At 55.0% G+C, this 131,088-nt stretch overlaps 3 protein-coding genes across 8 annotated transcripts; 2 read left to right on the forward strand and 1 right to left on the reverse strand.

Moving 5' to 3' along the window:
* Positions 1-1,102: 1,102 nt before the first annotated feature.
* On the forward strand, positions 1,103-93,674 carry LOC137454216 (discoidin domain-containing receptor 2-like). 6 transcript variants are annotated; one of them, XM_068164190.1, is made up of 18 exons: positions 24,522-24,919; positions 42,156-42,293; positions 50,085-50,187; positions 54,708-54,936; positions 58,239-58,386; positions 59,141-59,246; positions 62,609-62,795; positions 67,956-68,202; positions 69,687-69,779; positions 70,279-70,436; positions 70,665-70,860; positions 72,399-72,643; positions 78,790-78,911; positions 80,278-80,475; positions 84,454-84,688; positions 89,272-89,421; positions 90,660-90,697; positions 91,053-91,191. In XM_068164190.1, the coding sequence occupies exons 2-18, from the start codon at positions 42,230-42,232 to the stop codon at positions 91,099-91,101; spliced, it is 2,568 nt and encodes an 855-aa protein (XP_068020291.1). In that variant the 5' UTR covers positions 24,522-24,919; positions 42,156-42,229; the 3' UTR covers positions 91,102-91,191. The 6 variants fall into 6 exon arrangements, with proteins under 6 accessions (XP_068020287.1, XP_068020289.1, XP_068020291.1 ...); XM_068164186.1 differs by lacking the exons at positions 24,522-24,919; positions 90,660-90,697 and adding an exon at positions 1,103-1,188 and having other exon boundaries at positions 91,053-93,674; XM_068164188.1 differs by lacking the exons at positions 24,522-24,919; positions 90,660-90,697 and adding an exon at positions 10,642-10,701 and having other exon boundaries at positions 91,053-93,674.
* Positions 93,675-95,194: 1,520 nt separating this feature from the next.
* Positions 95,195-114,794, forward strand: CIMIP2A (ciliary microtubule inner protein 2A). The gene is made up of 7 exons (XM_068164176.1): positions 95,195-95,250; positions 100,586-100,779; positions 104,696-104,997; positions 105,968-106,085; positions 107,835-107,929; positions 110,634-110,751; positions 114,730-114,794. The coding sequence occupies exons 1-7, from the start codon at positions 95,195-95,197 to the stop codon at positions 114,792-114,794; spliced, it is 948 nt and encodes a 315-aa protein (XP_068020277.1).
* An 11-nt stretch (positions 114,795-114,805) lies between these two features.
* TUBB4B (tubulin beta 4B class IVb) lies at positions 114,806-117,281 on the reverse strand. Its single transcript, XM_068164235.1, has 4 exons — positions 117,146-117,281; positions 116,934-117,042; positions 116,744-116,854; positions 114,806-116,023 (listed from the first exon to the last, which is right to left on the reverse strand). Exons 1-4 carry the CDS (start codon positions 117,200-117,202, stop codon positions 114,963-114,965), a joined length of 1,338 nt encoding a protein of 445 aa, XP_068020336.1. The 5' UTR covers positions 117,203-117,281; the 3' UTR covers positions 114,806-114,962.
* Positions 117,282-131,088: the final 13,807 nt, after the last annotated feature.

A 131,088-nucleotide genomic window follows, 5' to 3' on the forward strand; every position in this document is an offset into this window, starting at 1 on the left:
GGTAGACCAGGGAGGTGGTTGAGTCACCATCCCTGGAGGCGTTCCAGAGGAGATTGGACATGGCACTTGGTGCCATGGTCTAGTCATGGGGTCTGTGTTGATAGGTTGGACTCGATGATCCTCAAGGTCCTTTCCAACCTAAGTTATACTGTGAGACTGTGATACCTGTGAACGTGACAGGGCCATGAGGTACAGCAGGGGCTATGGGGACAGCACGGCTCTGAGGCATGTGGGGTCACCTGGGAACGTGTGGACGTGGCTCCTGCTCTCAGGCATAGGTGGGCATGACTTAACCCTGAGGTATGTGGGGGGGACATAGCTCAGCCCTGAGGCACATGGGGGCACAGCCCTGAGGCACACAGGGGACCTGGGGCCATGGCAGAGCACTGAGGCACACGGAGAACACACGGACAGGGTGGGACGCTGAGGTACACGCAGGACACAGGGTCATATGGGGACACTGAGGACACGGGGACATACCACAGCTTTGTTTCACAGAATCACAGAATGGGGACACTGAGGCACACGGGGACACTGTGGGATGCTAAGACACACAGGAACAGGGAGGCACAGCCCTGAGGCACAGGGGGGACACAGGGACACATGGGGACACTGTGGGATGCTAAGACACACAGGAACACGGAGGCACAGCCCTGAGGCACAGCCCTGAGGCACAGGGGGGACACAGGGACATATGGGGACACTGAGGCACACGGGGACACAGCGGGACACTAAGACACACAGGGACGTGGAGGCACAGCCCTGAGGCACACGGGGACACGGCAGGGTTACTGAGGCACACGGCAGGGTTACTGAGGCACACGGCAGGGTTACTGAGGCACACGGGGACGCGGCGCAGACCGCTGACCGCAGGCCGCCCCGCCAGCGCCGCCGCTCCCCGCGGTGGCCCCGGGCCGGCGCCGGGCCCCAGCTCGGGGCGAGCCGCGAGCCCCGCCGCGCGCCGCGTTGCCATGGCGATGCCGCCCGTCGGGCCGGGCCGCGCCGCGGCAGGCTGCCGTCGCTCGCCTCGCCGCCCCGGTGCCCCGCAGAGCTGAGCTGTCGCTTTAAGAGCGGCGAGGCCGCGGCCGCCCCCGCCCCCGCCCGCCCGGCGGCCGGAAGGGGGCTGTAATTGCTGTGATTGCAGCGCTGCCGTCCGCCCGCGCCCGCCGCCGCCGTTTGGGCTCTCAGGTAAGCGCCGCGGAGCGCTCGGCCCCACCCCGCCCGCCGCTGCCGCCGCTACCGGGAGAGGCGCTGCCCGGGGCGGCGGCTCCGCCCCGCTGGGAGCCCGCGGGCCCGGCCGAAGGCGCCGCGGGGCGGGGCTGGGCTGAGGGCGGCGGGGCCGCCGCTTTTCTGCCCCGTGTTCGGCTGCCGAGGGCGGGCGCAGGTGCGGGAGAAGCTCGGGGCCGCCCTTTCGGTAAAGCCGGCGGGGCCGGCGGCCCTCCGGGGGTGTCGGGGTCCGAGCGAGGAGGGCCCCGCGGGGTCCGTGGGGCCCAGGCTGCCGGCCGGTGCCCGCGGTGGGCAGGGGCCGCTCGGCGTGGGTGGGACGCGGGGCGGCTGAGCCTCCCCGGCTCCGGCGCCGCTGTTGTGCTTGGCCGCGCTCAGCGCCCGCGGCTCTGCTCGCGGTGTGAGCGGGAGCCGGCAGCGCGCCGCTGCCCGCGGCAGCGCCGTGCTTTAGGGCAGGAACGCGCGGCGAGGAGCCCTCCCGAGCGCTGCCGGCAGCACCCCCGGGGGTTACTTTCTCTTTGTTAGGCCTTTTGCCTACCATGGCCAGCAGCAGCCTCCGGCACCGCTCAGGGACTGGCCCGCAGGTGGCAGGTGAGGCTGCGTCGTCCCTGCCCGGCCATCAGGCGCAGACCCCGAGCGGGCACCCGGCCGGCTGCCGGCGCCCCGAGCCTCTGCCTCGGGCTTTCGCCCTCCTGCAGCTGGATCAGCTTTCGGGCAGGTTCTTTGTGGTCCTCCCCGCAGCTGTTGGGGCTGCACCAGGTAGGATTAGGGGGGCAGGAGGGAGTAAACTCTGCTGCTACGGTGCAGAACCGCGGTGTTAGTTACGCTCAGGTCCTGAGATACGTTTTTTCCTCAAGGGTTAGACCCGGATGGGTTTCATTTGCTTGGAGTTTTTGCCTTTTACGAAGGAGCATTTAATTCCACACACACACACCCCCTTAAGCAGACCATTGTGGGAAACCTTTGCTTTTAAAGCTTTGATTTGTCATCGTTTTCTGGTTGATTATCAGTATTCCAGTTTCTTGTTTGTTGGTGCTTTCCCCTTCCTGCTTTCTGTTTCGTTGGCTGGTCTGGCTTCTGAGTGTTTAACGGTGGGGATGGGAATTGGGATGAGATAAGACAGGAGAGTCTGAGATTATTTCATGTCAGCTTCCCTAATGGACTCTTGTAAGCCAAAGGGGAAGAGGAAAGCAAAAGTGATCAAGTGAGGCTCGGGGTGCTGTGCTGTGCTTTGCTTTGCTTTACTTCGGAGGCAGAAAGGGGGAGAATGTTCTGAGGGAGTGACTGAGAGTTTGTTTCACTTATTTCTCCTCTTTTGAGGTTGAAAGATGAACCAGCAGCTTGAAAACGCTTCAGCTAAAAGTGCTGGGCTCTTCTTTTTCTGTTCAACTGACTCCACTGAAAAGGGAAGGGGAAAAAAAAGCTCTTTTCAAAAGCAGAGGAGCAGCTCTGCAGTGGTGGAGCCAGGAGGAGAAGCGTGTGTGGGCAGAGGCCTCGCTGCTCCTCCATCAGCCTTTCCTGCCTTCTCTCTGTGGACCATAACATTAGGAAGGCTCCCACGTGCATTGGGCTGGATTGTCTGGTTGATGGGAGCTGTGGGAATCAAGAGGAGCTCCCTGTGGATTAGCTCTTGGGCTGCCTGTGGTGCGCTCAGCCCGCGGGCTCTGGCCTCTGCTGTGCAACTGAGGAAAGTAATTGGATTTTAAGGAGGCTTTAATCTATTATCCAGGGGTGTGTGTGTGTATCCCCTGGGGAGATGTCAGGGAGGGCGTGCTTGACTCTTTTTGCTGCTATTAAGTGATTTGTGGCCTTATGACGGTGGTAGGTTGCAGTTTGGGAATTGCAGCACCTTAACCTTCCAGCTGCAGTCCATGCTGTGGCTCTCTGTCCTTTTAGAATCACGGAATTGTCAGGGTTGGAAGGGATCTCAAGGCTCAGCCAGTTCCAACCCTCCTGCCATGGGCAGGGACACCTCACACTGCAGCAGGTTGCTCACAGCCACATCCAGCCTGGCTGCAAACACCTCCAGGCAGGAGGCTTCCACCACCTCCCTGGGCAACCTGTGCCAGGCTCTCACCACCCTCATGGGGAACAACTTCTTCCTAACATCCAATCTCAATCTCCCCATTTCTAGTATTGCTCCATCCCCCCCAGTCCTATCACTCCCTGACACCCTCAAAAGTCCCTCCCCAGCTTTCCTGTAGCCCCCTGCAGATCCTGGAAGGCCACAATAAGGTCTCCTGGGAGCCTTCTCCTCTCCAGACTGAACAGCCCCAAATCCCTCAGTCTGTCCTCATAGGAGAGGTGCTCCAGCATCCTCATCCTCATGGCCCTCTTCTGGGAGCTGCCTAAGTGACTTCCCTTTCCACCCCAAGCTTCTCCCAGGAGCTTTCATCTTGAGTCCAAGAAGAGTTTTATTTCACAGTATCACAGAATCACCAAGGTTGGAAGAGACCTCAAAGATCATCAAGTCCAACCTGTCACCACAGACCTCCTGACTAAACCATGGCACCAAGTGCCACATCCAATCCCCTCTGGAACACCTCCAGGGACGGTGACTCCACCTCCCTGGGCAGCATCTTGCCTGCATTTGGTTCTTGTGCACAGTGACAAGCCTGGCCATGGAGAGCACAGGTCTGTGGTGAGGGATGGAGAGCCAAGAAAAACTAGAACTGGATGTCCTTGCAAACTGCCAGCTTTGTAGCAAAGGATGATGCTCAGAGCATGTGGCCTTCTATCAAGGCTTGAGGTAGCTCCTTGGATAATAGTGAATGGGAGATCTGAGTCTTCCAGGTTTAAACAGTCGTTGAGGAGAAAGCATTAGAAAGTTTCCTGAGTGTGGAAATGCTGGGGAGCTTTCTGGGCTGGAGCCCAAAGGTTAAATGGCAATGGGACTCTGGGTGGCTTTTCTTCAGGGGTGCTACTTGCTGCTGCAGTTCTGTACCATCTGATGTGGTTTGGGTTGGAAGGGATCTTAGAGATCATCCAGTTCCAACCCCCCTGCCATGGGCAGGGACACCTCCCACCAGCCCAGGGTGCTCAAGGCCTCATCCAGCCTGGCCTTCAGCACCTCCAGGGAGGGAACATCCATGACTGCCCTGGACAACCTGTTCCTGTGTCTCATCTCCCTCACTGAAAATAATTTCTTCCCAATATCTACTCTGAATCTCCCCTTCTCAAGCTTCAGTCCATTTCCCCTTGTCCTGTCACTGCAAGCCATTGTCTGAAGTCCCTCCCCAGCTCTCCTGTAGCTCCCCTCAGGTAGTGGAAGGCTGCTCTAAGGTTTGCCCATAGCCTTCTCCAGGGTGAACAGCCCCAACTCTCCTAGCCTGTCCCAACAAGGGAGCTCCTCCAGCCCTCTGCTCATATATGTGGCCTCCTCTGGATCCAGTGGAACTGTCCCATGTCCTCCTTGTGCTGGGGGCCTGCAGTCCTAGAGTGGCTTTGAAGTAGTTGATATGTTGAGGAACTATTGTCTTGGAATCCTCTGCTTGTTCCAGTTTTCCTGCCCTTTCTTCCCTTTGAGGTGGTTGTTTCCTGGGGGTACAACTTCTTCCTGCTTTCCTGCAGTCAGGGTCTGTGCCCTTGAGAAGGCTTTTGAGTAGCAGAGTAATAACCTAGAGCCCCTGCTGAAGGGGAGACCACCTAGATGTCCTTGGAAGAAGTGGCAAGCCAGGCCCACTGCCATGCTCTCAGCTGAGATGAGACAACACAGGGAGCATGGAGGAGGTCTGGGCATCCAGGAGGAGAGAGAAATGGAGAGGAGAGGCCTGCAGCACCTCTCCTGTGAAGACAGGCTGAAAGAATTTGGCCTGGAGAAGGCTCCAAGGAGACCTTGTAGCAGTATTTCAGTATCTGAAGGAAGGCTGGGAAGGGGCTGTAGCAATAAGACCAGGGGCAATGGTTAGAAACTGGAGCAAGGGAGATTTGGGTTGGGCATCAGGAAGAAGCTCTTCACAACGGGGGCAGTGAAATCCTGGAACAGGTTGCCCAGAGATATGCTTGAGGCCCCATCCCTGGTGATACTCAGAGTCAGACTTGCTGTGGCCCTGGGCAGCCTGATCTAGTTGGATATGTCCCTGCTGGCTGCAGGGGGTTTGGACAAGATGAGCTTTGAGAGTTCCTTCCAACCTGATGCAATCTGTGAATCCAGGAGAGCGGCAGGCCAAGCAGGGAGCGGACATCCACCACAGCAGCGAGCAGCGCTGACAGAGTAGCAGCTCCTGCCCAGCATGCCCTGGCTGGATCAGTTTTAGGCAATTTCTTGATGAGCCCATGGGTGAAATTTGCTGTCTCATTCCCCAGGTGCCCTGCCACCCCCTTGGGCCCTTTGGTTCTGCTGGTCTTTGCCAGACATTGCCTGAGCTGCCCTTCAACTGCAGCTGTTTTTGCAGGTTCCCAGTTGTTCTTACTGTGTTTATTTTAGTGGTTATAAACTGATTTTTAAAAGGGAGTTGGAACTCGAGCTGGAAAGTCTCTCAGTATTTTTTTCTTCCCCCTTTCTTCCCCTTCATGATTTGGTTGAGAAGCTGCACCATAGGAGGGAGCAGCTGAGCCCTTGGTGTTGTTCCCCCTTTGTGCTTTGAAGCTTCTGAGCTGTCCTGTACCTTGATTTTTTTAGGAGTAGGCATAGTTTGGAGAGGTCTCTACTCTTAATGTAGTAAAATTAGGGCCCTGATTTAGGAGTGAAAGCTGGAAGGAAGTTTCTTGTTCTCATAACATTTTGTTCAGCATGAATGCTTGCAGCCAGCCTGACCTGTGGGTTTCATTTTCTTGAGAGACAAGAGAGCAAAAAGCCTTTTTTAGGGCAATGCTTTAAACACCTCTGTGGTTCAGAGTGGGATGTGGAGCTCGAAGGTGCCACCCCTAACCAAACCAGATCTACCTCATCTGCCTGTGATCCTACCTGGTGCAGGGCAAAGTCCCTCACAAGGGTTCTCACAGTGGCTTCAAGAAGTGTGGGTGATCTAAAATAGCTTTATAAAGTTGACAATTGAGGGAGAACCCAGCATGGTTAACTTATTTCTTCTGGTAATGAATGTGTGCTGCCTTGCCACTCTGATCTCCGCTTCCTTCCCTTCAGTTCATAACGCTTACTTTTGCAAGTTGAACTGAAAATAGGTGCTGGAAGTGGTGAATAATCACTTCACTTGGAATAATCCGTGGCTGGGAGAGCCAAGGGTTCAGTCCTCCTGCTCTCTTTTGTTAGAGGCAGGCTTAGCTGTTTTTCCTCCCTCCTGTGTGGAGCACTGAACAGTGATTTCTATGCAAGAATGCTGAGGCAAGTCTTTCAGAGTGCTTGAATGGTCATCTAGGGGCAGCTGAGAAAGGGTTGCCAGGGAGATGCTGTTGAGAGCAGCTAATGCAGGGTGCAACAGCTTGTGTGGAAGAAAGTGTAGAAAGGCTGCATTGTGATAAGCTCTTCCCTGCCTCCCCTTTGGGGTGCAGGAGGGGTGCTCCTTCTGGAAGCTCAGGAAATGCAGGTGTCACTTGAGCTGGTGGGCACAAGAGGCACCACACTGCCCCTCCTAAAGGAACACAGAGTGCATCAGGTTAGAAGGGATCCTCAAAGCTCATCTCATCCAACCCCTCTGCAGTCAGCAGGGACACCTCCAACTAGATCAGGCTGCCCAGGGCCCCCTCAAGTCTGATCTTGAATGTCTCCAGGCACAGGGCCTCAACCACATCCCTGGGCAACCTGTTCCAGTCTCTCCCCAGCCCCCCTGTGCAGAACTTCCTCCTGGTGTCCAACCTAACTCTGCCCTGCTCCAGTTTCAAACCACTGCCCCTTGTCCCATCCCCACAGGCCCTTCTGAACAGTCCCTTACCAGCCCACCTGTAGGTCCCCTTCAGATATTGAAATGCATCTCTAAGGTCCCCCTGGAGCCTTTTTTTCAACATGCTGAACAGCCCCAGCTCTCCCAACCTGTCCTCATGGGTAAGGTGCTCCAGCTAAGCCGAGCTGTGAGGGTAAGCTGGAAATCAAACCCTGCACTTCAGTGCTTGTGCTTCCTCAGGGCTGTCACTGGGAAGGGAAAGATGTTGCCTTGTAGGCCTGTAGCATGGGCAGGAGCACAGGGCTTGCAGCATCACCAGGTAAAATCCTGTTCTGTCACTTTAAGCAGCCTCAGGGTACAGCTGGCCGTCCAAGGAGCTGCTTGTTTGTTCCCTTACGCCTTTCCAGAGCTCCTGCTGTCCTGCTTATTTCTCTCTGTGGGTGTGTACTGAGGGTCCAAGAGACAATGGTGGGGAAATGCTGAAATGCACATGCAGAAGTGCAGATGATGATGCTGCCTTGTGCATGCAGGTCACCAGCAGTGCCTGTGTCAGGCCTTGTCTCTCTGGATGCCGCTCAGCTCGCAGCGCTGAGTTTGCTCTTGCGCTCTTCCAGCGCCTGCTCGTGGAGTGAGTCTGTGTGAAGTGTGAATGCTTCCAGGCTGTTCAGAATGCAGTTGTGATGCTCCAGCTTGGGGCTGGCCAACTGTCCTGCTGTCTGGAGTTGTGTGGGTGGGTGGAGAAATGGTTTCTTGGTTGTGTGACCCCAATGGGGAGAAGAGCAGCTGGGGTTTAACAAACTGGTTAAAATTATATAGCCCCCCCCAAATTCTCCTGAGGCATCTCTCCTTTCCTAGAAGCTTCCTTTAACAAGCTGATTTCTCAGGCTGATTGCTTGCAGATGAGATCATGCAGTGTGTTTTGCAGGAAAAGAATCTGAGCTCAGACTGGTGAGCCAGAAAGTTTTAACACACAAGTCACATGCCCAGCATCCTCATGGCACACACAAAACACCGGCCCCTGCGCAAGCACCCGGCCCCGAGGGTGGCTTTGTGCTCCTGCAAGAGCCTTCTGACGGTAAAGAATGCCAAGGGATGCTCTCAAGTGCTGGGTCCTGTTGCTTGGACAGCAACAGGAGACAGCAAGGAAGTATTTCATCTCTCCTTAGCTCTGTTTCTCTCTTTAGTATGTGTGGTGTTGGGATAAGCCCAAGTGAGTGAAGGCTCTCATCTGCCTCAATTCCACAGCCGTTTTTCTGCTGGCTTCAGCAAAGGAATTTATGCAGAGCTGATGATAGTCTTGTGTCTGTGTGTGTGTGTTAATGCTTGAGAACATTCTGAGCAGGGAACACTTGATGCTAATGTGTCTGCTGCAGAGGATCCTGCCAGGCTCTGGTCCCTCTCAACAGGGGACACTGCTCTCCATTTCTGGCAGCTGGGTTAAGGTGTCCTTTGCAGAAAGGCCTCTTCTTCCAAAGCAATCTCAGCCTTCAGTGAAGAATGTGAGAAATCAAGCAGAGCTGCTTTAAGGTGGTGTTATGTACCCAGCACAGGGGAACAAGCTGATGAGTTTTGTTGCCAAGAGCTTTACAGGACGACCTGTTCCCACAGGCAAGGTGGGAAGGCACCTCCTTGATGCCAGGGCCTCTCTGTGCCTAAAAGGACTTCAAGAATGAAGTCATTGAATGTCAAGAAGAAGACATTAGAGAGGCAAAACCAGAGGGGTGTGTGTGTGTGATTTATACTGATTATGGAAGTAGGAGCCAAGAAGCCACTTGTTCTGATGGCTCTTGTAAGTAAAAATTGCAGTGAGACTGGGCTCCTAAACTGAAAAAATCTACCAACTTGAAGGCAGAAACACATAAAGCAAGATGTGTTAGAGCCTCCTACCACTGCACATCAGAGAATGACAGGAGGCCTAAGGTTGGAAGGGATCTTAGAGACCATCTACTCTAACCACCCTGCCACGGGCAGGGATGCCTCTCAACTAGACTTGGATGCTCAAGGCCTTCTACTGAAGAACCTCTTCCTCAGCTCCAGTCTAACCCTGCTCTGCCTCAGCTTCAAGCCATTCCCCCTTGTCCTGTCTCTAGATACCCTTAGCAAAAATCCTTCTGCAGCCTTCCTGCAGGATCCCTTCGGGTATTGGAAGGCAGCTGAAAGGCCCCCCCCGGAGTGTTTTCTTCTCCAGGCTGTACACCCCCAGCTCCCTCAGCCTGTCCTCAGAGCAGAGCTGCTCCAGCCCTTGGATCATCTCTGTGGCCTCCTCTGGACTCACTCCAGCAGCTCTGGGTCCTTCTTCTCCAGGGGACACCAGAACTGGAGGCAGGATTGGAGGTGAGGTCTGAGAAGAGCAGAGCCCAGGGGCAGGATCCCCTCTGCTGCCCACCCTGCTCTGGCTGCAGCCCAGCACACAGCTGCCTGCTGGGCTGCAGGAGGCACTGCTGGCTCCTTCTGGGGAGCTGCTCAGCACCCAACACCGCCAAGGCTTTTTCTTCAGGGCTGCTCTCAACCCCCTCTGCACCCAGCCCGGATTTGTGCCTGGGGCTGGCCCAACCCAGATGCAGGACCTTGCACTTTGCAATCAACGTTCAGCTGCCCCCAGGGGAGTCTCAGTCTGTGGCTCACTCCTCTCAGCTTGCTTTCTCAGACAGTTGAAGGTGAATCTTAGTGCTGAGCACAGTCTTGGTGATGTATTTTTTTTTCCCCTGTCATTATGCTGCCTGTCACTTAAGAATCTCTGCTCTGTGGCAGCTTATCAGAAGCTCTTTCCAATGCAGAACTTCACACAGGTATTTTACAGAGGTGGAAAGTCAAGTGTGTGGAAGTAGAAAACACCTCTTGCAGCCTTGTCAGACTTTGTTTGGCATCCTCCTGAGTGTGTGATACAGCACAAGGTAAAATGTCTGCCTGCTGAGCTATTCCTTACATAAGGCAGTTGTGAACATAAGTTGCATGGGTTCCATGGCCTTACTCACTGGTTAATGATCCCAGGAGCCTTCTGGTAGTGGAAGTAGCTGCTAGAAACCTCTTCTTGCTGTGGTGGGTTGCACTGAGGTCACTCTGCTCTGCTGAGACCATACCTGGAGTACTGTGTCTGATTTTGGGCTTCCAAGTTCAAGACAGAGACCTGCTAGAGAGTCCAACAGAGAGCCATGAGGATGCTGAGGGGACTTGAGCATCTCCCCTGTGAAGAGAGACTGAAAGCCCTGGGGCTGTTTAGTCTGGAGAAGGCTGAGAGGGATTTGATCAATGTCTATCAATAGCTGAGGGGTGGGGGGCAAGTGGAGGGGGCCAAGCTCTTTTGGGTGGTGCACAGGAATAAGGAACAATGGAGACAAACTGAAACAGAGAAGGTTTTGCCTCAACATGAGCAGCACCTTCTTTACAGGGAGGGTGCTGGAGGCCTGGAGCAGGCTGCCCAGAGAGGTTGTGGAGTCTCCTCCTCTGGAGACTTCCAAAGACCCATCTGGACACATTCCTGTGCACACTACCCTAGGTGACCCTGCTCTGGCAGGGGGGTTGGACTCACTGATCTCTGGAGGTCCCTTCCAACCTCTAACATCCTGTGATTCTGTGTTTTTTGTAGCAGCTCAACTGTTTCATCCTTCATGCTGCTCCCTGCTCCTGGCTGGAATCCTGCTGGGTCTGTCCATGGCCATCTGCCCCCTGGAGACTGGCTGATGATCGTCATGAGCGGGAGGTGATGATCTGTACCCTGAGGAGCGTTGCCTCAACCTTGTTTTGTCCGTGAAGCTTCGAGTGTGGAGCTGTTAGAGCACCAGCCCACTCAGAACTAATGCTTGCAGAATGCATGAGCAAGGAATTAAACTGGGTGGAGCTGGTCCAAACTTTGGATTTGGGGCCTGTCTGCTCCTAGTGCAGCAGCTCTCTGGGTGTTTGCTTGGAAGGGCTCCCAGCGTGGATGATGCTCTCCTGACCTGATTTGACTTTCCTCTTGCTGCTTGGGTACTATGCCCAAATCTGTCTGCAAAGCTCTGCAGTGCAGAGCTCCTGGGCCTGATAAACCTGAAACAAGTCAGCTCCTGTCAAGAGATGATCAACTCATCCCTGCTGGGGGGAGTGGAGGGGGGGGGAAACTGTGGATGAGAGAGGGTGAGAGGACGAGGGGGAGGGACAGACAAACCAAGTAAACAGTTGTGTTGCTTCCCCAGGACTGTTCTGTGTCCTGAGTCTGCCAGCTGCAGTCTGGAGGCCAGGAGAATAGGGTGGGGTATTTTCTTCCAACCAGCTTGAATTTATACAGTGCAAATGAGAAGTTTAGCTCAGTTTCTCTGGGAATAGCATTTAAGGTGTGAAAGTGTTCCACCCCTCAGTAACGAAGAGCTGCTGCAGAACAAGCAGCTACAGGACTGAGCCTGCACAGCACAGGGCATTGGCAGCTCTTCCCCTTTGCACCATGAAGATCTGGGTGTGTTTTGCTGCTCTGGTGAGGTGGGAGAAGGGTGTCAGTGATTTTGTGTGTTGCCTTCTTATGGGAGAGCTGAAGCAGCCAGGTGGCAGGTTTGGTTGTCCAGCTGTGTTGTTTCACTTGGGCTCCTTTGTTTCTGCCTGTCACCAAATAAAGGAAAGTAAATAAAAATATCCTGTAGCAGAAATAGCTACAGGAGCCACCAGCATGGGCCTGAGTGGAAATGTCAGAGCCTGCAGTGCCTGCTCTTCTGGTTCTGCTGTTCCTGACCAGCTCTCACCGCTCCAGGCTGCGTAATGTGATCACAGTATCAGTCAGGGTTGGAAGGGACCACAAGGATCAGCCAGTTCCAACCCCCCTGCCATGGGCAGGGACACCCCACACTAGATCAGGCTGGCCAGAGAATCATCCAGCCTGGGCTTAACACCTCCAGGGACAGGGCCTCAACCACCTCCCTGGACAGCCCATTCCAGGGCTTCACCACTCTCATGGGGAGGAACTTCCTCCTCCCCTCCAGCCTCAATCTCCCCACCTCCAGCTTCATTCCATTCCCCCTAGTCCTATCACTGCCTGAGACCCTGGGAAGTCCCTTCTCCCTGCTCTCTGTGTCTGTGCTGGAGCTGAGCTGAGGAGGCCTGGTGAGAGCAGGGGCAGTGTGAGCCTCCTGTGCCATGGCATTGTTTGGGCTGAGCTGTTGGCCGTGCGTGCTGTGATTCAGCTGCTGAGGAGAGCACAGCAGCAGAGCTTGCCATGCACTGAGCTCCCTGGCTGTTTCCCTGGCCACCAGGCTCCCAAGGCTGCAAGCTCCTCTGGTGGAGTGTGTTGGGAAGTGCACGTGTTTTGCATTGGGACTGTGAGGGCTGTTGCTCAAATAACCCAGCTCCAGAAAATGACCTTCCCCTTTCCATCACTTTGACACCAGCTTGCTAAGGAGCAGTCTGCTTTATTTCCTCTCAGGCTTTGGGATGACCTGGATGGGGCTTTGCTCTGAGGAAATGAGCTTTGCTGCCCCTGTGGGCGTCCCCTGGGTCAACCCAGGCAGCACTCCCTCAATCCAGGCAGCACCATGGGAGGAATGGTGCTGGTGGCAGTTTCTCTGGTGTCCAAGGACCCAGGTGCATTTCAGTGCCTGCTGCTGCTTCCCCATTGCTCTCCAGACAGCACCTCATGCTGCCTCTTTCCCAAGGGCTCAACCCACCAGTGGCTCAGTCTCTGCTAAGGCATTTTTTGGCCTCCTCCTAGCTCTGGAAGGACACCAAATAGCAGCATTGCTTCTGAGACCTCCCTAGAGTGAAGACTTGAGAGTGGGAAATGAGTTTTCTGGTTGCTTCTAATGTCTTGAGAGCTGTTGGCTGTCTTGCTTTGAATGAGGATTCTTGGAATCATGGCAAGCTTTTGTATTTGAACACAGAGCTGAAGGTTAGTGCCAAGAAGAGGTCTCCTATGGTGGGTGTTCATTTGTGCAAGGGCAGTCTGATGCAGTGCACTGACCCTGCTGGAGACTTGTGCAATACATCAAGGCCTGGATACTGGTACTGCAGTAGCCCTGCCAGCTACAGAATTCGCCCTGACTGGGTTGGTGCTGACATCTTTGGTAACCAAACTTTGAAAAGAGTCTAGAAAGATCTCTGCAGAGAAACTCAGCTCATGTCTTTCCTAAAACTGTTGGCAATAACAGAGGGCTGGAGAGCCTCCTCTGTGGGGACAGGCTGGGAGACCTGGGGCTGCCCAGCCTGGAGAAGAGAAGGCTCCAGGGAGATCCTTGAGGTCTCTTCCAACCTCATTGATTCTATGATTCTATGACCTTCCAGTACCTGAAGGGCTCCAGGAGAGCTGGGGAGGGACTTTTGACAAGGGTTGGGAGTGCCAGGACAAGGTACAATGGCTTTGAACTGGGAGAGGAGAGATTGACACTGGAGAGGAGGAAGAAATTGTTGAGAGTGAGGGTGGGGAGACACTGGAACAGGTTGCCCAGGGAGGCTGTGGCTGCCTCCTGCCTGGAGGTGTTCAAGCCAGGCTGGATGAGGCCTTGAGCAAGCTGGGCTAGTGGGCAGGGTGTTTGGACCTGGATGATCTTAGAGGTCCCTCCCAAGCTAAGCCATCCTCTGAATCTGTTCTATAATTATTCTGCCTCTTCTCCTTTGCTGTCACAGCATGATGGAAACACTGACTGGAAAGGACATCTGGAGGTCTTCAGCTTGAGCCCCTGCTTGAAGCAGGGCTGTCTCCAGCATGTGATGGCCTCAGCCATAGCTTTGTCTGGCCAAGCCTTGAGCCTGGCTGGGGATGGAGCAGTGCACCGTGCTTGGTTTTGCTGTTGCCTGAGAGTTGTACCTAGTGAATCACCTCTCAGCATGGGTTTTGCATTCAGGTTTGCATTACCTCATCCTGCAGGTTTCAAAACATTCAAGTGAATGGTTAGGAAGGGTCCCAGCAGGGCTGATGTAACCTGTAATGTATCTGACTCCTGCTGCCTTTTCCGTGCTAGTATGGGAAATATGAGCAGGCCTGGTGCTGTTCCTGCAGGAGGAGGAAGGGATCCTGTTAGATCTGTTGGGTTTTCCCCTGTCTGCTGGAGTATTACAGGTGAAGCAGTGCTTGTAGGACGTGTCCCACTGCTGGAATGAGTGCTTGGGTGTTTCCCCCTTGCTATTAGCCATGGTGTTTGCCCTGATATTGTCAGGAGGTGCAGGATGAGCACTGTGAGCATCCTTCACCCTGACAACGTGTGGCCAGCTGTGTGGCCAGCTGTGTGCCCACACAGACACAAGGCTTGGGGCTGCCTTTTCTGTGCCCTCCTTAGCCCTTCCCAGAGGCAGGAGAGGCTTTTCCCCAGGGTCTGCTGCATTTACTTCAGGAGAGAGAGCAGGTCATGAAATGAGTGTGTCTGTTGGAGTGCACATCTGAGGTGTCCATCATGGTTGAGCTGCTATCCCTGGAGGGGTTTACAGGCTGTGTAGATGTGGTGCTGAGGGCCACAGCTGAGCAGCAGACTTGGTGGTGTTGGATTACTGGCTGGACTCTGATCTTAAAGGACTTTTCCACCCTAACCCAATGATGCCATTCTATGGCCCTGAGCATTGGTGGAAGCAGAACAGCTCTCTGCATCTGGTCACTGACCTTCAGACATGGCCCAAGCTTCTGCAGGCAGTGGGTGGCTGTGAATGGCACACAGGCAGGCCAGAGCAGAGGCCTGCTGCTGCAGCTGGGCTGGGCTGGATTTCTTCAGGCAGAACTGCAGATTGCAACACCCTTGTGCTTACTTAGGCCAGGAGGCCTTGCTTGGAAGGGAAACTGCCAAGATGCTGAAGAGGTGGAAGTTTCCCTAGCCAAGGCCTCATTGCTAGACTGCAGTCTGGCTGCATCCCCTGGTGTAATGGGGAGATTCAGAAGTGATGAGCATGCTTCACTGGTCCTGGAAATGAGAGCTCCAGTGGGCTGGTCATAGAATCATAGAATTGTCAGGGTTGGAAGGGACCTCAAGGCTCAGCCAGTTCCAACCCCCCTGCCATGGGCAGGGACACCTCAGACTGCCTCAGGCTGCTCACAGCCACATCCAGCCTGGCTGCAAACACCTCCAGGGATGAGGCTTCCACCGCCTCCCTGGGCAACCTGTGCCAGGCTCTCACCACCCTCATGGGGAACAACTTTTTCCTAACATCCAAGCTCAACCTACCCATTTCTAGTTTTGCTCCATCCCCCCCAGTCCTATCACTTCCTAATACCCTCAAAACTCCCTCCCCAGCTTTCCTGTAGCCCCCTTCAGATCCTGGAAGGCCACAATAAGGTCTCCTGGGAGCCTTTTCTTCTCCAGACTGAACAGCCCCAACTCTCTCAGGCTGTCTTCATAGGAGAGGTGCTCCAGCCCTCTGCTCTTGCTGAGCCCTGCTCTGTGCTGTATTCCTGCTAGAGAGCAAACCAGCTCTTGGGTCAGAGGAGCCTGGTGGTGTGGAGCCAGCAGCAGTGTCCTTGGGTGGATTATGAATTCTCAATCATGCTGTGCAGAGCAGCCCTTTGCTATCTGCTCATCTGAGCTGCACACCCCAGGGCAGGCTCCTGCCTCTTCTGCCTTTTGTTTCATACCAGAGCCAGTGAAGAGGATAGGCAGTGTGGGCTTCTGCAGGCTCTGCTTGCTTGGAGGTGATTGTCCTTGCTGAGGAATCACAGAAATGTGGGGCCACTGCTCTCAGCTGCTCTCTGCTGCTAGTGCTGGACCAAAGTGCAGAGGTCAGGGTTGGGGTTGGATGGCTGGAGGGTCCTGGAGCGACAGCTGTACTGTCCCTGACTTCAGGGATGTCAGCTAGGGGCTGACTTTGGCTGACAGCTCTTGTTTTACCACCCATTCTTCCCTGCACCTCTTGTTTTTGCAGGGCTCTGTCTTTGTGTGTGGCAGGCAGGGGAGCTGCAATGGCATCACTGCCATGAGCTGAGCTCTGCCTCTTTGGTTTGTGTCCCTTACTGGAAAAAGCAAACAGCTGGTGCTGAATCTCACCCTCCCTGTGTGCTCTTTGCCCCCATTGCCAGTGCTTGTGGTTTGCTTTGGCTTTCTGCTTACTCTCTGTCTCTCTGGAATAAAGCCTCCACTGAAGGAAGCTTTTCTCTAAGCTGGAGTTAGAACTGATGCTCAGAGAGTGATCTTCTCTGGTCCTTGTTATTGAAGTGAGATATGCCAACACAGATCCACCTGGGAAACCCCTGGGAGTGAGGAGCAGACCTAGGGAGGTAGGACTGCAGGTGAGGTAGCAGAGTTTTGTCCCCAGCAGGCCTGGGACCTGTGCAGCTGCTTGTCAGAATTCTCCCTGCATGTCCTTCCATGCTCTGAACTCACTGCAGGGATGGAAGGCCCAAAGAGCTGCTCCGCTGCAGCAGTGTGGGGAAGCAGCACCTGAAGGACAATGCTCAGGACATTAGGTACTGTGTAGTGCTTCAAGGAGAAAGGTCAGCTTTGAGAAAGGCCTTCTGCTTGCTGAATGTATCAACTGAATAGAATAGAATAGAATAAACCAGGTTGGAAGAGACCTTCAAGATCATCGTGTCCAACCTATCATCCAACACCATCTGATCAACTAACCCATGGCACCAAGCACCCTGTCAAGTCTCCTCCTGAACACCTCCAGTGATGGGGACTCCACCACCTCCCCAAGCAGCCCATCCCAATGGGCAATCACTCTCTCTGTGTAAAACTTCCTCCTGACCTCCAGCCTGAACCTCCCCTGGTGCAGCCTGAGACTGTGTCCTCTTGTTCTGGTGCTGGGGGCCTGGGAGAAGAGACCAACCTCTGCCTGTCTACAACCTCCCTTCAGGTAGTTGTAGACAGCAATAAGGTCACCCCTGAGTCTCCTCTTCTCCAGGCTAAGCAACCCCAGCTCCCTCAGCCTCTCCTCACAGGGCTGTGCTCCAAGCCCCTCACCAACTTTGTTGCCCTTCTCTAGACACGCTCCAGCAAGTCAACCTCCTTCCTAACCTGAGGAGCCCAGAACTGGACACAGGACTCAAGGTGTGGCCTGAGCAGTGCAGTGTACAGGGGCAGAATGACCTCCCTGCTCCTGCTGGCCACACTGTTCCTGATGCAGGCCAGGATGCCATTGGCCCTGCTTCCAGGGATTATCAGAGGGCAGAAGCCCAGAGCAGAGGCTCACTGGCTCGTGGGAGCTGAGCCCTGCTCGGAGCGGCAGCGATCCTCAGCTGCAGCACTTGCTGTTGGAGGACACAAAATGGTACTTGGCTCATTGTGCAGATAAGAGCAAGGCAGAGAGAGGCTGGAGATGTTGTGCTTGGGCTGGTCCTGGTGTCCAGGGACAGGGAGGGATGTCTGTTTGCACATAATGGTTTTCTCTGCCCCTTCCTCACAGCTGGGTCAGCAGGGATGGCCAGGGAGAGTGTTTACAAGTGTGTCCTTGCGAGCGCGGCTCCCTGCCAGGAGTTTACTTCTGGTCTGGCTGTTGTGTTTGCTGGGGCTTCATCATTACCACAGCTCAAGCTAAACTGATCTCATTCCACTTGTTCTGCCCTGGGCTGTGAGCACTTCTTTCCTCTCTCCTCTCTCTTTTTGAGGCAGCAGCTGAGAACTATGTAGTGATAGGCCGAGGGGCAATGGTTTGAAGCTGGAGCAGGGCAGATTTGGGTTGGACATCAGGAGGAAGTTCTGCACAGTGAGGCTGGGGAAATACTGGAACAGGTTGCCCAGAAATGTGGTTGAGGCACTGTGTCTGCAGACATTCAAGATCAGACTTGAGGTGGCCCTGGGCAGCCTGATCTGGTTGGAGGTGTCCCTGCTGCCTGCAGAGGGGTTGGACGAGATGACCTTTGAGGGTCCCTTCCATCCTGATGCAATCTGTGACCATGTTGCTTAGACCCAGGGCCAATGGGGGAGGATATTTCCTGGTAGTATTAAGGTTTTGAGGCTGGTGAAGTGTCAGCATTCCTCTACTGCCAACTCCTCAGCCATTCCATCTCTGGGTGAGGGAGCTGTGGTGACAAAATGGTGCTGAGGCCTCATCTACTTCTGGGTGCCAGTAGGACAGGGTTTCCCTGAGCAGCTGCCTGTACAGCCAGAAACAAGCTGCTTGGCTGAGCTGCAGGACTCTGTCTCTTGGGGGCATGAGGATAGAATAGAATAGAATAAACCAGGTTGGAAGAGACCTTCAAGATCATTGTGTCCAACCTATCATCCAACACCACCTAATCAACTAACCCATGGCACCAAGCACCCTGTCAAGTCTCCTCCTGAACACCTCCAGTGATGGCGACTCCACCACCTCCCCAGGCAGCACATTCCAGTGGGCAATCACTCTCTGTGTAAAACTTCCTCCTGACCTCCAGCCTGAACCTCCCCTGGCGCAGCCTGAGACTGTGTCCTCTTGTTCTGGTGCTGGGGGCCTGGGAGAAGAGACCAACCCCCACCTGGCTACAACCTTCCTTCAGGTAGTTGTAGAGAGCAATAAGGTCACCTCTGAGCCTCCTCTTCTCCAGGCTAAGCAACCCCAGCTCCCTCAGCCTCTCCTCGCAGGGCTGTGTTCCAAACCTCTCCCCAGCTTTGTTGCCCTTCTCTGGACACCTTCCAGCAAGTCAACCTCCTTCCTAAACTGAGGGGCCCAGAACTGGACACAGTACTTGAGGTGTGGCCTGAGCAGTGCAGTGTACAGGGGCAGAATGACCTCCCTGCTCCTGCTGGCCACACTGTTCCTGATGCAGATGGATGTATCTGTCCCATGGCTGGACCAGAGGTCATGCTCGTTCTGGTGGCTCAGGCAGCGACTGAGGGCCCAAGGAGCTACCATATCACTGTGGTGTTTGCCCACTTGAGGACTCTCATCTATCTTCAGAGCAGGGAAGGTGTCCTCAGCATGGAAGGAGAGGTGTGTGGTGGAAGATGAGTGCTCCCTTCATGCCCTCTTTTCTCTTAGGGGAGGGTCTGTCCCTGTTATGCCACCACATGTGCTATCTTGTCATCTCTGAGCCTTTGTTACCCTGCAGGACAGCTCTGGCCAGCAGCCTGTAAGGGTGTTTTGTCAGTATTTCCTGGAGGGTGTCACACACTGTCCCAAACTTACCCTGCCAAGCTTTGCCCCTCCCCCCTCTTTGCCCAGGTTTGGAGCTGACAGTGGATTTCTGCAGTGGGAGGATGATGGTAGCAGAGCCAGGCTGAGCAGATGTTGCAGCTGGGGTGGGAGTGAATGTGTTCTGAGCTATGGGAAGGACAGGAGAGGGCTGTAGGGTGTAAACAAAGCACTTCTACAGCAGGCTTCTGTCTTGCATCAAGAGCTCCTGGGAAGCTGAAGGCAGGAGCTGGCTTTCACCACCTGTCAGTGAAAGGATAAAAAGCTTGAGTGTTGTACAGCCTCCCTGGTGGGACTGTGTGGTGCTGCTCTTGTCCCTGCTTAGCCAGAGACTGCTCAGGTGATGTCTTGGTCCTCTCTGCCATGAGGCATAGGGATCACTGCACCACACCTTGGCCTTGTTGGATGAAGACAGGTAAAGGTCTTGAGGTCTTGCCATAGCTGGGCTGGGCCAGTGACTGGAAGGGAAGGAGTACAAGGACCACAGAACTGCTGGAGAGGAAGGAGTGGTCTGGTGGTGTTGCTGTTGTGCTGGTAGGTGCCTGGCAGAAAAGCTTTTAGGAGCTGTTGCAATTGGTGTTTGCCCTGTTCTCACTCAGACAGGTTCCCATCTTACTGTTGGGAACTGGGGCACCTCTCTGGCCTCTCACCACACCTCTGGTGCCTGTCTCTGGTGGCATTCATTTCTACAGTGGGATTTTGTAGCTGTTCTTCTGCAAGAGCCTTGTGCTTGGTACAGAGTGGGCAATCTACTCAGGTGTTCAAGGCCATCACTCTGGTTGCCATCACCTTAGCAGCACCATGCCCATCAGGGTCCATTCCTTTAGTTCTCCCAGAGCCACCTGATCAGAGAGCAGCTCTGGGGCAGCAAATTTCCCAGTTTCAGTGGGAACCAAGTCACAGAATCACAGAATAGAGAGGACTTGGAAGGGACCTCTGAAGAGTGAGTCCAACCCCTCTGCCAGAGCAGGATCATAGTATCAGTATCATAGTATCAGTCAGGGTTGGAAGGGACCACAAGGATCAGCCAGTCCCAACCCCCCTGCCATGGGCAGGGACACCCCACACTAGATCAGGCTGGCCAGAGCCTCATCCAGCCTGGGCTTAAACACCTCCAGGGACAGGGCCCCAACCACCTCCCTGGACAACCCATTCCAGGGCTTCACCACTCTCATGGGGAAGAACTTCCTCCTCCCCTCCAGCCTCAATCTCACCACCTCCAGCTTCATTCCATTCCCCCTAGTCCTATCACTGCCTGAGATCCTGAGCAGTCCCTCCCCAGCCTTCCTGTAGGCCCCCTTCAGATCCTGGAAGGCCACAATGAGGTCACCTGGGAGCCTTCTCTTCTCCAGACTGAACAGCCCCAACTCCTTCAGTGGATCACCTGGGGCAGGTCACACAGGAACACATCCAGGCTTGAAAGTCTCCAGAGACTTCACCACCACTCTGGGCAGCCTCTTTCAGCTCTCTGCCACCCTCAGAGTTCCTCTCATGTTTAGGTGGAACTTCCTATGTTCAAGGTCATGCCCATTACCGCTTGTCCTGTCTCTGGGGAGCACTGAGAAGAGTCTGGTGCCATCTTCCTTACACCCACCCCTTAGGTGAATTTTAAGTCTCTGCCTTGCTGCTCAGCACAGGAGGTTATTTTTAAGCACTGGAAAGGGGGGGGGGGGGAAGGGCTTTTAAGCTTGTTGGAAAAAAACCTTCAACTCATAATTTTCTGTGCTGTGAGACCACCTCTTATCTCTTCTTAGAAAGCTTTTGGCATACTTCTGGGGCTCGTGATACAATAGAGATGCCTGAAAAGCAGCCAAATTGCCCTGCACTGGGATAAACAAGTTTCTGTGGCTAAATTTGTGTGGAATTTAGTATCTGCTGGTGAGTCTTCATCTCTTAATTGGACTGCATGAGGTTCAGCCAGTCAGAGGGCAAGGTCCTGCATCTGGGTTGGGCCAGCCCCAGGCACAAATCCAGGCTGGGTGCAGAGGGGGTTGAGAGCAGCCCTGAATAAAAAGCCTTGGGGGTGTTGGGTGCTGAGCAGCTCCCCAGGAGCCAGCAGTGCCTCCTGCAGCCCTCAGGCAGCTGTGTGCTGGCTGCAGCCAGAGCAGGGTGGGCAGCAGGGCAGGAGAGGGGATTCTGCCCCTTGGCTGTGCTCTGCTGAGACCTCACCTCCAACCCTGCCTCCAGTTGTGGTGTCCTGAGAAGGACCCAGAGCTGCTGGAGTGAGTCCAGAGGAGGCCACAGAGATGATCCAAGGGCTGGAGCAGCTCTGCTCTGAGGACAGGCTGAGGGAGCTGGGGGATGTTGAGCCTGGAGTAGACTCTGGATAGACTTTAGAGCTGCCTTCCAATACCCAAAGGGATCCTACAGGAAAGCTGCAGAGAGAGAGACTTTTCCTGGGGGTGTATGGAGACAGGCCAAGGGGGAATGGCTTGAAGCTGAGGCAGAGCAGGGTCAGACTGGAGCTGAGGAATAAGTTCTTCAGTGTGAGGGTGGTGAGACTCTGGCACAGGCTGCCCAGGGAGGCTGTGGCTGCCTCCTCCTTGGGGGTGTTGAAGGCCAGGCTGGATGAGGCCTTGAGCAAGCTGGGCTGGTGGGGGATGTCCCTGCCCATGGCAGGGCAGTTGGAGTAGATGATCTTTAAGGTCCCTTCCAACCTGAGCCATTCTGTGAGTGATCTTGTCTGAAGCCAAACAGCATCTGCTGGAGAGGCTGCCAGCCGCCAGCCCCGGCCCGAGCTGCTCCTTCGCTCTTCGCAGACCTGCTCCTGCTGCAGAAAGCTGCTCTGTGCACAACCAAAACAGGGGCTGTTGATGTTATTCCTGGTCCTTTGAGAAGATGACTTAGTGGTCACATGTGCTGCTGTGAGGTCATTAGGAAGTCTCTCAAAAGCATGATTGGAGACCTGATGATGGGATGGCAGAAGAATGCTCCCTCTGCAGTGGGAGATGCAAACCTCTCTGAAGCACTCTGGCTCCCCGTGGCTGGGAGTGGGATCTGTTCTTGTGCATATTTGGGCTCCTTCCAGTGAAAAGAAGAGGCCTGGTTTGTGCTGGGCTTTATCCCTAGATTGATTAGTGAGTGTATACCATGGGATCAAGTTACATTTCAGAGGGCATCCTGCAGGGAGCCCTTTGCCTTGCCGAAGGGAAGAGTGAGGCCAACTGCAAGATCAGCAGTTTGCTGGCAGTGCTTTGTGCTTCCACAGCAGAGTCCTTCCCCAGGGCAAAGGAGCTCCTCAGAGCTGGTTGTGAGTTGGGCTGTTGCTCCTCCTGGTGCTGTGGGAAAATGGGGACCTTGCTCTAGACAGTCTGCATCTGCTTTGCTTTTATTGGTGTCCCTCCTGGATGTCCAGGGGTACCTTCTGCCACAAACTACCCTGGGTCCTTCAAAGTGAGGGACAATTGTTTTGGTCCCAGAATACCCAAAGAAAGGCCTGTTGGGCTAGGTCTAGAGGAGGGCACAAAAATGATCTGGGGGCTGGAAGCCCTCTGCCCATGGAGCCAGTCTGAGAGAGTTGGGGTTGTTCAGCCTGGAGAAGAGAAGGCTCCAGGGAGACCTTCTGGTGGCTTTTCTGCGCTTGAAGGGGCTGAGCAGAACGCTGGGGACAGTTTTTAGCAGGGCCTGTTGTGACAGGGCAGTGGTGATGGTCTGAAACTAAAAGGGAGATCCAGACCAGAGAGAAGGAAGAGAGGTTTGACATGGAGGGTGATGAGAGCCTGTCCCAGGTTGCCCAGAGAGGTGAGGGATGCCCTATCCTTAGAGCCATTCCAGGTCAGGTTGTTTGGAGCTCTGAGCAACCTGCTCTAGTTGCAGATATCCCAGCTGACTGCAATAGGGTTGGGACCCTTTAAAGGTCCTTTCCCACCCAAACCATTGTGTGGCTGTCCAGCTTGGTCCCTGTGCAGCACTGTGAGAGGCAGACTCCTCTGCTCTCACAAGAGAGCACCTTGCAAGTGTTACCTGAAGCACTAACACCCTCTGGAGTGTGGCTTCCCAAGCAGGAAGGGGTCTTGTGTCTATCCACCTCCACATTACTGCTGGCTGTGTGTTTCTGTCTCAAGCCTTAGGGGATTGTCCCATCCCTCTGAGCTGATTAACAGCCTCAGACATGGGAAAGATACCTGAGGGAGGACAAAAGGAAACACTTCCCTCTTCTTGGTGCAGAGGTGGATTGTGTGGCTGAGATGGGGTATGGAGGCAGGGAGGGAGGTGGGAGCAAGGTGGCATCTGACAGCACGTCTGTGACTGCTGTGTTTTCCAGCTGGTGTGGGCACAGTACTTCATGTCTGCTTCCTTTGGCTTTTGAGTGCTCAAATACCTGCTGCTGCTCTTGTGCCTTGCTGGGATTCCTGCTCAAAGCCTGGTGCAGCACATGGGAAGCTTTGAATGGGCTGAACCTCTGCTGCCCCTGCTTCAGCCTCTGCTCCCCCTGCTTCAGCCTCTGCTCTGGAGTCCTCCTCAGTGTCACTCCTGTACAGCACAGGCGCCCTCTCCCCACTCAGCACTGCTGTCATAGCCCTGCACTGCTGGCCCCAGGAGGGTACTGGGGTGCCCAGATGGGATGTGGTGGTGCTTCCCTTGCAGGGCAGCTTCCTTGCACCTGGACAGGTCCACAGAGAACTGCATCTCTTCAAGCCTCCCGAGTGGGCCTCTGTGGGGGTGCCCTGAGTAGGCCTCTGCGGGGGTGCCCCCAGGTGACATTCCAATGGCCTTGTCACCCAGATCAGCGTCGTCCCAACCTCCTGCCACACTCCAGGGCTCACCAGTGGGCCCAGCAATGGCTTTGCAGCAGAACCTGGCTGTGGGCAGGGGTGCCAGCTGGTGCTGGAGGTGGAAGGGCTTTGCAGGGCTCTGTGGCTGAAGAGTGGTTGTCTCATGCCCACAACCTGCTGGTGCCTGTGACCACATCATTGGTTCCTGGGGCTCCATCTGCTGAGGTCCAGCTTGTCCTGCAGGACTTGGCAATGCCAGCAGCCCATGAGGCTCACGCTGTCACCCGTGGTAATTATCTCCCCCTACGTGCCACATGCTTACATGGAGCTTCATGTTTTCCCCTCTATTTCCATATTTTTCAGTGCAAAGGAAATGAAAGTGATGTCACACAGCTGTCAGACAGCTGCAGCAGGGAGCTTGACTCGTGTGGGACCCAAAGCCAAGGAGGGCAGACCGGGGTGAAGTGCTGTGAGGAGCACACCTCCAGCCCTGCGGTCACTGCTGGCCTCTCCCTCATCCAGCAGGGGCTTTGGGAGGCCAAACCGCTGATGTGCCCTGCTCTGCTCTTGGGTTACAATAACCCTCTTGGCTGGAATTGCTTGATAAATGGCTAGCTGTGTCTTTGCTTTGTACCACGGGTGCCAGGGGCCGGTGAGGGGTGGGGGTGAGGAGCGTGGCGCTGCCCTTGCTGGGTTTGTGTTGCGCGGGGAGGCAGAAGGTGCAGGCTGGCTCTGCGGTGCCGTGCCGGGGCCTGCCTTGCCCCTGGGACAACACAGGCCTTGCTTCCTGAGCAGGAGAGCTGCTTTATGTTGTGGTTTTACTAAATGAATTCAAAGCTTGGCCTTCCTCCAGGCAAAGTCTGGGCCAAGTGCCAGCGGAGCAGCCCCTAGGGAGAGCACTGGAGCAAGGAGGGGCCAACAGCAGGGAAGAGCAGAGGAATCCAAGCAGGCAGATCTGCCTAGAAAACAGCTCTGTTTCCATCTGCTGGGTCAGGAGTTGCTATAGGAACTGGGATGATAGAGGCAGGGCCATCTCCTGGGCCTGTCTGTGTGTGCAGAGGGAGGGAGGAGGGAGGAGGCACTCAAGTTTGAACATATCATGCGTGCTGCTGGAAAGTTGCAAGGAATGTCGAAACTACAGCCTGGCTCAACCTGTGGAGCTCAAGAGAGACATGGCAGCTGTTCCCAGTGCTCAGCAGGCCCTGGGCAAGGCAGGTAGGGTCCTTCCAGCTTCACTCCTCTCTAGTTTGCAATCAGCTCTTCCTCCCCCCATGCGTTTGTCACAAATGCCTTTGGAGACTTGCTGGCAGTGGAGGAGGGGTGGGGGGTGTAGAGGTGGCAGCATGAGGAGGCAAAGGCTTCTCTCCCAGGCTGGTGGGAAGGTGGTGGCTCTTTGTGCCTGGTTTGAACTCCTGTGGCTGTGGGAGGGTTCACAAATGCTGAGTATTTCTGGGGTGTCCCATGCCCAGGGCCCTCTGGGACCCACAGGATCTTTAGTTTGGTAGAAATGTGGAGCTGGCTGGTGGAGGTGTTCTGGACAGGAGCAGTTCGTGGGGCTGTTGCTCTCTGGCAAAGCCCATGGTGGTTGAGCTCTCAGAGATGCTTCCCTGCAGTGTTTCAGGGCTGAGGTGAAGTCAGATGTGCAAAAAGTGGGGCTGGCAGTGAGTTGCTTGTGGGTGGTGGGAAAGAGTGTGTGTGTGGGGGGACACAGTCCTGCCCTCCAAGCCATGGCAGCTGCTGCTTTGCCTGAGTTTTGTGGCTGGATGTCACCTGTATTCCCTCACCTCTTCTCCCAGGGAGATGCAGGCTTCCTTCTCCCCTCCTGCTGCTGCTGTCAAACTGCCTCAGACTCATTTCTTCTACAGCACAGCAGTGTGAATGTGCAGGAAGCTGCTCGCAGAATCCTTCTTGTTAGGGTTAACCACAGCAGCAGCCCCTCCAGGAAAACAAACAAGCAAAACCCCACTGATTATTTCCCCAGCAAATGTCTGTCCTTTGAGGTGCTGAGAACTTCCCCAGCTAGCCAGTGGAGCATTCCAGGGTGGCTCAATGCTCCCCAGGTATTTGTTTGATAGGTCTGGCTGAAATTTCATCTGCCCCTCCTTGTGTCACCCACAGAATAATCTCTGCCAAAAAAAAAAGACAAAGGACAAAAGGTGGGCAGTGTTGTTTCTCTTCATGAGAAGCTGCACAGGGAGCTGCCAAAAGCTGCAATGTGATCTCCACAGCCAGCCTTGAAGCTTGCCAGGGTGGATTAGATCACAGCCCACCTACTCGGGCACCGGCTCCCAGGAGACCTTCTGGTGGCCTTCCAGTGTCTGAAGGGGGCTACAAGAAAGCTGGGGAGGGACTTTTGAGGGTGTCAGGGAGTGATAGGACTGGGGGGATGGACTTCTCCCAGGCAAGCAGCACCAGAACAAGAGGACACAGTCTCAAGCTGTGCCAGGGGAGGCTTAGACTGGAGGTTAGGAAGAAATTCTTCATAGAGAGAGAGATTGGCCATTGGGATGTGCTGCCCAGGGGGGTGGTGGAGTCACCATCCCTGGAGGTGTTTAGGGGGAGACTTGATGGGGTGCTTGGTGCCATGGTTTAGTTGATTAGGTGGTGTTGGGTGATAGGTTGGACTTGATCTCCAAGGTCTCTTCCAACCTGGTTTATTATATTCTAAACCTAGAAATGGGGAGATTGAGATTGGATGTGAGGAAGAAGTTCTTCCCCATGAGGGTGGTGAGAGCCTGGCACAGGCTGCCCAGGGAGGTGGTGGAAACCTCCTGCCTGGAGGTGTTTGCAGCCAGGCTGGATGTGGCTGTGAGCAACCTGCTGTAGTGTGAGGTGTCCCTGCCCATGGCAGGGGGGTTGGAACTGGCTGATCCTTGAGCTCCCTTCCAGCCCTGACAATTCAGTGATTCTTATCTCTGCTTGGCACAGCACACATGAAACCCCCAGAGCCTGAACACAGACACCTGGGGACTAACCTGCCTGTGGAGGAGACAGCTCTCTGCTCACATTAATGACTGATTTACTTCTGCCTGGCTAGGAGGAAATTTCTCTCCACTGTGCTCTTTTCTGTTACCCTGCTCACGGAATCCCAGATGTTCCTCTTCTGCAGCCCCACTTCCAATGCTTTATTGAATTACTCCCACGTTGCTCTGTGGCAATATGTCCCAGAGGCTTAGTGCTCATGGCATGCCATGGAATTTCATTTCCTCAGGTTTTAATTTGTTGGTTTTTAATTTCAGTGCAGTTTAAAGGTGGAAAAGAGGTAAATGGGATCCTTTCTGTTGGTCTGGGCATCATTATTTTACATGGTTTGGGGTCTTTTTCCCCCCCTATATTCATAGATTCATAAAATACCTTGGGTTGGAAGGGGCCTTAAAGAGCATCAAATTCCAACCCCCCTCCCCCTGCTTTGGGCAGGGACACCTTCCACCAGCCCAGGTTGCTCAGGGCCTCATCCAGCTTGGCCTTGGACCACCTCCAGGGAGGGAACAGCCACAACCTCCCTGGGCAAACCTGTTCCAGTGTCTCACCACCCTCACTGGAAAGAATTTCTTCCTAATCTTCAGTCTTGTTTGCCTCTCCTCCTGTCACTACAAACCCTTGTCAAAAGTCCCTTCCTGGCTTTCTTGGAGGGCCCTTCAGGTACTGGAAGGCTGCTCTAAAGTCTCCCCTTTTCCCCCCTACTCCCCCACCCTATCTCCTGTTTACAGTCACAGAATATTTAGGTTGGAAGGGAGCTGCAGATATCATTGGGGAGTTAATCTCCTCTTTGCCTCAAGCAACCCCAGGATTTCCCTGCAGCCTTCTGTGTCATTGCTGAATCTGGTGAATTCTCTCTGCGGACTCCTGTTTTCTGGTCCACCTGGAGGATAATAGCAGCAGGAAATCAGCCACTCTGCCTTTCCATAGCTGTGCAATGCTGTTGGAGCTCTCTCAGTTCTGCCTTTTCCTTTGTTTACAAGCAAAACATTCGGGTTGGTGGCTTGAAATACTTTGTGGTGAGCAGGGATCCTCTCAGTGCTGGCTGTAGCCGGGCTGGATGCTTTGCTGGGACGTTGGAGTTAATTGGAGTTTCTCCTCTCTGCCTGAGAAGCTCAAACTGATCCGAGGAAGTTGGTACTTAGTGAACAGTAGTCCCAGCAGAACGTGGTTAGACCTGCCTGGAAATCTTCACTGGAGGCTTGAGGCAGCAGTTTCAGCTGACCTGGAAGTGTTGCCACATCTCTGGCAGGCACTTCATAAATTACACTTCAGAACCACTTTGCCTGGTAAACAAAGTTTGCTCAGGCGGAACCTAACAGGTCTGTGCACCTAGACATGGCACTGAGGGAGAATCAGAGAATCAGTGAAGTTGGAACAGACCTCCAAGGTCCAGTCCAGCCATTAACCCAGCGCTGCCAAGCCCACCACTAACTTAGGTCCCTCAGCACCAATGGGGTTTCCATCCTTTCCACCACTGCCCTGGGCAGCCTGTTCCAGGGCTTGACAATCCTTGCAGGGAAGAAATTGTTCCTCAAGTCCAGCATAAACCTCCCCTGGCACACCTTGAGGCCGTTTCCTCTCACTCTGTCACTGCTTCCATGGAAGAAGAAGAAATTGAGCCCCCCCCGGCTCCATCCTCCCTTTCAGGGAGCTGTAGAGACCAAAGAGGTCTCCCCTCAGCCTCCTCTTCTCCAGACTAAACACCCTCAGCTGCTCCTCCCCAGCCCTGTTCTCCAGACCCTTCACCAGTTTCATTGTCCTTCCCTGGACCTGTCCCAGCACCTCAATGTCCTTGGAGTGAGAACCCCAAAACTGAACCCAGTACTCAAGGTATGGCCTCACCAGTGCTGAGCACTGAGGGACAATCCCTGCCCTGCTCCTGCTGCCCATTCAACTGGCCATTCCTGCTGGCTTCTGTGGATTCAGCTCAGTCTCTTAAGTAAATGGTGCCCAGGGAGGGGACCTTGTCCCCAGTGCTGTGGCTCAGTGTGCTGTGGGAGGGCAGGGACACTCCACCTGCTGCAGTTTGCAGTTCCTTCCATCTGCACAGTGCAGTGTGTGGTGGTGATGATGATGTTTACTCCTTTCTGGTACTGGAAAAGCTTCTCCACTTTTTGTGTCTTTCTGTGGATGTCTGGTGTGGCTTTTCACCCAGCCCTGGTGAGACCCCACCTGGAGTACTGTGTCCAGTTCTGGAGCCCCTATTACAACAGGGATGTGGAGGTGCTGGAAGGTGTCCAGAGCAGGGCCACAAGGATGATCAGAGGGCTGGAGCACCTCTCCTATGAGGACAGACTGAGGGAGTTGGGGCTGTTCAGTCTGGAGAAGAGAAGGCTCCCAGGTGACCTCATTGTGGCCTTCCAGTATCTGAAGGGGGCTACAGGAAGGCTGGGGAGGGACTGCTCAGGATCTCACATAGTGATAGGACTAGGGGGAATGGAATGAAGCTGGAGGTGGGGAGATTCAGGCTAGATGTGAGGAGGAGGTTCTTCACCATGAGAGTGGTGAGACCCTGGAATGGGTTGTGCAGGGAGGTGGTTGGGGCCCTGTCCCTGGGGGTGTTTAAGGCCAGGCTGGATGAGGCTCTGGGCAGGCTGATCTAGTGTGGGGTGTCCCTGCCCATGGCAGGGGGCTTGGAACTGGATGATCCTTGTGGTCCCTTCCAACCCTGACTGATACTATGAAACTATGGAAAGGACCTCCAAAGGCCATCCAGTCCAACCCCCTCTGCACTCAGCAGGGGCATCCTCACCTAGAGCAGGCTGCTCATTGAGCCTCACCTTGAGTATCTTCAGGGATGGGACCTCAGCTGCTTCTCTGGGCAACCTGTTCCAGTCTTCCACTACCCTCATGGCTCACCTAGGAAGGTTGCTTGGATGAGAGCTGAGCCATTGGTGGCCCTGAAGCGTGCATGGGGCAGTGTCTGTGTGCCAGGCACAGGTGCACTGAGTTTTTCCTCATCTGAATTCATGAACAGGCATTTCACAAAGCTCATAAAACACAGCTTCTGGTAGTATCAGCATTTCTGGGGTGGTTTGATGGAAAGTAGATGGCCAGCTAAATTAGCAGATGTTCCAGAATAGCTTTTCTGGACCATCACTGAATCATCTCTTCAAGCTTGGCTTTCACCCTTGTGAGAGTCAGCAGCTTCTCAGCTTGGTGCTGGGTACTCAGCACTGCTATATGCAGCTTTGTTTGCTTCCCTCCTGGCTTGGCAGAGATTCTCTCCCAGTAATTCTCTCCCAGGAATCAAATAGCAGCAATCCACCAAAACTAATAAATAAAAGGGGTAGATAAGTAGCTCTTACTGTGGAGAAGGTGTTTTGGAAGGTAGGTGATGAGTAAGAAAAGCTAAAGGTAACTGGAAAAGCACAGCAAATGTGTCTCAGGTTAGTGAGAAACATTTTATTGTCCAGATGGATATGGTTTGGGTTGGAAGGGACCTTAAAGACCATCTAGTCCCAGCCCCCTGCCATGGGCAGGGACACCTCCCCCCAGCCCAGCTTGCTCAAGGCCTCATCCAGCCTGGCCTTGAACACCTCCAGGCAGGAGGCAGCCACAGCCTCCCTGGGCAACCTGTGCCAGAGTCTCCCCAGCCTCACTCTCAACAATTTCTTCCTCCTTTCCAGTCTCAATCTCCCCTCTCCCAGCTCAAAGCCATTGCCCCTTGTTCTGTCACTGCAAGTCCTTGTGAGAAGTCTCTTCCCAGCTGTCTGGTAGCTTCTTCACAGAAAGAGCCATTGGGATGTGCTGCCCAGGGAGGTGGTGGAGTCACCATCCCTGGAGGTGTACAGAAAAGGCTTGGATGTGGCACTTGGAGCCATGGTTTAGCTGTCAGGAGGTGTTAGGGATTAAGTAATAGGTTGGACTTGATGATCTCTGAGGTCTTTTCCAACCTTGTTGGTTCTGTGATTCTTCAGGTGGTGGAATGCTGCTCTAAGGTCTCCCTGGAGACCTCAATAGATGTTATCAGTGGTGTTCATATTGTTAGGAAAGGTCAAAACTTGAGCTGATTGCTAATAAAGCCAAGAACTGCAATGTTTCCTGTGCCTGGGGAGAAGCTGGCTGCTGGACTCCCCTTTCTGAGTAACTGCTGATGGGGGGAGGGTGTGAAACACAAGGTTTGAAAGTCGTTGGGACTTGTTTGTCTCCAACAAGCTGGCAAAGCAGCACTCTGAGTGCTGGCTGCCAGTGTGTCATCCATCTGGGAAGAGCAAAGGAGCTCAGGAGCTGGGGAAAACAGCAATGTTGTGGCAGTGTTGTGTAGGAGAGTGGGAGCAGGCAGGCAGCAGGCAGCTGGGACTAACCCCAACCAGAGTGGGATCTGGGAAGCTGGAGCATTAGTGAAGCAGTGTCCCAGGGATCCCTGTGCTCTGGTGAAAAACAGATCATGGCCAAGAGGTCTTCAGATTGTGGTTTCTAATGAGATCCCTGTACTGGTTGCCAAAAGCAATTGCTCTGACATCATCTACCTAGATCCTGACTAAGCTCTCTGTTGTTGACCACATGCTGCTGCTCCTGGGTATAGGAGAAGCTCTGCTTTGGGACCAGGAGGGTGTTGCTCCTGGGCAGAGCGCTGAAGGCAGCATCTCCTTGCCCTAGGCAGGGCCTGATCTCTGGCATCTCCTTCTCTGGGATGCCTCAGCACTGCTGGTAGCTGGTGGGCTCTGGGTTGAGAGGTACCCTCCTGAGCAGTTTTCACAGAATGCCAGCTTGGAAGGGACCCCAAGGCTCATCTGCTCCAACCTTTCTAGGTCACAAGAGAGTTGAAAGGAGCTGGCCCAGCACCCTGGCAAGATGAGTCTTACACTGCTCAGTGGAGAGGACTCCACTGCTGCCCTGGGGGAATGATTCCAATCTCTGAACTGTGCCCAGAGAGTGGTGGTGAATGGTGCCACAGCCAGCTGGCAGCCAGGCACCAGTGGTGTGCCCCAGGGATCAGTGCTGGGCCCTGTGCTCTTTAACATCTTCACTGATGATCTGGATGAGGGCATTGAGTCCATCAGCAGTAAATGTGCAGATGACACCAAGCTGGGGGCAGGAGTTGATCTGCTGGAGGGTAGAGAGGCTCTGCAGAGAGACCTGGACAGGCTGGACAGATTGGCAGGGTCCAAGGGCAGGAGATTTAACACATCCAAGTGTCAGGTTCTGCACATTTGCCACAGCAACCCCAGGCAGTGCTACAGGCTGGGGTCAGAGTGGCTGAGAGCAGCCAGGCAGAGAGGGACCTGGGGGTACTGGTCAATGGTAGGTTGAACATGAGCCTGCAGTGTGCCCAGGCAGCCCAGAGGGCCAATGGCATCCTGGCCTGCATCAGGAAGAGTGTGGCCAGCAGCAGCAGGGAGGTCATTCTGCCCCTGTACACTGCACTGGTTAGGCCACACCTCGAGTCCAGTTCTGGGCCCCTCAGGTTAGGAAGGAGGTTGACTTGCTGGAAGGTGTCCAGAGAAGGGCAACAAAGTTGGGGAGGGGTCTGGAGCACAGCCCTGTGAGGAGAGGCTGAGGGAGCTGGGGTTGCTTAGCCTGGAGAAGAGGAGGCTCAGGGGAGACCTTCTTGCTCTCTCCAACTCCCTTAAGGGAGGTTGTAGCCAGGTGGGGGTTGGTCTCTTCTCCCAGGCAAGCAGCACCAGAACAAGAGGACACAGTCTCAAGCTGCACCAGGGGAGGTTTAGGCTGGATGTTAGGAAGAAGTTCTACACAGAGAGAGTGATTGCCCATTGGAATGGGCTGCCCAGGGAGGTGGTGGAGTCCCCATCATTGGAGGTGGTCAGGAGGAGACTTGATGGGATGCTTGGTGCCATGGGTTAGCTGTTTGGGTGGGTTGGTTTGGTTGATGGGTTGGACATGATGATCTTGAAGGTCTCTTCCAACCTGGTTTGGTTTATTCTAAATGGTTTATTCTATTCTTGGGGAAACATTTTCTTTTGGAGCCCCATGGGAATCTCCCCAGCAGTAAGTTGCCCTCATTTCACATTGGCTTCTCCCTGGTACCTGGTGTTGATGTGCTGCTGGTGTAGCTGTCCCCTGCCCTCTCATGGTGCTAAGGTGAGAGGCTCACAGTTTCCACTTTGCCCATCTGTGCTGTGCTGAATTCAAGTGCATTTAGAAAGTGCCACCTGATACCTCTCCAAAATAGTTACCAGAGGGAATGTGATCCATGCAGTCTCTAAGCAGAGGGCCATGGAGAAGTGCTACAGCCATGGTGTCAGCGTGGGACACACTCAGTCCTTCCCTTGTTTGCCCATGAAGGAGCTAGAGGAGGTCATGGCAAAATCCATCTGGAGCTGCCTGAACAGAGCCTTGGTCTCATGAGTGGTGACTTGGGAGGAAAGATGAATGCTGAAATGTGGCTTCACTGAAGAGGTTGATGGAGCCAGGATGGTTTTGCTGGGACAAGAGAATGCTTTGGGATACCTCAGGGCAGCCTATCCAGGAGACAGAAACAGGCTCTGTATGGAGCTGTGTAGCAGGAGGCTGCCTTGGCTTAAGGAGGGGTGAAGCTTTCCATCTGCAGACAGTCAAGCAGTGGAAAAGGTTGTCCAGAGAGGTGTGGGGGGACTTCCATTCTTGATGCTTTTTAAGGCCCAGCTGGACCAAGTCCCATGCAGGCTGCTCTGAAATCGGTGCTAACCCTGCTTGGAGCAGGAGGGGTGGGGTGGGCTGGGTGCTGTGGGGGCAGGAGGTGGGTTTGGCTGCTCTCAGGGGGCTTTCCTCCAGCCCAAATAATGCTGTGACTCAGTAACCTGATCTCCTTTCCACTGGTTTGAGTACAGTGAAGTAAAAGGTTAACCTTTGAAGCCCCTTGAGAATAGGGAGGGAGGAAGGTGGTTTAGATTGAGTGCTCTTAATACTCCATCTGTCATCTGTGTGGTTAATATGGCATAGCTATGGTTGCTATGTGAGACTCACAGTGGAGGGTTGGAGCTGATAGGTTTTAAGGGGTTTGGGAGGAAAAAAATGAAGTAAGGAACCTCCTCAAATAAAGCTGGAGAGAGATACTAGTGTGAGGAAGAGGAGATGTGTCCTGGTGCTCCCTCAGGGCTGTTCTGCATGGGAAGGGAGATCTGGCAAAGGATGGTGACCATCAGAGTTTTTGATTTGTGTTCATCCTCTGTTCTCCTGCTGCTTCTCTCACACAGAAGCAGTGGGACTGTAGCCTTGAGGCTCCATTCCTTTGAGGGAACCTGTACCTGAACTGTTGGAGTGGGTCCAGAGGAGGCCACAAAGATCACAGGGCTGGAGAACCTCCCCCGTGGGCACAGACTGGGAGAGTTGGGGCTGTTCAGCCTGGAGAAGGCTCCAGGGAGACCTTAGAGCAGCTTTCCAGTACCTGAAGGGGCTCCAGGGAGACCTTAGAGCAGCCTTCCAGTACCTGAAGGGGCTCCAGGAAAGCTGGGGGGGAACTTTTGATAAGGGCTGGGTGTGCCAGGATGAGGGACAATGGCTTTGAGCTGGGAGAGGGGAGATTGAGACTGGAGAGGAGGAAATGAGAGTGGGGAGACACTGGCACAGGTTGCCCAGGGAGGCTGTGGCTGCCCCCTCCCTGGAGAGGTGTTGAAGGCCAGGTTGAATGAGACCTTGAGCAAGCTGGGCTGATAGGAGGTGTCCCTGCCCATAGTATGGAACTGGAGAGTCTTTAAGGCTCATTCCAACCCAAACCACTCTGATTCTGTTTCAGAGCCCAGGGAGAGGTGCTGAATGCAAGGGAAAAACAGGAATTCCTCCTCTTCTAGTGCTCTACAGCAGCTGGAGTTCTCTTGAGCAAGGTCCCCAAGAGAGGTTTTCACCCCATCTCATTAGAGGAGCCTCAGCTCCACTCAGGAGCTTCCACCAGCCCAGGTTCCTCAGGGCCTCATCCAGCCTGGCCTTTAACATCTTCAGGGAGGAGGCATCCACAGCACACAGCCTCCCAGGGCAACCTGTTGCAGTGTCTGAGCTGTGATTGTGTGCTCCAGAGGAAGGCTGCTACATTGGAGCTACCTCAGGTCAGTGTTGAGGCAAAGAAATGTTCCACCATCATCACCCTGGAGGCACAAAACTGGGACTCACACTTTCCAGGTTCTAGCTTTTCAGGCTTCAGGTGTTGTTCCAATTAGTAGCTTTGCTGTTGCTTCCTTGGATTGCTGTAGGAATGCTAGAACCCTAGAAGGGTCTGGCTTGGAAGGGGCCTCCAAAGGTCATCCAGTCAACCTTGCTCCACTAGATCAGGTGGCTGAGAGCCCTGTTCAGCCTTACCTTGAATATCTCCAGAGAAGAGGCTTCAACTGCCTCCCTGGGCAACCTGTGGGCAGTGTTCCACCATGCTCATGGTGCAGAACTTGATCCTAACATCCAATCTTGATCTGCTCTTCTCTAACTTCAAACCACTCTCCCTTATCCTGTCACTGCAGGTCTTTGGAAACAGTCCCCCTGCAGCTGCCTTCTATCCCCCTTCAGGTACTGGAGGGCTGCTCTAAGGTCTTCCTGGAGGCTTCTCTTCTCCAGTCTGAACAACTCCAACTCTCTCAGCCTGCCCTCACAGGGGAGGTGCTCCAGCCCCCTGGTCAGCTTTGTGGCCCCCTCTGGATCTAGTGTGAGGTGTCCCTGCCCATGGCAGGGGGGTTGGAACTAGATGATCCTTGTGGTCCCTTCCAACCCTGACTGATACTATGGTACTATGACCTGCTCCATCAGGTCCCTGCCCTTCCTGTGTTGAGGGCCTGAGAGCTGGATGCAGTACTCCAGGTGGGGCCTCACAAGAGCAGAGCAGAGTGGCAGAACCACCTCTCTGGCCCTTGCTGGCCAGGATGCCACTGGCCTTAGTGATACATGGAGTACTCATACACACAAGCTGGGAGTCTCAGTGATGACCTTGGAGTTTCTTGGTGAGGTGCTGGGCATCTGCAATGGGATTTCCTGCAGCCAACCTGAAGGTCCCACTCCGAGGTAATGATCTGTGAAGGAACCACTTAAACCAAATGCCTGTTTCAGCTGGGATCTAGAGAGGCTTGCAAACATGCCAGACATCCATAATGGATCTCTGGAGGGAGAACAGTACCTGGAAGGGCTCCAAGCTCCACCTTCTTCATGCACATCCCTAAAGAAGAGCTCCCTCCTGTGCCTGCCGAGCCTCTGCTGGCTGCTGCTGGGTCCCAGGGAGCTGTTTCCTGCTGGGAGGTGGATTGGCCATGGGCTCTGCTGGGCACAATGGGGACAACTCCTCTCCTTTGCATTTCTCAGGGAGTTTTTCAGCAAGGAGCTGGCTTTTTCTTTCTTTTCTTTTCGTTTTTTTTTCCACTCTCACAATGATGGTAACAGGATTGAATTCTCCTTGCAGGCAGCTGTTAGCAATTAGCAACTTGATCCATTCAGGCCCAGAACAGAGTTTAACACTTTCTTGCCTCAGTGAGGATGTTGCTAATCCTGGTTTTGCTGCTCTGGGACTCGTGCTGTAGTTCTGGCACTGTGTGTGTGTTGTGTGGGTAGCTCAGGAAGAAAGGGCCTGAGTACAGCAAGGACTCTGCTGCAGCTGGGGGAGCTGGGAAGGGAAGTACCAGGCTGTCTAGCCAGGGAAAAACTAAAACCCTTAGGAAGACAATTCCCAAGCAGTCTGTAGAGAGGCTTGCATTCAGCACTGTGCAGTTGGGGAATCCAATCTGCTGCTAGCTGAGATTTAGACTCAGCAGAAATCACCATCAATGGTTCTCCAAATTGTGGATTCCTGCAGGACAAGCTCCTGAGTGGGGCTGAGGCTCCTCTAAATCGTGAGGTGGGGTGAAAGCCTCTCGTGGTGGCCTTGCTCCAGAGAGGATGAGGAATGGCACTGTGTTCTCCTTGTGTTCAGCACCTCTCCCAGGGCTCTGAAGCATAGAATCATGGAATGGTTTGGGTTGGAAGGGACCTTAAAGATCACCCAGTTCCAAGCCAATGGGCAAGGACACCTCCCACCAGCCCAGCTTGCTCAGGGCCTCATCCAGCCTGGCCTTCAACACCTCCAGGGAGGAGGCAGCCACAGCCTCCCTGGGCAGCCTGTTCCAGTGTCTCCCCACCCTCACTGGAAAGTATTTCTTCCTCCTTTCCAGTCTCAGACTCCCCTCTCCCAGCTCAAAGCCATTGTCCCTCAGCCTGGCACTCCCAACCCTTGTCAAAAATCCCTCCCCAGCATTCCTGGAGCCCCTTCAGGTACTGGAAGGTTGCTCTGAGGTCTCCCTGGAGCCTTCCCTTCTCCAGGCTGCACAGGCCCAGCTCTCCCAGCCTGTCCCCACAGGGGAGGCTCTCCAGCCCTCTGATCATCTTCATGGCCTCCTCTGGAGCTGCTCCAGCATGTGCTTTGGTGGTTCCAGACTGGGAATCAAGTGTGGTGGGAAGAACAAGCCCAGCACAGCCTGAACCCAGCTGCTGGGCTCTCTGTGTGGGGCTGAACTGTTGTGCACATTTATCCCCTGCCACACACAAAGGTCAGGATGTGTCTTGCCAATCTGTGGCCACCAGGAAATGAAGAAGCTAGCCAGGCCACCCCTCTGGCTTCCTTCTGTTGTACTGGAGGTGCACATCTCAAGAAGATTTATCCTTCTCATCTGGGATTCTGTTTAGGCAATAGCCAATCCAAAGCCACTGCTGGCAGCAGAGAGCTGCAGAAAGCTGAGCTCTGAACATTTTCTTGTCCTTTCTGGAGGCCTGGCTGATCTCCATGGCCACATTGTCCAGTTTTGGCTTGCAGTTCTCCTTAGCCACACCATGTTTGCTTGAGCTGCTGAGCTCCATGTGCCCATCAAGTGCTGACAAGCCCTGGTTGCCAGGGTGCTGGCTGCCAGCAGGCTCACAGTATCAACAAGGTTGGAAGAGACCTCGAGGATCATCGAGTCCAACCTGTTACCAGAGACCTCATGACTAGACCATGGCTCCAAGTGCCACATCCAATCCCCTCTTGAACACCTCCAGGGATGGGGACTCCACCACCTCCCTGGGCAGCACATTCCAATGATGAACGACTCGCTTGGTGAAGAACTTTCTCCTCACCTCGAGTCTAAACTTCCCCTGGCACAGCTTGAGACTGTGTCCTCTTGTTCTGGTGCTGGGTGCCTGGGAGAAGAGACCAACCCCCACCTGGCTACAGCCACCTTTCAGGTAGTTGGAGAGAGCAATGAGGTCACCCCTGAGTCTCCTCCAGGCTAAGCAACCCCAGCTCCCTCAGCCTCTCCTCACAGGGCTGTGCTCAAGGCCTCTCCCCAGCCTCGTTGCCCTTCTCTGGACACCTTCCAGCAGCTCAACATCTTTCTTAAACTGAGGAGCCCAGAACTGGACACAGAACTCAAGGTGTGGCCTAACCAAAGCAGAGTACAGGGCACAAGGACTTCCCTGCTCCTGCTGGCCACACTAGTCTTAATGCAGGCCAGAATGCCATTGGCCTTTTTTACTCCAGCACTGGTTGCTGGCTCAGTGGCAGTGGACACCTCTGTGTGACTTCCCTCATCCCCCAGCCAGTCATCCCTCAGCTGCTGTTGTCTCTTCCACCCTGGTTGCTGTGTTGAAGCAGTTAAAGGATGTGACTGGCTGGGGGGGCAGGTGACAGAGCATGGCCTGAGCTTTGCATGGAGCAAAGGGGCCTCAATATGGAGGTGTTTGGGCTGTGCCTGGGCGAGGGAGAGGAGGCTGCTGCCTGTGTTCCACAGCACATTGCTGGGACCTTGGTGGCTCTTGTCATTACATCACTTCTAGAGGGTGACAGACTCGGCACTGCCACTCTTCTGTCAAAAGATAAAATCCTCAGTGCTAACACAAAGGTGAACAGAGGGCTGGAGCACCTCTGTTAGGAAGACAGGCTGGGAGAGTTGGGGCTGTTCAGCCTGGAGAAGAGAAGGTCCCAGGGGGACCTCAGAGCTGCATTTCAGTATCTGAAGGGAACCTACAGCAAGGCTGGGGAGGGACTGTTCAGAAGGGCCTGTGGGGCTAGGAGGAGAGGCAATGGTTTGAAACTGGAGCAGGGGATATTTAGTTTGGACATCAGGAGGAAGTTCTTCTGGTGAAATACTGGGACAGGTTGCCCAGGGATGTGGTTGAGGCCCCATCCCTGGAGATGTTCAAGGTCAGACTCAGTGTGGCCCTGTGCAGCCTGGCTGAGCTGGAGGTGTCCCTGCTGATTGCAGGGGGTTGGACAAGATGAGTTTTGAGTCTCTCTTCCAACCTGATGCAGTCTGTGAATCTGAACACTCAGCTCAGAACCTTCCACTCAGTCCAAGGTGGGCTGTGGGCTCTGTGCTGATGGCAGAGGATGGCTGCTCCTCATCCCTCTGCTCTGCTGCAGGCTTCTCTCTCTCTGCTGATCCTGCATCCAGTGGGAAGCTGTTGGAAGGCTTGGTGATGTCTGGAGTTACTGATTTGGGTGTTGTGTTGGTTTCGTTGGGCTTTTTTTTTGCTTCAGCAGGGGCTCTGGTCCTCACCTAGCCAGAGCAGGATCAGCTAAAGCTGATCACACAGGAACAGGTCCAGGTGGGCTTTGAAAGTCTCCAGAGAAGGAGATTCTTCCACCTCTCTGGGCAGCCTGCTGCAGTGCTCTGCCACCCTCACAGTAAAGAAGTATTTCTTCATGTTTAGATGGAAATTCCCATGTTCCAGATCATGCCCAGCACCTCTTGTTCTGTCACTGGGGATCACTGAGACGTCTGGTCCCATCCTCCTGACACCCTCCCCTTAGATCTTTGTAAGCAGCCTTGCCCTGGGTGCCCAGGGGGCCAAGAAGGCCAATGGCATCCTGGCCTGCATCAGGAACAGTGTGGCCAGCAGGAGCAGGGAAGTCCTTGTGCCCTGTGCTCAGCACTGCTCAGGCCACACCTGGAGTCCTGTGTCCAGTTCTGGGCTCCTCAGTTTAAGAAGGACATTGAGAGACTTGAAGGTGTCCAGAGAAGGGCAAGAAAGCTGGGGAGGGGTCTGGAGCACAGCCCTGTGAGGAGAGGCTGAGGGAGCTGGGGTTGCTTAGCCTGGAGAAGAGGAGGCTCAGGGGAGACCTTCTTGCTCTCTCCAAATCCCTGTAGGGAGGTTGTAGCCAGGTGGTGGTTGGTCTCTTCTCCCAGGCACCCAGCACCAGAACAAGAGGACACAGTCTCAAGCTGTGCCAGGGGAGGTTTAGGTTGGAGGTGAGGAGAAAGTTCTTCCCAGCAAGAGAGTTGTTAGCCATTGGGATGTGCTGCCCAGGTAGGTGGTGGAGTCCTTGTCCCTGGAGGTGTTCAAGAGGGGATTGGATGTGGCACTTGGTGCCATGGTCTAGTAGTCAGGAGGTGTTGGGTGCCAAGTTGGACTTGATGATCTCTGAGGTCTTTTCCAACCTTGTTGATTCTGTGGTTCTCATGTGGAGCACAAGAGGTGGCTGAAGCAGGAGGGGTCCTGGTATTTGGAAGATCTTTTTGTGGCTGGAGTTTGCTCATGGCTGGGCACAGCACCTCCAGGCAGCATCCCCCCATCCTGGGCTCCCCTCCTGCATGAGAGTTTGGCTGCTCTCCCAAGAAGGCCCTGGGCTGTTTTTCAGGCCTGGAGCCATCTTCTCTGAGGGAATGCAGCAGGGACAATGGCCAGCAGCAAATCCTTAGGGAAGGGAATAAAACCAAGGCAAGCTTCAGTGATTCCAACCCTGACCTAGCTCCTGGGCCTCTGCAAGCTGCGGCTGGGGGATTTCCTGAGCCAAAGGTTTTACCATGGGACTGAAAAGCCCTGGGGAGGCTTTGTCTTGTGAGTGCAGCCAACTGTGCTGGTCTCCAAGGCAACTCAGGCTGGGACTGGCAGAGTTTAATTATCTTGGGTGGGAAAAGTGCAGCCTTTTGTTCCAGATCTCTGAGCTAATGGCATCCAGTGCTCTGGCACACCTGTGTGCACTGCCAGAGGGATGATCACCTCCCTGTCCTCTCTTCTGAGAATCACAGGGTGGCTCAGCTTGGAAGGGACCTGAGAGACCAGCTCCAACATCCCTGCCCATGGGAAGATCTTTTTGTGGTTGTCTGGAGTTGCCTCATGGCTGGGCACAGCACCTCCAGACAGCATCCCCCCATCCCTGGGCTCCCCTCCTGCATGAGAGTTTGGCTGCTCTCCCAAGAAGGCCCTGGGTTGTTTTTCAGGCCTGGAGCCATCTTCTCTGATGGAGGCAGGGATGCCTCTCAACTAGACTTGGCTGCCTGAAGCCTCATCCAACCTGGCCTTGAGCACCTCCAGGGAGAAGGCAGCCACAGCCTTTCTGGACAGCCTACTCCAGACTCTCACCACACTCATACTGAAGAACCTCTTCCTAAGATCCAGTCTAACCCTGCTCTCCCTCTGCTTAAAACCATTGCCCCTTGTCCTGTCACTACACCTCCTCATGAGCAGTCCCTCTCCAGCCTTTCTGTAGCTCCTTTCAGGTATTGATTAGCAAACCCTAACACTGAGTTTTGCCTTTTTGCCACCCCTCTGAGCATTCTTCAGCCAGCACCCTCTGCCCCTGGGTGTTTCCATTTATAGTTCTGTTCTGGTTTCTTTTTGCCTGCCCTTTCACTACGAGCCACAGCCTCTAACCTGCCTCCTGAAAGCCATCTTCCAGGATGAGAACCTCCTGAGGCTCCTTCTAGGGCACAAAAGGATTCACAAAGCTGCTGGTATGCCTTTGTGTTCCTTTAGCTGTCATCCTGGCTTTCCACTGCCATTTGCTAGCCTTTAAGCCCTGTGCTGTTCTCCCTGTTTCCAAACAGGAAATGAAGTGTGCTCACATGTGTGTGCTCCACATGCTGTTGGCAGCAGTGTGGACCTGTAGGGAGAGATGATTTTCACCCTGGGTTTGGATACTTAGCTCAAACTTGTGTGACAAGCTCCAGAGTGCCCACTTGGGTCTTTGGAGCAGGTGGCTGGTGTGCACTGGGGGGGATAAGCCCCACCTGGGGAGCCTGGCTGGGCTCAGGCTCCTGAGAGCCAGGTTCCTCATTAGTGCAGGAGAAGCACTGATGGGGGAGAGATTGCTTTGCATTGGGTGTGTTTAAGAGCAGCATACAGAAGTGTGTCCATGCAGCAGTGGTGGCAGCTGAGAGCTCCTGGAAGCAGAATTCCATTGATAGCTTGGAGCGGGGGTGGGTTGGGTAGTCAGGCAATGATCAGAGCCTTCAGAATGGGTTGGGTTGGAAGGGATCTTAAAGATCATCCAGTTCCAAACTCCCTCCCATGGGCAGGGACACCTCCTACTAGCTTAGGTTGCTCAAGGCCTCATCCAGCCTGACCTTGAACACCTCCTTAGGCAAGAGGCATCCATGACTTCCCTGAGCAATCTGTGCCAGTGTCTCCCCACCCTCCCTGGAGAGAAGTCCACCACTTCCCTAAGCCTGTGCTCGGGTCAGAGCAGGGCTGAGGTCAAGATGCTGTTGAAGGTGTGGAAGATTGCCCATCCCACCACGAGGCAGTGACCCTAGAGCAAGTCTGCAGCACAGAGCAGTCCTGTCTTTGGAGCACTCTCACCTTCTCCCTTTGCTTTGTCTTTCAGAAATGTAGCTGGCAGCTGCTGCCTGTGAAGGACTCGCAGCCACCTGACCCTGCGCGGCGCCTCCGACTGCTACCATGATCATCTGCATGCTGCTGCTGGCCTCCCTGCCTGAGCCATCTGGGGCTGAAGTCAACCCTGGTAGGGAGCTGCTGGGCTGGGAGAAGACTTGGGTCTCCTGCCTTGCATGTGCTTGTTCTCAGCTTCTCTTTGCCTCCTGGTGAATGCCTGTGAATGTAACAAATGCCCGTGAGTACATTGCTGGTGTGGTTCCTGAATGGCCTCCTCGGGGCTGAGATGGTCAATCATAGAATCACTCAGGGTTGGAAGGGACCACAAGGATCAGCCAGTTCCAACCCCCCTGCCATGGGCAGGGACACCCCACACTAGATCAGCCTGGCCAGAGCCTCATCCAGCCTGGGCTTGAACACCTCCAGGGACAGGGCCTCAACCACCTCCCTGGACAACCCATTCCAGGGCTTCACCACTGTCATGGGGAGGAACTTCCTCCTCCCCTCCAGCCTGAATCTCCCCACCTCCAGCTTCATTCCATTCCCCCTAGTCCTATCACTACCTGAGATCCTGAGCAGTCCCTCCCCAGCTTCCTTGACAGCTCTGCTGGAGTGGTTCACCTCTCCTGACAGTGCTGGGAAGGCCCAGGCACATGGACACACTCTTGTCTCTACCCACACAGATGGCCTGCTTGAGCTCAGGTTACCCCTTCACCACTTTGACCATGTGGGCTGCGGAACAACCCTGGTTCTAGACTGGCTCAGAGATTCTCTGCTCACTGTGGAAAGGAAATTACCAGTTAGCAAAGCATCAGCCACAGCTCTTCAGCCAGCAAGAGGAGTTCTGGAGAGAGAAAGAAGGAAAGGCAGAAGACCATAACTGGCACAAAACTAGGGTGGAGACAGGATGTTAGGAAGAAGTTGTTCCCCATGAGGGTGGTGAGAGACTGGCACAGGTTGCTCAAGGAGGTGGTGGAAGCCTCCTGCCTGGAGGTATTGAAGGCCAGGCTGGATGTGACTGTGAGCAACCTGCTGTAGTGTGAGGTGTCCCTGCCCATGGCAGTGGGGTTGGAACTGGCTGATCTTTGAGGTCCCTTCCAGCCCTGACAACTCTGTGATTCTGTGAACCTGGGTCTGCCCCATGCATGCTTCAGGACCACCAAGGGCTCAGCTGTCATCAAAGCAACCTTCCTAGAGGAACCAGGAGGGTAGTGGAACTCTGGAACAGGTTGCCCAGAGAAGCAGCTGAGGCCCCAGCCCTGAAGATACTCAAGGTGAGGCTCAACAGGGCTTTGGGCAACCTGATCTGGTTGAGGATGTCTCTGCTGAGTGCAGAGGGGGTTGGACTGGATGGCTTCTGGAGGTCCTTTCCAACCCAACCCATTCTGTGATCCTATCATGTGAGTCCCTGTGCAAGGCATGACCTCTTATCCTGCAGCATCTGGCAAGTTGTAATCCTGGTGGCAGTAAGGAAGGTAGAGGCCTGCAGTCCCCATGTGAGGTGGTTTGAATGGCAGACAGTAGAGGCTAATCCTTTCCCAGCTTGGCTGAAGGCATGGAGAGGCAGCAGTGCTACCCTGAGGCCCTTCCTGTGCTCTGCTGGGGCTGGCTCTTGTTTGTTTGGAGCCCTTTGATTGTGTGTGCCTCTGACCCTGCTCTGGCTTGTGGATTTCTGCAGAGGTTTGAGGCTGTGCTGCTAACAGCCAGACGTGAAGTGAGGCCCAGGGGGGAGCTCAGCAGGCACTCCTGGGCTGCCTCTTTCACAGCCATTAGCTGCACTGTTCTACCCCTAACGTTGTCCACTGGGGAACTGGGCTTGCCCTCTCTAATAGTATCATAGTATCAGTCAGGGTTGGAAGGGACCACAAGGATCATCCAGTTCCAACCCCCCTGCCATGGGCAGGGACACCCCACACTACATCAGCCTGCCCAGAGCCTCATCCAGCCTGGCCTTAAACACCTCCAGGGATAGGGCCCCAACCACCTCCCTGGACAACCCATTCCAGGGCTTCACCACTCTCATGGGGAAGAACTTCCTCCTCCCCTCCAGCCTCAATCTCCCCACCTCCAGCTTCATTCCATTCCCCCTAGCCCTATCACTGCCTGAGATCCTGAGCAGTCCCTCCCCAGCCTTCCTGGAGCCCCCTTCAGATCCTGGAAGGCCACAATGAGGTCACCTTGGAGCCTTCTCTTCTTCAGACTGAACAGCCCCAACTCCTTCAGTCTGTCCTCACAGGAGAGGTGCTCCAGCCCTCTGACCATCCTCCTGGCCCTCCTCTGGACACCTTCCAGCACCTCCAGATCCCTCTTGTCATAGGGGCTCCAGAAGTGGAGGCAGTACTCCAGGTGGGGTCTCCCCAGAGCTGAGCAGAGGGGGAGAATCACCTCCCTTGCCCTGCTGGCCACACTTCTCCTGCTGCAGCCCAGGATCTGGTTGGCTTTCTGGGCTGCAAGTGCACACTGAGAGCTCCTGGTGAGCTTCTCCTCCCCCAGCACCCCCAAGTCTCCCTCCTCAGGGCTGCTTTCCAGCAGGTTAAAACCTAATGGAAGCAAAGGGAAGATGGCAGCTAGAGGGTCAGGCACCCTTTGGTGGTGGTAAGCATAGAAGTTAGTGCACCCAAAGGTGCAGGAGTAACCCCATCCACCAGCTGCTGGGAGGGGGAGTGGGCTCACTGTGGTCCCACCCTCCTGCAATAACCTTTTTCACCAAGAAACAAGCAGGTAGCTTTGCTCACACCTCTCACCTCTGCCTGAGACTGGTGATTGCCCAAGCAGCTTTGTGTTCTCAGCTGCCTCTCTGCCCCATGGGGCCATGCCCTGTTGTTCCCAGGTGGACTCCAGCTCACACAGCTGGTGCTCCTTGAAGGTGACACCCACTCCATTGATTAATCTGATCTCCTGATCAGCTCCAGGAGTGGTTTGAAGCACCTCCTGCACGAGGGGGCTGCCCTGTGGATCATACCAGGCCTATGCTGGAAGGCTCCCATGCAATTCTTGTGCCTAGCATCAGTTGTTTGACCTCACTGACAGAGGTGAGCTGTGTCATGTTCTGAGCCTCAGTGTATCCTCTCTGCATGCTGGGTGAGTGTCCCAGAGTGCTTAGTGAAAGGCCAGGGATATCTGAGTCCTGGTGGCACCTAAACAGCCCCCAAGGCTGGTTTTGCTCAAGAGGATGTTTTGGTGAGAGCCTCATGCTGCTTGTTTTGCTGAGAGCCATGGCCACCAGTAGAGAGAATCCCTCCATGCCAGGGACACACCAGCTTCCATCTGCCAGCCCCAGGGCTGTGAAAGAATCACAGAAACAATAAGGTTGGAAAAGACCTCAGAGATCATCAAGTCCAACCTGTCACCCAGCACCTCCTGACAGCTAAACCATGGCTCCAAGTGCCACATCCAATCCCCTCTTGAACACCTCCAGGGATGGGGACTCCACCACCTCCCTGGGCAGCACATCCCAATGGCCAATCTCTCTTGCTGGGAAGAACTTTCTCCTCACCTCCAGCCTAAACCTCCCCTGGCACAGCTTGAGACTGTGGCCTCTTGTTCTGGTGCTGGGTGCCTGGGAGAAGAGCCCAACCCCCACCTGGCTCCAGCCTCCCTTCAGGGAGTTGGAGAGAGCAAGAAGGTCTCCCCTGAGCCTCCTCTTCTGCAGGCTAAGCAACCCCAGCTCCCTCAGCCTCTCCTCCCAGGGCTGTGCTCCAGACCCCTCCCCAGCTTTCTTGCCCTTCTCTGGACACCTTCAAGTCTCTCAATGTCCTTCTTAAACTGAGGAGCCCAGAACTGGACACAGGACTCCAGGTGTGGCCTAAGCAGTGCTGAGCACAGGGCACGATGAGCTCCCTGCTGCTGCTGGCCACACTGTTCCTGATGCAGGCCAGGATGGCATTGGCCTTCTTGGCCACCTGGGCACACTGCTGGCTCATGTTTAGGCAGCTGTTAACCAGTACCCCCAGGTCCCTCTCTGCCTGGCTGCTCTCAGCCACTCTGCCCCCAGCCTGTAGCACTGCCTGGGGTTGCTGTGACCGAAGTGCAGCCCCTGGCACTTGTTGAATGCCATCATGAGTTTGTCAAGGATTGCAGGAAGCCCTGCTCCTCCAGGGTCCTTCCCACCCAGCTGGCTCTCCATCTGGCCCTGCTGATTAGGTGGTGGTGGATGATAGGTTGGACACAATGATCTCAAAGGTCTCTTCCTACCTGGTTTGTTCGTATTCAGATGAGGTGTGACCAGGCAGGGCTCCCACTGCAGAAACCCAAACCCACTTTCTGCTCTCAGATGATGATCTCACCCTTTTGGAAAAGCAGCTGTGGGTACACTTCAGCAACACAGAAACTTTCTGTCAGGAGACAGATTCTACTGGTCTGTGGTGGGAGAGGTAAGAGTGAAGACAGTCAAGGCTAGATTGGCTTGATGGGGTTAGTGTTCAGTGTCAGAGCAGGGCTGAACTCTTGGTTGGCTTTCAGCAGCCACAATCATCATGCTTGATCCCAGCCAGGCACCAGCTGCCTCCCACTGAATTCCTCTGGAAACCTCAGACATATGAATGAATGTTCTGGGTGAGTGCAGAGATCCATCCAGCTTGGTGTCCTGAGTCCAGCAGCCTCCCATCCCTACTGCTTCTGGAAGAGGCCACAGGTGGGCAAGCACACAGCAGTGCTTGACCCTAGATGTGCCCTGGGCTTGTTGCAGTCTGCTGCTGAGGAGCTTCCCTGGGTGTTTGCCTGTGGGAGCTGTCAGTTTGTTGTGAGTTTTGACCCACTGTGAACCTTTGGCATTCAGTACTGAATAGGTTAAGGATGCAGAGGTTGTCTGGGAACTCTGCCACCTCATCTTCTGGGGCTGCCTGCTTCTGCTGACACTCAGTACTTGGTGAGGGTATAAATGATCTTTGCCACACTTCAGCAATCTCTTCTGAGGTTGCTGATAGAATAGAATAGACCAGGTTGGAAGAGACCTTCAAGATCATTGTGTCCAACCCATCAACCAATCCAACACCACCTAATCAACTAACCCATGGCACCAAGCACCCCATCAAGTCTCCTCCTGAACACCTCCAATGATGGGGACTCCACCACCTCCCTGGGCAGCACATCCCAATGGCTAACAACTCTCTCAGTGAAGAACTTTCTTCTCACCTCCAGCCTATACCTCCCCTGGCACAGCTTGAGACTGTGTCCTCTTGTTCTGGTGCTGCTTGCCTGGGAGAAGAAACCAACCCCCACCTGGCTACAACCTCCCTTCAGGTAGTTGGAAAGAGCAAGAAGGTCTCCCCTGAGCCTCCTCTTCTCCAGGCTAAGCAACCCCAGCTCCCTCAGCCTCTCCTCACAGGACTGTGCTCAAGGCCTCTCCCCAGCCTTGTTGCCCTTCTCTGGACACCTTCAAGTCTCTCAATGTCCTTCTTGAACTGAGGGGCCCAGAACTGGACACAGTACTACACCCCCAGCTCCTTCAGCCTGACCTCATAGCAGAGATGCTTCAGCCCTTGGATCATCTTTGTGGCCTCCTCTGGACTCACTCCAACACTTCTGTGTTCTTTGTCCACACATTCCTTGAACATCTCTGGGTTGGTAGAAGGGTAGGAGTCTGGAGATAGAGATGCAGCTCCCCTAGGCAGTGTCCTGGAGAGGGCAATGCAGGCAGCAGTGCTGGCCTGGCAGTGCAGCAGGGAGGATGGCAGCCGACACGTGTGCCCCTCGGGAGTGACTGCAGCATCTGCTGGCCCTGGCCTCTGGCCCTGCAGGCAGGGCAGCCCCTGGGACCCTTGTGGTGGGGCCTCTGTGAGCTCAGAAGACCAAACCCCAAAATTCTGTGGGAAAGGCCATTCCCTTTCTCTCTGGCACTGGCCCTGGCTGTGTGTTTGCCTTTTTAATTGTTTCATCCTTTAATCCCAGCTAACTTTCCTTTTAATCTGCTGTTGATGTCAGCCTGACAAAAATATCTTGCTTGCCTGTTTTGAATCCTCAGCCTTAATGAAGACAAGGAAGAGTTGGAGCTTTCTGAAACAGCTCTAATATTCCAAGACATGTTTAAAAAGCTTGTGTCAGGGGAGAGAGCTTGGCCAGCTTGGATTTACAAACTACCATCTGCAGTGGCTTTGTGTGTTGAGCTGCACTGAGCTGGTAGTGCTCTTTGCTTTGAGCAGGAGCAGGGAGCTCATCCTGCCCTGTGCTCAGCACTGCTTAGGCCACACCTTGAGTCCTGTGTCCAGTTCTGGGCTCCTCAGTTCAAGAAGGACATTGAGAGGCTTGAAGGTGTCCAGAGAAGGGCAAGAAAGCTGGGGAGGGGTCTGGAGCACAGCCCTGTGAGGAGAGGCTGAGGGAGCTGGGGTTGCTTAGCCTGGAGAAGAGGAGGCTCAGGGGAGACCTTCTTGCTCTCTCCAGCTCCCTGAAGGGAGGTTGTAGCCAGGTGATGCTTGGTCTCTTCTCCCAGGCAAGCAGCACCAGAACAAGAGGACACAGTCTCAAGCTGTGCCAGGGGAGGTTTAGGTTGGATGTTAGGAAGGAATTCTACACAGAGAGAGTGATTGCCCAGGGAGGTGATGGAGTCACCATCCCTGGAGGTGTTTAGGAGGAGACTAGATATGGTGCTTGGTGCCATGGTTCAGTTGATCAGATGGTGTTGGATGATAGGTTGGACTTGATGATCTTGAAAGTCTCTTCCAACCTGGTCCATTCCATTCCATTCCATTCCTATTCTGCTTGGAGGCACCAAATCTGAGTCTCCTTATGGATGGAGAGAAATGCTTGCTCTGCTTGAGGAGGGAGAGAGGGAACAGAGCAGGATGGGACAGTGTGGTCAGGGGCTTGTGCTCAGGTGTGAGCTCTGACCTGCAGTGACACAACACAGCAGATGTTTCCATAAGCTGGACTCAGAACCATTGAGTTGTTTTGGTTGGAAGAGACCTTTCAGATCATCAGGTCCAAACATTGACCCAGCACTGCCAGGTCACCCCCAAACCATGTCCCTCAGTGCCTCATCTACATGGCTATGAAACTCCTCCGAGGATGGGGACTCTGCCACTGCCCTGTTCCAGGGCTTGACAACTCTTTTGGGGAAGAAATTGTTCCTTGTGTCCAACCTAAGCCTCCCCTGGGGCAAATTGAGGCCATTTTGTCTTGTCCCATTGCTTGTTCCTTGGGAGACCACCCCCCACTTGGCTCCAGCCTCCTTTCAGGGAGCTGTAGAGAACAATGAGGTCTCCCCTCAGCCTTATTGTCTCCAGGCTGAACACCTCCAGCTCCCTCAGCTGCTCCTCCTCATCCCTGTTCTCCAGACCCTTCCCCAGCTTTGTTGCCCTACTTTGGTCCTGCTTAAGCCTCTCAGTATTCTAGGAGTGAGGAGCCCAAAACTGAACCCAGGATTCAAAGTGTGGCCTCAGCAGTGCTGAGTGCAGGGGCACCATCACTGCCCTACTCCTACTGGCCACACTGTTGCTGATCCAAGCCTGAGGTCTCCCTGGAGCCTTCTCTTCTCCAGGCTGAACAGCCCTAACTCCCTCTGCCTGTGCCCCCAGGGGAGGTTCTGCAGCCCTCTGATCATCTTCATGGGCTGCTCTGGACCCTCTCCAACAGCTCCACGTCCTCCTTGTGCTGGGGGCCCCAGGACTGGATGCAGTGCTGCAGATGGGCTCTTGCCAGTGTAGAGGGGCAGATTCCCCTCCCTCATCCTGCTGTTCTTGCAGTGTTTCTGTGTAGAGTTTTTGCCTTTCCAGGACTCTGAGGGATGCCAACTGGGAGTGGTTTTCCTTAGCTCTAATCGCAGCTCATGGTGGCTGTGCAGCAGTTCAGCCTTTCCACTTGCATTCTCTCTTTATCATTACCATCTTGATTTTTCTAGCCATGATAGCCTTTTAATTGAACTTGCCTGCTGGTTTTGGAAGGGATTGGTGCTGATCTTTTTGCCCTGCTCTGTTCCCCTTTGCAGCTATCTGCCGTTACCCTCTGGGTATGCACGAAGGGACGATACGAGACGAGGACATCACTGCCTCCAGCCAGTGGTATGACTCCACAGGGCCCCAGTATGCAAGGTAGGCTCCTCTCTGCTGGCACATGTGATCTTCTTTCATAGAATCACAGGATGGTAGGGGCTGGGAGGGACCTCCAAAGCTCAGCCAGTCCAACCCCCCTGCCAGAATGGTATCACCCAGAGCAGCTCACACAGGAACACATCCAGGAGGGTTTGGAATGTCTCCAGAGAGGGAGAACTCCACACCCACCCTGGGCAGCCTGCTCCAGGGCTCTGTCATACTCACAGGGGGAAAAAAATTTTCCTCATGTTTCTATGGCACTTCCTCTGCTTCAGCTTCCACCCTGCCCCTTGTGCTGGCATTGGGCATCCCCCAGCAGAGCCTGGCCCCAGCCTCTGGGCACTCACCCTGCACAGCTTTATCAACATGAATGAGGTCACCCTCAGGCTCCTCCTCTGCAAGCTCCAGAGCCCTCAGCTCCCTCAGGCTCTCCTCATGAAGATGTTCCACTGCCTTCAGCATTTTTGTGGCTCTGCACTGCACTCTTTCAAGTAGTTCTGTGCCTGTCCTAAACTGAGGGGCTCAGAACTGGACACAACATTCCAGATGCAGCCTCACCAGGGCAGAGTAAAGGGGGAGGAGAGCCTCTCTTGACCTATTAACCACAGCCCTTCTAATCCAGCCCAGAATGGCATTAGACTTCTAAATGTATGTGATTGAGGAAGAAGTTCCCTCACCCATAAAGAAACTTCATAGCTCGTTCACTGCTTCCAGAATCACAGAATCAACCAGGTAGAAAAAGACCTCAGAGATCATCAAGTCCAACCTATCCCATGGCACCAAGTGCCACATCTAATCCCTTTTTGAACACCTCCAGGGGTGGTGACTCCACCACCTCCCTGGGCAGCACATTCCAATGGGCTTCTCTCTGGGAAGAACTTTCTCCTCACCTCCAGCCTAAACCTCCCCTGGCACAGCTTGAGACTGTGTCCTCTTGTTCTGGTGCTGCTTGCCTGGGAGAAGAGACCAACCCCCACCTGGCTCCAACCTCCCTTCAGGTAGCTGTAGAGAGCAAGGAGGTCTCCCCTGAGCCTCCTCTTCTCCAGGCTAAGCAACCCCAGCTCCCTCAGCCTCTCCTCACAGGGCTGTGCTCCAGACCCCTCCCCAGCTTTCTTGCCCTTCTCTGGACAGGTGAGGAATGCCAGGTTGGAAGGGACCCCAAGGATCATAGAATGGTTTGAGTTGGAAGGGACCTCCATAGGTCATCCAGTCCAACCCCCCTGCAGCCAGCAGGGACATCTGCCACTAGAGCAGGTTGCTCAGAGCCCCAAACAAACTCACTTGGAATGGGGTTCCAGGCATAGGTCATCTACAGCTTCTCTGGGCAACCTGGGCCAGGGTCTCACCACCCTCAGTATAAAAAAGTTGTTTTCCTTCTCTCCATTCTGAATTTTCCTCTTTTAGTTCCAAACCATCACCCCTTGTGCTGTCACATCAGGCCCTGATCAAAAGTTTGTACCCAGCTTTCTTTTTGGCTCCTTTAAGCACTGCAAGGCCACCAAAAGGTCTCCCTGGAGCCTTCTCTCCTCCAGGCTGCACAACCCCAACTCTCTCAGCCTGGCCTCACAGCAGAGGGCTCCCAGCCCTGCCAGCACTGCTGTGGCTTCTTCTGGCCCTGCTCCAGCAAGTCCCTGTCCTTGTTGTACTGAGATCCCACCAGAGCAAGATGACTCTCATCTTCCTGTGAATGAATCTGTGATGGATTTGTGGCTTGCAGGTCAGCTGCAGACAGTGCCCCTGGGGAATCCTGCAGAGCTCTTTAAACTGAATGGTAGGAAATCATTTAGGAGGGTGAACTTCTCAACAGCATCCTGGAGGAAATGGGCTGTGTCCACTTTGACTCTAAAACCTGGAAACTGCTGAGTGAAGGAACTGTTGAAAAGCAGCTGAAGGATTCTTCTTTCCCTGTCAGGCAGTGTGACAATCTTCAGTCTTCCTTAGAAGCTTGGCTGTTGGGTTTGGGGCTTGGTTTTTTTTGTGGCATTTCATTGCTAAAGCTCAAAGCTCTTCCCTGATGGATCTGCAAAGCACTCAAAAAGTACAAAGTTTCCTTAGAATCCTTTTAAATGATGATCTCAAACGTTGCTGCTGTCCTGGTGCAAGTCAGGTAGCCATTCCAAGGTAACCCTGCTGTGTTTTTATGATGAATGGGGCCAGGCCAAAATGATGCAGCTCTAGTGCTTGATGGTTTTTCATGTTGTTGGGCTTTTTTTTCCCCCCTGACAGAATCACAGAATGTGAGAGGTTGGAAGGGACCTCCAGAGATCAAGTCCAACCCCCCCAGCCAAAGCAGGATCACCCAGAAACACATCCAGACAGGTGTTGAAAGGAAACTCCACAACCCCCCTGGGCAGCCTGCTCCAGGGCTCCAGCACCCTCACTGTAAAGAGGTTTCTCCTTATGCTGAGGTTGACCTTTCTCTGTTCCACTTTGTATCCATTGTTCCTTGTCTTATTGCTGAGCAGCACTGAAAAGAGCTTGGCCCCCTGCACTTGCCCCCACCCCTCAGATATTGATAGGCATTGATCAGATCCCCTCTCAGCCTTCTCATCCACACTGAAGAGCCCCAGGGCTCTCAATCCCTCTTCCTAGAGGAGATGCTCAAGTTCCCCAGTCGTCCTTGTGGCTTTCTGTTGGACTCTCTCCAGCAGATCCTTTAGCCTGTGGTAGAGCAAAGTTGCTGCCCTGTGTTTTAGTGGAGTTTGAAGCAGGCTGTGGGGCTGAAAGCTGGGGGAGTTTTGTTCCCCAAGGTATGACTTCTCTCCAGTGCTGCAAATACTTCAGGCCTCACTTACCATCTGTTACCATCAGCTCTTTGCCTGGGCAGCTGGATGTCCACAGGGTGAAAACATGAAGGCAGCCTCTGGCTGGAGGTCAGAGTTGTCCTCTGCAGCTGCCTGTCACTGTTGTTTCACAGTCACCTTTCCTGTAACTTTTTATTTGCCACTTGGCTGTAAAATGAGTCTTGCACAAGCAGCTGACCACCCTGAGACACAAACCTTCTCTAGACCATGGCTTGACCTTCAGTGTCTGCCTGCCTTGATGCTCAGGGATTGGCACTCACCAGTCCCATCACTTACAAGCAGAGTAGCTCTCCAAAAGGCAAAGGCACTTCAGAGGCTCTCTGTTTGCAAAGGGGTCCATGTTGCTACAAACCCCACATGGTCTTTTGGTGTCTGGGCAAATCTTTCACCTTTAAAGCTGTCAGCACCTTGTGGCTTGCCCTGGTGAGGCAGAGTTCCCTTCAGTGCCTCCACCTGCTGATGGCTGCAGCACTCTGCTCACCATGAAATCTTTTCAGTGGTGCTCAGTGACAGGACAAGGGGCAATGGGCACACACTCTAGGACTCAGGAGGTTGCATCTGAACAAGAGGAGAAAATTCTTTGGTGTGAGGGTGCTGGAGGCCTGGAGCAGACTGCTCAGAGAGATTGTGGAGTCTTCTCTGGAGAGCTTCAACCCTGCCCTGGCCATTGTGATCCTGGGCAACTTGCCATGGGTGCCCTGCTTTAGCAGGGGGATCATAGTATCAGTCAGGGTTGCAAGGGACCACAAGGATCATCTAGTTCCAAACCCCCTGCCATGAGGCAGGGACACCCCACACTAGATCAGCCTGGCCAGAGCCTCATCCAGCCTGGCCTTAAACACCTCCAGGGACAGGGCCTCAACCACCTCCCTGCACAACCCATTCCAGGGCTTCACCACTGTCATGGGGAAGAACTTCCTCCTCACCTCCAGGTTGGGCTGGATGATCTTCAGAGGTCCCTTCCAACCTGCCCCATGCTGGGATTCTGTGGTTTTAAGGTATCTCCTCTTTGTGCTAGAACCGTAGCAAGTGGTGAAGGAGAGGTTCAGGCCTTACCAGGTGAGGTTTAGCAGTGAGTGTGCACGTTAGCATAGAGAGGTGCTCTTAAAGCATGCAGCTACCTACTGCATGTTGTTTTGGATCAATGTGAAACTGTAAGAGTGGGAAAGAAATTACTTCTGACAGTTAATGAAGGACATCTGAAACTGAGGGGAGGTGTTCTGAACAGGCACAATTGGCTGCAGGACTCAACAGACCATGACCCTGAAGGGGAAAAGCATTTGGTAGCACCTCTCAGGTCCCAGTTTGGCTTCTTTCTCCCAGTTTGGTTTCTTTCTCCCAGTTCTTAAAGGTCCAAGGTGTTTCCTTGGGTAGCTGAAGGGAGATCAAGACTGGACATGAGGAAGGAATTCTTCCCAGTGAGGATGGGGAGACATTGGCACAGGTTGCCCAGGGAGGCTGTGGCTGCCCTCCCCCACTGCTTCCAGGATGGGCGTTAACCCATCACACCCCACCCTGGAGGTGTTCAAGGCCAGGTTGGATGAGGCCTTGAGCAAGCTGGGCTGGTGGGAGGTGTCCCTGCCCATGGCAGGGGGTTGGAACTCAATGAGCTTTCAGGTCCCCTCCAAGCCAAACCCATTCTGTGGTTCCTCAGTTTGTGGGAGGGTCGGACCCTTGGGAGTGACTTGTTTTTAACGTGGGTGGTTTTCCCCTCAGGTTACAAAGGGAAGAGGGGGATGGAGCCTGGTGCCCAGCTGGTTTCTTGCAACCAGAAGATGTCCAATACCTTCAGATTGACCTGCACAAGCTCTTCTTCATCACCTTGATCGGGACTCAGGGGCGCCATGCCCGTGCCACCGGCAAGGAGTTTGCCCGCGCCTACCGCATCGACTACAGCCGCAACGGGGAGCGCTGGATCTCCTGGAAGGACCGGCAGGGAGAGAAGGTGAGCCTGCTGGGGACTGAACTGTGGAGCATGCTGAAGGCAAGTCATGGAATCACACAATGGCTTGGGTTGGAAAAGGCCTTTAAGATCATCCAGCCCAACCCTTCTCTAACTCTGCCAAGGCTGGTGCCGAACCACGGCCCTCAGCACCGCAGCTCTGCCTCTTTGAAACGCCTCCAGGGATGGGCATTCAACCACCTTCCTGGGCAGCCTGTGCCAGGGTTTGAGAACCCTTTCAGTGAAGAAGTTTCTTCTAATGTCCAACCTAAACCTCCCCTGGTGCAACTTGAAGCCATTTCCTCTTGTCCTGTCACTTGTCCCTTGGGAGATGGGCGAGCATGTGGACTCCACGTTGCAGAGAGCTGCAGTTGCTGGAGCAGTTGATAGATGCCCAGTGACAGGTGCTTCAGTGTGACTCTGTGAGCCCACCTTGGACTCTCTCTGCCCAAAGGGGTCACACAAATTGTTCCATCCACAAAAAGCCCCAAACAAACCCCTTCACTGTGCTGCTGAGTTTCAGACCTGTAGCACAGGCTGCTCCTCACAAGGGAAGTCATCTCCAGCTTTAATTTACTCAGTAAAGACAGAGTCAGTTTGGTGTGCCCTTGCCTCTGACACCAGTGAGGCATGGTGCCCTCTCTACTTGCACTAATGTTTTGTGGTGCAGAGCTGTTCATTCCTGGTCCCTCATCTTCTAGTGTTTGCCAGCAGCACCACTTCCACCTTGATGAGCACTGGCATCAGCAATGGCTGGGACTGGAAGCTGGGGCTGAGCTGGTTCCACACACAGCTGATTGTCTTTTGGGGTTTCTGACCCTGAGAAACTGTGTGCTCAGCAGCAGCAACCCCACCTTGTGGAGGTGCTGCCCAAAGTGCATCTTCTCTTTGCTTCTCTCAGATGTCTCCAGCACAGGCACCAGCTTCAGCTCCTCCACTGTGGAGCTGGTACAAAGGTACTTTTCCTGAGGGGGATGGCTGAAGCTTTTCTGCAGCATTGTGGCCATCTAGGACTTCTTGGCTTGACCTATCTACCATCTGCCACCTCAGTTTTCCTAACAAATCAGAGAGTCACTTAGGTTGGAAGAGACCTTTGGGATCAGTGAGTCCAAGCATTGACCCAGCACTGCCAAATCCACCACCAAACCATGTCCCTCAGCACCACATCTACACAGCTCTGAAACTCCTCCAGGGGTGGGGACTCCACCACTGCCCTGGGCTTGACAACCCTTTGTAGGGAGGAAATTCTTCCTTGTGTCCAGCCTGAACCTCCCCTGGCACAACTTCAGCTCCAGAGGATCTGTCAACATCTGTGGTGGTGATGTGGGATATTGTGCCATATGCTGTCTCCTCTTGGCTGTTGTTTCCTGTCAGCAAGGCCTTGTGGAGCCAGCCAAGGGGGCTTCCAGGTTTCCTGTCTTAGGCCTTCTGTCACTTGGCTCCTGAAGACAAGGAATACTTGACTCCCCCTGCTTCACTGGAAGAAGTCATGAGTGTGTCTCTTAGGAAGAGAGGTTAAGAGGCTGCAGATTAAAAGCCTCTTAAGGATCTGAATAGGAGGAAGAAAGGAGTTTGCTTGTTTGGTTTCGTTCTGTTTTCTTTGGTCAGCTCCTTGGACTGTGGACCTTTGTAGAGCTGTCCAGCTAGGTGCAGGAAACTGTTTCAGAGCTAGCCTGGTGCAGTCTGTGGTTCTCCAGGGAGATGCAGCCTTTGGAGTGGTTTGCTTTTCTGCTGCAATGAGATCTTTCACCTCCCCATGGACTCTCCAGCCACACTTACTCTCTGGAGACCTTTAGAGTGAGGGTGGTGAGACACTGGAAAAGATTGTTCAGGGAAGTCATGGATGGCTCTTCCCTGGGAGGTGTTCAAGGCCAGGTTGGATGAGGCCTTGAGTAACCTTGGCTAGTGGGAGATGTCCCTGCCCATGGCAGGGGATTTGGAACTATGTGATCTTTAAGGTCCCTTCCATAAAGAGGAAGCCACCTTCCTCTTCCCCTCTTGGCCTCCCTCACCTTTTGAATTGCTTCTACATCAACAATTGAAATCTCCATGGCTTGAGTAACCTCCAGCCTCTGATTCTTCCTTCCCACCATCAGCACCTTTGACCAAGAGCTCTCACACTTTGAATTCAGACTTCTGATGTCAAAAGTGTTCATAATTTATTTCCTGAAGTCCAAATTGTTACCAAAAACCCAATCTCTTAGGTTCTTTGTGTCCTGTGCTGGGGGCAGGACAGCCTCAGCTGTTTGCACACTCTGTTCCCAGAACCCTGGTGAAACGAGGGGAAGGGGAGGGTGAAAGTCCCTGTCCCGTCAGACTGAACTTCAGCACTGGGGGGTGACTGTGGCAATACTGAACACTTGAGGACTCCTACTGTGCAGCTGCTTGCTCCTTCACCCCCCAGACAATGCAGCATCTCTAGAATGTTTTTGGCTTACAGAGAAAAGACATCAGAACCCTCCACCAGGTCACCTCTGATGAGGACAAGTGCTCTGTTACCAGGTTCTTAGAATGTCCATGGAGACTCTCTTCAAGGAGGTTGTGTCCTGGTGACTGCAGCTCTCTGCAGTGTATAGCCCAGGTCTATGTTCATCTCCCACCTGCCTTTCTCTTCTCCCTCAGAGCATTGTCTGGTATGCAGTGGACAGGAGGTGCAATGGCAGCACCCATGGTGATAGGGTGAGAGGCAATGGATTGAAGCTGAAGAGAGGAGATTGAAGAAATTCTGTAGAGTGAGGGTGGGGAGGCACTGGAACAGGCTGCCCAGGGAGATCATGGATGCCTCTTCCCTGGAGAGCTGTTCAAGGCCAGGTTGGAAGAGGCCTTCAGCAAGCTGGGCTAGTGGGAGGTGTCCCTGCCCATGGCACAGGGGGCTTGGAACTGGATGATCTTTAAGGTCCCTTCCAACCCAAACCATTGTGTGATTTGCCCTCTAAGCCAGGCACCAGGTATCACAGAATCACCAAGGATGGAAGAGACCTCAGAGATCATCGAGTCCAACCTGGCACCACAGACCTCATGACTAAATCATGGCACCAAGTGCCACATCCAATCCCCTCTTGAACACCTCCAGGGATGGTGACTCCACCACCTCCCTGGGCAGCACATTCCAATGATGAATGACTCTCTTGGTGAAGAACTTTCTCCTCACCTCCAGCCTAAACCTCCCCTGGCGCAGGAGGAGCGGAGCAGCAGATGCTGCATGGGGAAGTTCCCCAGCCTCAAGTGGCAGGCTCCAAGCACACTGCAGCAGCAGTGAGCAGCACAGCAGGGAGCAGTGGCTGCCAAGGATCTCTCTCCTGCAGGTGATCCAGGGCAACATCGACACGTACGACGTGGTGCTGAAGGACCTGCGGCCGCCCATCATCGCCCGCTTCGTGCGGGTCATCCCCGTCACCCAGATGCTGATGACTGTCTGCATGAGGGTGGAGCTCTATGGCTGTGTCTGGTATGGTAAGTAGCCATTCCCCTCCTGCCACTGCACAGCAGACCTGGCACAGAACTGGGACCCCCCCAGCCTGGGCCCTTACCCAAAGTGGGACACCGCCCCCCCACCCAGCCTGGGCTCTTACACAAAAGGGAGACACACACCCCCCACACCCCCAGTGTGGGCCCTTACCCAAAAGGGGAACCCCCCCCCCCAACCCAGCCTGGGCCCTTACACAAAAGTGGGACCCCCCCCAGCCTGGGCCCTCACACAAAAGTGGGACCCCCCCCCCCCTCCACAGCCTGGGCCCTTACCCAACAGTGGGACCCCTCCCCCCCCACAGCCTGGGCCCTTACACAAAAGGTGGAACCCCCTCCCAGCCTGGGCCCTCACACAAAAGGGGGATCCCCCCAGCCTGGGCCCTTACCCAAAAGTAGGACCACCCCAGCCTGGGCCCTTACCCAAAGGGGGACCCCCCCCAGCCTGGGCCCTCACACAAAAATGAGACCCCCCCCCCAGCCTGGGCACTTACACAAATGGGGGGACCACCCCTCCCCCCCAAGCCTGGCCCCTTACCCAAAAGTGGGACACCCCCCCACAGCCTGGGCCCTTACTCAAAAGTGGGAACCCCCCCCCAGCCTGGGCCCTTACCCAAAAGTGGGACCCCCAGCCCCACAGAACTGCTTCTGTTGATCCACAGCATAAATGAAAGGCTCCCTATGGATAGGGGGGATGGAAGGCTGCTGCTGTGTTTCTGAGGTGTGTGGCCTTCTTTCGCAGATGGTTTGGCATCCTACAGCATCCCCGAGGGAGGGACCATAGCGGCTCCTGGCTTCCCCATCGTCTACCTGAACGACTCGACCTACGACGGCTACCAGGAGCGCAGGTGGGAGAAGCCGTCCTGTTCTCTCTCGGTCTCTTCTTTCCTACTTAGCCCTTTCACCAGCATCTTCTATCCCAAACACTTCTTTGAGACCTCCAGAGCTGCAGGCTAGCCTGCTAGTGGCTGCAGAGCATTGTGGCTCTGTTTATCCAGGCCCCTTGACACGCTGTTGGCTGCTCTTTGCACGGAGGGCATGGGCAGAGCTCACTTCAGATTCATTTCTCCAGCTGGCCAAGGCTGGCAGGAAAGAAAGAGTTTTTGGTAGAAGTTGTTGTTGCTTCTCTTTAAGGAGAGTGTGTCTTATACAGCCATGTGCTGTCTTTGAGAGCTTCCATGACCAGAGAATCAATAAGAGACCTCAGAGATTATCAAGTCCAACCAACACCTGTCAGCCAACACCTCATTGCCACAAAACCATGGCTCCAAGTGCCACATCCAAGCCTTTTTTGAACAGCTCCAGGGATGGGGACTCCACCACCTCCCTGGGCAGCACATCCCAATGGCCAATCTCTCTTGCTGGGAAGAACTTTCTCCTCATCTCCAGCCTAAACCTCCCCTGGCACAGCTTGAGACTGTGTCCTCTTGTTCTGGTGCTGGGTGCCTGGGAGAAGAGACCAACCCCCACCTGGCTACAACCTCCCTGCAGGGAGTTGGAGAGAGCAAGAAGGTCTCCCCTCAGCCTCCTTTTCTCCAGGCTAAGCAACCCCAGCTCCCTCAGCCTCTCCTCACAGGGCTGTGCTCCAGACCCCTCCCCAGCTTTCTTGCCCTTCTCTGGACACCTTCCAGCAGGTCAACCTCCTTCCTAAACTGAGGGGCCCAGAACTGGACCCAGGACTCAAGGTGTGGCCTAAGCAGTGCAGTGTACAGGGGCAGAATGACCTCCCTGCTCCTGCTGGCCACACTCTTCCTGATGCAGGCCAGGATGCCATTGGCCCTCCTGGCTGCCTGGGCACACTGCTGGCTCATGTTCAGCCTACCATCAACCAGCACCCCCAGGTCCCTCTCTGCCTGGCTGCTCTCAGCCACTCTGCCCCCAGCCTGTCTCTGCTTTGCCCAGTAGCAGTGGGAGGAGAGCTCATGAAGAGTCTGTGTCTGAAATGTGAAATAACTGGCTGAACTTCCAGACAGTTAGCTTGCTTTGCTGTAAACACAGCTTTGAGTGTGTTGCTTGAGCAGCCAGCCTGGATGGATTTAGGATGTAGATTTGAAACCTCAAACCAACCTGGCCCTGGGTATCCTCTTTGAGGCAGCATGTCCCTTGCCTGTGCAGGCAAGTGCTAATAAGGGCTCTGGCAGTGTCTCTTCAGTGACCTGGTGTCATCCACTGACTCATGATGCTTTTATTATCTGTCCTGTTTCAGCTGTCATTAACTTCCTGAGAATCTTTGCTGTTGCCTACAGTTATGATGATTAATTTTGTTTCAGTCTTTAGAGGTGACTTTTCTAAACCTATTTGTGCTCTCCTGGGCTGGAGGTGGAAAATCATGGGGTGGAAAAGTCCATTCTTTGGGCTTGTAACAGTGTCTTGGGATTTTAACAGCTGGGCCTTTCAAGCTGCAGTGATGGAGTAGGGGTTGGATAGTAAGACAGAAATAGAAGTAGGAGGGGGGGAGGGGGAAAGAGTTTTCATGTGCAGGAAGAGGTAGAACTTGCTCTTAGCTGTCCAGCCTAGGGAGCTGGGGAGTGTTGGGAAGCTACAAACCCCAGCCTGCTGAGCAAGGACTCTCTCAACCTACTTAACCTCTGGTTCAGGTGCCTGAGTGGCCTGGAAGCAGGAGTCTGCCTTTTGCAGCTGTTAATCCTGTTTGGAGTTCAAAGGCTTGCCTGCCTCTGCCTCACCTGGGGTGGACTTGCTGAGCTTCAGTGTCTGTGGCAGCAGCAGCAGCCCAGCCCAGCTATTGACTGCCTGGAGGCAGCTGAATGAAACCAGTCTGGGGAGTAAGCTCAGGCACTACCACAGCTCAGCTGTTGGCACTTTCCCTGCTGGAGGAAAAGGGACATGCCAGGAGTGGCTTCCAGAAGGCAGATGGAGTCAGGACTGTACCACTGTGGGGCAGTGGTGGAAGACAGCTTAACAGGCTCTGCACTCTCAGTGGAGTGAGGCAGGGTCCTGCGTGAAGAGCCCTGGAAACAGAGCCCCTAGCAGCATCCTCCTGCATGAGGAGCAGTGCTAGACATGATCCCAGTTAGACCTGGCTGTGCCTGGGTGAGCTGCCCATAGTCTCACTGCCCTTTTCCCTGCTGCTCTGTGCCTGCCTGCAAGCCTTTCCCTGCTGGTTTGCCCAGGACAGGATGGAGCAGTGTTCCTGCCACACAGCTCCCTGGTGGAAGGCTGCAGTTAAAGCTCTGTTTGCACAACTGTGTCATTTTCTGTAGGCTCAGCTTTCCTTCTCAAGAGACTCTGCTCAGACCTGGCCTTTGCTGCCAGGGCTTGATACCAATGGTAAAACTGCTGCCTTTTCCCTAGCAGGCAAAGCTTTTGAAAGCCCAGCCTGAACAAAATCAAGGGGGTGTTGCATAAGGACAGGGAATATCCTGTCCAGGATGGGTTAAGAGTAAATACACTCAGCTCTTCCTGGTACCACCTGAAGGACTCAACAGAGTGGTTGAGAGCAGCCAGGCAGAAAAGGGACCTGGGGATACTGGTTGACAGCAGCTGAACAGGAGCCAGCAGTGTGCCCAGGTGGCCAAGAAGGCCAATGGCATCCTGGCCTGCATCAGGAACAGTGTGGCCAGCAGGAGCAGGGAAGTCATTCTGCCCCTGGACTCAGTAATGCTTAGGCCACACCTTGAGTCCTGTGTCCAGTTCTGGGCTCCTCAGTTCAAGAAGGACATTGAGAGACTTGAAGGTGTCCAGAGAAGGGCAAGAAAGCTGGGGAGGGGTCTGGAGCACAGCCCTGTGAGGAGAGGCTGAGGGAGCTGGGGTTGCTTAGCCTGGAGAAGAGGAGGCTCAGGGGAGACCTTCTTGCTCTCTCTAGCTCCCTGAAGGGAGGTTGTAGCCAGGTGGGGGTTGGTCTCTTCTCCTAGGCAAGCAGCACCAGAACAAGAGGCCACAGTCTCAAGCTGTGCCAGGGGAGGTTTAGGCTGGAGGTGAGGAGAAAGTTCTTCCCTGAGAGAGTTGTTGGTCATTGGAATGTGCTGCCCAGGGAGGTGGTGGAGTCCCCATCCCTGGAGGAGTTCAAGAGGGGATTGGATGTGGCACTTGGTGCCATGGTCTAGTTGTCATGAGGTGTTGGGTGACAGGTTGGACTTGATGATCTCTGAGGTCTTTCCCAACCTGGTTGATTCTATGATTCTCTGAAATGCTTTCACACCTGGGCTCTCCTGGCTGATGTTCTCCCTAACTGTTGGTTCTTTCTTGCTAGGCACTTGTATGGTGGTCTGGGCCAGCTGACAGATGGTGTGCTTGGACTGGATGACTTCACCCAGAGCCACCAGTACCGTGTGTGGCCAGGCTATGACTATGTTGGCTGGAAGAATGAGAGCTTCAGCACAGGCTCTGTGCAAATGGAGTTCCAGTTTGACCGACCGCGGAACTTCACCTCCATGAAGGTAGTTGGCTCCGGCCCTCTCCAGCAGCCCTGGGGCAGGCTTTGGGTCTGGGTGCTTCCAGATTGCCCCTTTGGGTCCTCTTCCAAAGCAGGAGGATACAGCAGTGTCCACCACAGGCAGAATTAAGCTTCTCCAGCTGTGCCAGGGGAAGTGTAGGCTGGAGGTGAGGAGAAAGTTCTTCCTATGGTCTAGCAGGCATGAGGTGTTGGGTGAGAGGTTGGACTTGATGACCTCTGAGGTCTTTTCCAACCTTGTTGATTCTATGATTCTATGATAATTAGCCATGGGAATGTGCTGCCCAGGGAGGTGGTGGAGTCCCTGTCCCTGGAGATGTTCAAAAAGGGATTGGATGTGGCACTTGGTGCCATGGTTTAGTTAGTCAGGAGGTGTTGGGTGACAGCTTGGACTTGATGGTCTCTGAGGTCTTTTCCAACCTTGTTGATTCTATGAATTAGGTCAGGAGCTGTCTTATGTTGGCCATTGCAGGAGAGCACTTCCCTCTCCAGAGCTCAGACACCCTCCTGTCAGTATTTGCCTTGAAGGAATCAAAAGCAGACACCTGGAGCAGTAGTTAGGCAGCTCAGATGGATTTGGGCTGTGAACTGCTTACTGCCTAGGGACTGCCTGACCCTGGAGGTGAAGGCATGTGGTGGTGTTTCCATTGTGACCAAAGAGTTTGCTGTGCTTGTGCTGTGGGAAAATTACTTCACACACACAGAGGGAAAGGGATGAGCTGAACTCTGAGTCTGTAGTAAACAGCAGGCTCTGTTACAAAGGCTTGGTGGCTTTTCTTGTAGAGATTTCAAATGAAGGAGAACCCACCACATCCTTAAGCAAATTGTTTTGGTGGTTTACTTACCCTAGTTGTGTCTATTTTTAACTTGCAACCATTGGCTCTCTGCCTGCTTTTGCTGGCCAGCAAAACAGGAGTCCTGCCTCCTCAAACCCTTCTGCTTCTCCACTGTGATTAAAACACTCTCTTGATCTTTGCTTGGGTAAACTGAGTTGGCTGAACTTCCCCACTCCTTCCCTGTGAGATCTGGAGGCATTTTTGTAGCTGTCTTCCAGCCCTTTCTTTTCTTTGCCAGTGGTCTTTTGGAGGTATAGAAGCTGGAGCTGGGAGGGAGGCTTTTCATCAAGCTGCATCAAAGAGTGGTATCCATTTCCTGCTTTTGGACAAATCTTCTTTGTTTGTGAATCTTGTGATCATATTAGTGCTCCCAGCCAGTGGGTATGGAGCCAGTGTTCAATTAAGGCTTTGGGATCATGCTAAAAGCCAGCTCCAAGTTGCTCCTGACCAGGGTAGAAAGCATCACTTCAGTTTTTATTCACTACTGTGAGATCAGTCAGACCTGAACCCCCCAGGACTGTTTTAGGAAACATTGATTCATCCCCACCCCCATTTATTTTATTGCTAGTGGTACTGCTGTCTCCTTCAGAATGGTTTGGGTGGGAAGGGACCTTTAAAGCTCATCCAGTCCAATCCCCCTGCAGCCAGCAGGAACAGCTGCAACTAGAGCAGGTTGCTCAGAGCCCTAAACAACCTGATCTGGAATGGTTCCAGGGATGGGACCTCTTCTATCTCTCTGGGCAGCCTGGAGCAGGGCCTCACCTCCCTTGTGTCAAACATTTCTCCCTTCTCTCCAGTCTAAATCTTTTAGTTTCAAACCATCCCTCAATGTCCTGTCCTGGCAGGCCCTGTTCAAAGGTCTGTCCCCAGCTTTCTGCTCAGCCCCTTTAAGTAACTGAAGGCCACAAGAAGTTCTCCAATAAGAAAATGTCTGCTGCTGGATCAAGCAGAGCTGCTTGACCCCAGCTTTGTTATCAGCCTCTTTAACTGCTTGAAAGGCCACCAGGAGGTGTTCCTGGAGCCTTCTGGTCATTGAAGAAGGGAGCAAATAACAGTCTCACAGAATTGCTAAGGTTGGAAGAGACCTCGAGGATCATCGAGTCCAAGCTGTCACCACAGACCTCATGACTAAACCATGGCACCAAGTGCCACATCCAATCCCCTCTTGAACACCTCCAGGGACAAGGACTCCACCACCTCCCCAGGCAGCACATTCCAATAACAAACGACTCGCTCAGTGAAGAACTTTCTCCTCACCTCGAGTCTAAACCTCCCCTGGCACAGCTTGAGACTGTGTCCTCTTGTTCTGGTGCTGCTTGCCTAGGAGAAGAGACCAACCCTCACCTGGCTACAGCCACCTTTCAGGTAGTTGTAGAGGGCAATGAAGTCACCCCTGAGCCTCCTCCAGGCTAAGCAACCCCAGCTCCCTCAGCCTCTCCTCACAGGGCTGTGCTCCAGACCCCTCCCCACCTTTCTTGCCCTTCTCTGGACACCTTCAAGTCTCTCAATGTCCTTCTTGAACTGAGGAGCCCAGAACTGGACACAGGACTCAAGGTGTGGCCTCAGCAGTGCTGAGCACAGGGCACAAGGACTTCCCTGCTCCTGCTGGCCACACTGTTCCTGATGCAGGCCAGGATGCCCTTGGCCCTCTTGGCCACCTGGGCACACTGCTGGCTCATGTTCAGGCAGCTGTCAATCAGCACCCCCAGGTCCCTCTCTGTTTGGCTGCTCTCAGCCACTCTGCCCCCAGCCTGTAGCTCTGCCTGGGGTTGCTGTGGCCAAAGTGCAGCCCCTGGCACTTGGACTTGTTGAATGCCATCCTGTTGGCCTCTGCACTTCTGTCCAGTTGGTCGAGGTCCCTCTGCAGAGCCTTTCTAACCTCTAACTGACCAACATCTGCTCCCAGTTTGGGGTCATCTGCAGATTTGCTGATGACTGACTCCATCCCCTCCTCCAGATCATCAATGAAGATGTTAAAGAGGCTGGGGCCCAGCACTGATCCCTGGGGGACGCCACTGGTGCCTGGAACCTTGAGCTAGGGACACCTTCCTGTTAGCAAAGCAGCTGGAGAAGAAACTGTGCCTTCAATTGTGTGAGGCAGTTTTTAATCCCATTCCTACAATGACTGAGTGAGGCTGAGTGGCTGACAGTTGGTAATCACATTAATACAATCAAGGGAGCCCATCCTGTGCCCACTGGAGGCAGATGTGGTGATGAGCACATCCAAGAGGGCCAAAAGTCTGTCATGTAAACACAGCCATCCTGATCAACCAGACACAGCAGCTCATGCAGCCAGCAACTTCATCTGGGGCTTTCATTATGAGGCTGTATTGATTAGCATAAATTACTCTTCATTCCTGATTGAATGTTGTCTCTTCCAGCTTTGTGCTTCTCCTCTCCAGGGTCTTTCAGTACTTTTTGTGTCTTCAGAGCTGTCTGTACTTGCCCAGTGTCCAAGAAAGTGTGAAAAAAGAGAACTGTGAGCAAATACTGCAGCTGCATTGCAAGTTACTTGGGCTTGTGTGCTACAAAGCTGGGCTTCAGGAGGTGGTATTTGGACTAGATTGTGTCTCTGTATCAGTCCAAGATGTGAAGACATCCAACTCCTGTCCAAATATGGCACAGATTGTATATTGTCAGGCTTTCCTGCCTGGTTATGGATGACTCTCCTCTCCTCATTGAATAACATTGTCTGAGCTTCATCTGTTCCTAATTATATGCAAATAGCCTTCTTTTGTCCTTCTGGTGCTCATCAGGCCTGTCCTCATTACTGCTTCACTTCCATTCACTGCAAGATCTTGCAGAAGCCAAGCAGCTAATGGGGTTCAAAGCTGCACTTGGGTTGGAGACTGTTGCTGTGGTGGTTGCTAATGCTCCACAGCCATTAGGCAATGGTTTCTGGAGTTGCTAGGGAAGGTTGGACCATGGTGGCTGTGAAGATGGTGTTGAGTGAGGGATACTGAGGACTTTGTCACCTTGTTCTTTCTGTTTCTTGGTCACTGGCCAAGGCACCAAGACACTGTGCTCCAGATCTTTGGGGCTGTGGCAGAGCTTCATCTGTGAGGTTGGTTTAAGATGGAGCAGGGCAAGATTTGCATCGAAGACAGGCAGTGGAACAGGATAGCAGACCCTTGCAAGCCTGTCCCTCTTCTTGCCTGCTTCCTTGGGAGTGCTGGAGGCCAGGGAGCGTGCCAGGAGTGTGGTGTTGATGGGTCTGCTGAGCAACAACCCAGGGAGATGGAGGTGTTGCTTTTGTACTGCAGCCCCTTGGTATGGGTGTAGCCCAAGAGCAGGAAGGGAGAAAGCTGGTACCAGCTCTTGGGAGGGTAAAACAAAGCTCCCACATCTGGAGGTGTGAAGGCAGCCTGAAAGCAGTTTGTGAATCACTTCACCTCAGTGTGAAGTATGTGGAGCTGTACCTTGGATGAGAGGGTGCCCTTGCTTAGGTGAGAGAACAGAACAGAATAGAATAGAACAGAATAGAATAGAATAGACCAGACCAGACCAGGTTGGAAGAGACCTTCAAGATCATCGTGTCCAACCTATCATCCAACACCACCTAATCAACTAACCCATGGCACCAAGCACCCTGTCAAGTCTCCTCCTGAACACCTCCAGTGATGGGGACTCCACCACCTCCCTGGGCAGCCCATTCCACTGGGCAATCACTCTCTCTGTGTAAAACTTCCTCCTAATCTCCAGCCTGAACCTCCCCTAGTGCAGCCTGAGACTGTGGCCTCTTGTTCTGGTGCTGGTTGCCTGGGAGAAGAGACCAACCTCTGCCTGTTAGGTTGGACATCAGGAAGAAGTTCTGCACAGTGAGGTTGGTGAGAGACTGGAATAGGTTGCTCAGGGTTGTGGTTGAAGCATCATCCCTGGAGACACTCAAAATTGGACTTGCTGTGGCCCTATGCAGCCTGATCTAGTTGGAGGTGTCCCTGCTGCCTGCAGGGGGTTTGGACAAGATGACCTTTGAGGCTCTCTTCCAACCTGATGCAATCTGTGAATCTGAACACTCAGCTCAGCCCAAGGTGGGCTGTGGGCTCTGTGCCGATGGCAGAGGATGGCTGCTCCTCATCCCTCTGCTCTGCTGCAGGCATCTCTCTCTCTGCTGATCCTGCTTTGATGGGTTCCTGCATCCAGTGGGAAGCTGTTGGAAGGCTTGGTGATGTCTGGAGTCACTGATTTGGGTGTTCTGTTGATTTCTTTGGGGATTCTTTTGTGAGTCTGTGCCAGCAAATCCCTGTGGCTCGATGGAGGCTTGAGCTGAGCCTTCCTCCTGACCCACTCATCTCTCCTCTTCTCCCTAGGTGCACTGTAACAACATGTTCTCCAAGGGGGTGAAGATCTTCCAGAGGGTGGAGTGCCTGTTCAAGCCACGGCTGATTGCAGAGTGGGAGCCTGAGCCTGTGGGGGTGGCAACCGTCCTGGATGACAAAAACCCCAGCGCCAGGTTCGTGACCGTGCCGCTCCACCACCGCGTGGGCAAAGCCATCCTCTGCCGCTTCTACTTCGCTGACACCTGGATGATGATGAGTGAGATTTCCTTCCAGTCAGGTGAGTGTCCTCCCAGGGAGCAAAAGGGGGTGTGGAGGTGCAGGGTGAACACAAGTGTAGAGGCACTGTGGGGCTATGTGATGGGAAGGTGGAGGCAGGAGGAGCAAGAGGGGCAGAAGAGCAATGCAGAGATCATGAAGTCCAACCTATCCTCCAACACCATCTGATCAACTAAGCCATGGCTCCAAGTGCCCCATCCAGGCTCTTCCTAAACATCTCCAGGGATGGTGACTCCACCACCTCCCTGGGCAGCACATTCCCATGGGCAATCACTCTCTCTGTGTAGAACTTCTTCCTAACATCCAACCTAAACCTCCCCTGGCACAGCCTGAGACTGTGTCCTCTTGTTCTGGTGCTGCTTGCCTGGGAGAAGAGACCAACACCCAGCTGGCTACAACCTCCCTGCAGGGAGTTGGAGAGAGCAAGAAGGTCTCCCCTGAGCCTCCTCTTCTCCAGGCTAAGCAACCCCCAGCTCCCTCAGCCTCTCCTCACAGGGCTGTGCTCCAGACCCCTCCCCAGCTTTCTTGCCCTTCTCTGGGCACCTTCCAGCAGCTCAACATCTTTCCTAACCTGAGGAGCCCAGAACTGGACACAGGACTCAAGGTGTGGCCTCAGCAGTGCTGAGCACAGGGCACAAGGACTTCCCTGCTCCTGCTGGCTACACTCTTCCTGCTGCAGGCCAGGATGCCCTTGTCCCTCTTGGCTGCCTGGGCACACTGCTGGCTCATGTTCAGCTGCTGTCAACCATTACGCCCAGGTCCCTTTCTGCCTGGCTGCTCTCAGCCACTCTGACCCCAGCCTGTAGCACTGCCTGGGGTTGTTGTGGCCAAAATGTAGAACCTGGCACTTAGATGTGCTCAGTCTCATGCTCTTGGCCTCTGCCCATCTGTCCAGCCTGGTAACGTCCCTCTGCAGAGCTCTCCTACCCTCTAGCAGACCAACTCCTGCCCTAGGCAGACTCTGGCTGTAGCCTGGCATGATGATTCTTAGAATTATGCTGAAATGGGAAAAAAAGCTCTTGCTCAGAAAAAAATTCTGTGCAGTGAGGGTGGTTAGGCACTGGAACAGGTTGTGGCTGCCTCTTCCCTGGAGGTGTTGAAGGCCAGGCTGGATGAGGCCTTGAGCAAGCTGGGCTGGGGGGAGGTGTCGCTGCCCATGGCAGGGGGTTGGAACTGGATGATCTTTAAGCTCCCTTCCAACCTAAACTGTTCTATGAATTTATGAATCTAGTCCCCCATGTCTGGCCAAGGTCAGCGAGGGTCCTGCAGGCCCTGGGGTCTGCTGTGGTCAGGGGGTTGTGCATGCAGCTCAGCAGAGAGGCTCAGCCCTGCCGGGCAGTGCTGGGGGAGCAGGTTCATGCCCTGCTGTGTGTGTCTCGGCCCTGTCTGTATGGGAGGGCAGGGAGGGGTGGTGGTTGGGGGTGGCAGGATCCATGGGCAGGAGCAGAGAGGTTGGTTGCTGGACTGACACCTTGCCTCCCACAGACATGGAGAGTGTCAATCCCAGTTTGGTTACAGCAGCCACAAGCACGACAGATCTCCTGGAACCGGAGCGCAACGCTACGGAGGGGACCTGGGGTAAGGACTCTTGTCACTTAGCTCTGCCCAGGGCTCAAGTGCCCCAGGGGATTGCACACTAACAGCCCAGTTAACATCCTCTTCCCCTCTTTCTGGAGCTCTGGGTATGGCCTGGTTATTGTCCTCATGCAAAGTCCTCCAAGCCTCAGCTGTTTCTTCTTCCCTCCCTGGCTGAGGCAGCCTGAGGGCAAGTGGGCTGAAGGAGTGTGTACAGGAAGGGAAACTGAAAACTGTCTGCTTTAACAGGGATCAGTGCAGGAATCTGCTCCAATGCTAAGAGCAGTCCTCGACTGCAGAGGCTCTCTGCATGAATCTTAGCTGCAAGCCTCCAGATGAGAACTTCTGATCAGAGCAGAATGTGACCACAGCTCATGCTAATGCTCAGGAAGCTGCCTGAGACCTTCTCTGTGGCACGCTGTAGGAAGGGACATGCTGGAAGTTAGCCAGCATGGGTAACAAACCTGTGCTCTAACTCCTCTTCCTTCCTCTGTGATTGCAGAAACCACCTCTTCTGTAACCAGCACGTGGATAGGGGAGAAAGCAGATGACTCCAGTACCTCCATCCTTGTGGGCTGTCTTGTGGCTATTATTCTTCTGCTCCTGATGATTATAATCATCATTCTTTGGAAGCAATATGTTCAGAAGAGGCTGGAGAAGGTAACGTGAGGAGGCTGCTCTGCAGACACGCGGGCAGTGCTAAGCATTAACCCTAATTGCATGGAAAGCACAGGGTTTCCTCGGCTCCACACAGCAGCTACAACTGCTCTCACAGCAGGGGAGGATGCCAGGCCCATCCAAGATGTTACTGGAAATGGCTGTGGTCGCAGCCAATGCATTACTTAACGAGTGAGCAGTGCCTCAGCAATGTTCCTCTCTCTTTTGCAGGCCCCACGTCGGATCCTGGAGGAGGATGCCACAGTTCGCCTCTCCTTCTACAGCTACACCATTGCCAACAACCAGACCCAGATCCACCAGTCAAATCCCACCTATGAGCGTGCTTTCCCACTGGATCTGGAATACCACCAGCCAGCTACACTGCTCCAGAAGCTTCCAGAGCTCTCCCAAAGTGCAGAGGACTCAGGTAATCATCAGGCTGAAGAAGCTGTGTTTGTTCCTTCATGATTTCCCTCGGGTTTTAACCTGCACCACATCTCTGTGGCCTAAGTGGTGATCTCTGCAGCACAGCAGTAACCAAGGGAGCCAAGACAAGATTCTGAAGCTCCAGAAACTTCTTAGCATGTAACTTTGGCAGCTGGAGCCCCAGCCCCCCCTTCATTCTTCTCTTTGGAGCCAGGTCATCTTTAAAGAGCTGGGTTTGGCCATCTCACACTTGTAGGTCATACTAAGCTCTTACCAGAGAGGAGTTTGTGCAGACATCAGCTTTAAGTGCAGGATGAGCTTGAGAAGAAGGGAGTTGCTTCACCTTAAAAAAATGAGGAGGAAAGTTAGTTCAAAAGTATTCAGTGGCCCCCTGAAACACATCCCTGGGGAGGCACTGGCTCCCAGGGCCTGCAGTGATAGGACAAGGGACAGTGGTTTGAAATGAGAGCAGAGCAGATTTAGATTGGATGTTAGGAACAGGTTCTGCTGGAACACTGCAACAGGTTGCCCAGGGAAGTAGTTGAGGCTCCATTCCTGGAGCTCTGCAAGGTCAGGCTTGACAAGGCTCTGAGCAGCCTGATCTAGTGGTCCCTGCTGACTGCAGTGGGGGTTGGACTGGATGACCTTTGGAGGACCCTTCCAACACAAAGCATTCTATAGTCTCATAGCTCTTTGGCAGTGGAGTTGCTGCCTGCAGCACTCCTGGGCTGTCCAAGCTGGCTGCTGGAGGAGACCTTTAGCACCTTGTCCTGCAGCAAGAGCTCTTTGAAATTCCTTCAGCAGGGGGAAAGGCAGCAGAGAATTGGCAGTGGTGCCCTGGCTTCCAGCCCCTGGGGAGCTTCTGGCTGAAGGCAGAAGGGAATGTTTTCAGCAGTGTTTTGTCCTGAGTGATGGCAGTGCTGCATTCCTCAAGCACTGCCTAGTTGCTAAGATGGAGCATTATACTGCACAGGGAGATTAGCTGGGATTGAGTCAGGCTGTGAATTTGAAGCAGGATGAATGTTCTGTGTGATACTCAGCACACAGACTTCCATCACAAAGAGCTACCCCACGGTGCTGATGGGAATAAGCTGCCAGGGGTAGCTCAGCCTCCTAACAGGGGACATGCAAAATGGAAACTCCCATCAGTTCTTACTGCAGAAGGGAACCCAGAGCAAGCCTGATGTTGCAACCAGCATCCCTATGTCAGGTAAGGGGAACAGATCATGATCAGGATGAATCACAGACAGGAAATCACTTTGGACTCCATGTCTGGGCAGGAACTGGAGCTCTCCTAACCAGCTGGAGCAGGCAGTGTTCAGCACGACTTCACTGGCACCTCACAGGCATCCTGCTGTCTGCAGCCTGTGCCTTGTTCTGCCTGAAGCTCTGCTTAAAACAGAGGTTTCCATCTGGGACAAGCTGGCAGGCACACAGCTAGGCTGAATTCCCAGGGGTCTGCAGAACTGAGAGGAGTGGAAGCTGAGCCCTGCTGCTTTCAACTGTGTCTGACTCCACCTGTCTCTGGCTTCCCCTTAGTGTGCAGTGGGGACTACGCTGAGCCCGACCTGACCAAGTCCACTCCTCACCAAGGCTTTCAGAACAATGTTCCTCACTATGCTGAAACAGATATTGTCCACCTGCAAGGTGTGACAGGCAACAACATGTATGCAGTGCCAGCCCTCACTGTGGATTCCCTCACCAAAAAGGACATCTCGGTAGGGGAATTCCCACGGCAGCAGCTGCGGCTGAAGGAGAAGCTGGGAGAAGGACAGTTTGGAGAGGTACAGCTCTTCTCTTCCACTTTCCCTCCAACAGAAAGGTGGTGCCTGGCAGAGATGAATCTTCTGAGCTGCCTCTCTGGCACTGCTTCATCCTTGGGGGCTGAGGGCTCTGTGGGGAGGCCTATGGATGTTGTGGGGCAGGCTGTGGATGTGGTCTACCTGGACCTCAGCAAGGCCTTTGACACCGACCCCATAGCAAACTCCTGGCCAAGCTGTCAGCCCATGGCTTGGACAGCAGCTCTCTGAGCTGGGTTAGGAACTGGCTGGAGGCTGAGCCCAGAGAGTGGTGGTGAATGGTGCCACAGCCAGATGGCAGCCAGTCAGTAGTGGAGTCCCCGAGGGATCAGTGCTGGGCCCTGTGCTCTTTAACATCTTCATTAATGATCTGGATGAGGACATTGAGTCCATCAGCAGTACATTTGCAGATGACACCAAGCTGGGGGCAGGAGTTGATCTGCTGGAGGGTAGACAGGCTCTGCAGAGGGACCTGGACAGGTTGGACAGATGGGCAGAGTCCAAGGGCAGGAGATTGAGCACATCCAAGTGCCAGGGGCTGCACTTTGGCCACAACAACCCCAGGCAGAGCTACAGGCTGGGGTCAGAGTGGCTGAGAGCAGCCAGGCAGAGAGGGACCTGGGGGTGCTGGTCGATGGTAGGCTGAACATGAGCCTGCAGTGTGCTCAGGCAGCCAAGAGGGCCAATGGCATCCTGGCCTGCATCAGGAAGAGTGTGGCCAGCAGGAGCAGGGAGGTCATTCTGCCCCTGTACACTGCACTGCTTAGGCCACACCTTGAGTCCTGTGTCCAGTTCTGGGCTCCTCAGGTTAGGAAGGAGGTTGACTTGCTGGAAGGTGTCCAGAGAAGGGCAACAAAGTTGGGGAGGGGTCTGGAGCACAGCCCTGTGAGGAGAGGCTGAGGGAGCTGGGGTTGCTTAGCCTGGAGAAGAGGAGACTCGGGGTAACCTTATCACTCTCTCCAACTCCCTGAAGGGAGGTTGTAGCCAGGTGGGGGTTGGTCTCTTCTCCCAGGCACCCAGTACCAGAACAAGAGGACACAGTCTCAAGCTGTGCCAGGGGAGGTTCAGGTTGGATGTTAGGAAGAAGCTCTACACAGAGAGAGTGATTGCCCATTGGAATGGGCTGCCCAGGGAGGTGGTGGAGTCACCATCAGTGGAGGTGCTCAGGAGGAGACTTGATGGGGTGCTTGGTGCCATGGGTTAGTTGTTTAGGTGGTGTTGGATTGGTTGATGGGTTGGACACAATGATCTTGAAGGTCTCTTCCAACCTGGTTTGGTTTATTCATATCAGTGTTTTATTTATGATGTGTCTTTGATGGTGGTGTCCCTTAGGACAGGCTTCAGAGAGCCCCAGTCTGCACCTGGGGGGCTGCAGCTTGGGACCCCAAGCCCTCCTCAACAGATGAGCTGTGCCACCTTCTTCTGTTCAGTGTCTGTATCCCTGGTTATGAACTTAAAAGGCCCAGGGGTGGGAGTTCAGACTGTCCTGGTCTTCTGTGGACATCTCAAATGTGTGATGGTGTCCTGGTGTGAGGGCAGGCAGACCCTCTCTTGCCCCTGAAAGGGACAAAAGAATGGCACTCATCACACAAATGGATTGCAAAAGTGATGGAAAGTTTAAATGGAAAGCAGTAAATGCTTTACAGAAGCTACAAGCACAGTGAGAGATGAATCCCAAAGCCTGCAGAGTCTCCTATGGCACACCCAAAGGCTCCCAACACTTCCCTTCTCCCTCTCCTTTTGGGTATACCCAAAACCCCCAGGGCTCTTTCTTCCCCCCCACTACTGCTAGGCTGGTCTCAGGCTGGTCAGGTCTGAGACTGCTTCCCCCTTTCTCCTCCTGGCATTAGCCCCAGCCAGGCCTAAGAGGCCTTGAGATAACTCCCCCAGCATTACCCAACAGGGAGCACCTCCCAGGAGAGCAGAGAGGGGAAGAAAGAGGAAGAGAAAGACTTTGCAGATGGATTTATAGGGGGCAGGATATGATGGGTATGAAATAGGCTGTTTCCTGTCTCCACCTTATTGGGTTGGACACTGTGGACACCAGAGGTGTAACTTATGTGGCAGGAACAGGAGGGACCCAGCCTGAACTGCCACAGATGGCTATCACCCACCTTTAGGCACACGAGTTTGACAGCTCTGGTGATGGCTTTGGCCAGGACAGATTGATCCTGGCTGTGAAATGCTTTCCCATCCATGGAAAAAGATGGAGCTTCTGGTGGGGCTCTGCAGGCTGGCCCAAGCACTCTGATGCCCTCAGATTCTCTGGCACTGCTGCTTGCTGAAGCCCCAGTTTGTCAGAAGCCTCAGGTTCATGCATCTGTCACCTGCCAAGCTTTCCCTTTACTCCTTGAGCCCCCTTCAAGCTGTGAACATCTTCACCTCATCCCTTCTTTTCCCTGCTTCATTTCCACAATATCCCTAGCTCCATACTGAGCAGGTCCTTCCCCTCTCCTGTTCCCACTCTCCCACTGTCTCTCTTTTTCCTTCCCAGCTTTTGCTCACTTTAAGGCTTAAGTTCTACCTCTCTGTTAGTTGTTGACAAAGTGCAGCCCTTTGCTGACTGTTTCCTTCCCTGAGGAGCCCATCTTTGCAGTTCCTCCTTTCTGAGAGCACACCTCCTCTGCCCCAGCCCCTTCTCCATCCCACTCCCTTCATTCTGGATCATTCCATGTATTGGCAATGTGCCAATGTCCTCAGCCTCTTCACCTGGCTGTCAGTGTAGCTGTTGCCTGGATCCTGCCCTCTCTTGGGCTGTGCTCTGAAAGTGGAAGGGAGTGTTGTGGGTTTTTCCTTTCCCCTCATTATTTTGCTTCTGGTTGCTCCTTCCTTCTTCTTCCTGTCCTCATAATATCTGTCAAAGATTTTCCTCCTCCTCCTTTGTGTTGTCAAACAGCCCCAGCCAGGCTGCTCCGTTTTCCTTGCAGACTGATTCAGAGCCTGTTCCTTTCCTCACACCCACAGACTCTTTCCCTCATGTTTCCAAAGGTGCTGCCTTGTGTTCCCTGTCTCTCCTCCTCACCTCCTTAGTCTTTACCAAGCTGGACATCTTCATAATGCTCTGCTCTGCCCTGGTGTGTGCAGTCTTGCTTCTAGAAACATGGCTCATGGTGTTTTTCACCTCTCCACTCAGAGCTTCCTTTCCTTTCCAACTTTTTTCCTTCCTTGCTCCTTACTCATCCTCTGCCCGGGCTCAGTGACACCTCACCTGTACCACACATGCTCAGAACCCTGCTTCTTTCCTCTTCCTGCTGTGCTCTGACCACAGCAGATTTCATTCTCCAGGTAACTGCAGCATCATCCCTGTGCTTCTGGGTCTGTCCCCTTTTGTGTGCTGTCTCCCTTTTTCCCCCCTCACCATGCTTGTCACACGAGCTCTTGCTGCTTTCCTCATACAAAATTCATTTGGCTCCCATTACATTCCTCTCCCTGCTTGCAAGTCTTTGACACTTCCAGTTTGCTCCCTTCCTCCAGTCCTTTTTCCTGCCCCCCCACCCCCCCACCCCCCCTCAGGTCTGTCTTCTTTCCCCTGCCCAGCATCTCTTGCCCAGTTCTCCATGGGAAGATACACTCAGCTGACTTCTGAAGCAGGTTTCTTGTCACTCCCTTTTGATGGAAGCCTGGCAGAGATTTAGGGTTTCTTCATTTCTTAAGCTGAATCACAGTCTCACAGTCTCACTAAGGTTGGAAGAGACCTCGAGGATCATCGAGTCCAACCTATCAACACAGACCTCATGCCTAGACCATGGCACCAAGTGCCACATCCAATCCCCTCTGGAACACCTCCAGGGATGGGGACTCCACCACCTCCCTGGGCAGCACATTCCAATAACAAACGACTCGCTCGGTGAAGAACTTTCTCCTCGCCTCAAGTCTAAACCTCCCCTGGCACAGCTTGAGACTGTGTCCTCTTGTTCTGGTGCTGCTTGCCTGGGAGAAGAGACCAACCCCTTCCTGGCTACAGCCACCTTTCAGGTAGTTGTAGAGGGCAATGAGGTCTCCCCTGAGCCTCCTCTTCTCCAGTCTAAGCAACCCCAGCTCCCTCAGCCTCTCCTCACAGGGCTGTGTTCAAGGCCTCTCCCCAGCTTTGTTGCCCTTCTCTGGACACCTTCAAGTCTCTCAATGTCCTTCTTAAACTGAGGGGCCCAGAACTGGACACAGGACTCTAAGTGTGGCCTAAGTAGTGCTGAGCACAGGGCACAAGGACTTCCCTGCTCCTGCTGGCCACACTGTTCCTGATGCAGGCCAGGATGCCCTTGGCCTTCTTGGCCACCTGGGCACACTGCTGGCTCATATTCAGGCAGCTGTCAATCAGCACCCCCAGGTCCCTCTCTGTTTGGCTGCTCTCAGCCACTCTGACCCCAGCCTGTAGCTCTGCCTGGGGTTGTTGTGACCAAAGTGCAGCCCCTAGCACTTGGATGTGTTCAATCTCCTGCCCTTGGACTCTGCCCATCTGTCCAGTTGGTCGAGGTCCCTCTGCAGAGCTTTTACTGCCCTCTAACTGACCAACATCTGCTCCTAACTTTGTGTCATCTGCACATTTACTGATGACTGACTCGACCCCCTCATCCAGATCATCAATGAAGATGTTAAAGAGCACAGGGCCCAGCACTGCTCCCTGGGGCACACCACTGGTGCCTGGCTGCCAGCTGGCTGTGGCACCAATCACCACCACTCTCTGGGCTCAGCCTCCAGCCAGTTCCTAACCCAGCCCAGAGTGTAGTGGTCCAAGCCATGAGCTGGCAGCTTAGACAGCAGTTTGCTGTGGGGGATGGTGTCAAAGGCCTTGCTGCAGTCCAGGCAGACCACATCCACAGCCTGCCCCATATCCACCAGGCAGTCACCTGATCATAGAAGGAGATCAGGTTATGCTCCTCAGAGAATTCATCTCTGGGTATATACACAGGGGAGAGGCTCACATCACACACACAGGGACAGGCACACACTTCTCTCTCTCTCTCTTTCTTTCCTTTTGTTCCTTTTTCCCCCCTGAGGAAAAGAGGACTTTGGGTAGCTGTCTGGGATTCCTGGATGCTCCTCAGTGAAGCTTGAGCAGTGACTGAAGGCTGCAGGGCAGTTCTGGACTTGTATGGCTGCAGTGTTGTGCTGTACTTGCCAGACCTGCTGCAGCTGTGCTGCTTTTGTGCACATGCAGAGGAAAGCAGACAGCCCCAGGCCCAGTGGCCATCCTGAACGTCTCTCCCATCTTCCCAGGGTGGTTTGGACTCTCCCAGGAGGCTACTGGACAACTCTGCAGTAAATTCAGTTAGTTTGCTGCCCAGGGAGGTGGTGGAGTCTCCATCTTTGGAGGTGTTTGAAAAACAGACTGGATGAGACACTTGGAGCCATGGCTTAGTTTTCAGGAGGTGTTAGGTATTAGGTTGGACTTGATGATCTCTGAGGTCTTTTCCAACCTGATTGATTCTATGGTTCAGTGTGTTGGGGAAGCATCAGGCTGCAAGCCACATGTTCCTGTGTCCATGTGTGTATGTAGGAGGTGCAGTGAGGTGGGGCTTGGTCTCTTCTCCCCAGTATCAGGTGATAGGACAAGAGGAAATGGCCTGGAATTGTGCCAGGGGAGGGCTGGGTTGGAGATGAGGATAGATGCCTTTGCTGCAAGAGTGGTCAGGGACTGGCACAGGCTGCCCAGGGAGGTGGTGGAGTCCCCAGCCCTGGAGGGGTTCAAGAAACCTGTGGTCATGGCACTGGGGGCCATGGCTTGGTGGCCATGGTGGGGTTTGGTTGATGATTGGTGTGGATGATCTCTGAGGCCTTCTCCAACCCAAATCATTCTATGACTCTGTGCTTATATTGTATGAGCACATCTTGTCCAGGATCTAGGGCCGGACTGGGGACTGGTTCTGATGTGTCACCTTCAGTGGGTCATTCATTTGGTCATTCTGCTGGCAGTGACCCAACTCATGGCCTCAATCTGACATTACTGGGGAATCTCCTTCTCTGGAGATACTCAAAACCTGCCTGGCTGTGTTCCTGTGTGAGCTGCCCTGGGTGCTCCTGCTCTGGCAGGGGGGTTGGACTGGCTGAGCTTTGGAGGTCCCTTCCGACCCCTAACATGCTGTGATTCCTCTGGTTTTCTGCCTGAGGACAACAGTCTGCCTTCTGTCCTGCAGGTGCACCTGTGTGAAGCTGATGGGCTGCTGGAATTCCTAGGAGTCTCCTCCACAGAGTTCACTCACCAGCCTGTCCTTGTGGCCGTGAAAATGCTGAGGTCAGACGTCAACAAGACAGCCAGGTAAGGACATGCCCAGTGCCCACCAGCTGAGGAGGAGAGAAAATCCCCCCTGGGGTCTTCTGCAGGAGTGTCATAGAGTCATAGAACTGTCAGGGCTGGAAGGGAGCTCAAGGATCAGCCAGTTCCCAACCCCCCTGCCATGGCCAGGGACACCTCACACTACAGCAGGTTGCTCACAGCCACATCCAGCCTGGCTGCAAACACCTCCAGGGATGAGGCTTCCACCACCTCCCTGGGCAACCTGTGCCAGGCTCTCACCACCCTCCTGGGGAACAACTTCTTCCTAACATCCAATCTCAATCACCCCACTTCTAGTTCTGCTCCATCCCCCTCCAGTCCTGAGGAGAGAGCCTTGGGGGTGCTGGGGGCGGAGAAGCTCACCAGGAGCTCTCAGTGTGCACTTGCAGCCCAGAAAGCCAATCAGATCCTGGGCTGCAGCAGGAGAAGTGTGGCCAGCAGGGCAAGGGAGGTGATTCTCCCCCTCTGCTCAGCTCTGGGGAGACCCCACCTGCAGTACTGCCTCCAGTTCTGGAGCCCCTGTGGCAAGAGGGATCTGGAGGTGCTGGAAGGTGTCCAGAGCAGGGCTAGGAGGATGAGCAGAGGGCTGGAGCACCTCTCCTATGAGGACAGACTGAAGGAGTTGGGGCTGTTCAGTCTGCAGAAGAGAAGGCTCCCAGGTGACCTCATTGTGGCCTTCCAGTATCTGAAGGGGGCTACAGGAAGGCTGGGGAGGGTCTGCTCAGGATCTCAGGGAGTGATAGGACTAGGGGGAATGGAATGAAGCTGGAGGTGGGGAGATTGAGGCTGGAGGGGAGGAGGAAGTTCTTCCCCATGAGAGTGGTGAAGCCCTGGAATGGGTTGTCCAGGGAGGTGTTTGAGGCCCTGTCCCTGGAGGTGTTTAAGGCCAGGCTGGATGAGGCTCTGGGCAGCCTGATCTAGTGTGGGGTGTCCCTGCCCATGGCAGGGGGGTTGGAACTAGCTGATCCTTGTGGTCCCTTCCAACCCTGACTGATACTATACTATACTATACTATCACTCCCTGACACCCTCAAAAGTCCCTCCCCAGCTTTCTTGGAGCCCCCTTCAGATACTGGAAGGCCACAAGGAGGTCTCCTTGGAGCCTTCTTTTCTCCAGACTGTTCTGGATTATGTCCTGTGTGGTCCTGTGGGGCCAGGAGTGGGCCCTGGGAAGGAGCATGGTGTGAGGCTGCAGTGCTGCGCTGGGGGGAAGGCGCTGATGCTGAGCACCAGCACAGCTTTCAGACCTGCTGGGCAACCTCTCTGAGCTGAGAGTCTCTTATGTGCCCCTTCTGCTTTCCTTAGCCAAAGAGCTGAGGATCTGAGCCTGTGTTTTCTGTTGTGCAAGGAATGATTTCCTGAAGGAGATCAAGATCATGTCACGGCTGAAGAACCCCAACATCATCCGGCTGCTGGGGGTGTGCGTGCGGGACGACCCCCTCTGCATGATCACCGAGTACATGGAGAACGGAGACCTCAACCAGTTCCTCTCCCAGAGGGAGATCTACAGCAAATTTGCCATTTCAAACAATATTCCCTGTGTCAGGTAAGAGGAGTTCAGAGAATCACAGAATTGCCAGGGTTGGAAAGGACCTCAAGGCTCAGCCAGTCCCAGCCCCCCTGCCATGGGCAGGGACACCTCACACCACAGCAGGTTGCTCACAGCCACATCCAGCCTGGCTGCAAACACCTCCAGGCAGGAGGCTTCCACCACCTCCCTGGGCAGCCTGTGCCAGGCTCTCACCACCCTCATGGGGAACAACTTCTTCCTAACATCCAATCTCAATCTCCCTATTTCTAGTTTTGCTCCATCCCCCCCAGTCCTATTACTCCCTGTCACCCTCAAAAGTCCCTCCCCAGCTTTCTTGGAGCCCCCAACACATACTGGGAGGCCACAATTAGGTCTCCTCAGAGCCTTCTCTTCTCCAGACTGAACAACCCCAACTCCCTCAGTCTGTCCTCACAGCAGAGCAGCTCCAGCCCTCTGCTCATCCTCCTGGCCCTTCTCTGGACACCTTCCAGCACCTCCAGATCCTTCCTGGCACAGAGGCTCCAGAACTGGACACAGAGCTCCAGCTGTGGTCTCACCAGTGTGGAGCAGAGGGGGAGAGTCCCCTCCCTGGCCCTGCTGGCCACACTTCTCTTGCTGCAGCCCAGGCTCTGCTTGGCTCTCTGGGCTGCCAGTGCTCACTGCTGGCTCCTGTTGAGCTTCTCCTCCCCCTGCACCCCCAAGGCCTTTTCTTTAGGGCTGCTCTCCAGCCAGTCCCTGCCCAGCCTGTATCAGTGCTTGGGATTGCCCCAACCCAGATGCCCTTGGTCTTGTTGAACCTCATGAGGTTGGCTTATGCCCAGCTCTCCAGCCTGTCCAGGTCCCTCTGGATGGATCCCTTCCCTCCAGCTGTCTGCTGCACCACACAGCTTGGTGTCATCAGCAAACCTGCTGAGGCTGCACTCAGTGCCACTGTCCATGGCACCCACAGAGATGCTGAACACACATCATGGAATGGTAGGGGTTGGAAGGGACCTCTCTAGAGCTCATCTGGATCCACCCCTCGTGAGATCTTTCTCTATATAAGAGCCAGCAATACAGAATGAAAATCATAGAATCAGGGAATGCTTCCAGTTGGAAAGAGACCTTAAAAATCATCTGGTTCCAACCCCCCTCCATGAGCAGGGACATCTTCCCCTTGCTGCCTGTCTCTGGGATGAATCAGCAGTGCAGAGCTCCTGGTTCCAACTGCTGTGCTTGCCAGGTGCTGATTAGAGAGAGCAGATTTAGGTTGGGTGTTCGGAGGAAGCTCTTTACCATGAGTGTAGTGGAACACAGCAACAGGTTGCCCAGGGAGGTGGTTGAGGCTCCATCCCTGGAGATATCCAAGGTGAGGCTGTAGAGGGTTCTGGGCAGCCTGATCCTAGTGGAGGATGTCCCTGCTGACTGCAGGGTGGGTTGGACAAGATGACCTTTGGAGGTCTCTTCCAACCCAAACCGTTCTATGGTCTCCCTCTAGCCCCAGCCATTACCACAGCACATGCTGTGGGCACTGGTCCTGCCTTGTGTGGGAAGCTGTTCTGGAGGCCTCTGGAGGTTTGCATTCCCATGAAGTGTCCCTGGCCACAGTGACCACCTTGGGCATGCTGCTTGCTGCTGAGACCATCTGTTTACCTTGGTGGGCTTGCATCGCTGATTTCAGCAGCAGGGGAAGCCAACTGCAGCCCAGCAGGAATTTTGGGATGAAAGCCAAGAATGTGCCTTAGGGTTTTGAGAAGGTTCAGATGGCTTCTGGAGGGCTAAAATGAAAAGACTCCTACGTGAGGGGAGGCTGAGTGTGGAGCTTCAGTGAGGAAGGATTTCATCAGCCAGCAGAAGGAGAATACTTGGCAAAGGAAGCCCTTTGCTGTCAGAGGTGGCATTTGTCTCCCTCCTCTGTGGAAGGATGCAGTCTCATGCAAAGGCAGCCCCAGTGCTGCAGAGATCCTTTCCCCAGAGGAGGGCTGTGTGTGGGACTGATGTGCTCTGCACTGATCTGCTGCTGCTGCTTGGCTCAGCCTTGGCATGGACCTCCCCAAAGGATCAGAGTTGGGTCTAGTTTCAGAACTGGGCAGTAGTTAGGGTCAGTTCTGTTGATGGACTGCACAGGAGCTGGCTTGGCCTTGCCATGGGGAGACACCAGCAGCATTCCTGCCAGGTAGCTGGCAGTGGGCAGTAGTCCTGTTGGGCATCCTGCAGTCACAGCACAGCAGATCTGTAGGGTGAGACAGGATTTGCAGCAGGCTACAAACACATCCCAGCCCTCTCCAGTGCCCTGCACATCTGAAACAGCTTTCATCTTTAGACTTGGGGGTCTAGTCCCTGGGCAAAGCCTCAAACTGTCCTCCTTTATCTCTTCCTCATCTCTTATCTGACTTTAGCTCTGGCACTCCCATTCTCCCTGCTTGGTTTCTATTACTTGGCTCTGCCTCTAGTTTTTCTTCTCTCTGGCTGATCCTTCAGCCTCTCCTTTGTCCCTTCCAGCCAGCTAGAGTTTCAGGTTGAAGGAGGCTGGTGTGAACTAGCTCAGGCATCTGTCTGCAAGGGGAGGTGTTTACTGAGGGTGGAATGAACTCCCCTGCCAAGGAGTGCAGCTTGTCTCTGCTGGTGCCTGTAGGGATCTGCCTGACATGGCAAGGTCCAACTATCCCACCTGCCTCTGGAGCCTGGGATTCAGTGGCCAATGTGGTGCCCAGCCCTTCCCTGCAGGGAGGTCACATATTTCTAAGTCTTTGTGGCTCACTGGTGTTTGAAATGCACCTCCCTGCTGTGCCTCTGGCTGGCTGGCAAGCCATGAGGAGGAGTCTGCTGAGAGGTGTCTCCTGTCCTGCCCCTCTGCCTGCAGAGCCAAAAGGGACCTGCTGAGAATAGAATATGGAATAGAATAGAATAGAATAGACCAGACCAGACCAGGTTGGAAGAGGCCTTCAAGATCATCATGTCCAACCCATCAACCAATCCAACACCACCTAAACAACTAACCCATGGCACCAAGCACCCCATCAAGTCTCCTCCTGAACACCTCCAGGGATGGTGACTCCACCACCTCCCCAGGCAGCCCATTCCAAAGGGCAATCACTCCCTCTGTATAGAACTTGTTCCTAACATCCAGCCTAAACCTCCCCTGGTGCAGCCTGAGACTGTGTCCTCTTGTTCTGGTGCTGCTTGCCTGGGAGAAGAAACCAACCCCCACCTGGCTACAACCTCCCTTCAGGGAGTTGGAGAGAGCAATAAGGTCACTCCTGAGACTCCTCTTCTCCAGGCTAAGCAACCCCAGCTCCCTCAGCCTCTCCTCACAGGGATGTGCTCCAGACCCCTCCCCAGCTTTGTTGACCTTCTCTGGACACCTTCCAGCAAGTCAACCTCCTTCCTAACCTGAGGGGCCTAGAACTGGAGACAGGACTCAAGGTGTGGCCTGACCAGTGCAATGTACAGGGGCACAATGACTTCCCTGCTCCTGCTGGCCACACTGTTCCTGATGCAGGCCAGGATGCCCTTGGCCCTCTGGGCTGCCTGGGCACACTGCTGGCTCATGTTCAGCTGCTGTCAACCACTACCCCCAGGTCCCTCTCTGCCTGGCTGCTCTCAGCCACTCTGACCCCAGCCTGTAGCACTGCCTGGGGTTGTTGTGGCCAAAGTGCAGAACCTGGCACTTGGATGTGTTCAATCTCCTGCCCTTGGCCTCTGCCCATCTGCCCAGCCTGTCCAGGTCCCTCTGCAGAGCCTCTCTACCCTCCAGCAGATCAACTCCTGCCCCCAGCTTGCTGTCATCTGCACATTTACTGCTGATGGACTCAATGCCCTCATCCAGATGATCAATGAAGATGTTAAAGCGCATGAGGAGACCCTTCCAGCGTGCAGGGGGGACAGGGGGGGCCTGGGCTGCTCGAGTGGGGAGAGCAACAGCCTCAAGCAGGGAAAAGGAGGAGGTAGGGCCTTGGAGGCTGCACCCACTGATTGTCTTCCTTCCTTCTGTTGTGCTCTCTCCTGCTGCAGCCACTCCAACCTGCTGTACATGGCCACCCAGATTGCCTCGGGGATGAAGTACTTAGCGTCTCTGAACTTCGTGCACCGGGACCTGGCCACTCGCAACTGCCTGGTGGGGAACAGCCACACCATCAAGATTGCAGACTTTGGGATGAGCAGGAACCTCTACAGTGGAGACTACTACCGCATCCAGGGCAGGGCTGTGCTGCCCATCCGCTGGATGGCCTGGGAGAGCATCCTCCTGGTAGGCGCTGCGCCAAGCCTCCGCCTCACCCCTGCCCTGCCTTCTCCCTCTGCCCCTCCCTGCAGCAGTGGCACATCTCTGGCCCAGGCCCTCACAGCAGCAAAGGGCATGCTTGGGATGGTTTAAGCCTTAACTGGGAGTTAAGAGCTCAGATGGGGGCAAGGCTGAGAATCTCCCTCCCCCCTCCTCCCTCCCAACAGAGAGGGGAGAAAAGGAAGGAGCAAATCCACCAAGCAATAATTTGGAGTCAGCCAGGAAGTGGAGAAGTAAAGAGTTGTCTTTAAACAAAACCAAAACCAAATACATATATCTCAATAACAGGTAAGGTTCACAAGGGCAAGGAGCAAGGATGGATGGGAGGGGGACAAAGAGGAAGAATGCAAAACCAGTCTCTCTCTGAAGAGGCGCAGAGGCAGCAGGGAGAAGAGGCGCAGGGGCCGCAGGGAGAAGAGGCGCAGGGGCCACAGGGAGAAGAGGCACAGAGGCAGCAGGGGGAAGAGGCGCAGGGGCAGCAGGGAGAAGAGGCGCAGGGGCAGCAGGGAGAAGAGGCGCAGAGGCAGCAGGGAGAAGAGGCACAGGGGCCGCAGGGAGAAGAGGCGCAGGGGCCGCAGGGAGAAGAGGCGCAGGGGCCGCAGGGAGAAGAGGCGCAGGGGCCGCAGGGAGAAGAGGCGCAGGGGCAGCAGGGAGAAGAGGCGCAGGGGCAGCAGGGAGAAGAGGCGCAGGGGCAGCAGGGAGAAGAGGCGCAGGGGCCGCAGGGAGAAGAGGCGCAGGGGCCGCAGGGAGAAGAGGCACAGAGGCAGCAGGGAGAAGAGGCGCAGGGGCAGCAGGGAGAAGAGGCGCAGGGGCAGCAGGGAGAAGAGGCGCAGAGGCAGCAGGGAGAAGAGGCGCAGGGGCAGCAAGGAGAAGAGGCGCAGGGGCAGCAAGGAGAAGAGGCGCAGAGGCAGCAGGGAGAAGAGGCACAGGGGCCGCAGGGAGAAGAGGCGCAGGGGCCGCAGGGAGAAGAGGCGCAGGGGCAGCAGGGAGAAGAGGCGCAGGGGCCGCAGGGAGAAGAGGCGCAGGGGCAGCAGGGAGAAGAGGCGCAGGGGCAGCAGGGAGAAGAGGCGCAGAGGCAGCAGGGAGAAGAGGCGCAGGGGCAGCAGGGGGAAGAGGCGCAGGGGCAGCAGGGAGAAGAGGCGCAGGGGCAGCAGGGGGAAGAGGCGCAGGGGCAGCAGGGAGAAGAGGCGCAGGGGCCGCAGGGAGAAGAGGCGCAGAGGCAGCAGGGAGAAGAGGTGCAGGGGCAGCAGGGAGAAGAGGCGCAGGGGGCGCAGGGAGAAGAGGCGCAGGGGCCGCAGGGAGAAGAGGCGCAGGGGCCGCAGGGGGAAGAGGCGCAGGGGCCGCAGGGAGAAGAGGCGCAGGGGCAGCAGGGAGAAGAGGTGCAGGGGCAGCAGGGAGAAGAGGCGCAGGGGCAGCAGGGAGAAGAGGCGCAGGGGCAGCAGGGAGAAGAGGCGCAGGGGCCGCAGGGAGAAGAGGCACAGGGGCCCCAGGGAGAAGAGGCGCAGAGGCAGCAGGGAGAAGAGGCGCAGAGGCAGCAGGGAGAAGAGGTGCAGGGGCAGCAGGGAGAAGAGGCGCAGAGGCAGCAGGGAGAAGAGGCGCAGGGGCAGCAGGGAGAAGAGGCGCAGAGGCAGCAGGGAGAAGAGGCGCAGAGGCAGCAGGGAGAAGAGGCGCAGAGGCAGCAGGGAGAAGAGGCGCAGAGGCAGCAGGGAGAAGAGGTGCAGGGGCAGCAGGGAGAAGAGGCGCAGGGGCAGCAGGGAGAAGAGGCGCAGGGGCAGCAGAGAGAAGAGGCACAGGGGCCCCAGGGAGAAGAGGCGCAGAGGCAGCAGGGAGAAGAGGCGCAGAGGCAGCAGGGAGAAGAGGTGCAGGGGCAGCAGGGAGAAGAGGCGCAGAGGCAGCAGGGAGAAGAGGCGCAGGGGCAGCAGGGAGAAGAGGCGCAGGGGCCGCAGGGAGAAGAGGCACAGGGGCCCCAGGGAGAAGAGGCGCAGGGGCAGCAGGGAGAAGAGGCGCAGGGGCAGCAGGGAGAAGGGGCGCAGAGGCAGCAGGGAGAAGAGGCACAGAGGCAGCAGGGAGAAGGATCAGGCCCCACCACATGGCAGAGGAGCAGGAGGGCAGCTGCAGTAGCTCTCATCCAGGAGAGGCAGGAGCCAAAAGGAGGGCTGATGACTCCAATGCCTTCCCTTTTATACCCTAGCTGGGCAGGAAGGGGGGAGTGGAAGAGACTCAGCTTCCCAGGGGGAAAACACCCTGCAGGGAGGGCTGAGCACCCTCAAGCCCTCCCCCCTGTTTCCAGAATGGATGTTAACCCATCACAATGCTTACACCTGGCCCCAGCTGGGGAAGCCTTTTAGGCTGCACTGGGCACAACTCATCTTGAGAAAGGAGCTCCTGGCAAATAACAGCACAGCTCATGGCATATTTGGGATGGAAAGGGACCTTCAAAGGTCATCTTGTCCAGCCCCACAGCAGTCAGCAGGGAGAGGTTGCTCAGAGCCCCAGACAACCTGACCTGGAATGGTTCCAGAGATGGGGCAGCTCCCACTTCTCTGGGAAACCTCTGACAGGCTCTCACCACCCTTGGTGTCAAACATTTCTCCCTTCTCTCCAGTCTCAATCTCCCTCTTTTAGTTTCAAACCATCCCCCCTTGTCCTGTCACAGCAGGCCCTGCTCAAAAGTCTGTCCCCAGCTCTCTGCTCAGCCCTTGGAGCACTGCAAGGCCACCAGAAGCTCTCCCTGCAGCCTTCTCTTCTCCAGGCTGCACAACCCCAACTCTCTCAGCCTGGCCTCACAGCAGAGGGCTTCCAGCCCTGCCAGCACTGCTGTGGCCTCCTCTGGCCCTGCCCCAACAGGTCCCTGGCTGTGCTGTGCTGAGGACTCCAGAGCTGCCCCAGCACTGCAGGGGGATCTCAGGAGAGTGCAGCAGAGGGGCAGAAACCCTTCCCTCCACCTGCCACCTACACTGCTGGGGCCCCTTCCCAGGCTTGTCCTGGTGCCTCTGGATGGCTCCTGTCCTTCAGCCCTCATCTGAGGCCTAATCCCTGCTCTGTGCCTGGCATTCAGGATTCCTGCTGGCTCAGTCACTTTTCTGTAGTGATTCCCCCAGCTGCAAAGCTGAGAGGGTGGGGATGAAAACTCGAGTTTCAAGAAGCAAGTCTGGTTTTGAGGCTGGGGTTTTGGTTTTCATGTTTAAAGCTCCTGCTGTCTCCCCTTAAGAGACTGTTCAGGAGCCCAGACACATGCAGTCTGGAGGCAGGTCCTTAATGTTCAGCCCAATGTTTCTTTCTCAGACTAGTTGGTGAAGTCACCTGGCTGTACTGACTTACCACACACCCTGCAGAAGTTGTGATGCCCTCTGCTCTTGTGAGACCCCACTTGCAGTACTGTGTCCAGTCCTGGTGCTCCCAGCACAGGGCCATGGAACTGTTGGAGAGGGTCCAGAGGAGGCCACAAAGATGATCAGGGGGCTGGAGAACCTCCCCTATGGGGACAGGCTGGGAGAGTTGGGGCTGTTCAGTGTGGAGAAGGCTCCAGGGAGACCTCAGAGCAGCCTTTCAGTATCTGAAGGGGCTCCAGGAGAGCTGGGGAGGGACTCTAGACAAGGGCTGGGAGTGCCAGGCTGAGGAATGATGGCTTTGAGCTGGGAGAGGGGAGACTGAGAGTGGAGATGAGGAAGAAAGTCTTTGCCATGAGGGTGGTGAGACACTGGAGCAGGCTGCTCCAGGAAGTTGTGGCTGCTCCCTCCCTGGAGGTGTTCAAGGCTAGGTTGGATGAGGCCTTGAGCAGCCTGGGCTGGTGGGAGGTGTCCCATGGCAGGGGGGTGGAACTGGATGGTGTTTAAGGTCCTTTCCAACCCAAACCCTCCTAGGATGCTATCATAAGCCTGGGCAGTCTGTGTCTTGGCTGTTGTCTAGCCAAACAGGCCCTGCAGCCCCTGACTGTGTTCTGTTGCTTTCTGAGCAGTCTGTTTTGCTGTTTTCCTCCCTCAGCAGCACATTGTTCCCAGCACAGCCTGTCTGGCCACACTTCTGAAGACAGAAACCAGGGACAGCACGCAGACCGTCACTGACTCCTTGATGTGCTGAGATCCAAATTATCTTGGCTTTGCCCTGAGTCTGGAGTCTGCTCCAGCTCTGCTTTCACCCCAAGGGCTCCTCCCTGTTCAAAGGCTTTCCTGTGCTGTGCTGCTGTGTTTTGGGTGGAGGTAGGCAGCAGCTCCCCACCCCCCTGCCACACTTCTTTCTCCTAAGCTGCAGCTGGCTGGCTCTGCCCCTCTCTGAGGCTTGCCCTTTGTTTTGCAAGGTTTGCCCCAGTGAAAGCTGCACATTCTTAGAGCTGGGTCCCACAGATGTGCTGCTCCTGCCCCACACAGCAGCCATGTCACACCTCAGTCCCCTGTGCACTGCTGCCCAGCTCACCTGCTTTGCTCCCAGGCCCTTTCCCCAGCTGCGAGTTCTGCAACCTCCTCTCCAGCTGCAGAGGGTGGAGGCGAAATGCCTTTAGCTGAATGTGCCCTGTCAGCAGCCTGGGCTTACAACATCCTCTCTGTTCACAGGGCAAGTTCACCACAGCCAGTGATGTCTGGGCATTTGGGGTGACCCTGTGGGAGATGTTTGTCCTGTGCAAGGAGCAGCCCTACAGCCTGCTGTCCGACGAGCAAGTCATCGAGAACACCGGGGAGTTCTTCCGCAGCCAGGGCAGGCAGGTGAGAGAGCACATGGGACCTGCTCACCTCCAGCTCCACCTTCCCAGGGCCTTTCTGCTGCCCCCATGTCTGCTACTCATCTTCTCAAGTGTGTCCCACCTGCCTTCCCTCTTACCCAGGCTCACTGCACCAGCTTTCCTCTCTTGGAGTACCCCTGGAAGAATCTCTTGGCCCTGTCCAGTGCTTCTTCCTTATGCTGAGCCACTTCTGTTCCAGTCTGCCCTGTCCTCTGCTTTTCTGGGCTCTACTGTGCAGCCCTTTGGCTCTTTTCCTCTGTCAGATCTCTCTCCTGGAGCACAGCCCTGTGAGGAGAGGCTGAAGGAGCTGGGGTTGCTTAGCCTGGAGAGGAGGAAGCTCAGGGGAGACCTCCTTGCTCTCTCCAACTCCCTGAAGGGAGGTTGGAGCCAGGTGGGGGTTGGTCTCGTCTCCCAGGAAAACAGCACCAGAATAAGAGGACACAGTCTCAAGCTGTGCCAGGGGAGGTTTAGGCTGGATGTTAGGAAGAAGTTCTTCATAGAAAGAGAGATTTGCCATTGGATTGTGCTGCCCAGGGAGGTGGTGGAGTCCCCATCCCTGGAGGTGTTTAAGAAGAGCCTGGATGAGGCCCTTGGTGCCATGGTTTAGTTGATCAGATGGTGCTGGGTGAGAGGTTGGACTGGGTGATCTCTGAGGTCTTTTTCAACCTCTATTCTATTCTATTCTATTCTATTCTATACTATTCTATTCTATACTATTCTTCTCTGAAAGATGAGGAAGCACCAACTGAGATGGGGAAGGAGTTGTTGTTAGTTCCCAGGGATTAGATACTCTGTAATATGCCAAGAGGCCTTTGGCCATCTCCACCTGCAGCAGGGCTCTTTTGGTGTCATTCTGTCCTCTCTAACTCCCAGGCAGGACCATGCACTCCTGCCTTTGGGAGACCCCAGTGGTGAGGCAGGACAATCCAGCCCCTCAGTACCCAAAACAGGAGAGTTCCAGTTGAGAACAGTTTCCCATTCTCCCCAAATTCACCTTTGGCACCAAACCAACTAAAGGCTTCCAGGGAGTGAAGCGAATGGGAGGTTTCATTCAGTGTCTCCTGAATGCTGATGGTGGAGTGAAGACCCTCAAAGATGTGTGCTGAAATGAAGAGGGGGGAGGGGAAGGAAAAAAAACCCAACACCCCAAACAACAAGAATTCTGCCAAGCTGTGCTTTAGCTGAGCTCTAAAAGGTGTTTTTTCTGTCCCTGCTAACAAGCTGTCACGATGCTTAGAAAGCCTCGTGGGCTCTCTGCGGTGAGTGAACCTCCTTGGATCTTAACTGTGGTGAATTTGGGGTCGGTTTGTGTTTTGCTGTCACTCAGAGGAGCAAATCTCTGTGAAGCATTCGTGTTTCCCGAGGGACAAAGGAGTGTGTTGTGAGCAGCTCACCAGGCGAGTTGGCAGAGGGTCCCCAGCGCCATTCGAGGCGGCGACAAAGCTCCGTCCAGGCTTCGCTGCCAGAGCTGTGCTGCGTGGCTTCCAGCCACTGCATGATGGCTGTGCCTTGTGAACCTGCAGTGAGGCTGTCCTCTTGGTGTTTGCTTGGGAAAGCAACAGGGGGGAAAAAAACCTCCAAACACTGACCCAGCTGTCCCTTTCTTCCTTTCAGATCTATCTCTCCCAGACTCCTCTGTGTCCTAACCCTGTGTTTGACCTGATGCTGAAGTGCTGGAGCAGGGATATCAAAGACCGTCCCACCTTTGACATGATTCACCACTTCCTGCTAGAGCAAATGGAAGCAAACATTTGACTCCAGAAGACAGACAGACTGTTGGGAACAGAGTGACTGTGGTGTCTCTTTGGCCTGTACCTCCTGGGGAGACGGTCAGGCCACCTTGCTCTCCTCCCTTGACTGTGCCGTATTTAAGTTGAGACGTCCATGGCAGCTGCTCATTCTCTTGGCCATGGTCTGACACACACAGGACCAGAGGATCTCATTTGGTTGGAAAAGCAAATCATCTCCTCTTCTGAATCACTTCCTGGGAATACTGTGAGAGGGTTTGTTGTTGTTGTTTTTTTTAACTAAGATACCCAAACACCTTTGGGCAAAACCTTGAGGGGGCTTGGAGCTCTCTCCTGCGTGGAAGAGAAAGCAGCCGGTGGTGAGCGCGCTCCCGCCGGGGAAGAGACTTGGAGTGAAGGCTTCAGCTTTTCAGAACTCTTCCATTCACTCCAATGGAAGTCTTGTGCACATTAGCAGCTCTTGCTGCATGCTCTTGCTGCAGGCAATGCATGGTGAGAGACTTAACTGCCTGGAGCTAGGAGGGTGGTGGAAGGGACTTGAGAAGTGACAAAGCGTTTGGCAAGCCTTTGGGGGCGGATGCTGATACCCCGAGCCCAAGCTCTGTGCTCTTTGTTTTCCTGTGGTTGTTAAGCACTGCTTTTGTTCTGGATGTGCCTTTTCCCCCCACACTGGATTTTTTGGGTTTTTATTTTCTAGGGAAAAAGAAAAAAATAGAAAAAAAAAAAAGATGTTTTTAAAGCAAAAGTTGCAGATGAATGTTAAAGGTCAGAGGAAGGTCGAGGAGGCTGAGGAGATCTTCTTCTGGCCTGCAGATTAAGGCTAGGGTTAGGGAGTTTGTATTGGAAAGTAGCTGATACTGTACTACTGTCACTATGTAGATTCATTAGCCTAACAAACTTGTAGCCACAATGGACTGATGTGCAATTAACCCTGTAGAAGTACCCAGTACTCTGAGATCTCTAAGTCAGTGCTGTTCCATGTGCAGAGGGAAGGGAGCTGCGGTGAGAGCAGGACCTGCCCCCCCGGGGAGCTCGCAGCGCAGCAGGGGATGAGCTGTGCCCGGTGCCAGGGGCTCCTCCTCGGGGCTGCAGCGGCTGGGTTGGTGCTATCAGCCAGGCAGGTGCACTCCAGGCTCCTTTATTGCCAGCCTGGCAGTGGGAGATGGGACTGGCACATGCCCTTAGAGTGGCTTTGTGTCTTAGTCTGGATGCTGCCTGCACAGCGCAGGGCCGTCGCTCCTTGAGCTTGGGGCTGTTCCTTGTTTGTCCTGTCACAAACAGCTCATTCTCTGGAGGGCTTTAGAGGGCTCTGAAATCCACTTGGGAGTGAGATGGAGAATTCAGCTCCTTCTACAATAAATCCATTGTGGATTTACCAGGTGCCTAGGGAATGCTCTGCTATTCCCTCTCTAGTTGTTCAGCGAGCTACTTAGGACCAAAGCAAATGTTTGAGGAGCTGAGGGAAGATGAAAGCTCAGCACTTGGCTTTTTTGTAAGCAGCACCCAGCACAGTTTATATTTCCAGTCAAGATCAGCATTTTGTTCTCTTAGCCACAAGCCCAGGATGAATGGCTGCCTGTGCTCTGAGCTCTGCAAGAGGGCACTGCTGAGAGAGGGACTGCCAAAGCAGCTCTACCAGCAGCAGAACTTCAGTGGAAAGAGAAGGATGCTGCTGCATTGGCAGCTGTCAGGACTCAGAATGGTTTGGGTTGGAAGGGGACCTTAAAGATCACCCAGTTCCAACCCCCTGCCATGGGCAGGGACACCTCCCACCAGCCCAGCTTGCTCAAGGCCTCATCCAGCCTGGCCTTGAACACCTCCAGGGAGGGGGCAGCCACAGCCTCCCTGGGCAACCTGTGCCAGTGTCTCATCACTGGAGCTTGGCCTGGCCGTGTCTGCTCCCTGGCCACAACAGACTCCATCCTGAAGTTCCCCAGCTGCAGCTCACTTGATGGGCCTGTGCCCAGCTTGTCCTGCTGCAGAGCCTGTTTAGGGGCATCTCCCCAGCCTGTCTGTGGGCATCTCCATCCAAGCTGGTCCTCTTTGCCCCCTTTACATGCTGAGGAGCTGGAGGGTCCAAGCCTTGTGGGGGGCTCCATGGGCTCAGGTAACTCTCACTCCAAATGGATATTTTTGTTCCCCTTTGCCTAGAGGGGCCTGGGGTGAGCTGCTGTGACCTGTCTGGAGCTGGGTGACAATGACAAAGCCAGCATGGCCCCTGCTGTAGCCTGGTGGGTGCTGGTGGCTGGCCAAGCACACTTGAGTGTATTCCTGGAGTACTTCTGTCCTGTCCCAGGAGATGTGCCCAAGGAGCACCCAGCTGTGTGCGTGGGCTCCTGCCCCTCCGCTGCGGAGAGGAACCAGAGTGCTGTAACCTCCCCTGGCTGGGCTTTGTGCTTCTGTTAGGTCAGGATGTGCTGTTCCTCCCTTGACATGTTGACATAAGAAGTTGCTCTCATATCAATAAATTCTAATGATAACCTTGACAAAAGGCAATGGTCTGATGGTGTTTTTTTCTTACCCAGGTGTCTGTGCTGAGCAGCAAGAGGGCAAAAGGGATCCTGGGGTGCAGGAAGAGTCTCCAGCAGCTTGAGGGAGGTTCTCCTCCCCCTCTGCTCTGCCCTGGTGAGGCCACACCTGGAATACTGCATCCACTTGTGGGCTCCCCAGTGCAAGAGGGACAGGGATCTGCTGGAGAGAGTCCAAGGGAGGGCTGCAAGGATGATGAAGGGACTGCAGCACTGCCCGGGGAGGAGAGGCTGAGAGCCCTGGGGCTGATGAGTCTGGAGAGAAGACTGAGAGGGGATCTGATCAGTGGCTGTAAATATCTGAGGGCTGGGGGTCAGGAAGGAAGGGACAGGGACAGGCTCTGCTCACTTGTGCCCTGGCATGGATATAAACTCCAGCACAGGAGGTTCCACCTCAACATGAGGAACTTCTTCACTGTGAGGGTCACAGATCCCTGGAGCAGGCTGCTCAGAGAGTGGAGTCTCCTTCTGTGGAGACTTTCCAGCCCTGTCTGGATGTGTTCCTGTGTGAGCTGTGCTGGATTCTGTGCTCCTGCTCTGGCAGGGAGGTTGGGCTCACAGATCTCCAGAGGTCCCTTCCAACCCCTGCCATCCTGTGAGCCTGTCTTCCTGTGAGTATTTTGATCTCTTAGCCAGTAGCACTTTGGTAAGTGGGGAAGGGGCAGCCACTGGCTGTGGCTGTTTAACAGAGTGAGCTCTGATGGGAAGATCGTAGAATCATGGAGTGGTGTGGGCTGGAAGGGACTCCAAAGCTCATCCAGTCCAACCCCCCTGCAGTCAGCAGGGACATCCTCCACTAGATCAGGTTGCTCAGAGCCTTGTTGAGCCTCACCTTGGATATCTCCAGGGATGGAGCCTCAACCACCTCCCTGGGCAACCTGTACCAGTGTTCCATACCATCATGGTGCAGAGCTTGTTCCTAACATCCAATCTAAATCTCCTCTCATTTCAAACTCCTGCCCTTCATCCTATCACTCCAGGCCTTTGGAAACAATCCCTCTGCAGCCTCCTGGAGATGTCCTGAGCCTCCCCAGGAGGCTGCTGAGGGCTGGAGCAGCTGGGAGTCGTTGCTACATGCTGTGGACACTGTTGCTGGGGCAGGAAGCAGTTTATTTCATGCTCATGTTCAACTGGAAGCTGTAGGCTGGGCTCTCCCAGGCTGTGCCTGGTGAACACAAAGCGCAGCATGAATGGGTCTGTGCTGGGGCTGCTCATGAGGAACACCTGGCACTCGGTGTCCCCAGGGCTGGCAGCCTTCAGGACCCCTGGCAGAGGCCATGAGATCACCGTTGCTCATCCCAGATGCCCAGGTGGGGGATAGAAAAGAGCTGTCCAGAAGCAGCTGCTGAGCTGTGTGCTGCAGCTGGAAGTGCTGCCAGGTACTGGCATTGCTCCTGGCAGCATCACAGAGGTCTCCTGGGTGACCACATCCTTCTGCAGCCCCTTCCACCCCCACCCCACCCCCAGCTGCTGCCCTGCCATGGCAGCCCCCAAGGAGAACAGCCTCTTCCCTCTCCAGCCTTACTACCTCCCTGGGTAAGTTGTGAGGCTCCTGCAAAATGTTTGCTCATTTCCAATGCAAATAAGCTCTGCCTGGGATCAGCACTGGGGGTGATTCATCACCTTTGGGGTGGCTTTTGAAGACACCATTGCATATTCCATGCAGCAGCCCCCTGAGGGAGACAGGGCTCCAGGATGAGCAGCACCACCTTAAAACCAGGGGTAATTAAAGACCACACCACAGCACACTGAGGGGAAAGTCAAAATTGCTCTTTTTGGTTGGTTGGTTGTTTTCCCCCTCCTGTTTTTTTTACTTTCTTTTCATTTGTTTTAAGCTGCCAAATGTTCCCAGGGCTGCTGTGCAGGGTTTGCCTTCCAAAGTGCCACCACTTTGAAGCTCTCCTTTGCATAAGTGTCTCTGCAGACATGATGCCCTCCAGCCAAAAAGGCTTGGAGCCCAGTCCTGCTGCTGGCTCCCAGCTCTTGGAAGCAGTTGGTGACTCTGTGGCCACTGGGGATCTAGGTCATAGGAACACAGAATGGGTTGGGTTGGAAAGGACCAGTTCCAACCCCCTGCCATGGGCAGGGACACCTCCCACCAGCCCAGCTTGCTCAAGGCCTCATCCAACCTGGCCTTCAACACCTCCAGGGAAGGGGCAGCCAGAACCTCCCTGGGCAACCTGTGCCAGAGTCTCCTGACCCTCTCTTTAAAGAATGTCTTCCTCATCTCAGGCACAAAGCCAGGCTGGGCAGGGACTGGCTGGAAAGCAGCCCTGAGGAGAGAGACTTGGGGGTGCTGGGGGAGGAGAAGCTCACCAGGAGCTCTCAGTGTGCACTTGCAGCCCAGAAAGCCAACCAGAGCCTGGGCTGCAGCAGGAGAAGTGTGGCCAGCAGGGCAAGGGAGGTGATTCTCCCCCTCTGCTCAGCTCTGGGGAGACCCCACCTGGAGTACTGTGTCCAGTTCTGGAGCCCCTATGACAGGAGGGATCTGGAGGTGCTGGAAGGTGTCCAGAGGAGGGCCAGGAGGATGAGCAGAGGGCTGGAGCTGCTCTGCTGTGAGGACAGACTGAAGGAGTTGGGGCTGTTCAGTCTGGAGCAGAGAAGGCTCCCAGGTGACCTCATTGTGGCCTTCCAGGATCTGAAGGGGGCTCCAGGAAGGCTGGGGAGGGACTGCTCAGGATCTCAGGCAGTGATAGGACTAGGGGGAATGGAATGAAGCTGGAGGTGGGGAGATTGAGGCTGGAGGGGAGGAGGAAGTTCTTCCCCATGAGAGTGGTGAAGCCCTGGAATGGGTTGTCCAGGGAGGTGGTTGGGGCCCTGTCCCTGGAGGTGTTTAAGGCCAGGCTGGATGAGGCTGTGGCCAGCCTGATCTAGTGTGGGGTGTCCCTGCCCATGGCAGGGGGGTTGGAACTAGATGATCCTTGTGGTCCCTTCCAACCCTGACTGATGCTATGATACTATGATCTCCAGTCTCAATCTCCCTTCCAGCTTCAATCCACCTGCCCTTGTCTATCCCTACAAGCCCTTGTCAGAAGTCCCTTCCTGGCTTTCTTGTAGGCTGCTTCAGGTACTGGGAGTTGGATTTTTCTCAAAGGCTTTTGCAGCACTGCTCTCCAAAGGCTTGGGGGAAAGAAGCCAAGCTGGCATGGGTAGGGTGATGAGTTGTGGGCTGAAAGGTAAGACTCAAACAGAACTGGACAGGTTTTGTGGTGGAGAGAAGTGTCATAGGGTTCTCTGGTGAGCTGCCATGGGAGATGTGGCCCATGACACATCAAATGGCCTTTGAAGGGCTGGATGGCCACAGAGGAAAGCAAGCTTCAGATTAGTCATAGCACAGAGTCATAGAATGGTCTGGGGTGGAAGGGGCCTTGAAGGTCATCCAGGTCCAGCTCCCTTGCCATGGGCAGGGACACCTGAGGGTAATGCTGGAGGGCATCAGGAGGATCTCCCAGGCTGGAGGGGCTGGTGGCAGAGCAGGCTGCAGCCCTTTGTGCAGAGCAAAGCAGCTTGGAGGAGCAGCACACGTCTGGGCAGGAGGAGGCACAGCCTGAGCTGCAGATAAGTGAGGAGCAGGCTCCTTCCTGACCATGCTCCTGTAGTGGTGGTCAGCTCCTTCCTTCCCCCTGCAGCAGCAGGCAGGGATTTCCCCATCACTGCTCTCCCCTAAGCTCTGGGGTCAGAGGCTGTGCCACAGCTTTGCCTTGCTGCAGCTGTCTGGAGGAGCTGATGCTCTGTGTGTCACCCTGTGAAAGCTGTGTGCTGGCAGCTGCTTGGCAAAGATGAGTAACAGCAACGAGGGAGCTGGGGCCAGGCTGGCACCTCCCAAAGCCTCAAAGCCTTCCCTTGCTCACTCCTGCCTGCAGACATTCCCCCTCGGAAGCAGCTTCAAGCCCCAGGAGTGACACAGGAGCTGGGGCTGCTCCTCTCTGGGCTGCTGCTTTGGCCACTGAAGCCAAGAGGAGAAGGAACCCAATCCTGCAGCTGCATTTTGCATGGCCATGCAGGCTCACAGTGTCAGCCCAGGCCCCAGAGGAAGCTTTCACAGGCAGTGAAGGAGCTGCTTTGCCTCTGGTGTGGGTGGCTGAGCAGGAGGAGCTGCCAGAAGGACGGCACTGGAGCCCAGGCTCTGCTGCTGCCAGACTGCACCCTGCCTGGGGTGCTGGTGGCAAGAGGAAGATGTCACACAGTGTCTCACCAGCTGGCCCACAGGCCTCACCTGGCCCTGCTGGTGACCATGTAGCCATGGGGGCACCAACCCTGGTTGCTGTCACTGGGGGGTGGTCTCCAAGGCTTTGGCAATGCCACCACAGCAGCCAGGAGCCTTGCAAAGCCGAACCTGTGTGGGAGGGATTGGGAAGGGCTTGGCACACGGAGGAGTAAATCCCTGCGTGCTGGGCACAGCTCTGGCTGCCTCCTCTTGGCGTGGAGGAGCTGGGGAGGGTGTGGAGCAGGGAGCCTGGGGAGTGGCGATGGGAGAGGCTCGGCTGTGAGCGAGCAAAGTGCAGCAGGTCTGAGGCTGCCTGGGGAAGCTGCTCGGTCCCTGCTCAGCAGCGCGGGGTGGCAGCAGCAGCAGCAGCAGCAGCAGGAGCAGCAGCACCTCGGCTGCAGAAACGGAGGCTGCCTCTGCTTCCCTCAGCAGAAGGACAAACAGCCCTGCTGAGACCGAGCTCTTCCCCGGGCAGCGCGGCTTTTACCGGCAAGGCTTTGAATTCGCTCGGTGGCAGATCCCTGCCCCGCGCCCAGGCTGCCTCGCCCCAGCTCTGCGCATTTAACCGCCCGCGATCGGGATCCCTCCTCAGCCCTGCCGTTTGATCAGGATCCCTCCAGCCATCCTGTAATTATTCAGGCTGTGGCAGCTGTGCTCTTGCTCAGCTTTGTGGTGCTGCTGGAGCTTCCCTGTGTGGCAAGACTCGAGGAAGATCACTGGGGCTGAGCCACCAAAGCTCCTGCAGCAGCTGCTGGGAGAGATCCTGCATGCAAAGCGGGGAGGGCTTGCCAAGGCTGAGTGCAGGGCTCTGCCTGCTGCTGCTTAAAGCATTTGGAAGGGAAAGCACTTACTCATCACCTTCTGATCCTCACTCACCATCCAGCTCTGTCCCCAGCCAGGCACTGGGCTCACTGATGGAGCATTTTTGTCTGTATGTGGCAACTGGCAGCTCTACCTGTGGTGGAGGGACATCAGCCTTAGGAAATCTGGCACTGGGCATTCCTGTCCCATTTGGACAGATGGGCAGAGGCCAACAGGATGGCATTCAACAAGTCCAAGTGCCAGGGGCTGCACTTTGGCTACGGCAATCCCATGCAGAGCTACAGGCTGGGGTCAGAGTGGCTGGAGAGCAGCCAGGCAGAGAGGGACCTGGGGGTGCTGATTGACAGCTGCCTGAATATGAGCCAGCAGTGTGCCCAGCTGGCCAAGAAGGTCAAGGGCATCCTGGCCTGTATTAGGAATAGTGTGGCCAGCAGGAGCAGGGAGGTCATTCTGCCCCTGTACTCTGCTTTGGTTAGGCCACACCTTGAGTCCTGTGTCCAGTTCTGGGCTCCTCAGTTTAAGGAGGACATTGAAACACTTGAAGGTGTCCAGAGAAGGGCAAGAAAGCTGGGGAGGGGTCTGGAGCACAGCCCTGTGAGGAGAGGCTGAGGGAGCTGGGGTTGCTTAGCCTGGAGAAGAGGAGGCTCAGGGGAGACCTCATTGCCTTCTACAACTACCTGAAAGGTGGCTGTAGCCAGGAAGGGGTTGGCCTCTTCTCCCAGGCACCCAGCACCAGAACAAGAGGGCACAGTCTCAAGCTGTGCCAGGGGAGGTTTAGACTCGAGGTGAGGAGAAAGTTCTTCACCGAGCGAGTCATTCGTCATTGGAATGTGCTGCCCAGGGAGGTGGTGGAGTCACCGACCCTGAAGGTGTTCAGGAGGGGATTGGATGTGGCACTTGGTGCCATGGTCTAGGCATGAGGTCTGTGTTGATAGGTTGGACTCGATGATCCTCGAGGTCCTTTCCAACCTAAGTTATACTGTGATACTAACATTCCCTGGCTGTCCTGGGGGGACTCAGAGCCTGAGCTCCAGCACCTGCCCTACCCTGAGCCACCAAGAAGTCAAACTGTTGGACTCCAGGCCCTGGAGATGCAGCCACTTGTTCCACACCCTGCACAAGGGTCCCAAGCAGAGGGGGTGATGCTTGTTGCTGGGGCTGAGTAGCCACCTGCCCAAGCCAGGGTGGGCTTCCTGGTGGAGAGTACAGAGCAGGAGGGTTTGCTGGGTACCAGCAGGGAGTTCTCCTGCTGGTTGAGTTTCAGTATTGACCAAGGGGCACTGGGAAATTCCCAGAAACTCTCCGTGGCTCAGAGCAGGGAGGGCTGGCAGTTAAAACCTGAGGCACATTCCACTGGAAAGAATGTTTGAACTGGGGGCTGCCCAAGTACCTGCAGCCCAAGCTGTGCTGCTGCTGAAAGCTCTCCCCTCTGCAGGTGCTGCCAGACCCTCTGACCTCCTCCTGTGTGCCTCCAGCCTGTGCCTGTGCACACCATGAGCCAGGTTCAGGCTGCCATGTGGACACACCTGTGTGCAAACACACACACCAGGCTCCCTCTCCACCCACCCACCCCTTCTCCAGCCTCCTCTGGTTGAGGATGTCCCTGCTTACTGCAGAGGGGGCTGGACTGGATGACCTTTGGGGGTCCCTTCCCACCCAGACCACTCAGTGATTCTCAGGGCTGCCTTCACTCCAGCAGCAGGAGCAATCCCTTCCCCTGGGCTCTTGCACTCCCAGCCATGTGTGCCCCTGGCCATGTTCCTCCCAGCCTACACCCCCCCTGCAGCAGCTTGTCCTACCCCTGGGCATCCTTGGTGAGTGCTCTCTCGGTCTCCTCCTCAGCTACGAGGGCTTTGTCCCTCAGTACAAGTTCCAGTGTGGGGACACCTACGGCAGGACCACCTACCGCCTGCTGACGGACCCGGGGCTCAGGAGGAGCCCTCGGCCCCTGCTGGCTCCGCTGCACAAGGAGAGGTTCATCGAGGACTTCAGTGGCACCGAGCATGGGCTCCAGGGCTACCTCCCTGGGCGTCCAGGTGAGCAGACCCCAGACCTCATCCCTCTGCCAGAGCAGGCTCTGCTCACCGGCACAGGGCAGCCACGAGGGGCAGGGGCTGTGCCCACCCTCCCGAGGCTGCTGGCAGGACCTGGGATGTGTTCCATGGGGCAGGCATGGCTCTGGTGTAGGACACCTGGAGAGCAACACTGGGGAGGAGCTGGAGCACTTGGCCTTGGGGGCTTCTCACTTGGGTGTCTGTCTGGTGGGGTGGAGGGAAGAATTTCAGCTCCCAGGTTGTCTTCATAGATTCATAGGATGGTTTGGGATGGAAGGGACCTTGAAGGTAAACCCCCTTCTTCCTTCCCCCCTCTGCTTTCTTCCTTCCCCCCTCTGCTTTCTTCCTTTCCCCCCTCTGCTTTCTTCCTTCCCCCCTCTGCTTGCTTTCTTCCTTCCCCCCTCTGCTTCCTTGCTCCCTTCCCCCCTCTGCTTCCTTGCTTCCTTCCCCCCTCTGCTTCCTTGCTCCCTTCCCCCCTCTGCTTCCTTGCTTCCTTCCCCCCTCTGCTTCCTTGCTTCCTTCCCCCCTCTGCTTCCTTGCTTCCTTCCCCCCTCTGCTTGCTTTCTTCCCCCCCCTGCTTTCTTCCTTCCCCCCCTGCTTTCTTCCTTCCCCCCTCTGCTTGCTTTCTTCCCCCCTCTGCTTTCTTCCTTCCCCCCTCTGCTTTCTTCCTTCCTCCCTCTGCTTTCTTCCTTCCCCCCTCTGCTTGCTTTCTTCCCCCCCCTGCTTTCTTCCTTCCCCCCCTGCTTTCTTCCTTCCTCCCCTGCTTTCTTCCTTCCTCCCCTGCTTTCTTCCTTCCCCCCTCTGCTTGCTTTCTTCCCCCCTCTGCTTTCTTTCTTCCCCCCTCTGCTTTCTTCCTTCCCCCCTCTGCTTGCTTTCTTCCCCCCTCTGCTTTCTTCCTTCCTCCCTCTGCTTTCTTCCTTCCCCCCTCTGCTTTCTTCCTTCCCCCCTCTGCTTTCTTCCTTCCTCCCTCTGCTTTCTTCCTTCCCCCCTCTGCTGGCTTCCTTCCCCCCTCTGCTTTCTTCCTTCCCCCCCTGCTTTCTTCCTTCCTCCCCTGCTTTCTTCCTTCCTCCCCTGCTTTCTTCCTTCCTCCCCTGCTTTCTTCCTTCCCCCCTCTGCTTGCTTTCTTCCTTCCCCCCTCTGCTTGCTTTCTTCCCCCCTCTGCTTTCTTCCTTCCCCCCTCTGCTTTCTTCCTTCCTCCCTCTGCTTTCTTTCTTCCCCCCCCTGCTTTCTTCCTTCCCCCCCTGCTTTCTTCCTTCCTCCCCTGCTTTCTTCCTTCCTCCCCTGCTTTCTTCCTTCCCCCCTCTGCTTTCTTCCTTCCCCCCCCGCTTTCTTCCTTCCCCCCTCTGCTTGCTTTCTTCCCCCCTCTGCTTGCTTTCTTCCCCCCTCTGCTTTCTTCCTTCCCCCCTCTGCTTTCTTCCTTCCCCCCTCTGCTTGCTTTCTTCCCCCCTCTGCTTTCTTCCTTCCCCTCTCTGCTTTCTTCCTTCCTCCCTCTGCTTTCTTCCTTCCCCCCTCTGCTTGCTTCCTTCCCCCCTCTGCTTTCTTCCTTCCCCCCCTGCTTTCTTCCTTCCTCCCCTGCTTTCTTCCTTCCTCCCCTGCTTTCTTCCTTCCCCCCTCTGCTTGCTTTCTTCCCCCCTCTGCTTTCTTCCTTCCCCCCTCTGCTTGCTTCCTTCCCCCCTCTGCTTGCTTCCTTCCCCCCTCTGCAGCAATGACCACGGGGTGAGGGTGGGGGGTAAGAACCTCTGAGAACAGCAGTGGAATGAACTTGGCTGGGTCAAGACTGATGCAGTAACAGTTTTCCAGTGAGGAGAAGGTGGTTGTGGGGCATAAAAGCAACCATTCTCCATACCAGCTGTGGAAGGTGGATGTTAGGAAGAAGTTCTTCCCAGCAGGAGAGATTGGCCATGGGGATGTGCTGCCCAGGGAGGTGGTGGAGTCCCCATCCCTGGAGGTGTTTAGGAAGAGCCTGGATGAGGCACTTGGTGCCATGGTTGAGTTGATCAGATGGTGCTGGGTGATAGGTTGGACTGGATGATCTCAAAGGTCTTTTCCAACCTGGTTAATCCTGTTCTACTCTAAGGTACATGGACTTCACTCCTGGTCCAGAGCACAAGGGCCTGGAGGTGTCCTTCAGGGCTGGGGCAGCTGGGGAGCCATATCCTGAGGTAGTTTGAGGGGAAGTCTGGTGAAAGTCACCAGGCTCAGCTGTGCCTGTGCAGTGTCCAGCCACAGGGCTCTGTCCTGAGGTTACAGCAGGGAGATTTTACACACCCTGGGTGCTACAGCTGCTTTTTGGTGCTTTTTTTCCAGCCCACCTCACAGCAGATCCTTTCCCCAACAGGCAGCAATGATCCTGTGCAGGAGCTCCTCAGAAGGTTGTCCCTGGAGTGTGCAAAGCCCATGGCTGGGCTGTGTCCTTTGCTTGCATTTGGACTTGGTTTTGTGCAGTCTTTCACAGAGTCAACCAGGTTGGAAGAGACCTCCAAGGTCATCAAGTCCAACTGATCACCAACCCCTAACTAACCAACCAGACCATGGCACAACGTGCCTCATCCAGGCTTTTCCATGCAGGCTGATGGGACTTGCAGGGCCCATCTGTGCCCCATGGGATGCTGCTGACCTGCAGGCTCCTGTTCTTTGCTCCAGAGGGGTTGTGAGGGCTGAGCTCCAACATGATGTGGTCTACCTGGACTTCAGCAAGGCCTTTGCCACCATCCCCCACAGAAAACTCATGGCCAAGCTGTCAGCCCCTGGCTTGGACAGCAGCTCTCTGAGCTGGGTTAGGAACTGGCTGGAGGCTGAGCCCAGAGAGTGGTGGTGAATGGTGCCACAGCCAGCTGGCAGCCAGGCACCAGTGGTGTGCCCCAGGGATCAGTGCTGGGCCCTGTGCTCTTTAACATCTTCATTGATGATCTGGATGAGGGGATGGAGTACATCAGCAGTAAATGTGCAGATGACAGCAAGCTGGGGGCAGGAGTTGATCTGCTGGAGGGTAGAGAGGCTCTGCAGAGGGACCTGGACAGGCTGGACAGATGGGCAGAGTCCAAGGGCAGGAGATTGAACACATCCAAGTGCCAGGTGCTGCACATTGGCCACAGCAACCCCAGGCAGTGCTACAGGCTAGGGTCAGAGTGGCTGAGAGCAGCCAGGCAGAGAGGGACCTGGGGGTGCTGGGTGATGGTAAGCTGAACGTGAGCCAGCAGTGTGCCCAGGTAGCCAAGAGGGCCAATGGCATCCTGGCCTGCATCAGGAAGAGTGTGGCCAGCAGGAACAGGGAGGTCATTCTGCCCCTGTACACTGCACTGCTTAGGCCACACCTTGAGTCCTGTGTCCAGTTCTGGGCTCCTCAGGTTAGGAAGGAGGTTGACTTGCTGGAAGGTGTCCAGAGAAGGTCAACAAAGCTGGGGAGGGGTCTGGAGCACAGCCCTGTGAGGAGAGGCTGAGGGAGCTGGGGTTGCTTAGCCTGGAGAAGAGGAGGCTCAGGGGAGACCTTCTTGCTCTCTCCAACTCCCTGAAGGGAGGTTGTAGCCAGGTGGGGGTTGGTCTCTTCTCCCAGGCACCCAGCACCAGAACAAGAGGACACAGTCTCAGACTGTGCCAGGGGAGGTTCAGGTTGGATGTCAGGAAGAAGTTCTACACAGAGAGAGAGATTGCCCATTGGGATGTGCTGCCCAGGGTGGTGGTGGAGTCACCATCACTGGAGGTGTTCAGGAGGAGACTTGCTGGGGTGCTTGGTGCCATAGGTTAGTTGTTTAGGTGGTGTTGGATTGGTTGATGGGTTGGACACCATGATCTTGAAGGTCTCTTCCAACCTGGTTTATTCTATGTAACTTCTATGTGATGAGAATCCCTCATGCTCCCCTGGCTGCTCCCACTCCTTAACTCAGTCCTTGTCCCACAGGCTACTTCCCTTATGAGAAATCTGGGGCTGCAGCAAGCATTCCTGAACAAATCCTTGGGCCAAAACCTCTCCAGCCATGGCCAGGGCTAGCAGAGGAAGAGCTGGTGCTGAGGCACATGGACCCTGTGCCCCAGCACCACCCCGGCCAGTACATGCCAAGGACACCGAAGCCTCAGAGGATTTCCCAACCTCCTGACCCAGAGGGGGCAGAGCTGCAGCTGCCTGAGCTAACCTCAGCCTGGGCACAGGGGAGAAGGGGTGGACCTGGCCAGCTCGATGGTGCCTTGGCAGGCTGCAGACTGGTAGGTGCTGGTGGCTGGAAGGGACACCTGGTGCTGCTGTGGAGGGATGAGGTCTGGGCACTGGGGGGCATGGAAAGGAGCCCCTGGGCCTGGGGTGTGCAGAGGGAGGCTGCTGTGGGTGTAGGTGGCAAGGATGGAAGGCTCAGAGTGCTGTGTAGAGAACCACAGGCACTCAACCATCCCAGCAGTGGCAAATCCTCACACCTTCAGGAAGCTGCTGTGTCACTCACTGCTCTTCCAATCAGAAAAGCTTAGTTGCTTATTAGCTTCAGTCACTAGGTCTGGTGCTGCCCTGTGCTGCAGCCAGGCCTGTGGTTCCTTCAGCTGACCTGCTGGCCCTGCCACTGGCCCCCCCTCCTCCAGAAGAAAGCTCTTCTGGCACCTGTGTTTGCCTGCTGGCTTCCTGATCCCTTCGCTGTGCTGCCAGCTGCCTCCCACCCTCCTCCTCCCTAGCTGGGACCCAGGCACTGGGATTTGCCCACGGAGCTGGGTGCTACCTTGCATGGCACTGCTGGTCTCACCCAGGACTAATGTGCTTGAGCTTCTCAGTTCTCCTGGAGCCAGAGCCAGCACTGCTCACAGCCTGCCCAGGGCTCTGCAAATCCCCTGAGGCAGAGATTAGAGGTTTGACGTGGGGAGTCAAAAGCTGGCTTGGATCTAAATCCCAGGAAGGATCAATCCTGCTCCTTGCTCTGAGAAACAGGTTTATGAAGGAGCTCAGTGCCCAAAGCTGCCTTGTGCTCCTGGGGGGTTCTATAGACCCCCTGTGTGCAGGGCTCCCCTCTGGTCTGCCTGCCAGCAGCTCTTGCAGCAGCTCTTAGAGCAAAGCCAGGAAGAAGTGGAAGTGGTTGCTGCCCTCCACGGGTGCTGGCAGCTGCCATCCACAGGTCCTGGCAGAGGTTTAAGCACTGGAGCCAGGGGAGGAAAGTGGCTTTAGAGGTGTTGATTGTCTTTCTGTTTTCATTTTGAGCCTGTGGGAGTGGAAGGTGGGCCTCTGCCCAGGCTGGCTGGAGCTGTGGATGTGGAGCAAGACCTTTGCTCACCCACACTGGATATACCCAGTGTGATCCTGCAGAAAGTCATTCCAGGTAACAAGACAGGGAGGGGATGCACAGCAGGAGTGCAGCAGCAGCAGCATCTCCTGCTGGGGAAACCTCAGAGCCACTCACTCCGGCTCCTTTGAGCCCCTTGGGGTGGAAAGTGCCCCCACTCCTCCCCATTGTGAGGTGGTTCTTTGGGGTGGAAAGTGCCCCCACTCCCCCCCTGTGAGGATGTTTCTTTGGGGTGGAAAATGCCCCCACTGCCCCCCCTTGTGAGGGTGTTTCTTTGGGGTGCTGCCACCCTGCTGGATCTCACACTGAGGGACACATGGCAATGGGCAGCTGGAAGGGATGCAGGAGCCACCTCAGTTCCCCACAGCTGTGGGGCCAGGCTAGAAAATGCTCCAGAAAGGGAGGAGAGATGTGTCATGGGCTCTGCACCAGCTCCAGGAGTGTCTGGAACTGTTGAGGTGGTTGTTTAGCTTCTAACCACATGAAGCTCTCCTGAACCCTCAGATCCACACAGAGGGATGCATTGCACCATCATTAGAGCAGAAAACTCTGCCTTACAAGGAGCTGCACTCTGTGGTGTCTCCACTTGCACTGGACAAGGGTTCCTCTGCAATCAGGACCATCATAGACTCAGCACAGAATGGGCTGGGCTGGAAGGGTCCTCCAAAGCTCACCCAGTCCAACCCCTCTGCAGTCAGCAGGGACATCCCCAGCTAGATCAGGCTGAGCATCACCTTGAGAATCTCCAGGGATGGAGCCCCAACCACCTCCCTGGGCAACCTCTTGCAGTGTTCCACCACCCTCATGGTAAAGAACTTGTTCAATTGGAGTTGTGGAATCATTTTGGTTGGAAAAGACCTTCAAGATCATCAAGTCCAAGCATTACCCCAGTACTGCCAGGTCACCACTAACCCATGGCCCTCAGCAGCACATCGACACAGCTTTAAACCCATTCACTGATGGAGACTCCACCTCTGCCTGAGGCAGCCTGCTCCAGGGCTTGACAATGCTTTTGGGGAAGAAATTGCTCCTGAAGCCCAACCTAAACCCCTCCTGGTTCAATTTCAGGCGATTTCCTCTCCTTCTCCAACCTGATACTAGAGAGAAGAGACCAACCCCCACCTCACTGCAACCTCCTTTCAGGTTGCTGTAGAGAGTGAAGAAGTCTCCCCTCAGCCTCCTTTTCTCCAGGATGAACAAACCTCAGCTGCTCCTCCCCAGCCCTGTTCTCCAGACCCTTCCCCAGCTTCATTGCCCTTCTCTGGGCATGCTGCAGCTTTTCAGTGTCCTTCTTCTACTGAGGGCCCCAAAACCGAACCCAGTATTCGAGGTGCAGCCACACCATTGCTGAGCACAGGGGCACAACTACTGCCCTGGCCATGTTCCTGACATCCAGCAATGAAAGGAGACTGGAGCCAGGTGAGGGTTGGTCTCTTCTCCCAAGGAACAAGAGAGAGGACAAGAGGAAATGGCCTCAGGTTGCACCAGGGGATGTTTAGGTCAGACTTGAGGAACAATTTCCACTCCAAAGGGGTTGTGAAGCCCTGCAAGAGGCTGCCCAGGGCACTGGCTGAATCCCCATCCCTGGAGGGGTTTCAAAGCTGTGTAGATGTGGTGCTGAGGGCCACAGGTTAGTGGAGGACCTGGCAGTGTCAGGTTAATGACTGGAGTCAAAGATCTTGGAGGTCTTTTCCAAGCTGCATAGTGCTATGATTCCAGCCTGGGTGATGCTCCCATGGGAGCTGTGTTCTCAGGCAGAAGATGTTCTCTTCTCTCCCTCTGAAGGATATACTGGATTCATCCCTCGCTTCTGCTGGGTTCTTGGTGTCAACTACATCCAGGCTGTGAAGGAAGCCATGAGGGAATTTGACCAGCTGCAGGTAAATGATACCCACAAATCTTCTGTCACACAATCACCAAGGTTGGAAGAGACCTCAAAGATCATGAAGTCCAACCTGTCACCACAGACCTCATGACTAAACCATGGCACCAAGTGCCACATCCAATCCCCTCCTGAACACCTCCAGGGATGGGGACTCCACCACCTCCCTGGGCAGCACATCCCAATGGCTATCAACTCTCTCTGGGAAGAACTTTCTCCTCACCTCCAGCCTAAACTTCCTCTGGCACAGCTTGAGACTGTGTCCTCTTGTTCCAGTGCTGGTTGCTTGGGAGAAGAGACCAACCCCCTCAACATCTGTTGCAGCAAGGGTGGAGAGGCACTGGAATAGGCTGCCCAGGGGCTACAGGAGAGACTTTTTACAAGGGCTCATAGAGAGTGGACGAGGGAGGATGGATTGAAGCTGGGAGAGGGGAGATTGAGACTGGAGATGAGGAAGGAATTCTTCCCAGTGAGGGTGGGGAGACTCTGGCACAGGTTGCCCAGGGAGGCTGTGGCTGCCCCCTCCCTGGAGGTGTTGAAGGCCAGGCTGGATGAGGCCCTGGGCAAGCTGGGCTGGTGGGAGGTGTCCCTGCCCATGGCTGGGGCTTGGAACTGGAAGATCTTTGAGGTCCCTTCCAACCCAACCCATCCTGTGAAGCTCTGATGTTGGTGTTGACTCACCTGTGGCACCACCAGCAGCTCTGCCTTGCAGCAGCAGCGTTAGCACTGGGGGTGTAGGTACAAGGCAAACCAAATGCTCTTAGGAAACACACTGGGGGGGGAAAGAAAAGTCATGAGCAATTAAATTCTGCAATTTGTTTCCTTGGGACATTAAGGGAGGGTAAATGAGGTTTATAAAAGGATTAAGCAAATCTCTGGAGGGTTGGGTCAAGGCTGGTGATTAAAAGTGTTGCTCTGAGTGCAGACTAACAGGATGCCACTCTCTCTGCTTCCCTGCTGCAATGTCTCCTCTGCCTGGATGGCAGTGCTGGGTGGCTCCCTGCCTGCTTGCCTCTTGTCATCTGTTGTAAAGGCTTTTTCCTTTACTAACAGAGTTTGTCTTAGAGAGAGCTGGATCTTCCTCCTCCTCCTCCTCCTCCTTTTGGGAAGGAAGCAGAAATGCCCCTACTGAAAAATCTCTGTTGTGCTCTTGCTTGTAAGAGCTCCCATATAATCCCCTCCTATATAATGCTGTATAATCCTCCTACACGGGCAGAGGAGATCCCTCCCACAGCAGTCAAGAGTTTGCATCCAAATCTATGCCCTTCTCCCTGCTGCCAGGCTGGAGGGAAGCCCCTGGGGTGCATCCCTGGGATGCAGCCATTAGCTGGTCCGGATGAGGGCTGATGCGACACGGCTCATTCAGAGCAGGTTACAGCATTCCTGGTCACCAGGATTCACTGCAGTGCCTTTGTGCACTGATGTAGAGACAAGTGCAAGAGTGAGGATCCCCGGCTCAGAGGAAGGCAGCTGGGGAGCAGTGACTCAGCGTTGGAGAGCAGCAGGGCTGCCGGCGCTTGTGGCACCCTCCTGCCTCGGCTGAGATGGGCTTCCCTCTGCTGCCTTCCTCACCCTCTCCTCCTGCTGTTAATTGGGATTGAAACGAAGCAAACCGAACAAACCCCAGGTGCTATCAAAGCTTGGACGTGCTGCTTCTGCCCCTGAATCCTCAGGGAAGCTCTGCCGTGCAGGACGTGGCGGGGGGGAGGCGTTTCTCCGCCGCAGGCTTCAGCAGAACGCCGGCTCCCCGAGGTCGGCTGCAGCACGTCAGGAGGCGGAAGGATGCTAAAAGCCTGCTAAAAAAAGCCACTACACAGCAGTTCTCTCTAAGATGGCTTCTGACTTCAAGCCACTAATCTTCTGCCCTCAATCTCTGTTGCCGTAGGTTACAGAGGGGGATGTGCCATGGATCGTTGCTTGCTGCCCGCGGCAGGCAGCACCGTGCAACCCTCTCGCTCCGGCGCTGCGCGCAGCGAGGGCAGCAGCCGCTCCAGGCGCAAAATGCTGCTGTGGCCTCGTAGTTTGCTCAGCTCCATGAGCCTGGTCCCTTCCACACCGAGCAGGGTGTGTGCTGAGGAGGGTGGCACAGCTTCAGGGACACCTCGAGGGGTTTGGTCACCGTGGAGACGTGCAGAGCTGCGGCATCCATCCTCCAGCACAGCCCTTGTCTGGGTCTGACCGTGGAGGGCAGGGACACCTTCAGGAGCTGATTTATAGCTTCCCCTCAGTGAATGCTCCCTGAACCTTCCTGTTCCTCCTACCTTGGTGACTTCTAATGGCCAGTCACTGTCTGTGGGATGCATGGCAAACCAAAACCACCCAAAGAGGGCAAACCAAACCAGAGATGTGCCGAGTCACAGTGCAGCAGCAGCAGCAGAGGCACAGCCCCAGCCCCTGCAGATGCTGCTGGCTCACCGTGCCTCACACGCAGGAGCACCTGGGGATGGTGCCCAGAGGTGATGGACACAACCCAGGCTGTAGAGATCCTGACCACTGTGCCCAGGCCGGGAGCTGCTCTGTGCAGGGGAGCAGTGCTGCCAACCTGCCATCTCCAAAGCAGAAGAAAGCAGGGCTGGGAGGAGAGCTGCTGCTCCCTGCCTTGGGTGGTTCCTTTAATGCAGAGTCAAAGCACACGACCTGGGAGCCAGCAACACAGTTTTAAATTAACTCTGCTGTGGTGTTTGGGCTTCTTTGTTTTCCAGCTGTCCCAGAAAAACCCAGCCTGCAGCTTTGGCAAGAGATTTCCCCACACCTACTGGCCTGAGAACAGGATCTACACCAGTGCTGGGCTGATACCTTTCTACACAGGCTTTGTACCAAGTGAGTGTATCAGCTGAGAGAAAATGAGAGTCACTGATGCTGGTCAGTGAGGAGGCCATGGGGATGCTCAGAGGGCAGGAGAACCTTGCCTGTGGGGACAGGCTGAGAGAGATGGGGATGAGGGAGCTGGGGTTGCTTAGCCTGGAGAAGAGGAGGCCCAGGGGAGACCTTCTTGCTCTCTACAACTCCCTGAAGGGAGGTTGTAGGCAAATAGGGATTGGTCTCTTCATGCAGAACAAGAGGACACAGTGTCAAGCTGTGCCAGGGGAAGTTTAGGCTTGAGGTGAGGAGAAAGTTCTTCCCAGAGAGAGTTGTTAGCCATTGCAATGTGCTGCCCAGGGAGGTGTTCAAGAGGGGATTGGATGTGGCACTTGGAGCCATGGTTTAGTTGTCAGGAGGTGCTGGGTGCCAGCTTGGACTTGATGATCTCTGAGGTCTTTTCCAACCTTATTGATTCTATGATTCTATGTTCAGCCTGGAGAAGGCTCCAGGAAGTCCTTAGAGCAGCCTTCCAGTACCTGAAGGGGCTACAGGGGAGCTGGGGAGGGACTTTGGACAAGGGCTGGGAGTGACAGGACAAGGGCTGATGGCTCCAGACTGGTAGAAGCTGGATTTAGATTTGACATTAGGAAGAATTTCTTCCCCATGGGGGCGGGGGGGGTGTGTGTGAAGCCCTGGAACAGGTTGCCCAGAAGAGTAGTGTAGACTCCAACCTCAGAAGTGTTCAAGGCCAGGCTGGATGAGGCCTTGAGCAAGCTGGGCTAGTGTGAGGTGTCCCTGCCCATGGCAGGGGGCTGGAACTGGATGATCTTGAAGGTCTCTTCCAACCCAAGGCAGTCCATGATTCTCTAACCACTGCCTTTAAGCAGTGCTGGTTTTGGCTGTGGTGTCACAGTACTGAATGCTACTGAAATGCTCCACAGGGGCAGTGAACTTTCTCCTGATCTGTGCCAAGGTGCTGGAGCTGTGCCAGCCCCTGCCCTGCTGCAGGAGCCCATCATCCTCCTCCTGGCCTGGACTTGTGTAGGCCATTCCTCTGGCTGCCAGTCACCACTGCCTGCTAAAGCAGAGGAGGCTCAGTAACACCTACCCTCTAAAGGGCTGTGTTACACTGTCTTCACTGGGAAGATTCTGTTCTGAAGAGCTGACATTCTGACAGAAAGGAAAAGGCTTCACCTGCCAAGAAGATCACCTACTGTGTGGTGAGGCCACAGCTGCAGTGCTGTGCCCAGCTCTGGGCTTCCCAGCTCAAGACACAGGGAACTACTGGGGAGGGTCCAGCAGAGGCAACAGAGATGCTGAGGGCCTGGAGCAGCTCTGTGAGGAGCAAAGGCTGAGAGCCCTGGGGGTGTTGAGCCTGGAGAAGAGCAGCCCCAGAGGGGAGCTGAGCAATGCTCAGCAAGAGCTAAAGGACCTGTGGGGGGCAAGAGGCTGGGGCCAGACTCTGCTCAGTGGTGCCCAGGGCCAGGACAAGGGGCAATGGGCACAAGCTGGAACCCAGAGGGTTGCATCTGAACAGGAGGAGAAACTTCTTTGGTGTGAGGCTGCTGGAGGCCTGGAGCAGGCTGCCCAGAGAGGTTGTGGAGTCTCCTTCTCTGGAGGGATTCCAACCCCCCCTGGCCATTGTGGTCCTGGGCAAGCTGCTGTGGGTGCCCTGCTGGAGCAGGGGGTTGGACTGGATGGTCTCCAGAGGTCCCTTCCAACCACACCATGCTGGGATTCTGTGATACAAAGGGGTTGGGAAAGCACAAAAGAGCAGTGACATGGTGGTAGCCAGGCAGTGGCTGCCCCTGAGCCTTGCCAGGTGGTGGTGGTGTCCAAAAGGAGAGGTCTGAAGAGATGTGCAGTAAGCAGTGTTGTGCTGAAGGGCATCAGGCTAAAATGGCAACAAACCAGCAACTCACCTTGCTGTCTCTGGCCACAGCAAAGCCAAGAGCCCACAGCTCAGGCACAGGGCAAGGGAAATAAGCAATGGTTTGGGTGGAAGGGACCTTAAAGACCATCTAGTCCAGCCTCCCTGCAGGCAGCAGGGACATCTGCAACTAGAGCAGGTTGCTCAGTGCCCCAACCAACCTCACCTGGAATGGCTCCAGGGCTGGGGCAGCTCTCACCTCTGTGGGCAGCCTGTTCCAGTGTTTCAGCACCATCACACTGAAGAGTTTCTTCCTAGTGTCTAATGTAAATCTCCTTCAGCTTAAAACCATCACCCCTCATCCTCTCACTACACTCCCTGAGGCAGGGTCCCTCCCCAGCTAGCCCCTTCAGTAGTTTAGTCTGGAGCTAAGCTAGGAAGAACCAAACTCCCATCCTGTACTTCAGGCAATGCAGAGGAGAAAAATGGTGGAAGGCACAAAATGAGTTAGAAATGGTGGCAGAGACAAGCACCCTGCCAGGGCTGGGCTGCAGCTGGGGTCAAAGCTGAGGACAGTGAGGCAGTGAGCAAGGCTTGTTCCAGGGGCATGGGAATGCCATGAGGTGGAACCAAAGCCTGGCACACAGCTGCTCAGCAGGAGCTTGAGGGCTGGGCCACAGGAGATGGAGAAAGGTGAGGCTGGATGTGCCTTCCCATCACACGTGGAAAGAAGTTCATGTTGGATGCTGTGCCCACACTGCAGCTCTGGGCACAGGGCAAGGAAGGGCTGTGGTCACAGAGGTGTAACCTACAAGCTCAAGGCCCCAGGAGAGAGCTGTGAACCTGAGGCTAAGCTGAGCCCTGGTGTGGTGGTCACAGAGGTGTAACCTACAAGCTCAAGGCCCCTGGAGAGCTGTGAACCTGAGGCTAAGCTGAGCCCTGGTGTGGTGGCCTCTCTCCCTGAGCCCACAGCATGCAGGGAGAGCAGTCAGGGCTCTTCAGGGCAGCTGTGCCCAAAAGGCTGCTGGGGGGACAGGATTGTCCTGCCCCTGGTGACTGGCACATGCCACACCAGCTTCAGTGTAAGGAAAAGAACCTCCCCCAAAACCACCCTAAAATCAGGGCCAAGAATCTACTGCTAAAGTCTTACCTCACTTGCAGTCATCCCTTCACCTCCTGAAGTGTAGGTTTGGGAATCAGTCCCAACTGATTCTTCCTGCCCCACGAGCCCCCAGTTGGTGCAGTCTGACCTGCTCCAACCAGGCCGAGTCTGGAAGGAGAAGCTCACTTTTGAGACAGCAGAAATAACCAAAGCAGTTAGAACCAAGAGCACCAAGCAGCCTTTCCCCAGCAGGAACACAGCCTGGGGGCTCCTGCCCAGGCACAGCTTTGTCACTTCAGGTACGACTCAGCATAGTCACTGTTTTCCCAGCAAAAAACTTGCTGAGAGAGGGTTTTCATGAGGTAAAGAAGTGTAGTTTGGCAGGGGGTGTTCAGCTCAGCTGCACTAACACCCAGCTGAGTGATTTGAAAACCTCCAAGCACTGACTTCAATCAGTGACTCCAGCAAGGCCCCACACATGGGAGTGCCACTTGTCCTCAGCAGCAGGCAAGAGTGCAGCTTGTCACAGCTGTCCCCAAAGCTCCTGTGACAGGCCACAGCTCCCTGCTGGGCTCACACTGCTGAGAGGCTGCAGCAGACCAGGCAGGGTGAGCCCAGCTCCCCTTCTGGCAAACACCTGCCCGCACCAGCAAGGCTCCCTGCCTGCACCAGCACAGCCCAGGCAGCTGGGTGAGGCCACAGGTCAGACACCCACACTTGAACCATTTCTCTCACAGCCAGGAGAGCTGCTCAGCCCCTGCCTGTGAAGCCTGTAACAGGAGTCCCCAGGCAGGTACCTAAATTTAGCCCAGCTGAGAGCTGGATTCCACACGAGGTGTATCCCCTCCCCAGCCCACCACCGCCCTTGCTCACAAAGCCATGCCAGAGGATTTCTTCCATCCCCACACCACCAGGACTGCAAGCAACAGGCATCCACCACGCTGGCAGGCAGAGGGAGAAGCGTGGCTGCCCCGGGTGGGCTGCAGGGCTCGCACCAAGCCCCCTGCCCCCTCTTCTTTTGCAGAGCTCCGCGACATCCACGCCCTGACCTTCGGGGACAGCACCCGAGCAGCTTACCACACGCAATAAAGGAGACGAGCTTGTTGTGCACTGTGAAAAATGCTTTAATGGTGCCTGTACAGCATCTGAAGTGACTTTGAAACAGGAAGAAGGAACACAACACAGACAGAGAAGTTTTTGAATGAAAGAGTTCATACAGCTTTAAACAAAATTTACAGGTGTTCATCTGCATAGCTCTTACTCTGCCTCCTCCTCTGCCTCCTCCTCAAACTCCCCCTCCTCCTCAGCTGTAGCATCCTGGTACTGCTGATACTCAGACACCAGGTCGTTCATGTTGCTCTCAGCCTCTGTGAACTCCATCTCGTCCATGCCCTCGCCGGTGTACCAGTGCAGGAAAGCCTTCCGGCGGAACATGGCCGTGAACTGCTCAGAAATGCGTTTGAACAGCTCCTGGATGGCTGTGCTGTTGCCAATGAAGGTGGCAGACATTTTGAGGCCGCGAGGTGGAATGTCACAGACGGCCGTCTTAACGTTATTGGGGATCCACTCAACAAAATAGCTGCTGTTTTTGTTCTGCACGTTGAGCATTTGCTCGTCCACCTCCTTCATGGACATGCGGCCCCGGAAGACGGCGGCCACGGTCAGGTAGCGGCCGTGGCGGGGGTCGCAGGCAGCCATCATGTTCTTGGCATCGAACATCTGCTGCGTGAGCTCCGGCACGGTCAGGGCGCGGTACTGCTGGCTGCCGCGGCTCGTCAGCGGGGCGAAGCCGGGCATGAAAAAGTGCAAGCGGGGGAAGGGGACCATGTTCACCGCCAGCTTCCGCAGGTCAGCGTTGAGCTGGCCCGGGAACCGCAGGCAGGTGGTGACACCGCTCATGGTGGCCGACACCAAATGGTTCAGATCACCGTAGGTTGGGGTGGTTAATTTCAGTGTTCTGAAGCATATGTCGTAGAGGGCTTCGTTATCAATGCAGTAGGTCTCGTCTGTGTTCTCCACGAGCTGGTGCACCGAGAGGGTGGCGTTGTAGGGCTCTACTACGGTGTCTGACACTTTAGGGGAGGGCACAACGCTGAAGGTATTCATGATCCGGTCTGGGTACTCCTCACGGATTTTGCTGATGAGGAGGGTGCCCATGCCGGAGCCCGTGCCACCACCCAGGGAGTGAGTGAGCTGAAAGCCCTGCAGGCAATCACAGCTTTCTGCCTCCTTCCTCACAACATCTAACACAGAATCAACCAATTCAGCACCCTCTGTATAATGGCCCTTTGCCCAGTTGTTTCCTGCTCCGCTCTGACCTGGAAAAGAGCCATTTTCGCGTTAGATTACGGTCACTGCTTCCTGCTCGCTGCCGGCAAGCGAAGCTCAGGGGGGCATCAGGCTACACAGAAGCGCGCCCCCTCCCCCCAAAAAGCTTTCGTTTTGCCGAGCGCATACCGACGGACGCAGGCAGGCAGGCAGGCGCCTCCGCATCGGCTCGGCAGACCCGCAGCCAGCGTTCGCCACCACCACCACCGACCCGCAGCCATTTCATCCCTCCCCACAGCACGGGGTGTGTGTGTGTGGAGGGGGGCTAATGAGAGTCGCAAGCGCCACGGCGCTCCTGTGCCCGCCCGGCCCGGCCCTGCCCTGCTGCACCATCCGCAGCGCCCCGCCGCTGCACGCCCCTGCGCCCATTAACCCTTCCCGGGGCCGCGCTCGCCCCCGGAGCGTGTGCGGCGGCAGCGCGCGGCGGAGCCCGCAGTGCAGCGGCGCGGCGCTGCCCTGCCCGGCCCTGCCCTGCTCTGCCCGGCCCTGCCCTGCTGTACCATCCGCAGCGCCCCGCCGCTGCACGCCCCTGCGCCCATTAACCCTTCCCGGAGCCGCGCTCGCCCCCGGAGCATGTGCGGCGGTGCGGCGGCAGCGCGCGGCGCAGCCCGCAGTGCAGCGGCGCTGCCCTGCCCTGCCCGGCCCGGCCCGGCCCTGCCCGCCCCGCCCCGAGCCGGTCCCGCCGCCGCCCCCGCCCCCGGCGCACTCACCGAACACGAAGTTGTCCGGCCTGAATATCTGGCCGAAGGGCCCGGAGCGCACCGAGTCCATGGTGCCGGGCTCCAGGTCCACCAGCACGGCGCGGGGCACGTACTTGCCACCTGTAAGACAGCGAGAGGCCGTGACTGCGGCGGCGGCGGCCCGGGGCAGCGCGGGGGCGGGCGGCGCGCCGGGCCCTACCTGTGGCCTCGTTGTAGTAGACGTTAATGCGCTCCAGCTGCAGGTCGCTGTCGCCATGGTAGGTGCCGGTGGGGTCGATGCCGTGCTCGTCGCTGATCACCTCCCAGAACTGCCGGAGAGAATCGCGTCAGGGGCGGCGGGGTCCCTTCGTCCCGGTTCCTCCCCTCCCCCCGCAAAATCGCACCCCGCCGACCCCTGGCCACCGCCCCAACCTTGGCCCCGATCTGGTTCCCGCACTGCCCGGCCTGCAGGTGCACGATCTCCCTCATGATGGCGGCGGCACGAATCGCTCTCAACCCGCTGCAGTTCTGCCCCAACCGACTCTGTCTGCGTGAGGCACCCGCCAAGCTTTATATAGCAGCGGAATGCGCGCGCAGCTCGCCTGTCCCTGCCGGAGCGGCCGTCTGCAGTCGTTACTGGGTGCCTACAACGAGGCTCTACAAACGAGGGGACCTGGTTGGCCGCCTCGCTGTCACTCAAACCGTCGGCTCCTCTTTGCTCCGCCCCTCTGTCTGTTGATTTTACTGTTAGGGCAACCGGAGCTCACCAATGCCCGCCCTACTCGCTCAGGGCGCACCCGGTTGGTCTAATTGAATGATTGATGTCGAGCGCGATTGGCTGTCGGGCCCAGGGATGAGCTAACGTCATTTGATTGGACGAAAACAAAGTGTCCTAGTAACCGTCGCAATGACTCCGCAGCGGGCCCTGGGCGGTGTCCCGCGCAGCCGCCTATTCCCCAAGCCTGGGTGCGCAGTTTGCGCAGCGTAGGCGGCAGCTCCGCCTTACTGCGGGAGAAGGGGAGGGCGGTTTCCAGGAGAAGCCTAGCCGGGCCGTTTTCCCCCGCGGGGCTCGAGCACCCCTCTGCCTCCGCTCCTTCGGGACGGCCTCCCTCGCCCGTCCCCACCGCCGCCCTTCCGCCGTCCGTTAGCCCCGGGGCGCCGCAGCGGAGGCAGGCAGCCGGGCCGCGCATGCGCGGGCCGCTGCGCCTTTCTAGCACTTTCTGGCGCGCAGCCGCCCGCGGCAGCGGGGCCAGGCGGCCGCTGCCATGGCAACCGCGCGGCGGGAAGGGGTTAGGTCGGGGCACGGCCTCCGCCTCGGGGAGCCTGCATGTGGTCGGGAGAGCTGCCTGGCGCGAAGCGTTGGGGCGTGGTGGGGTCTGCTGGGGTGGGGGCCTGGAGGTGGGTGGCTGCACACCGAGCCCGTGCTGGGGTCAGCAGAGCAGTGCTGGACGCTGCAGCAGCCCTGCTGGTGGCTCACCCCAGCATCCCCGGCTGGAGCAGCCTCTCCCTTGCATACCTGCTGTCTCTCTCTCGTGTGGCCACACTGTGCCTGTCTCCTGCACGGCTCGTGGCACGTCCTGCACACACAGCTCCCCGCTTGCTCCCAGCCTCTGCTGAGCATACTGGGATGGCTCTTGCATTATCACAGAATCAGAGATGGCTCTGGGTGGGAAGGGACCTCCAAAGGTCATCTAGGCCACCCCCCTCTGCAGTAAGCAGGGACATAGAATCATAGAATTGGGGTCCAGGCCAGAAGGGAGCTCCGAAGCTCATCCAGTCCACCTTCCCTGCACTCAGCAGGGACATCCCTGACTAGATCAGGCTGCCCAGGGCCCTGTTAAGCCTCATCTTGACTATCTCCAGGGATGTGGCCTCAACCACCTCCCTGGGCCACCTGTTGCAGTGTTCCACCACCCTCATGGTAAAGAACTTGTTCCTCACATCCAATCTGTATCTGGTCTAGTTTGAAGCCATTGCCCCTCACTGCAGGTCTTTCACAGGATCACAGAATGTTAGGGGTTGGAAAGGACCTCTGGAGATCTTTGGGTCCAATGCCCCTGCCAGAGCAGGAGCACAGAACCCAGCACAGGTCACACAGGAGCACATCCAGATGGGGCTGGAAAGGCTCCAGAGAAGGAGACTCCACAACCTCTCTGGGGAGAGCTCTGTGACCCTCACAGTGAAGAAGATCCTCCTGATGTTGATGTGGAACCTCCTGTGCTGGAGTTTCCATCCATTGCTCCTTGTCCTACCCCAGGGCACAGCTGAGCAGAGCCTGTCCCCTCCCTCTTCACCCCCAGCCCTAAGATATTTATCAACATTGATTAAATCCCCTCTCAGTCTTCTCCTCTCCAGACTAACCAGCCCCAGGGCTCTCAGCCTCTCTTCACAGGGCAGTGCTCCAGTCCCTTCAGCATCCTTGTAGCCATCCTTTGAAAACAGTCTCTCCCCATCCTTCAGGTACTGGAAAGCTGCTACTAGGTCTTCCTGGAGCCTCCTCTTCTCCAGGCTGAACACCCCCAGCTCCCTCAGCCTGTCCTTGTAACAGAGGTGCTCCAGCCCCCTAATCATTTTCATGGCCTTTGCTCCATCAGGTCCATGTCCAGCTTGGACTCAATGATCTCTCAGGTCTTTTCCAACCTTATTGATTCTATGATTCTATGTCCTTCCTGTATTGAGGGCTCCAGACCTGCACACAGTACTCCAGGTGAGGTCTCACTAGAGTGAAGTGGCAGAATCAGCTCTCTGGATCTGCTGGCAGTGCATCTCAACTAGATCAAGTTGCCCAGAGCCCTGTTGAGCCTCACCTTGAATATCTCCAGGGATGGGTCCCAGCCTATTTAGAATCATAGAATCAATGAGGTTGGAAAAGACCTCAAGGATCATCAAGTCCAACCTGTCACCCAAGACCTCCTGACAACTAAACCATGGCACCAGGTGCCACATCCAATCCCCTCTTGAACACCTATTTGTTAGGCTGCCAGCAAGGCCTGCAGGCTCTGGTGTTGAAGATGCTGTGGGAATCTGAACTTTGAGCCAAAGAAGTGTGCATGTTCTGGCTCAAACTGTTCTCTTAGATGACACACTGAAACAATGAAGAAAGGGACTTCTGCTTGGGGTGTCCTTGACAGCTGAAACATCCTCAATAAGTATGTGAAACGTGCTGCTAAACACTGTAGTCAGCTTTTGGCTCCAGCTTTTGGTCCAGACTAAACTGGCCCCATTGTGATGTTCAAACCCACACTCCTAGCTGGAAGACCCCTGCCTGAAACAAGCCCCTTGCCCTCTAAGCATGGAATGGAAAAGAAGCAGGCAGGATGTGCACTTGATGGAGAGGATCCTGAGAAGGGCCACAAAAATGATCAGGGGGTTGGAGCAGCTCTGCTGTGAGGACAGGCTGAGGGAGCTGGGGGTGTTCAGCCTGGAGAGGAGGAGGCTCTGGGGAGACCTTAGAGCAGCCTTCCAGTACCTGAAGGGGGCTACAGGAAGGGTGGGGAGAGACTGTTTACAAAGGCCTGCAGTGACAGAACAAGGGACAATGGCTTCAAGCTGGAGAAGAACAGATTTAGCCTGGGTGTTAGGAACAAGTTCTTTACTATGAGGGTGGTGGAACACTGGCACAGGTTGCCCAGGGAGCTATTCAAGGCCCCATCCCTGGAGGTATTCAAGGTGAGGCTGGACAAGGCCCTGGGCAACCTGATCTAGTTGGAGACGTCCCTGCTGACTGCAGGGAGGTCAGACTGGCTGACCTTTGGAGGTCCCTTCTGGCCTGGACCCCAGTTCTCTGATTCTAATGTTCTACAATGTGAAGCGAGCAAGACACTAATTAATAGGTGCTGACGTGAGGCATAGCTAATGCATTTCACTGTATAAATATCCCCTGCAATTTCAGCTGGGGTGCCAGCCTCCTGGGGATACCCTCTGGCACCCAGGCTTGTGCAGCTCTGAAACAAATAAGCAGTGTCTCCCCTCTGTGTGTGACTCGGGGCTTATTGCACTGCAGGCTCTCTAAAGCTCCCCGAAAGGAGGCTGCAGCAAGGTGGGGGTTGGGCTCCTCTGCCCAGTGTCAGGTGACAGAATGAGAGGAAATGGCCTGGAGTTGTGCCAGGAGAGGTTGAGGTTGGAGATTAGGAAAAATGTCTTAACCTGCAAGAATGGTCAGCAGTTGGAGCAGGCAGTGGTGGAGTTCCTGGGGGGTGTTGAAGAAGCGTGTGGCATGACACTTGGGGACATGGTTTGATGGTGGTGGGGGGGCAGTGGTTGGACTTAGTGACCTTAGAGATCTTTTCCAACCAAAACAATTCCATGATTCTAAATCCCTGGGGTTTTTTTTGGGGGGGGAACAGCACAAGCATTTCTTCTCTTTGATCACATAGCTAAACCTTGAACCAGGCTCCAAACTGGGCTCTCCAAACTGCTGCCTTGATGTGGGGGGTGGACTGAGGAAAATGCAGCAGGTGACCTCAATTCTTTCTACACAAGCAGAGCACATCAGGCCAGCACTCAGTGTCCTTCCAGGCATTCATGGGTACATTCTGGCTTGTGTACATATCATGGTTTATGCTTGAATAACCATGAACCCACTGCTGCTGTGGCTGGGTCGGGTGGGGAGGTGGGCAGGAGAAGAATAGCACTGTGAAGAGTTTTGCAGGAGATTGAATAGCCTCTGGTAGTTGGCTTAATGCAAAGCTTGTGGTGATTGATATTCCTGGCATGCAAACAACATACTGCCTCAGAGATGCTGGAAGGAGCCCATGAGCACTTGGAGGAGCTCCAGAGATCCTGGGAGGATCCCCAGAGCATCAGGACTGGCCTGAGAGAACCCTGGGCAGCTTCAGGAGGCCCTAGGAAAGACCTTCACCAGCCCCAGGGGTGCCCAGATGTGACCATGAAGAGGCTCATATGGCTCACCCTACACTGTTGAAACCAGAATGCAAGAGGTTTATGCAGTTTGCTTCGAGGTAGCTGAGACATGCAAAGGCATCAGGGTCCAGGTTCCTGCCACCTAATTGCAGACATTGATTGGAGTAATGAGCTCTGGGCTGGGTTCACACCAGAGTCAGTGGGAAGAGGTGGCTCCCTCCACCTTTCCATTCTCTGTACAGGTGTTGGAGGTGCCCAAATCCCAAATCTCTGTATCCTTTAAGCATCAGAGGCAGCTGAGATAAATCTGGATCAGACTGGCCTAAGATTTCACACAAGGCTGTAATAATCTGTGAAGGCAGCTTTTCCTCCAGGATGTGATGCCATCTCTTCAGAGCAGCATTAAATGAAGGAACAGTGTCTTCATTCTGCTTTAAAGGAGGATGTGGAATGTCTTGCCCGTGCTCTGCTGTCTAGGAAAGCACATTCAGCATCAATTCTCACTGGGGCATGCACAGAGCAAGCTCCAGTGCTTGTGAAGCCCTATTAAAACAGCCCTGAAATGGAGCAGGAGGAACCACTGCAAGGCTGGTGGGAGGTTTGCTGTAGAACCTGCTGCTCTATTTAATGCAGGAGCAGGGATTGGTGCAGCCAGGGCCAGCAAGAGAAGGATTCTGCACCAGTGACACAGATCCCTTCCCTGGCTTTGTTAGGAAGCACCGAGCTGCTGCTTCTCACAGCTTGTGCTGCAGCCTGCACTGTCATTAATGCTGGGGAAGCTGCTCAGTAATGTGTAGCCTGGGAAATGGTTGCCACTCCCCTTGTCCCCAGGGGCAGCAAGGAAGTGGAAATGCTCCACTCGGGTATGACTTCCAACACCTCTCCTCCCAAGCACAGGAGGATCACACCCAGCAGAGCAGGGGCAGCACCCGACAGGGCAGCTCAAGTGCTCCTTTGCTTGGGCCTCCAGAGGTTTCCCTGGGAGATCACAGAGTCGTAGAATGGCTTAGGTGGGAAGGGAGCTTAAAGGTCATCCAGTTCCAACCCTCCTGCCGTGGGCAGGGGCACCTCCCACCGGCCCAGCTTGCTCAAGGCCTCATCCATCCAGGGAGGGGGCATGCTGTTCCCCACCCTCACTATCAAGGATTTCTTCATCATCTCTAGTCTCAGCCTTCCCCCTCCCAGCTCAGAGCCATTGTCCCTCATCTTGGCACTCCCAGCCCTTGTCCAAAGTCCCTCCCCAGCTCTCCTGGAGTCCCTTCAGGTACTGGAAGGCTGCTCTGAGGTATCCCTGGAGCCTTCTCTTCTCCAGACTGAACAGCCACAACTCTCCCAGCCTGGCCCCACAGGGGAGGTTCTGCAGCTCTCTGATCATCTCTGTGGCCTCTTCTGGAGCCTCTCCAGCAGCTCCAGGTCCTTCTTGTGCTGGGGGCCCCAGAGCTGGAGGCAGTGCTGCAGGTGGGGGCTGAGCAGAGCAGAGCAGAGGGGCAGAATCCCCTCCCTGTGCTGCTGCTCTCCCTGCTCTGGCTGCAGCTCAGCACTCAGCTGGCTCTGGGCTGCCAGGGACCACTGTTGATTCACGTTGAGTTTGTCATCAGCTGACACCCCCAGGCACCTGGGGATCCACAGGTGAGGAGGCATTTCAGGTTATTTGTGCTCATTCTCTCCTCGTCGCTGGGGCTTCTGTTCTTAGCTTCACGCAGATCTGCAGGACATGCCAATTCTAACTATTTTTGAACTGAAAGTAAAATGTCAGTTCTTGTAGGCTCTCTGTGAGGAGGAGCATAACCAGACTGCCAGGAATCTCCATGGAGAGCCATTTCTAAGCCTGTGGCAGCTCAGCAACCTAATTAGTGTGTACCAGAAGGTGAGCTGGCAAGTAACGAGGCAGGCTCCTGCCAGAGCCTTGTCTCACACCAGGCATTCCTTCAGAGGCAAAACCTTTGCACCAAACACTAACAACTGGCCAAATTCTGGGAGAAAAACAAGAGCTCTGCCTCCCCTGGTCCTGCCTGAGCAGAATGCTTCAATGTGTTTGTGATTGTCCTTGGCTGAATGGGCAGCCTGCAGGGACGCTGCTGCAGATCCCCAGGGCAGGGAAGGGGTTGGGGGGGCAGAGAAGGGAAGGGAACAGCTTGCCCAAGGGACGTGGCTCCCACATCACACTTTCAGTGTTACCTGGTGCTTGGTTTCTTGGAAAGCTCTCCCCAAACCCTGCTGCCATGGCAAGTGCTACAGGCTGGGGTCGGAGTGGCTGGAGAGCTGCCAAACAGAAAGGGACCTGTGGGTGCTGATTGACAGCCGCCTAAACATGAGCCAGCAGTGTGCCCAGGGGGCCAAGAAGGCCAAGGGCATCCTGGCCTGCATCAGGAACAGTGTGGCCAGCAGGAGCAGGGAAGTCCTTGTGCCCTGTGCTCAGCACTGGTTAGGCCACACCTTGAGTCCTGTGTCCAGTTCTGGGCTCCTCAGTTTAAGAAGGACATTGAGAGACTTGAAGGTGTCCAGAGAAGGGCAAGAAAGCTGGGGAGGGGTCTGGAGCACAGCCCTATGAGGAGAGGCTGAGGGAGCTGGGGTTGCTTAGCCTGCAGACGAGGAGGCTCAGGGGAGACCTTCTTGCTCTCCCCAACTCCCTGCAGGGAGGTTGTAGCCAGGTGTTGTCAAGTGAGGTGGTCGAGGCCCCGTCCCTGGAGGTGTTTAAGCCCAGGCTGGATGAGGCTCTGTCCAGCCTGATCTAGCGTGGGGTGTCCCTGCCCATGGCAGGGGGGTTGGAACTAGATGATCCGTGTGGTCCCTTCCAACCCTGAATGAAACTATGAAACTATGAAACAGGTGTGGGCTGGTCTCTTCTCCCAGGCAAGCAGCCCCAGAACAAGAGGACACAGTCTCAAGCTGTGCCAGGGGAGGTTTAGGCTGGAGGTGAGGAGAAAGTTCTTCCCAGAGAGTTGTTAGTCATTGGAATGTGCTGCCCAGGGAGGTGGTGGAGTCTCTAACCCTGGAGGTGTTCAAGAGGGGATTGGATGTGGCACTTGGTGCCATGGTTTAGTAGTCATGAGGTGTTGAGTGACAGGTTGGACTTTATGATCTCTGAGGTCTTTTCCAACCTTGTTGATTCTATGATTCTATGATTCACAAGGAGCAGCTGAAGGAACTGGGGTGGAGCAGCTGAGGAGAGACCTTCTGGCTCTCTACAACTCCCTGAGAGGAGGCTGGAGCCAGGTGGGGGTTGGGCTCTTCTCCTAAGTAACAAGCCATAGGACAAGAGGAAATGGCCTCAAGTTGCACCAGGCGAGGTTTAGGGTGGACATGAGAAGAAACTTCTTCACTGAAAGGCTTCACTGAGACACTGGCACAGGCTGCCCAGGGAGGTGGCTGAATCCCCATCCCTGGAGGGCTTTCAAAGACACAGGGATGTGGTGCTGAGGGACATAGTTTAGCAACAGCCTTGGCCTTGGATGTGCCACTTGGTGCCATGGTCTAGTCATGAGGTCTGTGGTGACAGGTTGGGCTTGATGATCTTAAAGGTCTCTTCCAACCTTGGTGAGTCTGTGGTTCTGTTTCACCCCACGGTGTCTCTAAAGCTCCCATCTGTATGTTTGCTGTGTCAGCTAAGGGACACTCAGAAACATCAGGGGCCAGCATTAGGAGGCCAGAATCCCTGGGTGTAATCCAAAGAAAGGCATGGCACTGAAATGAAAACTAAGTTGGCAGCTGCAGCTCTGTTTTGTTGAGCCAGGCATTAGTTCTTCTGGACCTTTATCTTGTCACCACTTTCTGGCTGCTTTGTTTTATCTCTCTCCGGTGCTTTGGGCACAGAAACACGTTTTACTGCGAGTGCAATCTGAGCAGAGTGGGCAGCTGAGTTCTTTTAGCTTCTGAGCACTGCATCCCCCTTGCACTGAAGCAAAGTTCTTTGTGTGCTGTGGGTACACACAGGCCATCCCTCCCCTTGGCAGGCAGACAGACAGACAATGGCTGTAATTCTTCTCTGGGTGCTTAACCAGCACACTAGCAGTCGGTGTCTGTGAACTAGCATCCCAGACTGAACTGAGCCCAGTACCTGGGGCTGGGATGATGTTGGGGCTGGGATGATGTTGGGGCTGGGGTGATGTTGGGGCTGGCAGAAGCCCAGACAGAAATCACAGAGCTAATCCTGTTTATGGTGGTAAAAACCTGAAGGCCTGAGTTCAAGAGGGGGACACTGCAGAAGGAATGTGGATGGAAAGTTGCCTCTGGAACTGCAGAGCCTTTGGTGTTGGGGTTGTTCCAGGTTTATGGCAGCACTGCAGATGGATGTGGGGATGTGCAGAGCTCTTCTCATGCTTGTCTTCCTGGTTGTTACTTCTGAGGATAAACAATAATTTGTTCTCTAGAAATTATTGCACCTGAGAGACTGAAGGGATTGAAAGGGGAGAGGCTGTGTCCAGAGGCTGGTGAGGGAGATGTGCAGTTGTGGGATACCTGCTTGAGAGAAACAGAGGGATGGGGTCAAGGGCCAGGTCCATCCAGGCCAGTATCTGGTCTGTAGCAGTCATAGTATCACAGAATAGTTTGGGTTGGAAGGGACCTTAAAGATGGTTCAGTTCCAACCCCCTGCCATGGGCAGGGACACCTCCCACCAGCCCAGCTTGCTCAAGGCCTCATCCAGCCTGGCCTTCAACCCCTCCAGGGAGGGGGCAGCCACAACCTCCCTGGGCAACCTGTGCCAGTGTCTCACCACCCTCACTGGAAAGAATTCCTTCCTCATCTCCAGTCTCAATCTCCCCATCCAGCAGCTTTAAGCCGTTGCCCCTCTTCCTATCACAACAACCAGCAGCAGTTGCCAAAGAAGACCAGGGTCAAACACACAGAGAATGTGGCAAGTGGGTCAGGCAATTCTTCAGCCACAAATGAGTCACTTTTGGTTCAATAGCCCCAGGGGATTATTAGGAATTTTTCTAATCATCTTTTGCAGTCCTGGGAACTTTTGCCACAAACAGCCCCCTGGCCAGATTAGCCTCACAGTTTAACCCCAAGCTGTGTGCAAGAAGAGCTCCTGCCTTTTGCTTTGAGGTGTGCAGCTCAGAAGAAGGCTGTCAGCCTCTCACTTCAAGGCCTTGCATTCAGCAGACTCTTAAACATTGTCAAGTGAGCACCATGAATCAGAAAGTAAAGCTAGGCCAGATCTGCTTGAGCTAAGGTTCAGCATTAGCTGGCAGCTTACATCACCTTTGTGTTTAAAACCAGTGAACTTTGAACACTGATCCAGTAAATTCCCTTCAGCTCCACAGCTGCTCTGCTGCACATTGTCCAGAGATAAGCCCCAGAGCTATCTAGGGTTGGAAAAGACCTTTAAGATCATCAAGCCCAACCTGTCACCACAGACCTCATGACTACTAGATCATGGCACCAAGTGGCACATCCTAGGCCAAGGCTGTTGCTAAACTATGTCCCTCAGCACCACATCCCTGTGTCTTTGAAACCCCTCCAGGGATGAGGATTCAGCCACCTCCCTGGGCAGCCTGTGCCAGTGTCTCAGAAGCCTTTCAGTGAAGAAGTTTCTTCTCATGTTCACCCTAAACCTCCCCTGGTGCAACTTGAGGCCATTTCCTCTTGTCCTATGGCTTGTTACTGATGAGAAGAGCCCAACCCCCACCTGGCTCCAGCCTCCTCTCAGGGAGTTGTAGAGAGCCAGAAGGTCTCTCCTCAGCTGCTCCACCCCAGTTCCTCCAGCTGCTCCTTGTGAGACTTCATAGAATCATAGAATCAACAAGGTTGGAAAAGACCTCAGAGATCATAAAGTCCAACCTTTCACCCAAGACCTCATGGCTACTAGACCATGGCCCCAAGTGCCACATCCAATCCCCTCTTGAACACCTCCAGGGATGGGGACTCCACCACCTCCCTGGGCAGCACATCCCAATGGCTAACAACTCTCTCTGGGAAGAACTTTCTCCTCACCTCCAGCCTAAACTTCCCCTGGCACAGCTTGAGACTGTGTCCTCTTGTTCTAGTGCTGGTTGGCTGGGAGAAGAGACCAACCCCCTCCTGGCTCCAACCTCCCTGCAGGGAGTTGGAGAGAGCAAGAAGGTCTCCCCTGAGCCTCCTCTTCTCCAGGCTAAGCAACCCCAGCTCCCTCAGCCTCTCCTCACAGGGCTGTACTCCAGACCCCTCCCCAGCCTCATTGTCCTTCTCTGGACTCATTCAAGTCTCTCAATGTCCTTCTTAAATTGAGGAGCCCAGAACTGGACTCCTGCTCTAGAACCCTTCACCACCTTTGTTACCCTTCTCTGGACATGTTCCAGCACTTCAATGTCTTTCTTGGTGTAAGGGGCCCAACTGTAAACCCAGCACTCAAGGTGTGCTCTCAGCAGTGCCTTCTTTCTCTTGTCAGATCTGTTTCTCCAGAGATCTTTGCACCAAGAAGTGACTAATTCAGTCACGGGGTGTGCATATGGTGACACCCCTGCTGTGAACAAAAATAAGCTTTCCTTCACACACAAGTTGCTTTTATCATTCCTCTGTCTCTCTCAGGCCTCCCCTTCTTCATTGCCAGTGCAGTGCCCTTCCTGTCAGGGACTCCTCCTCCTCACTTCCAAGCCCTTCACCCATCCTCCTTGCTCGTCTGCCAGCATCCAGACCTTTTGAATGCCACGGCTTTGAGTCGCTGTTTGGAGCTGCTTTCACATCCCACACGTGGAGAGCTTCCATCCTGCTGTGTGTCTTTCATCTGTGCCCACATCAGGAGGCTCCTGGAGGAGATTCCAGACAAGCCTGCTTGCTGCTTTGATTTGTGGTGGGACCAGCCCTGGTGGAGCTTTGCTGAGGCTGAAGGCAGCGTCCTGCCAGCCTCCCTCTTGTGCCTGGTGGCTGTCACTGCACGCTCAGGGGAGCAGCAGCTTCACCTCCTGGGTTCCTCTGGGACAGGGGATCTGAAGGCACTCTGCTGGGGGACTCTGAATATCTCCCCTTGAGGGCATGGTGGAAAGCAGTCTCTTCTGCCTGGCTCCCACTGTTTATGAGAACACAGCCATGTGTGCACTTGCAAAGCATCAGAGAAGGGTCTGGGTTGGAAGGGACCTCTAAAGCTCATCCAGTCCAACCCCCTCTGCTGTCAGCAGAGACATCCTCCACTAGATCAGGTTGCCCAGGGCCCTGTCCAGCCTCACCTTGAATATCTCCAGGGATGGGGCCCCAACCACCTCCCAGGGCAACCTGTTGCAGGGTGCCACTACCCTCATGGTGCAGAACCTGTTCCTCACATCCAATCTAAATCTGCTCTGTTCTGCTTTGAAGCCATTGCCTCTGGTCCTGTCCCTGCAGGCCTTTGCAAACAATCTCCATCCTTCTTGTAGGTCCCTTCAGGTACTGCAATGCTGCTCTGGAGCCTCCTCCTCTCCAGGCTGAACACCCCCAGCTCCCTCAGCCTGTCCTTGTAGCAGAGGTGCTCCAGCCCCCTGACCTTTTTCATGGCCTTCCTCTGGACCTGCTCCATCAGGTTCATGTCCTGAAACTGCACCAGTGAAGGTTTAGGTTGGACATGAGGAGAAGAGTCTTTGCTTCAAGGGTGGTCAGGGATTGGATCAGCCTCCCCAGGGAGGTGGTGGAGTCCCCACCCCTGGAGGTGGTGTTCAGGAAATGGCCATGGCACCTGGGGCCATGGTTTAGTGGCCATGGTGGGGTTGGGTTGATGGTTGGACTGGATGATCTTAGAAGGCTTTCCCAAGCCAAACAATTGTATGATTCTTTGGGGAGAGCAGCAACTTTTAGCCCAAGAGTTTAGGATCTGCCCTAAATCAAGTGGTCATGGGCTGTCTTTGCCTGACAGGTGTTTAAGACCAGGCTGGATGAGGCTCTGGCCAGGCTGATCTAGTGTGGGGTGTCCCTGCCCATGGCAGGGGGTTTGGAACTAGATGATCCTTGTGGTCCCTTCCAACCCTGAGTGATACTATGATATGACAGAGCAGCAGCTCCTTGTGCCATGGATTTGATGGGGAAGTTAGGGCCCTCTGCATGTGCCATTAGTACAGCTTGGTGGCATGTGCAAGGCCAAAGTGAAGTGTCAGAGGGACATACTGAGCTTCTTGCCTAGGTGCTCACTTGTTATCTCCATGGAAGTCCCAAAACTTCTGAACAAGAGCTTGGGGAAGTTCCAGCCAATATCTTCTTGTCCTGGGCCCTGTGATCTAGTATTGGAAATGAAGACTGGGTAGTGACCAAGCAGGCCACAGCTCCTGGAGTCCTGGAGCTGCTGGCATCTCCCTGGCTGGTTTCCATTTCTGACAGTGGTGGGGTTCTTCTTGGGTAGGCTGCAAATCTCAGGCAGGAATCCCACAGCTCTCCAGGTGGACAGATGATGGTAGAGCTGTGGATGTGGTCTGTCTTGATTTCAGTAAGGTGTTTGCCACTGTACAGCTCCCACAGCATCCTTGCAATTAAACTGAGGCAGTGTGGTCTGGATGATCAGGTAGTGAGGTGGATGTGAACTGGTTGAAAGAAAGGCTTCAAAGAGTCATGGTCCATGGGATGGAGTCTAGCTGGAGGCCTGTGTCTAGTGGAGTCCCTCAGGGGTCAGTACTGGGACCAGTACTGTTCAGTATATTCATCAATGACCTGGATGAGGGCACAGAGGGCACTGCCAGCAAGTTTGCTGATGACACCAAGCTGGCTGAGACACCAGAAGTGGTGCTGCCATTCAGCCAGACTTGGACAGGCTGGAGAAATTTGATGGTGCTCAGCAAGGGCAAGTGTAGAGTCTTGCCCCTGGGAAGGAACAACTCCATGCACCAGGATAGGCTGGGCACTGACCTGCTGGAGAGCAGAGAAAGGGAAAGGGACCTGGGGGTCCTGGTGCATGGAAGGATGACCATGAGCCAGCAGTGTGCTCTTGTGGCCAGGAAGGCCAATGCCATTCTGGGGTGGATTAGAAAGGCTGTGACCAGTAGGGCAGAGAGGTTCTCCTCCCTCTCTACTCTGCCCTGGGGAAGCCACATCTGGAATATTGTGTCCAGTTCTGGGCCACTCAGGTTAAGACAGACAGTGAGCTGCTTGAGAGAGTCCAGCACAGAGCCATGAGGATGATGAAGGCAGTGGAACATCTTCCTCATGAGGAGAGCCTGAGGGAGCTGAGGGCTCTGGAGCTTGGCAAGGAGGAGCCTGAGGGTGACCTCATTGCTGTTGCTAAAGCTGTGCAGGGTGAGTGCCCAGAGGCTGGAGCCAGGCTCTGCTGGGGGATGCCCAATGCCAGCACAAGGGGCAGTGGTGGAAGCTGAGCCAGAGGAAGTGCCATGGAAATATGAGGGAAAAAAATTTCCCTGTGAAGATGACAGAGCCCTGGAGCAGGCTGCCCAGGGGGGTTGTGGAGTCTCCCTCTCTGGAGCTATTCATGACCCTCCTGGCTGTGTTCCTGTGTGAGGTGCCCTGGGTGCTGCTGCTCTGGCAGGGGGTTGGACTGGCTGAGCTTTGGAGGTCCCTTCCAGCCCCTCACATTCTGTGATTCTCCTCTGTGCTGACAGGTCCCACAGGCAGAGCTCTGC

This window comes from Melanerpes formicivorus, unplaced genomic scaffold (assembly GCF_026170545.1).
Source record: "Melanerpes formicivorus ecotype bairdi unplaced genomic scaffold, bMelFor1.0.p_v2 SCAF_77, whole genome shotgun sequence".
Taxonomy (NCBI): domain Eukaryota; kingdom Metazoa; phylum Chordata; class Aves; order Piciformes; family Picidae; genus Melanerpes; species Melanerpes formicivorus.

Bases quoted from the DNA above. Each gene is read 5' to 3' on its own strand.
- CIMIP2A (XM_068164176.1), top strand. From the start codon at position 95,195: ATGGCAGCCCCCAAGGAGAACAGCCTCTTCCCTCTCCAGCCTTACTAC. The intron at 107,930-110,633 runs GTAAATGATACC...TTTGTTTTCCAG, and splicing joins GGGAATTTGACCAGCTGCAG to CTGTCCCAGAAAAACCCAGC. The intron at 110,752-114,729 runs GTGAGTGTATCA...CTTCTTTTGCAG, and splicing joins CTACACAGGCTTTGTACCAA to AGCTCCGCGACATCCACGCC.
- LOC137454216 (XM_068164186.1), top strand. From the start codon at position 42,230: ATGATCATCTGCATGCTGCTGCTGGCCTCCCTGCCTGAGCCATCTGGG. The intron at 54,937-58,238 runs GTGAGCCTGCTG...TCTCTCCTGCAG, and splicing joins AGGACCGGCAGGGAGAGAAG to GTGATCCAGGGCAACATCGA. The intron at 62,796-67,955 runs GTAGTTGGCTCC...TCTTCTCCCTAG, and splicing joins GGAACTTCACCTCCATGAAG to GTGCACTGTAACAACATGTT.
- TUBB4B (XM_068164235.1), bottom strand. From the start codon at position 117,202: ATGAGGGAGATCGTGCACCTGCAGGCCGGGCAGTGCGGGAACCAGATC. The intron at 117,043-117,145 runs GTTGGGGCGGTG...TCTCTCCGGCAG, and splicing joins GGAACCAGATCGGGGCCAAG to TTCTGGGAGGTGATCAGCGA. The intron at 116,855-116,933 runs GTAGGGCCCGGC...GCTGTCTTACAG, and splicing joins CTACTACAACGAGGCCACAG to GTGGCAAGTACGTGCCCCGC.